The sequence below is a fragment of the Cyphomyrmex costatus genome, unplaced genomic scaffold (assembly GCF_001594065.2).
Source record: "Cyphomyrmex costatus isolate MS0001 unplaced genomic scaffold, Ccosl1.0 scaffold97, whole genome shotgun sequence".
NCBI lineage: Eukaryota > Metazoa > Arthropoda > Insecta > Hymenoptera > Formicidae > Cyphomyrmex > Cyphomyrmex costatus.
In genome coordinates, this window is record NW_017280561.1 from 1034963 (window position 1) to 1156842 (window position 121880).

General features: G+C 32.9%; 4 protein-coding genes across 10 annotated transcripts; 3 read left to right on the plus strand and 1 right to left on the minus strand.

The window, feature by feature from the left end:
- Window positions 1-12884: 12884 nt before the first annotated feature.
- fw (CUB and Sushi multiple domains furrowed) lies at window positions 12885-29564 on the plus strand. Its single transcript, XM_018550259.1, has 21 exons — window positions 12885-13000; window positions 14873-14931; window positions 16185-16394; window positions 17157-17252; window positions 17617-17739; window positions 17961-18124; window positions 18337-18463; window positions 20028-20177; window positions 20340-20516; window positions 21596-21775; window positions 22198-22316; window positions 24188-24422; window positions 25121-25294; window positions 26163-26342; window positions 26437-26682; window positions 26957-27136; window positions 27430-27603; window positions 27872-28051; window positions 28326-28434; window positions 28503-28685; window positions 29084-29564. Exons 1-21 carry the CDS (start codon window positions 12912-12914, stop codon window positions 29187-29189), a joined length of 3261 nt encoding a protein of 1086 aa, XP_018405761.1. The 5' UTR covers window positions 12885-12911; the 3' UTR covers window positions 29190-29564.
- Window positions 29565-30571: 1007 nt separating this feature from the next.
- sqh (myosin regulatory light chain sqh) lies at window positions 30572-33727 on the plus strand. Of its 2 annotated transcripts, none has more exons than XM_018550301.1 (4): window positions 30572-30712; window positions 31842-32055; window positions 32200-32413; window positions 33413-33727. In XM_018550301.1, exons 2-4 carry the CDS (start codon window positions 31866-31868, stop codon window positions 33531-33533), a joined length of 525 nt encoding a protein of 174 aa, XP_018405803.1. In that variant the 5' UTR covers window positions 30572-30712; window positions 31842-31865; the 3' UTR covers window positions 33534-33727. The 2 variants fall into 2 exon arrangements, with proteins under 2 accessions (XP_018405803.1, XP_018405804.1); XM_018550302.1 differs by having other exon boundaries at window positions 30589-30712; window positions 31845-32055.
- Window positions 33728-37929: 4202 nt separating this feature from the next.
- LOC108782215 (uncharacterized) lies at window positions 37930-107757 on the plus strand. 6 transcript variants are annotated; one of them, XM_018550427.1, is made up of 7 exons: window positions 37930-37994; window positions 64090-64163; window positions 67790-68202; window positions 71447-71587; window positions 86615-86800; window positions 105138-105426; window positions 106724-107757. In XM_018550427.1, exons 3-7 carry the CDS (start codon window positions 67808-67810, stop codon window positions 106850-106852), a joined length of 1140 nt encoding a protein of 379 aa, XP_018405929.1. In that variant the 5' UTR covers window positions 37930-37994; window positions 64090-64163; window positions 67790-67807; the 3' UTR covers window positions 106853-107757. The 6 variants fall into 6 exon arrangements, with proteins under 6 accessions (XP_018405929.1, XP_018405927.1, XP_018405933.1 ...); XM_018550425.1 differs by having other exon boundaries at window positions 64090-64159; XM_018550431.1 differs by having other exon boundaries at window positions 64090-64159; window positions 106629-106757.
- Window positions 107758-115792: 8035 nt separating this feature from the next.
- Window positions 115793-119681, minus strand: LOC108782112 (5-hydroxyisourate hydrolase). Its single transcript, XM_018550282.1, has 3 exons — window positions 119611-119681; window positions 118108-118250; window positions 115793-116079 (listed from the first exon to the last, which is right to left on the minus strand). Exons 2-3 carry the CDS (start codon window positions 118248-118250, stop codon window positions 115848-115850), a joined length of 375 nt encoding a protein of 124 aa, XP_018405784.1. The 5' UTR covers window positions 119611-119681; the 3' UTR covers window positions 115793-115847.
- Window positions 119682-121880: the final 2199 nt, after the last annotated feature.

Sequence of the window (121880 nt, forward strand, 5' to 3'; positions counted from 1 at the left end):
AAATAGAACTGGTACAGCTAAAATATTAAAACATTGCGTCACTGCATTTTTATTCTATTTTTAAATAAATTCCTGCCATAGCCTGGTAGAAACGAGTCTCGACAGATTCGTGAAATTACTTGTTTAGTAACAATATACTTGATAGAAGGTTTGCAGAGAAACTGGTCCTCGTGCTGACGATTGTAATATAAGTATGCATGTATACGTGACCGAGAAAAGCGCTACTTTGTGAAAGTGTTCACATTATATCAAAATTCCAACAGCGATTCTTTTCTCCGCAATTTTCTCCTAACTGTTACAAGACAAACAATTATAACTTGTAACGATGAATTTATTTTATCCACTGGTCTTTCTTAAATTTTTATAATTTTAAAATTCCAACAGCAATTCTTCTTGCGGTTTTCTCTTAACTGTTGCAAGACAAACAATTATAGATTGTAAAAATGAAATTATTTATAATCAAACGTTTCTCAGATTTTTGCGATTGTCTATTGAACAATACTACTTGCGGTTATACTCTCAATTTGATTCATTGGAGGTTGTATTATGAATCTCAATTAACACATTCCGTCGCGTGGGTCACTTACGACCTACGCTGGACTTTCCGTTCAAGTGGTTCGATATTTTGGCTATAAAAAGAAATTATGGAAAACAAAATAACTAAAATAGGAAAACAAACGAGAGCATAGATAACGCGTAAAAATTTAAAAGATAATTAGTTTGTTCGAAAAATTCGTTTCAAAAGAAGTTTTCAAAATTCATCTCGATTAATTCTGTCAATAAAGAACCTTTATTTTTCAGCAAAGGCATCATGCAGCTACTAGAAACATATACCAAAGTCATTGAACAAAGCAGTGCATATTTGTCACAATAATTAAAAAAAATTAAGTTACTCTCTTAATAAAATATTGTATTTTATTCTGAACTTACATAGAAGATTTTAAACAAATTTTCTACGAACAATCTAATATAATTTGCTAGATATACTTACATAATTAATACAACTATGTAATTATATATAATAACATAACGTACATTTGGAGAATTATATTTTATAATTAAATAATTAATACAATCACGTAATTACAAAATAATTTGTAATATCATACGAGATACACATAATTGATGCATGATGCAATATATTGATATTAAAGCTTCTTTTCTTCATAATAATAACTCTTTTATAATTATTTTTTAATTATCATGAAATAACGACCCGAAATAAAATATCATGAGTTATCGGTGATGAGTCCATGATGGTCAAATCCATTAAAAATTTGTGCGGCACGGAAAGTATTAAAAAGAAATACATTTTAAATTGGTAAAGAGAGGAAGAATGAACGGCACTGCTTGAAAGATAGGTAATTCATTTACACGGTTACAAATTTCAATGTCGAACATAAGAGATACAGCCGTCATTTTCTATAATGACACATAATAAATAATAATGCTTTTCGAGAATAAGCAAAGAAAAAAATCTTGGTTTACAATTCAGTTAAATATGCAAATTTCGTTTTCCACCTTCGACTCGCACCAGCCACGCTGGTTGATTTTGTAATACACGATCGCCTTCTCACATCCCTTTCTCATTTTTCACCTTTACAAAGTATAGTAGTGGTGTTTGCTCGCGAGAGGTGTCTAACGAGAGATAGTAGAGTTCGCACGCTGCCGATTGCTGCCAATAGTACCGATTCAGACGGATCGCATTCGCGCGCGGGTGGCATGGCAGGTCAGCCGCGATTGCCCTACATAATGTAACGTTCACGTTCGCGCGATGGGAAGTAAAAACTACGTCCTCGGTAGAGAAGGAGAACTCTTTTCCCTCTCCATTTCGGGAAAGAGGAAACGGATAGACGAGATACGCTGGGACGATTGTAACATTTAGATATTAGGGCTACACCGGAATGCGAAGCGCGCCATGAACATAATCGAACGCATGCTTAGGTGGGGTCCTTGAGATGCGGCGCGAACGCCGTGACGAGATGCAAATGAAACGAACTATTTCTGCTCGATTCACTTCCGTTTGGATTTTCGAGAGAAGAAATAAAAAGATTCGATAAAAATTTGTTTTCCTCTGGAATAGTTTTATTGAACGAAATCGTGAATTGTGCTGTTAATGAAGAGGAAATTAATGAAAGAAAAAAACGTAAAATTTTGGCTACTTTATTTACATAAAATTTTTATTTGCACGCAAAAGTGCATGTAGACAATCGAGCTGCATAAAGTAATAATATACGTAGACAAATATAATTTCGTTTCTGAAATTTTTATTTATGCGTAAAAGTGCTTGTAAGTATCGATCTCTAGACAATAATGTAATGTGTGGAATGCAGTTTGTGCGTAGTAGTGTCGTGTATGTTTCTTTCCTTTTAATTTGATCAATATTTATGCACATATAGTGTATGATAATTATGCTGTAAGCAATAACCTTTGTGTGCGAACGAACTATCGACAAATGTGTTGTAGGCCATCGACTCGTAGACAAACGGAATCCTTCTAAAAATAAAACGTTATTTTCTAAACTTTTTTGTTAGTAATTTTCGAATAATGGTCGACGATTAAAACTTTCTCAAGATCACTCAAGATCATGATCTTGATAATATATGTCAAGGTTAAGATCGTTGAGAGAGACTCCCCCATCTTTATTTTTACAATAATATACATATATGTATCCTACCATAGCATATACATATGTATATGTGCAAAAATATACATATTTTGGTGAAATGACACGCCTATAATTCTCGAATTAAGTATATCCTTTTAATACAATTTGTACGTCTCAGAATTTTTTCACATTAGTAATCAAAACTTTCTTTCTAATTTACGCATACTTAGTCACAAAAATTGCATATACAAAGAAGGACATATAAGTATTATAAAAAAAAGTACGAAAGAAGTCTAATTCCATTTGTTTCTATTCTCCATTTGAGATATTTTTATATCATACTACAACTTCGATGATTAAATAAAATAGCGTGTAAACGTAGAACGTAATTTATAATTTATGATGTATATATGTGTGTATTGTGCAATACATTAAAAGATAAATTCTGAGAACACGCTGTCATACGTTGTATCCTTTTTCTTCCATAAACTTGTACTAATTGCACGTAAAAAGATCGCACGTGCCGGTTTTCACGATACTCTCATCGTGACGCCTCGTCGTCGTCCTTGAAGGTCATCGAAGCAGTGAGGATGCACCCTTGCCGAATCGGCCTAGAAAGCCGCTGCTTGGCGTGCAGTTTTGACGGATCGAGTCACTGCACTACGGCGTGTTTCGTAACATTTCACGGCAGGTTAAGCGTAGAAAGATGGTGCAACACGGCTCGATACACCACGCGCGTTTTGTACAATGGATTAGGAAACCTTGATATAAAACGGGCTCTCTTCGAATTTTCCTGCGATAGTGCTAAAAAAAAAAAAGACAACGGAGAAAAAACGGGAGTCTGTGCAACCGACAAAAAGAACACGATAGTCCGTTAAAACGACGTCGTAAACGTTTACGGAATGCTCTACTTCATTCTATTGTTTCATTAAGAGACAAGTTAGATTCGATCAAGTTAGAACGAACATTTCTCAAAAGAGAAAAATATCGAGGAGGATATTATTTACTACAATTCTTTTACCTTTTTTTTTTATATTGTACATTTTTATGATTTCCAATATAAATGCAAATTTTATGGTTTACCGTATTAATGTATTGTTCAACGATGACTATATCCATTGATGATGTAATCGATGAGATTCTCTTCGCGCAGATTAATCTAATAAAATATTCAGAATTTCAGAAATGCCACACTAATTTAAAATATTAAAGTTAAAACTTATTTATATTTACATGTAATGGTACGCATATACAAAATAATAAATATTCACAACAATAATCATAAAACGTAACGAATAGTTGTTATAATTGCTGGTAAACATGTATACGATAACAGATGTCAAATCTTTTGCTGAAAGTAGGTACAACAGCAAATAAAATTCTCAACCGGTTTCTCTCGACAATAAAGTTCGTTCTCGATAGCATCGTTTTTACATAAACAGTCGACACGTAATAGCTTGGTTGATTACGCCAATCAAAAATCGCTGGTTAGAGCGGAGAAAAAGTGTCGCGTGTCTGATTTGATCGGCACGACGAGCCTTGTCTTCCGCAGGCAACTTCCGCTAAATTCGATGTGATCAGATCGCCATTGTTCTCAGTCCCGAAAGCTCTTATTGTCCCAAAGCGTGCGACTGGCAACGCATGTCGTAAGTTCGACCGGTTCGAAGGGAAAGTGATGGAAAAATGCACAATTGTTAGAAAGAAGTGAGCTCATCGAAAAAAACCTATATAATTATATAAAAATACAATATCCTTATTTATTATAATATAAAGGAAAAGAGGAAATAAGACTTTTTCCTTAGGTGAAAAGTATTTCAATAAACTGATTAAACATTCAATAATTAATGATATTGTACTTCATCAGTTATTACTGTGATTAGTTGATCAGTATTACGCATTTGAGGCTTTCACGGGTACTTTCTTCAATTGAGGCATTAATAATGAAGAAAGACACGGTGATAATCCGCAAACCTTCTGGTATAATTGAAGTCGATCAGTACATTGAGATACTTTTTCCCGAGAGCAGTATTAAAAGATTTAATTGTTTAAAAGCTTAGTTTAAAAAGCATAAATCTGCTTCTATACATTTTAGTAGAACGGAAATTATCAAATTCCTTACATTTTCAAGACATAGAGTACATATGTAAATTTAATTTAATAATTTAACAGACTTTGTTTCCTTGTTTTCCCATCAAAATCATCCATTTCAATTGTACTTTCTACATTTTGCATTGCGTGTATTTTCACATAAATATGAATACATTGTTTCATTTTAGACGCAGAAAGTGTAACCAAGTGCAGCGTGCAAAGATAGGTTCGTTACCTCGATACTCGCTGTAACGTTAAGCGGCAAATTTCTGATTTGTTGCAAAAGGCTGAATTGTACCTTTAGGTACTCGCGGTACTTGAATTTATACCGACGAAAGAAAAGGCTCAAAGATCTCGCGAATTAATCGTGGAAAAATGTTATGTGTTGATCGTTAGGTAATGGTAATCTTGACGCGAGAGAAATTATAATTGTAAAGCCTTCTTCCGCTATTGTATCGACATGTACACCCGGTGGATCGACCTCTCCCTCTTGCGATAGATCACGGGCACACCTACTTTCTAACTTCCTCGACAATCGATTCTACTGATACCAGGTGCGCATGTGTGCAACGTTACAGATCCGCGGTGCACAGGTCGATCGTGTTATATTTACGTTCTTACTTAACGCGGGAGAGCGACAACATGCCGCACGTAGAGGTGCAGGTATTACAAAAGTCCATCTCGTAAGTCGATCGCGTGATTTTTTTACATCTTCAACTGGACCTGATACAATTATTGAAATCGAATTTTTTAATTTAGCTGATAGCATTATTTCGTTAAGAGAATTTAAGTATTCGTTAAGCCTACAAAGATTTATAACAGTATATCACAAACGAATTCGTAATAATTGCAAATAACTTCGTAAGTAACTAAGTTCATAATCAATAAAATTTCAGATTATTAAATTATTAATCTTTTATTACTGTCGTGGATCCTTCGTTACTTTAACACCATACTTGTCTGAATGAACAGTTAAAAAAGCCTTATTTATTCAAAATTATTTTTATTGTAAAAATATTTTTCATATTTTTACATTTGAAGTATTTGAAATTTTAGCCAGATACGATTCAAAATAATTTTATTAGACTATCAAAATAAATATAATAGGATGCTGGCTATAGTAAATCAATGATATTTCAAATATTATATTTATTAATATGCTCACACACATTATATTGTAATTTCAATTATTTCTTTAGAATCTTTATAAGTAATAACTTACAGTTATATTGACTGTCTCGAAATATACTTTTTGTTTAAACAACAATTAAAATATGTAAATATACCAAGTCAGGACAGGTTATCGTATTATCGTATACGTTGTTACAACTGTTTCTGCTTCTCTGCCGTTATACACATAATCTCGACATAAATTCAGCAACAACTGATGTTGTGATCTTTCTTTTTTTATAAGATTTTGTTATTATAAGTCTCTTAATAATTAGAATTTGTCAGTATGGCATAGGATTAGAGTTCATATCAAATGTTTTTCTCTTCATATACAGACGGTACAAAAATTAATATAAAAAAAATTGTTACTAACTTAACTTTGGTACGAAGATATTGTCTGTGGTACTTCGAGAGCAATAATCTGAGTATCAATTTTTCAACGCGTAACAAATTTTATACTGGTATTCATTTTTATACCTGCACTGCACGTAAGGCGCAGGCGCACGCAACGCGTTGGGACGTTGAGACTTATTTTACAAAAAAACAAATTTGAAACTTATAGATTTCAGGAACAGAAAAATCAGACAATATCTCTGTATCAAATTTAATCGAGCAACAATATTTTTTCTAATATTTTGCTGCTGCAATTTTGCCTGTATTTTTCATTGTTATTTACATGTATCTTGCAAGTAACAGATTCAAAATTTGAATATTCTGATAGCAACAAATTCTTACGTCAAGTACTATCAAGTGCTATCTATATTTTTTTTTGCGGAACGTCATTTTCTTAAGATAACTTATCAAAGAACACATTTTTTTCTTTAGTAACTTTTTAGCCACAAATAAATATTAATTAAAATTGATTCTGTTCATTTTGTGTCGCTAACTTATAAGATACTCTGCTGCTCTGTCGTTTCAATCTCTGAGTTTTCAATTTCGATTGGAAAAATTACTTTCGATGAAATTACTTTCGAATATTTTTTGTTAAACCATAAATAAATATTTTATAATCGAATGGTAGAGAGTAGCTCTAAGAGCTTGTGACTTACATCGATATATCTTAAAATATATCTTAAAATATATCATAATCATGTTTCGTAATTCGAATTCCTTCATGTATTTGCATGTAAATAAGATACCATGTATATAAATGAGGGACATGTAACGGAGTTTCGAATAATAGGAATGAACGTTAAGAATAAAACGAACGATAGAAGACAATATGTCTAGAATCATTAATGATTAAGGCAGTGTATGACAAACAGATTTTAGAATAACAATTTTTTTTTAGCTTACTTTGAATTAAAGAAGATAAATGTGAATTAAATCATAATAGATTATTAATGACAATATTATATTACTTTGATCGTTAGCATGTTTGATACACTACATAAATGGAATTTTTAGCCATTAACGAATGAATGTCGACCTTTTAAAACAGAAACTTAACAGAAAATTATCAATCTTCAAAATTTAGTAATTTGCAAATTTAAATGAAACAGACGACATTTGTTTAGAAATTATCGCATTAACGTAAAGAATTGAATTTTAAGTAATTATATTTTTTTGATCTATACAAGTCTCTTCGATTTAATTGAATTATGCAGTAGCCATCACCTTTCTGTTTCACGAATTTATGATCGTGCCTTAGATTTAGAATTTGAAAAATATATTCTTGTTTTCAATATACCGTTGGAGGGACAGAGCCGATATGTCGATCGTTAATGATAATGCGCGTAGAACTGTACCGTGACATACACGCTCTGACAGCAGTTAATCCCCATCAACTCCGAAGCAGCTTCGTCGGTATAAGTACCGTTATTTCGGCTTCGAGGTTTTGTAACCGAGTGACCCAGACCCGAAGAAGCCATGTCGAAGACTCACTCATGTTGCTAGCGCATCGTTATTACGCAGAACCGTCGACCGGTTTTTCACGTAACTTTTCTTGTTTCTATTGTCAATCGTCGAAGCTCTCCAGCACAAAACTAGTTCCTAATTATCGCTACTCCAATGTACTCGCGACTCGATTTAGCACTAAACTTAACTATATTCCTTTAGTTATTGCCACACTTTAATTGCATTATTATTCACAATCAATGTCTCGTAAATCTTCGTAAAGTACTTTTGTAAACGTTTCGCATATTGTTTTATGTAAATTCATTTTTATCGTACAATTTGTTAAGTAATTTATTTAAATTAAATTAATATTTTTTATATGTGTTGTCCGTAATAAATATGCTACTTCCAATCCTAGAACATGTGACAATCAATCCGGAACATGGGGCTAATTGTCACATGTTAAAATTAAATAAGAATGTAGGTAAATTATGACGTATATAATATAATATTTCAAAATCAAGTATCCATTGTTTTCTAAAAATCACTAATCAAAAACTGTGACAATTAACCTGGCCAGATCTCTTCTACAAGATTGGGATTGTCCATTCTCTCTGGTCATGGTTACAACTAGAGACATTTATCTTAACCCTCAACATGTTACTTCAAGGCTACCCTACTAAATGAAATGTAATAAGAAACTGCAGGAGCTGAAATAGTAATATCATAAATTAAATTATTTTATTATATCGAGTGAAATCTCGTGACGTTGTTAGTGATATCGTTTCTATATGTTTTCTTTAAAAAAATATTTCTTGATGAAAAATTAACAAATAGGAAATAGGATGTAATGTTAAAGAATTCATTGTCCCTTAAAAATTTAACTTTCCAAACCATAATGTGAAAGTTGCTTAATTCATACTCACCGTCAATGTGATATTGTATTAATTCATTAGGTATTGTAATATGAGAAAGAATGAATCTTTAAGCAGCACATTTTAATGTATTAATTGATACTAAAGTTGCTAAGCCATATACATGGAAATTTTATAAAATACTAGAGAGATATAATATGAGATAATTAATTACTTCAATCGAATTGAAATCTAGTATATTGGTAATTAGCTAAAATTTACATGGGCGCTAATCGTATATGAAAAAAAGTAGCTCCGCATGTGTGTATTTGAATCGATCGCGATAAAATAAGGAAAGTAATTAAAATCCGAGAAAAAGTCTTTGAGAAAAAGAAAAGATTCTATTGTTGGGATTGTCTGAAGTAAAACAAACGCTGAATCATCTGAGTGAAAATAATTTATCATCTGGGAATCAGAGAGAAAAAAAATGTATGAGACAGTTGGTGAATAGTGATTCAATTGCGAATAGAAATTCAAATACATTTAATGAACTGGCAAATATAACCAAAAATCATTGTTAGAGAAAAAGTCATAACAATAATGAAGATGTCAACTATGTAAGTTTTTGTATATAGAATTAATATATACATATAGTTAAGTAAACTATTCTATAGCAATCATAAAATAGTTTATTCAACTATATGTAATTATTAATTTTACTTATAAAATTTATATAGTTGTCATCTTTATAGTTGCTATGACTATATTTTTCTTTGAGTTTACAATCCGATCGTAGATTTTGTTAATTAAAAGCAACTTCAAATGTTCACTTGAAAATAGAAAAGAAAAGATAATTGATATTTGAGTGATGTTTGAACATTTTGTCTATTAGGTTGTGCGCGAGAAGATTGTCTCACTTTCAAGTTGCTGAACTTGTATTTGTTGACGCGGAATTTGGCTACTAATTAAAGCGTTCGCATGCGTGCATAGGCATGCAGAATTATGTTCCACTTCGTGAGAAATATGATTCTCTCTCTCTCTCTCTCTCTCTCTCTCTCTCTCTCTCTCTCTCTCTCTCTCGCGCGCGTTTCGAATCAGAATATAATAACCGGAGGCTTTCACTCCGAAGATGTCAGTCTCGCGCAAAGTTAAAATTAACGAAACGCCTCTAGGAGACATCATTGTAAATAAAGATTCTCTCTTTTTTTTCTATTAGTATCAAATTACTGATCACGCTGTCTCCAAGAATGTGTATACGCGCGCGAAAGTCCTCTCTCGTGATTTTATTAATATTCCTTAAGAAGTGTCTATACCTGAAAAGCAAAAAATTCAATATTTCAGATTTATAAATTATAGAGCAATAAAGTATACATCGAATTAGAAATATATATTGCTATTATTTTATATAAAAAATTTTATTTAAACAACTTATATTTTTTTAAACCATTTGTGAAAAGGGAATTTATATTATTTTATTTCTTTATTAAGATTTGTATTATTATATTATACCGCAATTTAAAATGAGATATTTATTTAATTTATTTCGAAATAATTTATTTCATAATTTTTAATGTTTGCTGATTTTTTCTTCGAAAATATGACTCCTTTGAATTTGTACAATTTTTTTACAATTATAGAAAAGAAGTCATCTAAAAGTTATATAAATAATTTTAGATAACTTTTATCTCTTAACTCTTTTTATTATTTATTAACTGTATGTTTGTAGTAATATTAATTATAATTACTTTTGAGAAAATTATTGCAAATAAAATATGATAGTGTCTTATCGTACGTGAAAAAACACCTTTACCGTTAAAACACTTTTACCGTTAATACTTGAAGGATTTATTACACTTAATTAATCAGAGTATCATTATTATGGCAATTATGGATGCTGATCTATCGAAGAAAAAATGCAAGGTAATACGCTGCGATCGGCCTTAAAAGTACAATGGGAAATACGGAAATTATTCCGCGAATAGCGCGACCTCGCTCATGCATGTAATTGAGGAGATCGGTATCGCTTCTTTGAGAATCGCTTATGATAGGCAAGAATGATGTATATATTTCAACCGAGATAATAAGAAAATCCAGATATACATTTTATATATTTTAAAGACAAATTCACAATTCAATTTAAAAAGAATGTACGCTCAACTTTTTATTCATATTTAAACAGTATATCATACTTGGATATTAAGCTTATTTAAATACGTTAATAATTCTTAATACATTATTTAAAGGAATATTTTTTTCGCAAATTATATAAACATATTAAAAACGTTTATTTAATTAGAATATTATATTATTTTATGTATTATATTATAAACATAGATAAAATTCTGGTGTTTTATAAACTATAATACAAAACCCGTCTTTAACTAACTGTAATATTTAGTGAGATGTGGGATTTCGACATCATACGGACACAGTAGCTGCATTCGAAAATATACGTATCACTCGAATAATAATTCGGATGCATTATTTTGTACTTGTTTAATATTGAATAAATAAAGAAGTAGCAAAAATAAAACGTTCGTGCAGGCAACCGGACGACGTTTTCGAACGCAGCCAATAGGTACAAGCTATAGCAGGCAAAGTAAAACGCGGTGCATTATGGCAGGTAATTCCAGTAAGTAGAACAACACGCGTGAAATCTGAAAACATAGGTACTTACATAGTTTGAGAGAGCGGTTTTGTGATCATCACACTGCGCAAAGGGTTAAAGGAAATCGATTATACGTGAGAACGCAAACGGCGACGGATGAGATCAACGCGACATACGGGATTGAAATAAAAAAAACGCGAGAAAGGCGCTTTCGCATTTAAGGGCGCTGAGAGAAATGCGTGAAGAAGCTTCCATGAAGGATTTCCCATAGAAATGGGAATAAATAAGGTGAATTTCACGTCGTGCGATGCGGCTGCTATGCGCGATTCGGGACATAAATCGCGAGACTTTGGCGCGTTTCCATCGCGATCCAATAGACTTTCCCTATGGAGAAAAAGTTCGTCTTGTGCGAGCGCATCAGCAGGTCTCTCAGGAATGCATTATATCTCGCCTAGTTAACCGTGATGTACACGGTGTCCTGAAAGTTGTGCGCTTTCTCTTTAGATCATATACATGTGACTGCACTCACTTGTCAGATTAAAAAGCGAAAGAAATATATCAAGGCAGAATATATAAAGATCACAATATAACGATAGATAATCGACATCACGTTTAACTGACGTGCGAATTTACTTTATAGAAGTGAAAATCGCAGAACTATTGGATATAAAGTAGTCAAAGATAATGGAATTCGCGTGGGATCCCATCCAAGGCTCCTACGACGTCCGTCCGAGCCACTCACGAAGTAACACTCGAACGAAAAGTCATACACGCTATTTCTTTATTGATGAATAGATAATTAGAAGAAAGGAACAAAATCATTCCAAGAAAAGTTTCGAGAAAACTAAAGAGCGACTTCCTCGCGCGCTTTAGAGAATCGTTCTATTATTGAACCGATTGTAGAGTCGCTGGTAGTAAATGTGGATTTGATCCTTTTTACCAAGTCAGCGATTTAAATGACGGCATCTGCGAATATACGACGGATGCTATATGCATTTCTTTAAAGACTTCCCTAGAGATCGCTGTAACGGGTTTTTGCTATTATTTAAATTGCCATCGTGAGTGTGATTCCCGTCTGCCTCTTCGTGCATGACCGGCCGATGATCTTAACCACTTTGGATTGACTCGATTCACGTCATGCCCTGAAAATTTGACTGACCGAACGTTACGAACGGCGACCTGAGGGAATAGATTACAATTGATAGAAGTCACGACGGAAGCGTTGCAAATCAGCAAACGCGATGCACCCATAGTACACATGTAGGTAGTTATAGTTATCAATATCGATATAGTTATCAAGAAGCGAACAATTTTCAGCTATCTTTAGCTGTAATACAAATACTTGAATGCTTTTTCAACATTCGAATTAATTAGAAATAAAATGAATAATAATAAAATCAGTCAGAAGAGAATCGGCTATTAAATTCGCTGCGGTTATTAAGAAATAAATCGATATTTGTTGAATGCTTATTTGCTAAAGTGCAATTTCAAGTGAAATTATCTCTGAACACTAAAAGCTTTTAAACACAATTCCTGTCCGCAATGAGAATCGGATGCATCTGCAAGGCTGGGAACTCCCGTAAATGATTTCGCGCAAATTACAAACATAATGGACGGTTGCACGTCTGCCGTTCGATATTTTTATCGGTAGAATGCCGTTGAACGCTCGCGCGGTTCGCCTTCAAATAGCTAAGCGTTTGTAATTTTGCTGATTACAGAACTGAAGTGCGGCCATCCGGCTGTGCCGATGAACGCCAAGGTGTCATTGTCTGATGAATCCTTGACGCCCGGAACCATAGCGAAATACACCTGCGATGCAGGCTACGAACTTTTTGGGTAAGTATACTTTCACATCATATATATTATAAAATAATAATCTCTAAATTAGAAGAAATTAACGAAACCATCAATTTATAGTTTCTCGAAAAATTACAAGACAATGATTTTTTCAAAAAATGCCTTTTACAAAAGTGGAAAAATTTTTAATTCACTTATTTTTATAATAATTTTGTTAAATTTTTATGCTAAATTGCATTTTATAATAAGTTAAATTAATGTTAAATATTGGAATTTATATAAAAATTCTATATAAAAGAATCTATAAATTTTAACCTGAGAATAGAAAAAATACATTATGCAATTGGAACAACAGTTATTACAGTGTCGATTGTTTCTACTGTGATATCAGTTTTATTAGTTGCTTCTCTTCATGAATTATTTATGATAAAATATTATTTTATTTTTTGATAATGATTTTACGGAGCTGCGTCCATCGTTCGCAGATAATATTGCTTTCCCGGAAAGAATCTGAATCGATAGGCGTGCCATTCTCCATGTTGTGAATGAATTAGAAAGAAGGCTAATAACATGTATATGAAGAGAGAAAGAGAAAAAAATAAAAAGCAACAAAGAAAAACAGTATACATAGTAAGATATACATAACGTTCACAGATTCGATCACCAAAATATAAATTTAAGACGTAAAAATAAATAAAATTTTTCTCTGTTTGTACACTTCGTTTAACAAATGACTTCTTAAGTGATTGTAAAACAATAAAAAGGTTAAATCTAGACTACTTCGATATTATTTAAAAATTAATTAAATATCGATATCAACATCGTAATATATGGTTAATTGAAAACTAATTGAAGCGTTATGAATAATATTCAATAAATTAAATCCGACGATTCAACGAATTAAATGATGTCGAAATTTCATCGTAACTGTTATGTTTCTTCTACAAAGGGGATTTGCATTTCATCTTTTTCGCAACCATTCTATAACATTCTTTAAGATCGCGTAAAGGAAAAAAAGTATAAAATTACAGTAATCCTTGTTTCTCTGTACTATGATTTGTGAAGAAGTTGAAAAAATCATTGACTAGCGTGACGAGCAAAAAGGAAAACACTTGAGGTGTCAATAACTGTACACTTTTGTCATACAAGACTAATACAAAACGCAGTTGGCAAGCGAGGAAACAGGCTATTTGTTACGAAACAAACACGGGGAAAATTAATTTCCTGTCGCGCGCGTCCATGGAGAACGCAACTGAAAATTGACGGTCGTACGAAGCTACGATAAGAAAAGATTCCGGTGACTACATTCTCTTCTCCACTTCGAAAAAGTATTTCTTACGTATTCAAATTAGCTAACTCGATTCGGATTTAGTCATTGGAGTTAGGCTCGCTAATAAAACGTGTAATCGTATTGCACGCCATGATGCGTGACGTTAATGCATATCTGGCAAATGATCACGTCGATCGAGTAATTACACGCATGAGCGTGTAATTGTAGCGTTACCGGAATTTTTCTTAGGTGCAAAGCACACAAAGAAAACGCACAAAAGATTCGTTAGAAATCTACCTAATTCTTTTTATTGATACAAAGCTGCCATTTTTATCGAGTTTCTCTCTTTTCTCTTTAAAGTTCGGACGAGTACGAATATCGCTATCTTGCAACGTCCTTGCACTTCCTTCTCGTAGAACGTAGAATGTTATTGCACCGATTATATACAGAAAGTTATAAGTAATGTTTTTCGCTCCAACGGCTCGGCAAAAGTTTTTCGGCATAATACGCATAACGGGGCAAATTACACCTGTTATCAGTTGTGTAACGTTGGAAGAGAGAGTGTTTCGATGATCGGTCCCTGTTTCCGATAATATACGCTCGATATTCATTCCAGCCCGATGACTGTTACTTTCTTTCAGAATTGGTAGCTTGGTGTGCAGTCCACGAGGAAAATGGCAGGGTGACCTACCGTTCTGCGGTGAGTATTCACTTTCTTGATCCTTTTCAATGGAAGCCGAATAGTGATATTCTGAACGGCATAGTATTTCAACGTTGCTACGCATATTGATTTTAACGAGGCTAATTTTTAATGCTCGTCATTCATAATATTTATTTCAATTATATTAATTATGTTCATCTCCATAATTCGCCCATCGTCGCATTCGTTTCCTATCGGTCTCGATGACGGCAATCGACTTTCTCCGTTGGACGAATTCATTTTCATGATATGCCTGGCAGCATGAACGCGAGAGGGGTCGTCGAACGAGAATCGCATTTTCGTCAGCGAGGACACCATGCTGCCTTAAAATGCCAATCAACCCACTTTCCCTTGCTTTATGCAAGATGCCTCACTGTCACTGATTCTCAAAAATTTTAGAAAGACCAGTTTTAACACAAATATAAAATACTTTTTACTGTGTATAAATAATTTCATAAAATTTTATTATATATGAAAATTATTTAATCATAATAAAAATTAAAATATCAATTGCATGCATTGCATAATTGTTATCTAAACAATAATTGCGAGCAAATTACCCGAAAAATTTCTCAACCAAGAGATAATATAGTTATATTCCGGGATATCTTTTAAAAAGGTAGATAATGTTCTAATGTATGAAATATATTTTAATTATAAGTTTCTCCGCATTATCCAATATAAATGATATCAGATTGGTGACAATTGTTGTAAATTACACGATTGCCGTAAAAAATGACTTTGTTCTAGCTTCTATTACTTTCCCTACGTAAAAAGTACGACCGCAAGAAAATACAATTGTTATTGTTCAACGGTAGCGGAACGATTCGTGCCGTTTCCGCGTAATAACGACGACGCATTATTGTGGATCGCCACGAAAATTATTTCTAGAAGCAGAATATATACATCGATATAGAAAGATACTACATCGGTGTACAATGTGAAACAACAATAGTGGCGAAATTGATATCAGAGGACTAATTATCGGCGATAATTACTGTTATTATCAAAAGCATCCTGGTATTAACGAGCACATTGTCATTTTGCCACCTTTGTTTAATGATCGTGACTAAACCGCAATTAATAAATGTTACACAAACGGCGCGCGGCATTTCATAAAGCCCTATATAATTATCGCAAAAACGATATGCAGACGTAAAAACTAACATAGAAGCTAACTGGAATTCTGATTCCTGTGGTTTGAATTAAGAGATACCGTAATGGTGAAACTGCAATAGGATATTATGCAATAGGTACGAACGTGGGTTTCCGCAAACCGGCAAACCAATCAACGACCGTGAGGGGTGGAAACGCGAATCACGGTAATGATGGTGACTTCGGCACGGAACACGATGGGAAAAGATGCACGGAAACTCAGAGCGAGCCCAGTCCCTGGTGGAGGGTCGACCTTCTCAAATCATATTCCGTCAAAGTTGTCCGAGTGACGACGCGAGGCTGTTGCGGTAAGTTATCCGCATATTATTTTATTACTTTTATTTTACATTTAAAACTGTTAATTCAAAAATCAATTTTTGTCCAAACTGAGATATTAAGAGAATCAGAGTCTCTCAGAGACAGTAGTTACATAATTTTCATTAAAAAAAACCATATTAATCACTTCTATAAAACAGGCACTTCTATAAAAAGCTCGTCGGATATGTGTGCGTAACATTTTTTTCCGAAATGAAATAAATGCGCACAAATAAATTCACTTGATTTTAAGATGAAATTGAATAGAAAATGAAATAAGGTAATTAAATGTCCGAAGATTCTCTTAACTTTCTATTGTGCAACTGCAAATTGATTTCAAGTCTATAATAAGTACAGCCTCAGACATCACATAATATTTATAAAATAATTAGAAAATATTTGTATAAGTGTTTATAAGATTTATTTTTAATATTTTATAAATATTTTTTTGTCTTACATTGCACAGATCATAAATATTTATTATAAATGTAGTAAATGCTATGAAAATGTTAAAAATAAGACGTTACAAATAAAAAATATAATACTAACTGGAAATATTTATATTCATCATAAATATTATATAAAATATTTAGTCCATACATGTTTTAATAATAATTAAAAAAAACTTTATATAAAAAAAAAGTGTATATAAAATATTTATTATTTATATAACATTTCAAAAAATAAATATTTATTACAAATATTTTGTGCTGTCTGGCGTTAGCTAAAGAAATGACTTATCGATTGCTCGGCAGGTCATCAGCCTCTTCAGGATATTGAGATAAGAGTGGGAAACAGCAGCGCTGAATTGCAGCGCAATCCCCTGTGTGCTTGGTTTCCCGGTACTATTGGTAAGTACGTTGAAAGAATTACAAACTGTTAGCAAAAGAATGTTCAGAACATAATACGAATACGGAGCCTATAACATTCTAGCTTGGATCTTTAATTAAAGACATGACTACCCCATATTCAGAACATTTCCAATTTTTATTATTGTACCTTTTCTTCATATACTAGAAAAATTTTACGTAAGTCTATATTGCAAAAATATATAGTTGTTAAATTATTTTAGGCAGACAAAGACAATCTGCTATTTATTTTAAATTATTCTATAATATTATATATTTAAACAATTTATTGAAAAATTATGTTCTAATTTTTCTATTCCTTGAAGAAACAAATTAATTAAAACGTATTGATAAATCAAACTCACAGAGGAGGGTATTACGAAGACCTTCGTCTGTGCCAGAGCACTCGTGGGACAGTACGTTTTTTTGCAACTAGTCGGTGTTGAGGGTAGTCTGAGCCTCTGCGAAGTGGAAGTCTTCGCTACTGACGGTAAGCTTAAAATTCCTATAAAGTTCGAATTCAAACAGTTTTTTTCTAATAATAAGTAATATACGCTCGTAAATGATTTTGCATTTATTAATTAAGGATTAATAAATATAATTAAAAATTTAAAAAAGTCGAAAAGCCACCATAGAAGCGCATTCTATCAGAACTGTATCAGAAGAGTCAAGAAACGGTTCCCATGAAAAATATTCAATAAATGTTCACAGAATTCTCGGTAGATAGATGTGCGCATGCTAACACACCTGCCGACGCCGATTTAACCGCTTTCAATTCTACGTGTTACGAATTTATGGTGAAGAAAGGCGGTTCCTTCGAAGAAGCAAGAAATTACTGTAAAGGTCGTGGTGGCGATCTCGTTCACGGTTTTAAGGTTTTTACAATTTATTTTTTTATTTATTTAGAGAATTTAGATTATTCGAATCCTGTTTCGACTATTACAGGCCTTTATTTTCTATTGATTATTGTGTTTTTCACATGTGCGGTCCAATAAGAATCTTATTGTTTATTTGAACAATTTAAAATAGTTTACATATCTAATGTTCTTACAGACAGTAATTTTAGTCAACCATATTTGTGTCGCAGGGCATATCGTCTGTATTCATTCTGAATAACCTAGAAAAGCGGAAGGATAAATTAAAGACTCAGTTAGTCTGGATCGGGGCTCAGAAGGAACCGCAGATTACTGCACGAATATGGCGATGGGTGGACGGTAAGTTGTTGAAATTTCGGCGAGTTATTCCCACCGTCAACGATTATCCGTGGGAATCAGGCCGGGAGGGCGGAGTTAGGTAACCTGGGGTGAGATTCGATAACCCGATTGTCGATTCATTGTCCGACAATTATCCGACAATTACAAAACGATTACTCGACATCGTTATTTCGGGAGGGCAATTTCGTAAATTCGTATTTGGGTTTTGCGTTCGATAAAACGACAATCTCGTTCCGTATTGATGAGCCAATCGAGTATCATGTAATCGTCAATTGAACAAATTATATCGTAAGTAGAAGTGAGTAGAACCATTACGAAATTATGCAGCCGGAGCGTCTTTTCGTGATAAATAGAACGTGAAAGTTTATATAATCATGTCCAAATCGACAGGAAATTACATCTTCCGTGTAATATACGTCAATTAATCATTGATTTCCATCTATAAAGCTATTCAGTGGAACAAAACACAATACAATCAGTAATGTTACTTGCAAATTGAACGAAATAATTAAATTAATAATAATCAATTAATGATACCTAAAAATATAAAGTTAACTACGAACATGTACCTATATTACTTCCTCATGCTAATTTTTCATTAATTATGATGCTACTATATACGTAATAATTATGTATATAGAAATTATACATATATTCATAGATATGTATCGTTACTTACAATACGATACAAATGTATATTCGTACATAATTTATATAAATATAATAAGTATTTATATAATTTATTATTGCATTACAGATAATACAATGTAAGAATATATTATATAGGTAGAATGGGGCTATTCCGTCAATTTAAACTTTAAAGTGATACGAATATTTGCAGAAAAGTGTCTCACATACTTAATTTCATTACAAACATAACTAACGTATTATTAAACATATGAGGAGCAGCTTTTCAAAATGCATTTTTGTCCAAAATTTCATTTTTTGAATTAAAAATAGTGTTCAGTGTTAAGACTCATATTTTAAGCTACTCTACGATGTTCTGAAAACATTTCTATAACATCAATTTTTTATGTATGCTGAAAAAAATCTTGATATTTAGAATGCATTGTGTCCTCTAACTAGAAACAAACAAAATATTACGTGATATTCTTCGCAATATATGATATTAGAATAAATTATCAGATTTAGATTTTTAATTGTAATTTGACTCGTATTTGCCCTGTTTAACGTATTAATTATTATTATATAAAAGAGTCCTTGTAATCTTCAATTTATTTGCAAACAAAATATATTTGATTAACATTTTTAGAAATTGTTTAGTAATTTTGTTGGATAGTTCACATCTTACTGATTGGCAAATTATTTTCTATAAAACGCGCAGTTTTCTTGTGGCTTTCTTTCTCGTTTTGCTCCTCATATGAACTGATGTATTATTGATGAATTGTTGAACATAGACGAAAAAATCTCACCCTACCCTATTTTACTGTTTCTTCACGAAACATAACACAAAATTAATAATAAAAGATCCAAATATTATATGTATACCGAATTAATATGTACTGGTTTAATATCGAAATAAAATAGATCATCTCTATTACAGGCGAAATCGTGCAAAAGCCATCCTGGGGCAAAGACCAGCCGAACAACTACAACGGAGAACAAAACTGCGTTGTGCTCGATGGAGGTCGTGGCTGGCTCTGGAATGACGTCGGCTGCAACCTCGATTACCTTCACTGGATCTGTCAGAGTAGTAAGTAATGTCGAGGAATTTTGTTTATAAACCAGAGAAAAATCCGGTATTCTTCGCACAGAAAATTCGCTGTTTTGAATTAAAAAAAAAGGGAATAAAAACACGAGAACGTCTCATAAAGATACGTCGTCTGATAAAAAAATATACTTTGTCCGTTCCCAGGGCCACCAACCTGCGGCAGTCCTGAAAAATCGGAAAATACCATAATTGTGGGATCCAAGAGAACGATAGGCTCCATAATAGACTATGTTTGCCCGGATGGATATATGCTAATTGGATCGAAGAATAGAATGTGCGAACCGAATGGTTCTTGGAGCGGCGACGTGCCCACGTGCAAGTGTAAGTAATTCAATAACGCCTCAAATAAGAAGTCCATATATTCATTCTTCCGGCACCGCTTTTATCACGCGAAAATGTGTGCACACACGCACTGTATTCTAATTTTCAATTCCTTTTGAAGATTAATCCGCAATTAACGTTGAATATAATCTTAATCTTGAATCTACATTTTGTGCAAATGTCGTTTGATTATATTTTGTACAAATTAAATGTATAATATACCTACTTGATATTATTAAATACATTTTGAGAAGAATCAAGCGATCACAGATTAATATTATGATTACTTTATATCAACAATGTAAGTTTTATTTCTGCGATATCTATAAATCTCGTAGAGTAATATCTCATTCGAAGAGACTAAAAATTGAGCCAGTCTTTAAAAAAAAAGTGAAAATACTACAACTTTTATTTAAAAATTATGTATTTTCATTCTTTTTTCAAAACTGCAGGCTCAATTTTTAGTTTCTTTCAATGAGATTTCACTCCACAAAATTTAGAGAAAATAAAAATATTTTTTGGTTGTAATTAATTGTTAGCTCTTACATCAATTAACACTAATTATTCACGAATGACTCTTTACTTGGAAGATAATTTATAATGAAAGATAATAATACATACGCAGTATATAAATTTCACACAATATAATAAACATTAACATCTTGTTTTCAAGACTCGATTAGGCTTTACACTTTACACTTTCCTCGAAGATAATTTATTCATAAATAGATAACGAAGGCAGAAAACATTTCAAATCAAATGTAAGTTAATATAAATTAATATCATCGAACATATGAGATATTCGCAGAAAGAAACACGCCGCTTAATCTTATATTCATTACCAGTGATACATGTATGGTATAAGTTTACAATCAATACATGCCATCTAGCTAGATATGCCTGTAGATCACGCATACACACAAGTATTCCAACAGGTATAACAAATTTAACTCTTTTATATCGCATTGTTCACATGGAATTTGAACAATCGGATATTCGTGTTCAATACTGAATACGGATATGAATTATGTAGTACGTAGTCACGCGTTATCACCGTCATCTTTTGAATATTTTCACAGTCGTCGACTGCGGCGCGCTGACGAATTTGGAAAACGGTACTATCACGCTACTGGACAACAGAACCACGTACGGTGCTTTCGCGGATTATACGTGTAAAGAAAATTACACACTAAAGGGTGACACGAGAAGAAGATGCGGCGACGGCGGTATCTGGAGCGGTCACGAACCCCAGTGTCTATGTAAGTATATAATTTACACATTCGATTATTATCTACTCTCGATGCTCTTCGTATTTAATTTTTTGAAAGGGATGTTCACAAGTTAGATACATTTAACTATTAAAATAATTTTATTAAAATAATTCTTTAAATGTATTTATGCACAAACATCTTTAAATAAGTTATGTAAATACATGATATTTATGTAAGTAAATATCTCGTATCATAAAGTAAGAAAGAAACAAAGAAAGAGAGAGATCCTACTTATAAATAGTGTGAAATATTTATCATTTATTTCTCTCTGATATCTAGATAATTATTTAAAGTTTATATGGATAAAACCACGTAAACTATAAAGTTATAATTAGACGATAATTTCATGTTAACGTATTTAGGTTAAGTGAACAATCATGTTTCTAATGTCACTATATGGCTAATTACAGTCGATTGGTGTCCCGAGCCACCGGAAGTGAACGGTAGTATCGTGACAACTAACGGAAAAAGAGCGGGTTCTACTGCCACTTACTCCTGTCAAAATGGATTTATTTTATTTGGGGATAATGTGAGTTCTCTATAGTTTTTAATTTACAGTTATCATAGTATTGTTGCGCTCAAAACTTTTTTCTTAAGGGAGAGTTGCTGAATGCGTACCGCAATCACCTAAATCATACCTCGTCAATGTTTTATATCATTAGTTAATATAAGCAACATTTAGTATTATAACAAAAATACGAAATAAATGAGCAATGAGTAATATAAACAAAAAATTGAAAAGAATTTTTTTAAAAGACGAAAAAGGCTACACTTTTAAGCTTGTATCGCTAAAATTACGCACTAAAATAACTATTCTTATGTAAATTACAAAGAACATAAGTACCATCAAACGTAAAAGGAAAAATAGTATGTTCAATTTTTAATATTTAGCAAAAATGAGAAAAAAACTTCTAGTGCAGGAATAAAAAAAAACCCATTAAACACATCGCAACATTGCAAGCGTTGCGATTCAATCAGAATCGAACTAGCTTGACGTTGACTGGACCGTAACGCTTGCGACACGCTTGAGATGTTGTGATACGATTAATGTAGAATCAGCTTAAGATATAAACAAAACAGCGGAACCATGGTATAAGAATTAAGATATTCCATTCCCAAGGATGCGCAGTCGTTTTGAACATGACGGCTGCTCTTTGACCAATCAAAACGTTGCGTTGTTCCAAATTATAAAAAGAAACCTGATTGCTAGGTGCATTTCACTAACTTTGTGGCAAGCATTTATTTGATTGTCCTGATTTATTCTGTCATTATTATGCGCAATGTAATACTTTATATTCTTGTACTATAAGCGAAACTCGCGAATCGCAAAATAGTTTAAATAGTCGAAAACGAGAATTAGTTAAAATTAATAAAATACATATAATTTTGAACATTGAGGACCAATAAAGAAGTTAAAACCTTTGTTATTTATGTTTGTATAATTTTTCTTTGTTTCCGTATACAAATATTAAACATTTAGCTTAATTATCTTATGCAAAATTATCTTATTTTTATTTTTAAACCTTTTTCTTTAAATATTTATTTAATTTTTAAAAATTTAACAGGTTACATCTTGCCTTGTGCGCGCTAACACTTCAAAAAAATTAGGTACATATGATGTTAATTTTTGATCAGTTTAACTAATTAATGTAGCTAATAATAATGCAATTATGTGCAGTTTTATTCTAAATTTGTATATTTCTATAAAAAAATTATTATTATAGAATATTTTACATTCACTGTACATACATATTTGCAATTATTATAAAGATTAAATTAGTATTTTTAAAAATCTATCAAATGTGTCCTGAATCATACTTTCCTAGAAGATAAGAATTGACAATAATAAATTTAATAATTGATATGGATATAAATGTTAATTGCAAAAAAATTAATTTAAGCCAGTTTTATGTTCTTATGTTTTTATTATACTTGATCTTGTTTTAGGTCAATTAAATTTAAAAATTAATTAATTATTATTAATATTAGTTAATAATTCCTTTTATTAATCTTATATATTTTTAATTATTTTCATTCATAAATTTGAGACTTTTTCAAAGAAAATATACAATTTAAAAAATCTATAAGTACGATTTAGGTAATTGGTTGTGTAATGGTATATCTGCAACATGTTATAACTTGTAACAAATTAATTTCTTATTAATAAAAAATTAAACGTGCATAATAGGTGCCTGAAACATCAAGCTACAATTTCCAATAATCACTTGTGTATAAATTAGTATTATGGAAAATATAATGAAAATAAATTATTTAAGTGGTACACATTTGGCAATTCTTTTCTATGTATAATAATATATATAAAATAAATAAATTATGATATAATATATCTGATATTTTGTTTTTTAATTTATAATTGCGATCCTTGGATTGATAATGAAGGTCCTCACGTGTAATGTCGGTGGCGAATGGTTTGGCAAAGCACCGCAATGTCGATTTGTTGATTGCGGGGCTCCGGCCCAAATCGAATTTGGGACCGTCGTTCTAATTAACGGCACGACCACGGTAAACAGCTTGGCTGTATACACGTGTCAACAGGATTATTGGCTGGTGGGTGAAGGAAAGCAAGAGTGCACCAAAGAGGGCAAATGGAGCCATGACACACCATCATGCGAACGTAAGCATTATTTATTAAACATGTTACGCAAAAACTAATTTGCCGAAGAGACTGAACTTCTTCCTGTGCAAAAAATAATTCAACTGTTTTTGTAAAAATTAATGCTACGATCAATTTACAAAAAGAAATAATTTTTCTTTAACACACACACGGAGAATATACATATATGGTTGTTTTATTTATAATTTTACGAAGAAATTAGCTCACTTGCAAGAAAATACAATTAACTATCGCTCCAATTTCAATGAGCTTTTAATAATTATTCTATAATTAACAAAAATAAGAGGTACGTATATTTTTAATATCAGCTGAGTTGCACATTAAAGAAATCAAAATCTTCCTTCAAAAAATCGGTATTCTTCTTTTAGAATAAATATCATCGAAACTATAAGAGATAGAAAAAATTTCCAAAATAAAAATTGAATAGCTTTAAGAATATTTTAGAACTATGATAAAAAAAATTTTTTACTATAATTCTATAATAAAGTACTCTTGCAACATTTAATTTTTATTATAGAAAATTTTTTAAATATCTCTAATAGTTTTCATCCCTTTAAAAACATGCGTATTTTTGTTCATAGAACCATATATTAAAAACAAATACTAAATTTTACAAATAATTTTAGTGAAAAATAAAAAAACTTTCTGTCTTTGATTATTTAATACAATTTTATGAAGATAAATATCTTCTTTTGTAGTAATCACATGTGAAGAACCAGAAGTACCCTCTGGAGGATACGTAGTAGGATACGATCTGAACGTTCACAGTGTTATCGAATATCACTGCGAAGTGGGTTATTTGCTTCACGGCGAAGCGAGACATTCGTGCGGTAAAGACGGCGAGTGGACGGGAGAAGTACCAATTTGCGAGTGTGAGTCACCTTTTTCATATCTCTCTCCCATCAAAACCGCTCGCATGACATAATCTTGTTGAATTGTGAAAGGAGTAACTTAAATCAAGGTTATGAATGTGTGTGCCTTTACTGTTAATAGCCTTCGCCCTAAATGAGATCTCCTTCGCTTGTTAACATATAATAAATAAAAGAATATTGCAATTCGATCAGATTTCAAACAATTTCATTTCATTTCTATACTTAGAGATTAAAATTTATTTGACGTTTAATATTTTAATTTTAAGATTTTTTCTTTGAGATTTTTTTTATATTATGTAATTCTGATAAACTAAAAGTAGAGTTATTTATAAGAAATAAAAACACAGAATATCTTAAATGCTAATAAAAATCAATTTAAATTTTATACCTTATGAAATAAGCAATATTTATCCCAAATATAGACTTTCTTAATGATTGCTACATGAGAATATACTTAATATACAGGATGTCTGATAATTATCCTTCTGATAATGTTCATGGACGAGTAGAGGGATTAAACATTACGTCTCAACATTAATCGGGTTATTTTAACTCTTATTATTGTCATTACTAGTTAAATTATAATATCTTGTTAAATACTTTCATAGTATTTACTATTAATATATACAATAAAAATTTCATAATTTTTATAATAAATATAATATATGATTTATGCAATCTAATCACGAAAACATTTACAAAATATTAAATATATAAATTTTACAAATATTTTCTAAATATTCTATAAATATTGTCTGGGGAAAATTACCAGACATCCTATATATATATATTTTTTTTTTTAAATAATTTAATTTATGATATCGATAATACTTTCCTAAAATTATTAATTGAAATCATTATTATATAGATGTCAACTGCGGCAAAGTTCTTCCGATTTTAAATGGTGCAGTGGATTACGCAAATGATACGACTCATCTTAGCAGTGAAATCACGTATAGTTGTACGAGAAATTACAGACTGAATGGAATCTCGAGGAGATATTGCCTCGATAATGGTCAATGGAGTGACGCTACTCCGAAATGCGAAGGTATAATTACACTCAGCGAACGCATAGAACATCAATCGTCATTTTGGCCTTACGTTTCTGTGTGCATTTGTATATTATATTGTTTTTATCTTAGAAATTCGTTGTCCGGAGCCCGTATTAGCCGAACATGGAATTCTCTCGGTTACTGGAAATGATCGAATGTACGGGAGGACATTGATTCGCACGGGAACCGCGGAGAACTCGAACACGGGTGCGACTTCGTATAAGATTGGAGCCCTGGCGAAGTACAGATGCGAAAGAGGATATAAAGTAGTAGGAGAACCTTTGTCTACCTGCGAGGAGAATGGAAAGTGGAGCGGCGAAGTACCACAATGCGTCTGTAAGTATATCCTTCAAATATCTTAGCCTATATAGTCACCGAAAAATCTATTTTATCGAGTTAATTACTTTTGCGCTAAATTATGTATAGATTCTGCAGGATTGTGCTACAAAAAATATATTTTAAAATTCCTTGACTTTCCTAGGTTTTTCAGATGAAAATGGGAAAACTCCCATGATTATAATATATAAAGTATATAAATTTTAACATTTAAAATCAAGGATTGTAAGAAAGCCTAGCCTATATTATTAAAAACAATTGTTCATTTCGACAGATGTCGATTGTGGTAAACCCGAGCACATTCAACACGGACGTTATACATTGACGTCGAATGCAACGTACTATGGAGCAGCTGCACTTTATGAGTGCGACAGCAATTTTGAGCTAGATGGATTTGCCAGAAGATTATGTCTTGAAAATGGCACCTGGAGCAGCGATACCCCAGTCTGTCAAGGTACGAAGATACTTAATTCTCAAAAAAGCTGTGAAAGATAAATAACGAAATCTTATTACGTTTAGTTGATTTTAAATTAACTTCGATCTTATATTATTTTATTTTAACATATATTCAAACGCTTAGCAAAACTAAGTGATTCCAAGTAGCGCGCAGCACCTATAAAGAGTTAAGAAAGCGCTAAAAAAGTATATACAAGTGCTTTTTTTAGTGCTATGCAAACGCTGCTATGCTGCTTGGGATGGAATTAGTCATTAAATTTTATAAAGATTAATCACAGCGATTATTTACAGAAATACGATGTAGAGATCCGGAGAAAACTGGTGTGCTATCAACGCAAGTGTCTACTCATAGTGTGGGTGGTGTAGCACATTATAGTTGTCCACGTGGGTTTTACATGGAGGGAAATGAAACTAGAATCTGTTTGCAAAATGGATCTTGGAGTGGAACAACGCCTGCTTGTTTCTGTAAGGAATTTTTTGACTAATTTTTTTATTTTCAATATATGCGTGTATATAAATAAGCTGCAGTATGTACTGTCAGAAATAAATTACAATATCTAGAAGGAAATGTCATTTTAACATAAAAATCTATAAATATGTTGGGAGAATTAAATTAAATTTTGTATCATTCAATATAAATTCTTTTGTATATGAATAAATTAAGAAATATATCATTGAAGTATTATGATGAACTATTGGAAGAATTTAAAATCCACTCTCGATATTTTTTTAGCGGTTGATTGTAAGCATCCGGGACCGATAGAGAACGGCAGAGTAATAGTAGTGAATGGATCGACGACTTACGGAGGAGCCGCGGAGTACCACTGCTTACCACAGTACGAAAGGATCGGCATATTTCTAAGAAAATGTTTAGACACAGGGTACTGGAGTGGCGAGGAACCAAAATGCGAATGTGAGTAAGATATCGATATCATATCTTTGGAATGTTTAAATATTTAAATAATATCGCTTTTGAGATAATATATAGTACTTTTCTTACTATAAAAATTTTTCAAACTTTATCGGCTCATTTCCAAAGTTTTCTAAAAACTAAATATTAAAAAAAATTTCATCAAAGGTAGCAGATTACTCAAAATAAACTGTTACGAATTGTTTATTTTATGCGTCGAGAAAATAAGTACGGTGAAAAATTTGAATCAGATGCATAACTGTTGTTTGTATTGCAGTGGCCACGAATGAGATAGCAGAACCTCAAGGTGTAGGCACGAGTGTTGGCATCGGAGCTGGCGTCATTATTTTTGTATTAATTATCCTCGGATTAATTTATCTTAGACTGTGAGTACTGTTTCTACGAAATAATACGCACATTCTGTTGAAAACGTATTTACGAATTATATTCACAGACGAAAAGCTACGCCAGTGAAAAATACCGAAAATGTTCAAGCCGCGGAACGAAAAGAAGATCAAAACGCCGCCGTCATGTCTTACGCGACATTGAATGATGGCACGCATAATACCATGTATGAGAATGTCCCGGAGGATGGTCTCTACGATAATCCGTACAGTCTAGGTGGCAACGCGTACAGGTAAATCACAACTATGTAAAACAACTTAAAGAAACGCACTAATTTGAGAAAAATATATCAAATTACATGAAAAATACGTATGAAACTAATACGTGGAAATGTATAAAGTTGTGTTTTTATCATAAAAATTAATACTTTTATATCTCTAATTGTGTATAAATATATCTTTATGTTTGACGGAAAATTACAGTAATAATATATTTTATAATTTCTGTGTAAATGTACAAATTTTTGTAATATTATAACATATAATAGTAATATATCATAATATTTATATTTTTATGTTCGTACATATCAAGAAGATAACTTAAGAAAAATTGTACGAAATAAATAAGATAAGAGATAAATACAGGATTAATTGATATTGTGCTATATAAATTAATATGTATTTGCAACAGATACGGCGGCCATTCAAGAAGAGTGTACGGCAGATCTGGACATTACGAGGCCGAACCAGTTTCCAACAGGAATGGAATCACTATCAACGGCGTGTCTGTGCGATAGCTCGTAATTCCATCGACTTTATCTTTCTCCATATCGGGAATTGCACGTAGAAAACTGCCAATCTCTCGCGTACAGTTTTCGCCATTCTCGAGATGTGTACAAAAACACCGAAGAATTTGTCGTTATTTATATAACTGCCTGTCGAAGGCGCAATAATTCATGTAAATAATTCATGAAGGAAAGAGAGGAAGAGACGTGTGGAAAGGATTACACACCAACGTGATTTTTTTCCCCGAGGATCAGCTATTTTGTATGATTCTGTATATACGGTGTATCAAACCATTTAGGTTCATTATACGTAAGCTTTAAGTAATGTAACATGTTGTAGCGTAAGTTTACAATTGTGCGAATAAAGAAATCAATGCTCTTGTTGTATTTCTCACTTTGTCACATTACTCTCTTAATTTTCCCTATTTTTTTAAAGCTAATCCTTGGAAATTCGATAGGTCTATTATATAAAATTCGTTACAGAATTTGACAGAATTTTTTATTTCTAGCAATATTTTTACTCGATATTGATACGAATGACAAAAGTCTAATAAATGACTTTGACAACATCACCCAAGATCAAACTAATAGTACCCTCTTATATTTCCCTTTAAACCTTTTACAACTTAATTTTATTTAAAACATTTTTCCGTATCTCTTTCAAAATATTTCAAGATATTTCGGTGTCCAAGTTAAAATGAGACACCCCGTATTAGTCTCGCTCATATCCTTATATGGTTGCGAGTCGGTACGTACAAGATACATTAATGATCCATGTATGGTAGTGATTCTCGATACAGGGCTGTAATAACTTACGGATCATGCCAATAAAAAATTGTAACTAAATCGATTATATATGCATATTCTATATTTATACGTATACTATGTCACAAATATCTTTTTCCAGCAGTCTATACAAATTATTTTGCTTTTTCATGTTCAATCGAGTAAAGGAACATTTATACTGGCCGTAATTGTATGTTTGTATGCGTAATCTGTAAGAAATTGACTGAAACATGCAAATGGTACTATCCTTATAAAATTAAAAAGTAAAACCCAAGTGGTACTGTCTTTAAAAATGCAAGTGATATAATCGAATGAGCGCAGAATATCCGAATGTAATTGCTCAATTCTTACAGATTACGGTATATACGATTGCTCCTTTACTTTTCATACGTGTTTATCGATGAAAATGTAACTCAAACAACAGAGGCCTTGAATGATAACCGAATAAAAAAGTGACTCACCGAATATCCTGCGAAGCGGGGGAAAAATTGGAACACGATCCTGACCGGTGACCTGGATTTTTTCGAACTGCGATTTTCGCGGCACACGATTCCGTTTTCCAGCCTTCCAGGGCTTCCAGCAGATGGTGCTGGCACTGCTGGCTCAGCAGGCTGACGCACTGACGGCGGACGGCGGGTGTGGTGAATGACTACGGAGTGATTCGTAAAGTGATTCACAGTGTGCATTGTGAAGCTGAGATCCACTTTAGCTTACTAGTCCCATTTCCTCTCGTTTACCATTCACTACTGGTGAGTACGTTTCATTTAAATTGTGGAACAATCGGGGTGAAACGAACGAGTTTCTATCCCTGAATTGTAGCACGCGCGACCATGTTTGATAGGGAATCTCGTTCTCGTAAGGGCGGCCATTGCCGTTCGCAAAGCATTTAATACTTTCCCAAATCTCATTTCGCTTGTAAGACCTAGAACCCCGTTATTCCTATATATATCCCAGAACAAGATGAGCGATGAGTCGAATGTTCCTTGGCCAGGTTATGTATCGACATAATCGGAGGCGATGTATGTGAGGGAAGCGTGTTAAACAGACGCGAATGCAGTGCTGTAGATAATGATGGACACAGTGAATGCAAGGTATTCAAGATCGGTAACAATTTTCATGCTTGCTCCTCGATGCATTGCTGAAAATAGAAATATAAACATTTATCTGTCATCGACGTAAGTTTACGACAAATCAGACTCAATGTATCTCAAATTAAATTTATGTCAATTCCGACTTGCAATGCACCAAAAGTCTATGCTGATCGCGACGGCACTGAGCGCAAGAGAGATGCGAGATTCGAGGAAAAGTAGGACGCGATTCGAGGGGAAGTAAGCGCATGCTCGAGTAAAAACTGCTTTAAAGTCCATGAAAGACGATTGCGAAAGAAACTTCGTTTATATATAAATGTATTAAATTTCAAAAAAATATACACATATTCTTATTAAATAAAAATCTCAGATATACAGAATATTTTGATATGCGTGCGTGAAGAAATTGTTTTATAAGTATATTTATAAAACGTATTATAAAATACACACAAGTGTTTTATAGATGGTTATTCATAATCGGTTCTTGTTATAAGACCGTTTTAAGTAATACATATTTATGATAAATATAAATAAATTTTTTATTTGGGTTGTAATGTCTTATTAAGTATTTTCATAGTATTTACTATATACAATAAACTAAGACTAAAGAAAAAATTATACTCTATAAGAAAATATTATACTCTATATGAATACAATATATAAATTTTCATAAATGCAGTTCTTTAAAACAGAGCTGTATCGTTTAACTTATATAATGTGTATATTGAGTTCGTTTGGAGACAGAAAGACTTCTTAAGATTGGAATCGTGACTAATATTTGAATTTTCAGTAGGTACATACGAGATTATTAAAGATGTCTTCCCGCAAAACTGCCGGTCGCCGTGCCACCACAAAGAAACGCGCTCAACGTGCGACATCGAATGTTTTCGCGATGTTTGACCAAGCGCAAATCGCCGAGTTCAAAGAGGCTTTTAACATGATTGACCAGAATCACGACGGATTCATCGACAAGGAGGATTTACATGATATGCTAGCCTCTTTGGGTAAATAAAAACTTGAGAAAGAAATACAAAGAAAAAAGTTGAAGATATATCCACGTAGATTTATACAAATGTCTATGATTATTGTCTTTTAGATTAAGATAACATATAGGTAGAACATAAGCAGAAATAAATCATCTTTTACAGGCAAGAATCCTACTGATGAGTATTTAGAGGCAATGATGAATGAGGCACCTGGACCTATAAATTTCACGATGTTCCTGACATTGTTTGGAGAGAGACTACAAGGAACTGATCCTGAAGATGTGATCAAGAATGCCTTTGGTTGTTTTGACGAGGAAAATACTGGTCATATAAATGAAGAACGTCTTCGTGAACTGCTCACGACGATGGGCGATAGGTAATACATGTTATTGTATTTTATGATACCAAAACTGATCATTTTCAATATTACAAAATTGCAATTTATTAGATTATTTTACCAGTTTCAAAGATATATTTACCTACAAATAAAATTTAGCTTCTTTGGATACAGATTTTATTTAAAAAAAAAAAAAAGAATAAAAGGCTAAGGCAATAATTGCCTAGTAATTGGCTAATTAATAAAAATATTATGAATAATAATTATTGTACTATCTTAGATAATAATTATGAATTAAATTATTGGGCAATATATATTATGTATACAGTTCTAGTACATTTTTATGTGCAGTTATTTTCATTCCTAATAATTATCAATTCGTCAATGACATTTAAGAAATAATAATGTATAATAATCACGATATCGATGACATGTTATTAAAATAATGAAATCGAGATAATTATTTACAAAATATTTGTGATAATCAATCGAGGAAGATCGAAAAACGTGTAACTTACCTAATTTTTTTTTTAATTATTTGTTTTCATTATACATTTTCGAATCTTCCAGCATTATAAATATATATAACCTTTTAAAAGGGCTGATTTTAGTTCTTATGTGACTAATATAATACATGCATAAATGTTTCATGTATTAAATCTTCGTTTAAAAATATTATAAATTCTCTATTTTAAAAATACAAATTATTTTTTTATGTAATTTTTGAGTTTTTAAGGCAGAACATTTTTGTCTTTAAAGCAGAGAAATTGGTTCTTTTAAGGGTTACAATACATTTGTAATATCGAAAAAAAAAAGTGAAAAGTTACGCTGAAAATAAATAGATAAAAAAATAAATAGATTACACATTTTTCGATCTTTCCAGATTGATTATCAGCAACAAGAGTTACGACAAAAATTTTTTATTAAGATTGTAAAAAAAAACATATTAAAGTTCGAAAAAGGTTCTATTGTAAATAATTACCAAAATCAATTGGCATTCTTGAATGATTATATAAAATCTTAACTGATTTTTTTTAGATTTACGGACGACGATGTAGACGAGATGTACCGCGAGGCACCGATCAAAGGCTCTATGTTTGACTATTTGGAGTTCACTCGAATCCTGAAGCACGGCGCGAAAGACAAGGACGAACAGTAGTGAGGATTTACTTAAAAAAGTTTATCGCATATCCTCTCTCTCTCTCTTTCTCTCTCTCTCTCTGACATGGAATGTTAGATAATATTAAAAATTTCTCGCATGTCTTTCGCGTTTTTTGGTTCAACGAATCCTAGAGCCATGAAACATGAATAATTGTTTTCTGATTTCATTGATTAGAAAATTATGTACGTACACACCGAACAATTTCAAATCGTAATCTGCATTAGAAATTATAGTTTCGTTTTCTTGGAAATGTCTATTCGTATTTATACTTGTCGAATTTGAAAACGTAAACTGAATAATTATGAGATATATTTAGAAGCGTGAGGTGTGTATATATATATATATATATATATGTCAAATAGAAAAATTTTGTTGAAGTATTTAAGAATAACAACTTTTCAAATGATTGCTGTACAGTCAGTAAAAGTTAAATATGTAAGATATTTATATACATAATGCAACATGTAACTCTGTTGTAGATTCAGCATTTATATTTTAATATAATATTCTATTGCATACGAAAGTCGTCTTATTTATTAAACCATTTCAGAGATTATCGTATAATAACATAAATATCTCCTTCATTAATAGTAATTTATGTAGATATAGCAACATATATTTATATATGTGTATGTATAATATAATATATATTGTTATTGATAAAGGAGATAAAATTATTCTACCAGAAATGTAAATATATTTATACAGTCTTGACAATGATTATTTGCATAGAACTCGAGCTGAACAAGCCAGAACTATCGCCAGAAGTGTCGAAAATTATCGCCACAATATATTTCTACCGAATGCTGTAGTATATAATAGTTAAAAGTATTTAAAAAATTGAACCTTTACAAGCACTTGATACGCGTATTAACTAGTAGCTTTCTATTAAATTATTTTAATTTCAGCAATGTATTTAAAAAATAGTGTACGGGGGACGAGCCGGAATTTTCATCAAAAATGCCAAAAATTATCAGCACGCTTTTCTGTGGAGTACTAATATTTAAAACACACTATAAAAAAATATTAATATTGAAATTTTATCCTGAAACGTTTATGTATAAATAAATGGATATAATGAATTTAGTCTAAACTTAACGGGAACACGTAACAGATGTCGCCATGTCATAATGTTTGGTGATATTTAGTATGGGTCTCAGCACAAAAGTTTCTTTCCATTTACACACAATGATCAGAGTCTCGCTACAAATATTTTGAAGCATTTGCTGACCAATCAGGAGAAAGAATTTTACAAATTGACCAAATAAATTTCATACTTAGATTAACGACGTCACTCTTTGCTTACTTTGGTAAAGTTATCACATGGCAACACAAATTCAGAACCTTATTTGTAAAGTGAGTTCACGAGACTTGTCAGTTTAAAGTACACGGTCCCGATTTTGTGCAGATTGTAGGTAAAACTCAGTTGAATCTTGTCAGAATGCAAAAGGAATTTAATGCGCATTTAACTAATTGTAAATTATGACGTCGTAAATGAAAATTATCTGAGAATCGGTGCAAATGAAAAACAATTGATGGTCATAACTGAGTTGTGAAACGTGAGTCATAGGATGCGTTCCGTTTCACGCATGGACCGCATGAGACAGCGTGGACACAGCGCATCACACGATTGGCTAGTTCCGTTCCTCTATACGCGCACGAAAAAAACAGAACGAATTCGGCGGCTATTGTGGTTCATGTGTGCTCGGTGTAAACACGATGTAAAAGCACAAGGTGTAGCAATACACATAATGGCGATAGCAATGGTGGAAAGACTGGCAAGAATCAATCAAATTTTGCCAAATATGCACTTTCCTGCGTATAACAGCGCTGACGTACTGGAACAGCCAATCAAATTTTGCCCAAAATTCACTCTTCTACTGCGCATCCACGGGAATGTTTTACTTTGTATTCTTACATCATAGCTGTAAACAGACCGGATGTCTCATCGTGCTGTTTATTAACACCTACTGCCAATTGTTGCCGCTAGAAATTCAGCATCGAATATGTCGAACATCCATAATTTGTCATTTACATAAATTTGCAGTTCTTCCATTTAAAAAATTCTTTCACACTAAAGAATATATGGGCTGCGTGCTGTATAGGCGCGCACGATCTGTCGATATAAGTTATTTGACGAACTTCTATGACGTGATCTGGCCGGAAGTCTATATCTCTAGAGGTCCGGGTTCGATTCCCGACCGAGGTAATATTTTTCGTAATAAAAAATTATTTATTTACAGATTTTAATATGTTTATTAATCATTATTAAGATCGATCTCAGATGCTCAAAGAGCACCAAAAATTGTTGAATTGTTAGTCAATTTAACTCGCGACATTACTGCGGTAGTTCAATAGTGTTGCGTTTCAAGTCTGATAAATTCAGTCCACAATTAAAAATCTACAAACGTAGTATATTAATTCATACGCAATTATACAGAAGCATCCGAGATCTAGCTTGATCGGTTTTTATTGGTTTAAATTCTTACGGTCCTATAAGATTTGATATTGTTTATATTTACATTAAAGAACACTTGGTACTTAAAAAAAAAATTTTAATTATAAAATTTGCACTAAGAATTAGCGTTGGCTTCTACGCCCTTTAACTTTTATTTTTCTCAATATTTATCAATGTTTAACAAATGTTGTTTCATTATTAATTGTAGAATTAAGTATTCGTCTTGTCGTATTGATAAGAAGACAATATTAGGGCGAGCATGGACATATATTCTTTTTTTTTAAATAAAAAATATATTATTTAAACACTAAAAATCCAACTTCAACTATTACGGTTCAATTTCCTATTCATTGTGTATTCACATATATGAGATCCAATAAGATTCTTATTATTTATATATATCGCTTGAAAAAATATGAAATAGGAAAAAGGATAAAAAATCAAGAAGTACAAGACAAAAATATAGAGGAAAAAAAAAAATAAAATAAAAATCTAAGTGAAACAAAGTTACACTTTGACGAGCAATGCGATAACAAATGAGTATATTATTTGCGAGTAATATAATAAGATTACCAACTTGTATATATCACGTTTACAATTAGAAAAAGATTCGCGTGCAGGCACGACAGTAAATCGTTCCCGATGCCTGTGAAGTGAAGCGCGAGATGACAGCCGGGCGCGCGCATGCGCATACAGTCCCAACTGCGACTATGCCGTGCCGAACGGCACTTTCCGAGTGTCAGAAAGTATCAGTCTTCTCTTTACCGCGTATGGGATTACGTCGCGGATACGCGGAGCGGATCCACGTAGCGCCCCGTCCGTCCCTGTCCTTCGTGCTCGCTCGGTCCGGTTCGTCCCGAGTCAGCAGCCCGTTACGAGCGACGAGCACGGAGTCGCCCCCGCTTTCTTCGCGCCAACGGTAAATAGAGCGGGGCCAGCTTACTCCGCGCGCTGTGCGGATTAATCGACGGGGCTGCAGGGCTCCCTTTCCCCCCCCCCCTCCCCCCGCACTCTAGTCGCGAGTGCATCGTGTATATTCGAGCGACGCACCGCGCGTCACGGTCGACTTCGGGGCAGTGATACGGTGCGATCGAGGGTGTAGAGGGGAGCAAAATATGAACTCGATCGGCCCCACGTCCCCCCGCATCGAGGACAATCGAGGATTCCACGCTCGAAGCCCCAGGATTCGCGCTCGGCACCTGCCGTGAGATACGTCGCGTAAGTTCGATCACACTTCAATCGCATCCCGCGTCGCAGCGTGTATGCAGCTTGTGTCATCGTTAAGGATATATATTGTGCCTACCGTGAGCGATGTTGTTACCTCGCGACTACGCGGGTCCGCCGACAAATAATATAGCCGTTCGCGAGGCGACGTTCCGCCGCGAGTGCAGTGTCGCAACGCCGCGCGGATACGTGCGTTGTCATCAATAAAAAGCGACGCACCGATCGTGACGTTACGTCCTGACGTTGCACGTCCCGCTGTCGCGGTGTCTTCCTGTCGGAAGTTGGCCGTGGATGTTACTCGCCGAAGACACCCGTTTAACGAAGATCGTGCAACATTGGGCGAATATTCGTCATGAGAGCGCAATAACTCCGTAATTTTTCTTATGACCCTACAACGCGACGCGATGGGTGGAATACTCCGGTACATTTCCTAGTGTTCGTTGCGGAAATTCCGAACTAGAGTGAAACGGTGAGCGTTTCTGTCGTCCGCGTGGTCGATCCGGAACAACCTGCGGTGTTTTGAATTAACCGAAGAGAATCGCGACGGAAACCATTATACGAGTGGAATCTCGCGATCACGCGATTAAATTGATCAGTGCGCGCCGAAATCGCATCGCTCCCCCGTCGGTCCTCGAGTGCCATCGGATGCGTGAGAAAGTGCAGCTGCGGCAGTAACAGCAGGGTGGTCGGGAGGAGAGGTTAGGCGAGGCCGACACCCACCGAGCGAGTCGATCAGCTGTTCCGCGGTACCGACATCATTGTCGTTTCGGACGCAGGTACGTGTATCAGTTTTCACTTTTCTGTCGCGCTGTCGAGATCGTCGATCGAGATCATTGTGTCGAGAGACGAGGGTCCTGGCGCCTGGTATCGATCGGCGAACGCTCTTATTCGACGAGGATATCTTCGAATATCGTCGTCTGGAGGGAATTTTGTTTTCATCCGTTCCGTAATAAAGCAATTAGGGTTCGTTTTGTAGATGCGCGTATCAACGATGATATATCATTAATATCCGTACTTTTCCTTTTATAACACACTTTATCCCAGAGATCCTCTTGGAAACGACCTCAAGAGTATTTTTCGACGTTCTCCCGAGAACGTCGAAAATAGAACATCCCATGAAGATTTCCCAGAAAACACTGAATTACACGTAATGCTAGGTGCAGTTATTTCCCACTTAAATAGCACGAGTTTTTTTTTTAATTCAACGATTGATCGATCGCATTATGCGCAAATGCAACTTTGGCGGAACAAAATTATACATTTGCACACAATGCGATCGATCAATCGACGAATTAAAAAAACTCGCCCACGACTGTAATATAACGTGTTATATTCTAGTTACATTGTTGTTGAGCGGCAAATTACTATTAATGTTACTTGCAACTTGATGTTCGCTGGGTTATATGGGTTATCTAACGGATATCTTGAGAATGTCCTGGGAGTGTCCTGGAAATTTGTTTAGGATGCGTACTCCCTTCTCTAAGTGCTGTACTGTACGAATAGAAATTGATAGTAAATAAGAATCTGCAATCAAATAATAAAAGCAATATCTTTCCATTTCTGTTTATAAAATTTAAATAGACTCGTGAATTTATATACTTTACTTACTTGAGACGACCAGCTTGTTAAAAAGGCAAATGACATGAAAAGAAATTCAATATTAACTGTCGTAATTAAATTTTAATAGATAAACATTTTTGTTTACATTTGTTAAGAAAACACGTAAGAAATATATTATTATATTTGCAAGTAATCGGATTTATTCTCCTAACACTTAATGTATAACGTCGCATGAGAGAACGACAGCCTTTTCTTCGCTAACCTGTGTCGCGTGTCATATAAAAACCTGTCGAACGTAACCCTCACTTTGTTTACAATGCTTGGAATGCGAAGAGGGATGCACAGGTTGTTACCTTTTTTACAATGTTGGAATGGGCGACGAAGAGGGCGTGAAGTCTCACACATGTGGGACACTTATTTCTATTATAACATTTTAACTACACACAGTAAGCACTCTCTCTCTCTCTCTCTTTCAATTTACTAGTTTATTAATTTTGATTCGGTAAATATTTGTTTACAGCAGAAATTCCAAATCAGTATTATCAAATAAGCTTTGGCAATTCTTCTATAATTTATTAGGTTAACACAAATTTTGTGTTTGATGACTAAAGTTAAATAGAGGCAATAACCATAATTAAAGTTAAATACAGCCAATGGAACCAATGGGGCTCCAATAAATGTTTTTAAACTAAATTTTTTTTTATTTTAATAGTTCAATTTAATTCAGGTCTGAAGGGGTTAACGACTCATCACGTAACGTGTTCCCACGTATCTTGCAGTAACGTTAGACTACTTTTTAAATTTTTTGTCGACCCGATCTCACCGTTGCATCACATGTTAATGATGTAAGAAGAAGTCTCTACTTTCACAGTGTTTCCTGAATAATGCCATTATGTGGTGAAATCACTATATCAATGACATAACGAAGAATCGCAGCGACGAACAGTTGACATTTTTACCGTGATTATACATTGTTGTGAAAACAAGCGATAAATTACATCTGCCGTGTACGATTTTTTCTCGAGGGCTTATGTAACGCTATTGACCCTTGACTCGACATACGAAGAGATCGCGGGGATCGGAAGTGACTCATTAAAAGCATTTCTTTATAAAGTTGCTTGCACGCTAAGTATTGTTGTGTTTAGTACAATAAATACACACTGAGAAAAATATTATTTATTTGACTAAATTAATTTATTTAGTCCTAATTTCTTTTGATGAAAGATGTAGATTAAGTTAAACATATTATATTTGACTTAAATACATACATTTTTTAATGAAAGAAATCTAGATGAACTAAATTAATTTGGCCAAATGAACAATTTTTTTCCTCGCGGTGTATAAAATGTTTTGTTTTCTTTACAAGAAAATAAAGTATTTTAACATTTTTCATAAAGTATCAATCCCAGAGTATTCCCACATCTTTTTCCAATAAAAGTGACATAGAAGTAATGTAGAATGGCTAATCCTGCTGATTTTGCGTTTCACAAAACTAATTAAATGATAAATCGCGTGTGCGGAGCGTGCGATTGTCTCACAGACGTAACACGACACTATAGCGATCGTCTATTTGAATGAAATCTCACATATAATGTTACGTAAATCGAATTCAGGAACTCGAGAAATGAATACGCATAATAGATCTACGTAAGCAAAACGGAGAATAATTTATAATACTGTCTTTTATAGAACAAAAAGTGTAGCCACATAATTTTTCTCATCGTATATTTACAGTCGCTGCAAACATTCACGTTTCGTATACACTGAATATTATACAGTATCCTAGCTTTGTTTGACTATAGGTTATTGACATATTTTGTTTTGATGATTTTTATACAATAAGAATATACCATATATCGCCTGTCGTGGTTACATGTTCGTTCTATATTCAATAATTCGCAGACTTTCTCCGAAAGGATTGTTAGTACATTCCTCGAGTTACGACAGCAAGTTGAAGATAGCTCATATTTTTTTGAGCTACAACTCTATTTGTCATTGGATTTATTTCGCGAATTTAGTTGTCGGAGTTATATCGTTTGTCAAGAAAGTAAAGAAAGACGTTACATAAAACAAGATTTCCCCGATATCGCGTTTCGTCAGTATTCCTAAGGGAAATAATTTCTCTTTCATCTCATTGTTTTTCTCTTTTCTGGGATTTTTGCAATCGTCTCTGATGCCTAGACGTATACGCTCCAATTGTGAAATAATTAAGCAATGCCTCAAGATTTTATAAATGGGGGGATATAATGTTTGATTGATATAAATATCAAGAAACATGCGATACGAATGATAAGTCTATTAAAAAATCAAGAGTACCTTTATGTCGATTTAAATAAAATATTTAATTTCCGTTAGTATCTTTTTATAGATAAGTTATTTTAAATAATTTAGATAGATAAAGCTGATTTTTCTGACAACTTCATCTACCATTTGTAACATGAGCTAGTTTCTCCGATTACCGTTTTATCAAAAGAAAAATTAATGAGAATAGTTCGTTATCATCTAACATTATCTATTCAATTAAAATATGTAAAATTATATAGCTCGAGATATAGCTAAGCAAAAAGAAAGTAAATAGAAAGATCAAAAAACATAAACACGTTTATTGGATCTTGTGAAATTTGTAAATTAGTTTATTAAATCATATATTAAAAGAGTTAAACGTTAAACTAGTTTTTCATCAATTAAAATCATAGGAATGTTTTGACTGTTTAATCTTCATCAGTCTAAATATGATTAAGGAAGAAAAATTATAATAAAGTTTTTAACATTAAACATTGAACAAACATACAATATATCGTACATGAAATCATATCAGGTTGAACACATTATAAATAATTAACAACCTCTGTGAAGTTGGCACCTCATTTTTAAAAAAATGAAATTTTCGATAGAGTTCTGAATGCACCCCGAAGAGTTCTGAAGTTCCTGCCTAAAATAAAAATTAGTGTTCTCCCTAATTCCTATACTTGATCGATAAAATGTATATTTCTGGCTAAGTGAATTTTATTTTAAGTTCTTATCGAGAAATAAATAGATAACTGAAAACAGGGAGCGAAAGAAAGATGAAAATAGAAAAGATGCTGAAAGTTACTTCTATTAAGAACCCATCATAAAAGCTGTTATCACAGCTGTTCTTCACATTTGATGGACATGCGTGTGCTACGTATGCAACGAGAGATAAGGCAATCAAGCATGTAACGAGTCGCACATGTCGCGTGTTCATCACGCGAACAATATTATGGGGCTGCTACCGCAACTGTGCCGCGTTTGCGAATAGGGGAATGCGGAACAAAGCGCTCGTTGCTGCGAATATACTACTCGAGTCAGGAGCGGATTAAGTCTAAATAGAATTTGGTGAGGGGCCATAATTTGGTTGCAGCTTTTCGACTATATCGATTGAGCCTCGAATTAAATTCTCGTTGCAAAATGAACTCCGCATGAAGTGAAAAATAAGAGTTCATCACCGAATCTCTGAAGCGTAACATTTCGGAAATATATGCAAAGTTCCAATGCAGTTCACTGATTATACGAAGTTACATATTTTGTTTATTTACTGGACAACTAGTTTATGCATTGCAATATAACTTTACACATAAATAATTTTGAATACATAATATATTTATATTAAAAGGTTTTTGTAATTTGTTTTATAATTCATTTCCATACATTGTTATTAGGACACAAATTTAAAAAATATTACTATTTATTAAAACGTATTATTTTAATATGTGATTTAGAATAATCTGTAATTTTTTCATAATTTTGTTATTATATTGAAAATATGTTCAAAATACCCTTAATGCATTATACATTTTACCTTTTAATATAAAATTATAAAATTTATTCTCTATTCTTTCAAAATCAAGTAACTCACGGTGCATATATTTAAATATATATACACCATGGTTTTTTTTATTTGTTTAAAAAAGGAAATGAACTGTAAAAATTGCCAGGACGAGATTTCTTTCCGTACGGCCCTGACACTTTCTGGGGTTACCTCTCTCTCTCTCTCTCTCTCTCTCTCTTTTTCTCTCTTGCCATAAGCGGAACATAGTTCTCTCGGAAGTCCTTTTGTACAAACAACAATGGCAATCGTGATGAATTAATACCTTTTTACTGCCACTTATCGTACTATCGGCAATCGGTTTCTGCAATATCACGCTACTGCTCCGCAATCTCAATCGTACTGATTAGTTTGTGCGCGAAGTGCAAGCCGAGAACAATAGTAATAATACGCGGCAATTTAAAGCACAGTTACTTGCATACCTGATTTATGAAAGGTAACCCGCTGTTATCTGGCAGGAACTTACCATAACATGATTTTTACTTGTACTAATTTTTACCTACCAGAATATCTGATGTTATAAAAATTATAAATCTTAAGCTTCAATGGTTGAATTGATAAAGACACATGGAATATAGAAAGACTCGAACTCTGGCTGAGTTGATATTTTCTGTAAAAAATTCTTTGTAGTTTCAAGCTATCTTACAATAATAACATTAGCAAAAAATTTGTTATTAAATTGCTTGTTAATTTAATTTATAATATTACGTATTCTAATTTCAGTATAAAACTGTGCTTCAAGAGCGTCAAGTATTCGGCGGTCAGTTTACAGGAACTGCAAATTGTAGAATTCACGCAAAACTATTATTAGACATCAAGATTAGCTTTAACCGAGAATATGATCTTCACTTATTTATGTCGATTAATTTTCTTATTATGCGAAATGAGGAAGTTGCGCAGAGCAAAAGTAAGAGGAAGTACATGATATACCAACCATACATCTAAATCTAAATTTTTTATGAGAATTTTGTTTACGTGGTTTCGTCCGTTAGTTTCATTTCTTAGACAATTTATACATTTTCTTATTACTCATTAATTTCAAATGTCGCGTACCACGTAACGTGATACAATCGCGATTTGATACGAACGGCTCGAATTATAGTCGAGGGCATGAATCATTCCTAACCCTCCCCTGCCTATTTTGTGAGTGAGCAGATGGTCAAACGTGTCCTGTCATTTGGCGTACCTTAACTATTGGCGACTAAGTCGCGATCGCGAATTTACGATATATTATATAATAGGAAGATGACGTGAACGTGCGCACGTCCAATTTCCACGTTCTCCGACGGATTCTCCCCTCGTTTTGTTTCCCCTGTGACAACCCTCAGCATTCCGAGCGCAATCTAACCCTCCTCCAGGGTACGTTCAATGCGAGGCAGTTCAGCTGCTTCCTTCTTCCTACCCGGTGTATAGCAACGGTGTGCCGATACTTCCGTGAGGCAAAAGCTTGAAAGTACTTAATAAAGTAGGTTTTTAATAAGATCAAAATTAATAGCTTATCGAGTAGTTCGTTAATCTTTGAAAATGGTCTTCATTGGTGTAGAATATATTGATCATTGCCTCTGCCTTTATTTTATTGTTATGCTTGTTATATAAGATTTCACTTAAATTCATTATATTAATATAATTAATATTAGGTAATTGGAAAACAATAGTAATTGAAAATCGATTGAGAAACGGTCAACGGAAGGCAATATTTAATCAAAGCGAGTCTTTGGTTTTTAATAATATTTTTACGTAAATCTTACAATTTCTGTAGTTTAAACGTGCCCGATCAATGCCCGTTATTTCTACCAATGTAGTTTAATTTTAATCTTGGTTCAACTAACTCTTTATCTTTTTCTGGTTCTTAGAATAAGAAAAGATGAAGAGTAAATTGAACTGAGATTGAAATTAATCTGCATTGGTAGAATGTACAGGTATAAGTCAGCCTTGAAACACAGTTCTAAACTGAAGCTGAAGTAATAACGCAAATTTAATTGACGAGTAATTTAATAATAATGATACTAATGAACATTTTTAAAAAGGTTTTAATTAAAAATATTATTTTGTTACTTATTTTGGAAAAAGGTATATATATATATATTACTTTGATTATAATAAAAAAAAAAAACAATGTAAAGGCAAATGAGAGTCAAACGAGAGCTATCATCTCAATATTAATATATTTAAAACTCGCTACATTAATATAAAAACATAAACTATCGTGAAATTAATCGAATTTAACATGTTTCGGCCTTCTATTGTGGCCCTCCTCAGAAAATAAAAAAGAACGCAACATTATACATTTATATTATAGAACTTAAATTAAGATATATGAAAATGTGAACACATTACAATGAAATGAGATAAGAAAATGTTAAATGATGTTTGATGAGTTGTTGCTCAGAGAGACCAAAGTCAAAAGTCAAACGATTGGATGACCGATTGAAATTGTAACTTTTTATTCTGTTAAGAACAAGAAATTTGTTGTATTAGACAATTCACTCAAGTATCTCTGTTAAAAAACTCACCTCTGTGTCAAATAATTGAGAAAATCCATGTCAAATAAATTTTCAAGCGTCAATCAAAATGAGGTTAAAATGAAATTTAATGCTATACAATGTAAAAAGTATCGTATGCATCATACGTAATAAGTCGAACATACTTTGACGAAGAACAAACAAATAATGTGAAAAATCTTGGCGATGCAAAGATTTGATTATAATCGCAGATTATTCCATAAAACGTTAATTTAGTGAAATTATATTTTCTGTTCTCGACTTTTTCTCCTCTCCTAAACGCACAAGAGGAGTGCAAGCGGCCCATCGTGGTGCCTATATATCTAGAGAACCATTACTACACACCGACGCCGCGACGTCTGGCAATCGTTCTCTACTCTATCTCCTACTTTTCGTTTTTCCTCTCAGTCCCGTGTACTTTTACCCCCCATTCTGTTTATCGCATTCCTACCGATATCCAGCTAATTTAGCCGGTGAGCTGTGCGAAAATTTTTCGTGATACGAGCTAATAGAGCGTTGAAATTGAATGAGTCATCAATTCGAATGTACTTTTTACGTGGTAAGTAAAAGGTATCAGTTGCTTTATTTATTCCGACGCAATGTGGAATTATAGAATAACTGAAAAAATAACTCGGAGAAGAGCGGCATTAACATTAATCGGAAACCGGCTCTCTCAAACGAGTCTTTAATTAAAAATTAATTACACTACACTTTAGCAATTACATGGAACCGTTATTTGCGGAATTAAAGCGATAAGTATGTCGAAGGTTAAATCACGCGACTGAAATGTTAATCGGTCATCTAAGCAGAATCTTATATACATAATATATGTGGAATCGTGAAAAATATTAGGAATTAACATATTCTTAGTACTCAATTGACATTTTCACGTTTGCATTCGCAACCGCTGACATTTCTTGAAAACGAAACGCCTTTCTCGGCGGAGCCATTTCGATTTGATGGGGTTATTTTAGTAAATTGATTGATAATACAATGATGATTCTGCTCATACTGATTCTCGCCGCATTTCTGTTTATTTTTAGAAAGTTGAATAATTAAATTTTATATTGTTTAGAAGAAATAATGATCGATTTTTAATATAATAACTTTTAAACGAGCACCAACTGAAACCATCTGAAGGTCACTCAGGGTTATGACCTTGACAACATATGTCAAGGTCAAAGTCATCAGAGCTAGAATTATAACAGATTCAACTAGAAAATTTTGATTTGTTCATGTCAAGCAAAATTCTAATTAATACAATCAGACTTTTTCTCTAATAGTATAAAAATGTGATATTATGTTCTTCACACATACAATACGCAAACACAGACCGTACTATATCATAAAGTTATTTGTACTCGGTTATAAAGGATACAACTTTTTTTGAAAAGTTTTTATGAAAAGCTGACAACACCCATTGAAGTTTATCTATTATTATTCCGTTTGTGCTACATCTTAAACACATTGTGCATACGACATGAATCCATTTTAAAATTGATACAAACCTAAGCGGCTTCTTAATTCTTCCTTAACAGCCACTTAAATTATCGATTTCAAGCTCAGTCTGCCACGGACGCGTTGTTCTGCCGATGAGAAGTCGAGTGTTGCGAAGAGTCACTTGACGAACTGAATGCAATAATAGCCGCATACAGTAAGATGTTCTCTGAACAATAGGTTTGAAAATAATGCGGAAGAATAACAGAATAGGCGCATAAGCGATACATATAAAGAAAGAGAGAGAGAGAGAGAGAGAGAGGTGAGAAGAATTATTGTGTATTATAAATAAGTAAAATATGCAAGTTTATATATCGCATTACATTATTTAATTGCTTGTGACATCTTCTCCCATAAATGGTAGTAGCATCTTATCCATATATGTTTATAGGAGGAAGAAATGCCATTTGCAGGATATGTGAGATATCAATTTTTTCCAATAATATATTTCAAGTTTAATTCGTTAATTTGTAGGTATGAGTAAAGAAAAATTTCTGGAATAAAAATAATTTTTCTTCGTAGATTAATTCAATAACATAATTCAAAAATATAAAGACTTAAATGGCGTCTTCTCCCGCGAATTACCTTAATTAGGAAATTCTGATTTTTGTCTATTTTTTACTTATTTTCTCTAGTACACTTGTCGGCCATAACATAATTTGCTCCGACTTTCTGCGTTTTAGTTACACATAAATCTCGTAATGGAACTCAAGGATCGTTATAATTTGTACTCGAATTCGCGTCTCTAAATTGCACTAGCGCATTGCGTAATTGTTTGCCGCGTATTTAGCGATATATACGATTAAACTTCTTTCTCTTCACCTCCTTAACTTAGGAATTGTGCCAAGAGCGGTAAACAATTAAATTATTTCAACCAGATATAAATCGCACTGAAAGGAAAGATTGGTTGCTACAACAAATTAGATGGTAAAATATGGCACAACATTTTTAATTGCTGCAGCCAATTGCGGTTGCAATCATTTAAAAATGCTATGCCATATTTAGCCAATTATTTTCAGTGCGGCACGAGGATGAGATTATTTCGACGATATGATTTTTATTTAGCGTAATTTTCAGAAAGAAACTACTTTACTGAAAACGCGATCGTGCCACGAAATGCCACAAAACGTTTTTATTCTGCAATGACGTAATCGCTGAGATTATTCGAATTACCCGCTAGGTCGACCCGGTTACAGTTTGGCGGATTTTTAGAACGTTGTCTAGACAACTTCCAAAAAAAAAAAATCAGTCAGATCGAAATACCTATTACCGATTTCAAAAATAGAGATGTTAAATTTTCAAATAATTCTTTGTTTTTTTATCTGCGATGATTTTTCATCGAATTACGTTGATCTGAAAATTGTGCAATTTTAAGCGTGTTTGAAAGTGTTTTCTATTTTTTGTTGAGTAGTGTATAAATCGAAAATAAACAGCTTCTCGTGTATCTTTATAGAAAATTCAAAGATTCATATTTTTGTTGCAGAATAAGATATTAGTTAGAAATAATAGATACATAACAAGTTCTAGAAAATTTCTTTTAGTTATATATATAATACGTACCTATATATATTTTTTTAGGTTAAATAATATTCTCTCTATTAGCGTATCGTATAAGTTATATAACTTAGAATATTTGCAAACAATAATATTATGCATAAATGTATAAATATATATTTATACATTTATACATAATATTATTGTTTGCAAATTTCAACTTTCTTTGTTAATAATTTCTCTTTGTATTAAATAATTTCAAAATCTCACATTGATAAGTAATTAATCGTTTGGATCATTAAACAATTGTTTGTGAAAAACTGAATTTAATATTATGATTTTGCTGGGAGAAATAATTCTATAACTCTTTTAGTAAGTGACAATGAAACGTCGCCTTAAGTCAATCGTTTTCGTACCACCCGACAATGATGACGTTAAGGGAAAGGTACGATACGATTCCCTTAGGGTTGTCTCGTCTCGAGGGATATCTAAAATGATCTGTTATATAATATGAGATTGACAGGAGTTGCATTTATAAATTTTTTAATATTTTCATCAAGAACATTCTTAATTGTCGATTGTGCAGAAAATGTAAAAAGATGTAAGATTTCCAGTTCCTGAAAATTGCTTTCAGAGAGAATCTGAAAATTGCATAAGGGAATAAGCTATGATTTTCTCTCGACGTCAACCTGTAGACGGTCTTGGAGTTGTATCGATGCGCAGACGCGATATCGATTTCTCGCGTAAGTACTAAATGCGCGTGAGCAAAAGAGAGCCGCGACGACTGGCCCCGTCATCCCACATCCACGATTGTTTCCTGGAGTATCCTGATGTCACCACATTATTCTTTCTCAGCAGCTTCCGCATACGAAACGCAGATGTGAAAGATAGTACTGATGGTTCAACTTAGGTTCTTAATGACGATAGTTGCAAATACCTTGATCGTTGAAACGGAGTAATTAGTTTATAACTTTTAGTGTTCATAAGCAGTTAGTTTACGCGTTGAATAAAATAAATCAAAATTACATTTTTACTATAAAAAAAAAAAAGAAAGATTACCATTAAATTAAATCTTTCGTGAACGACTTTCACAAAATAAATTTTACTTTTAAAAGATGAATATAATTGATTTTATCGAATAAATATAAAATTTGAAAACATTACCATGAATAAAACTCGTTTTATAAACTAGTAAAATATCGATTGCGAGTTTTTAAAAGAATTTTTCCTGAAGAACTGTCTGTGTTTTTAAATAGATTTTTGCTAAGCTTTTCGTTCAGACATATCATAACTTAAATGCTCGTTTGACCCGTCAGTGGTCTCGGCTACCCTATAATTTAATTATTTCTCACGTCTCTGAAGAATAATGTCGATAAACGTTGTGTGCGTGCGGTGTCAGAGAAAACCTATAAGAGACATATAACGCTAAAGTTACACAAGTGAAACAATGTCACCGTATTGAATATAATGTAGGATATATATGTGGACAATCCTTCTCATTTAACAGAGATAGAAAGCGTAAGATGTAGATAGAAAACGTTATAGCGATGGTTTTAATGTTAAAATACATGAACATAACGTATTGAATATCAAATTCAATAACATTGAATCGAGATATCGGATAAGTTTTATTTTTGATAAAATTTTTTATTTGAAAAAATGTTCAGGATAAGATACGAGCAAATAACTTTATAGATGAATAACAGTTATAAAATTTTATTATATGTAAAAGTAAAAATAATATATTTCGTTGACATCAAAAGAAAATATGATTAATTTATAATTATTATAGCCTGTTCCTTGGAACCACATCATGTTTTATAATTATTATTCTTGCGTGTGAATCGTGAGTCTTTCGAAGAGTAGTCAAAATTTCAATTTAACTGTAACATTGCAATAGATCAGGAAAGAGATCCTAACCTACAAAAGGTAAGTAGTAGTGAGGATATACAGACGATCGTAAAGATTTTCGTCCATTTGCTGCGATTTTGCAGGTAAAGTCGCGAGCTGTCCATGAAGGACCCACAGTTCACACTGCACCAGCAGAAAATATGTATAAGGATATCGAGATCCAAAGACATGGAATGACTTTTATGATCAAGAAATGAAATATTTTATGGTGAAACTTCGGAGAGTGAGGCGGACTTGAGAATATCTTGATCGACGTATATATAAAGTGCCAATGAAGACAATTTCTCTAAATCTTTTTTGTAATTCCTCAAAAAATTTTTTTATTATATATGTTACAAAATTTCTTTGTGCTAATATTATTTTATTTCATATTTTTGTAATGTAAAATGAATAAGTTTTTGACTAAAATTGAATTTTAATTTTTTTTTTAATTGCCATTTTTTGAACTTCAAAAATTACTTTATTTTCGAGTTAAAAAAATGGTGATTAAATCAGTATCAAAGAATGACAATTTTATTTTTCAAAATAAGGTTTTTTTCAGCGAGCATCTCTAAACTTTTTTTCGTGAAAGGTCATCCCTCAAGAATGTGAATTTATAGGCAATTTTTTTTTAACGCATTGCAAATTATGATTTTTTAATACGTAAAGTTTCTATATTTTTAAAACCATTGGAATAACAATGTAGAGATGTAAAATAATAAAAAAATTTTTTTCTGATTTTTTACAATTGATTTATTAAGAGAAATATGCTACTGGCATAAATGATCCAAGGTTAACAGAACGTTATAAAAAAAAAACTGTAGTTTACACTCAGGGCTATACATATATTGTATATATAAATATAAATTAGTATTTATTATATATATTAGAATCTGTGGTCAATTATTTAGATAATTAAAAAAAATTCTTTTCTTATTGAATTTACGTATTTTTTAAATTAAATTTATACATACACAATACAACACAATTTTGTATTCTCAAATCATATAATAAATTATTTATAATTTTTATTTCGACGATAGAATTTCTTACAAATGAGCTCATGATTGCATATAAACAAATATTGTGTTTGCAACGCGAGTGTAGATGATTTGTGGATTATATTTTCCTCCTTCCTGGACTAATATTAGGATGAGACTTTGTTCCGCGCGCGATAGCCATGCGTACGTGCCGCACCTGATTACCGCAGGGTTGGGCACAGGTTTTGAGGAACGGCGTGACAATGAAACCCGATCTAATAGTTTCGATCAGCTACTTCACAGGTCACTGAGTCCGGGACAATGCTGGGGGGAACGGCCGGTGGTAACAGGGATGGAAGGGAGACCAAAGGGCCAGGGGCGTGAGTGTTATTTCGTTAACTGCTTGAAATTCAACACGACCTACCCATCCTGTACGCTGTGCGAATACATTCTGCTTCTTCCTTTTTCCATCATGTTCTATTTATAACACTTAGTTGATTTTAAATCACTGCAATGCAGACTTTTGTTTAAATGTCTATTTTAGGAGGGCTTATATTATAATTTCAAAATTTGAAATTTATAAATTTAAATGCACATCCAAGCTTCAGGTTATAAATAGCCTAATATATTTTTTTTTGTCTTAATAACTACAATCAAACAAATACCATTCTTTCACGATTTTTATATATGATATAAATAATATATTTAAAGATTACAAGCATTGTAGGTATAAATTATATTATTATTATAAGTAGCGAGGCGTAAAGAATGATTGCATTTAAGAAATGGAAATAGATCAAAATGATTTCAAAAAGGATGGTAAGAGTATAATGATAGATTAAATAATACGAATTATTCAGGAGGATGAATTTTTCTCGAAAAAAATGTGTTTTCGAAGATTTTTTTATTTATTACAAAACACTGCGTTTTAGTTTTATTCTCATGGACTCTTTCTTTCTCCCTCTTTTTTGCATAACAGCTCGGAAAAATTAAATTTTGTTTACGTTTCGTGGAAACAAAATTGCTATAAACGTTGTTTGAAACGGCTTATTATATGACATACTAAAAGTCTTGACGTCCGCGGACTTTGAAAACTTTCTACTTTTAAAAAATTCTGATCTAATATGCAGTTTATTAAAAATATCTCATAAAATATTTATTTTATTGAAATAAAAGTCATCATAAAAAAAAGTTGATAAAATTACGAAAAATTTTGTTTGTTTAGTATAAACACTTGAGAGTTAACCTGGCCTAACTTCAAGTCAGATTTTAGCATTTTGTGACTTGATCTGAAATACGCTGCCTAATTTTGGTATAAACGCGCACTATCCGACAATATCAATTGTCTCAAATTGACATAGGTATATTGTTGCTTCTTAATTATATTATATTGTAAATAAAAAAGCAGAAATATTTTAGGTCGTTTACCGTGTAAACTGATGCCTAGATCTATCTTGGGTTATGCCGCGCAGGTTTCAGGATGTAAACGAGGCCATTTTCACCGTTTTAATTACTCCTCTTTTGTCTTTCGCAAGAAGCAACCAAAGATAATTTAGTCTTTCATGTTCCATTACAAACAAATCTTTCGTTCTAAATTTTTACTTGTACCGAGAAAGACATGTATTGCTGATTAGCGTAAACAACAAACTAGCAATTAAATCCGGTATGCAAGTAGTACTGATGCAGTTTGTGCGTTCAGGAAATTGTCATGATACGCTGACCCAGTGTGGTATACATCGTCGGATCAAAATAACTCTCTCTAGCCAGCTTTCTAGAACCACCGAAATTCTATTCCTTCAGCCACGCATCTGTACTGTCTCTATTAGCATAGCTAAAACAGATAAAATCAGAAACGATTCACGAAGCGATGACGCTAGCGAGTCTCGTCATCAATCAAAAATTATCAGAGTTAAGATAGTCTATGGAAATTGAAAGACATAAAAGTTTTACTTAACAAATTTATTCATTTTATTCTTACGTACATAGATCGCAGTAAAAAATTTGGAGAAAAATATTACAGAAATTCTCAACAAAAATAAAAAATGCGGTATTTTGCGTCATATTCAATCTTAGCAGACAACAATAACTTATAAGGCGTAAGTTTATTTTCACTCAATATCTCTCTAGCGAAAAGTACGTGAAAGATCGATCGTGTTTCCGTTTCATGGCATTTTCAGCTAATGATAACTTTATTCGATTATCATATCGTTGCACTTAACCCGTCCAATTCCGCCAATTGACTCGACACACCCACGCTCCTCTTCGCCCCGGAACTCTCGTCACGAGCAGACTGTTTGCGTCGTCGCGACGCTTTATCCGCATTCCAAATCACCGGGTCAGTTGAAACGTACTCTCTAAATTTCATAGAGTGAAATCCAAGAGTGAAAATACTGTCACTGAAAAAGAGTGGCAGACTTTCATTCTTTTTTGGAGTGAATCTTACTCTAAAAGAATAAACTCTCACATTTCAAGAAAGTATCTCTCGAAGACTAGTCTCTCAGAACTTCGCAAATTAGAGAACTTACAAACAAGAAGTTTTCAGAATAACGTAAAAATTCGTTTGCTCTCTCTCTCTCCTTTTTTTTAAATAATATAATAAAATTAATAAAAAGTTGTTACATTATATTGTTATTGCATTAAATTGTATCTGCTATTAAGGGGATTGTATCTGCTGTTAAGGGAAAGTTGTCTGTATTATATTGACTAAACCATATAGTTTTTTATATAACAATTATTTTTTTCCTCTTTTATAAATTCAAAAATTCTTTTCCGGGATTAAACTAAACGCATTAATATACGTGTCTGTGAGGTAGAGTTTAATATGGATAGCGACAAAAAATTTCAAAATTAAGATGTTTATTATTTTTTAATCTAATATGGATCTAGAGCAAATGTTATAACGATGTTATCACATCGTGATAACATTTGCTTCACATAAAAGCTGTGCAATCTGTATACTTACGAAATAATAGTCTACAGACTAGTAATTTACGAAGAAACACAATGTGAAATTCTTAGAGTTGAATTTAGACGATTAATTAATACGTTATTGTTATACAAAAATTTATGTATATGTGTGCGTGAGATATTGATGAGTAACAGTATGTAGTGATGATGTGTCAATGACACATTGTGTGCAAGTTCTACTTACACTATGACTAATTGTCTTTAGGATCTCTTTAAGTTTGATTGATGCGTTTAATAATATCTTGAGCTAGGGACAATCAAATCTTGATTTTTATCTCATAAAGAGTAGAGTATTTTGACTTATAATCTGTATATCGTGGACTATATGAGAGGGTTTGTACCCCCAGCGGGGTACACACCATAAACGGAAGTTGGCCGTGGGAAAAAGAGGGTCTCACAGCTGATTGAAGGTCAACGACAACGTCGTCGCGTACAAGATTAGCGTATTAGGTTATGTCACATATACAATGTTCACATACACAGGATCATTACTACAAATATATATACGCATTACATCATATATAGTATTATGTTTCACACATTAAACTTTTAGGTGACCCTACAACGGTCAATAATACTGTCAGTATTAACAAAAAAAATACTGACAATTGATAATATTACTGTGTGGTTAAAAGAATATTATCATGCGTACTATATATACAGATAAATATAAATAAAAAATTATTATATAATAAATACGTATAAAAAATTAATCAAAAAATATAATTAAAATACATATATTAGGACACACAGCACACTTGAATGTTTTTTATTTTATAATAGATGTATATTTTTCGAAATTCTCTCTCTCTTTCTCTCTGGCTCGCTGTTATTTTCTTACAAATCAATTCTGCGCGAGATACATAACATTCTATTTTTGAATTTCCCATATCAATATTCATAAAATCAGCTACCTTTATATCTGAATTTGTAAAAATGCAAAATGCTCCTTTATCACAACTTGAATGCTTGCGAAACGCGTGCGTGTAACTGATTTACATCCCGTTTGATGCATATGCGTGACGATGCATATATCGATCATGCCATCATGTCGTTGACAATTGGCCAAATAGTCCACTGTGTCGCAACAAAGCTGACCGAGTCCTCTGAAATAATCAGCCTAATTTCATCGCGGCTTTCATCTTCACATGGACGTAAAATGATAATTTATTTTTCTTACCTTGGCATCACGATAATTCTTTGCAGAGAGTAGTAATAGCAATTTTCTCAGGACGCTAAAATAAAATCTGAAACATTTTTTTACACGATTGCGGTTTGTTTACTTTTAAGGTGGGTTTAATCTCATTGATGAACTACATTGGCTAACTGCAATCGAGAATCTAAATGAGTTCAAAATTCGACAAGTCTTGGCTAACGTTGCTGGCTAACAAATCTAAGAGTACGACCTGGAATTCTTTGTTGGCTGACTTTGTCGGAAGCCAACGGGTCAGAAACAGTTAACAATATTGGAATGGCTAAGAGCACTGAACACACATATCGCTTATTTATTAAACAGATTCTAGTATTAATGTTGTTTTTGCTTTGCAGCAATAATGATAATTAAATAATATTATATTATATATTATTTAATTATGATTAAAAAATTATCGTTAAAAGTCTTTTCTTGGTCTTGTTTGTATTTTTGAAATTAAGAGTCCTGTACTTAATTAACGTTTTAAATTAAATTCACTTGTAATTTAATAATTTCATGTTCATAAGCATTTTAGAAAGATCTTAATGATATTAAATAATATATTGAAATCTGTAAATAATTTTATTGTGAAAAATATTATCTCGCAGCCACAGGAAATTTTTATTAAATAAATTGTATTATTATGTGCACAGACAAATGATAGAATTTAATTATTTTATTATTACTTTTATCTTCACGTACTTTTTTTATTTTTTATCTTATCATAAAGCAGCTAACGATAAAAAACTAAAAATTAAAATCTTTATCCTATAATTTATACACTTAGAGATCAATATGGATCAATTTTGGATCACAAACTAATATAATCTTTTTTTACAAGTTTTATTATTATTTTATAACATTCTCCTAAGTCCATCTTCAATAAAATGTAAGGATGTTTTGCTTCTACCGAATTTTAACCTTTATTTACCGAAACATTCAATGTCAAACATTAAAAAGATATTGAAATGTAATCATTGAATGTTATAGCTAAAGAAAAATATACAGATTCCAAGTCCATTAGAGAATTCCTAATCGCAAGCAAGCACGCCTGTCCTGGGAGATGTATTTATGCCACGTACGTAAATCAAGGCGGGCTAAATATAGCACTTTGATCGGTAACGTGCTAATTACGGCAGCCGCGAGCTCTCTTAACTCCCGGTAGTATTCAATAAATTTAAAAACGGAGATAAACTGAAGAGAGAAAGAGTTCCGTGAATCCCCTCCGTTCATCTTCCTTTCGTCGTCGCTTTGATCGCCGTGAAATGACTATCTCGTTATGGCACGAGCTAGCCGCACAGAAACTTACTGATCTCTCGCGCGAATTGCAGTGATGCGCATCGTTGCCCTCTCGGATCAAGCGGTCCGTAGAAGTACGAACGATTTAAGCCAGACGTAATGCACTTTGCCGCTGCTCGTCGATAAAACGTTCAGCTACGGTCGTCGACCCGGGCTTATTAATCCTTTGACGCACATTTTGGAGGTCCCTCTAATTTAATTCTATTTTCACGGCTTTAATTTCAAAGATACCACAACTCGCATAGGGACTTCAAATTTGAAAGATTAAACGTGATTTCAGGATTAAATTATATCTTTTGCATACGATGTATTTTATTCTGAACACTTTTCTGTCAATTTGTTTTTAATCCTGTTTATATTGTAATTTTTTGACACTTGATATTACAATAGAAATTATTGAAATCCGACTGGAATTTCGGTTTCGGTTTCGATCAATTCCGGTCAAAAATCAGAATTTCGGTTTCATTTTATTAAGTACTTTAACGTATTGTATTATTATATTTGTATATAAATGTATTTGACTATATAAATTTTTTTTATATTATATTATATTTATTTCTATACTACACGACATCCGTTTACAACTCGTTTTTTAATTATTCGAAATAATTACATTTTACATTTTAACATAATATAAAAAAATATCGAAAATATCACTTTTTGTGAGATGACATTGTTAAAATTTGAAACGCTATGTACTTGAAAATTCTGTTAAAGATTTTAATGGATATATCGAATAAATTATAAAATAATATGTATGAACGGTGTGTATAAAAAAAAAGATTATATATTTTATATCAAGATAATCCGTTTTTATCTCTGAAAGCCATAGGGGATAAATGAAAGATTTTATTTTTAAGTCTTTATCATTTTTCTTATGCTACAAATTGAGATGTTATTGTAAAAACATTTCTCTCTTTCTCTATCTCGACAATTTAAGCTTTGTCGCTGAATTCCTGCATGACACCGTGTATGCATATAATCCTGATACCTGTCGTCTGAAAGTAAAGTTGCTATATGCAGCGAGCGAGATGGTAGCTCGTATTACGGTCCGCTAATACTACAGTTATATTAATGTACGCGACAGAAAGAAGTCGAAGAGATGTGAAAGATGCAGGATCAAGAAAGGACTGAACAACGTTATTACATTCTCCTCCTCTTTCGTATTAGCTTCTACATTCACCGAGAGCAAAATAAATTATTGCATTATTAATTAATCAGCCTACCGGTTTTCTGTCTTCCGCAAAATACGCACAAAGTAGAGCGTGTTTGAATACGTTGAACAAATTGCTTCTTTTTCGCTTTAAAGAGTCTAAATAAAAGAAAAATTCAACATAAAAAATTAATGTCATCTAACTGTGTTTTGATTTGCGAATATTATTAGTTTTATCTCATGCATTCGATAATTTTTTTATTTTATTCTATTTTTATTGTATATTAATATCATATAGACTCGTAGTCCGACTGGGATACATGTATACGAAAATCTATAAATATATCTTATGCCTCCACAAATTCTAACATTATAAAGTTCGCATTTATGAAATTTAGCATCATGTGATATCGGGCATGATCGCGCGCGCGCGCACACACACACCCATTTGTGAATAGTTATACAGAAAGTCAAATATCGATCATTCTTTTTGGAATTTATTGTCACGTATTGTCTGAATTCTAATATATAAGAGCGTTGGCATTAAATGCAAAGAGAATTGAGAAAACTACCATTCTAGCAAGATTCAGATCATTTTCGAACACGACTGCCATGATTTTAAACATAGCGCCGACGCGTTATTCGGCGATATGAATTTGCGGAACAACGGCATCGTTGAAGTCAATTTCCAAGCTTCCGCTAGCGACGCATTATGATGCTTAAGCGGATAAAAGCGAAATCTCTTTCTCTCTCTTGCTTTAAGAACGTATATATTTCTATGAGAAATATTGAGATACATTTGTGCATAGCGAATCCGAATAGCGAATTAATGAGAAGTTGTGTTAAAAAAATCTTGCTTTAGAATAGCTATAATTATCTCAATCGCTTTATTGCTTCAAATAGAGCTTGACAAGGTTAGATGAGACAAGTCTTCGAATGCCTGTCATAAAGCTTACTTCAAGCATCACCATGCAATGCTCTACTCTATTTAACAGCGAGGAAGACGCGACTAACGGTATGCTTGAGCGCGTGAGTTCCGGTTACGATCTTCGTGAGCTGAAGAGGCTCCTCCAGGAATCCACGCTTCATTCCGACAGGAAGTCACGCCGCCGGAAATTGTGTTGTAAAATAATGTTACCGTATCATGTCGGAAATTACAACCGCAGAAAGAGAAGTAGTATAGAACAAACGGACGGGACATAATTGAAGATTATTTCGTTCTACTTCTTAATCACCTAAGTATGCGTAAGAAGCGCCACGTTACTTTGAACGTTATTAGTGTCTACCTGTGAGAAAATTCTTCCTGACGTTGTCTAATTAATTCAGATAGCGTCTAGAGGGAAAATTAATCGGTGGCAAATTTATGTGCATGTTATTTCTCCTCGCTGTTATTCTCTCTTTCTTTCCAACACAGCTTGTACAGTCTACGAATTATTACGTAGACTACTATACGTATATATTCTCTTGGAACTTTTTATACACGATGTTCCGGAAAGAGTGTAAATCTTTTCACTGTCAGATTTTGTGGAACATTCTAAGACGAAAGCTCTTACGCAAAAATAACGAGGCTACAATACTTTTCAAATTATGAACGATTAAAGTTAGTCAATAGTAGCGCCTCAGGCACGTCTTATAAGTTAGCCGAACAAAGTGAGCAGAATCGATTTTACATTTTTATTTGTTGCTCATTTGTTGCTAACAAGTTGTCAAAGAAAAAAATGCTTATTTTTTTACAACTGATGCTTTATCCTCTTGTTCCACTATAATACTGAGGTTTTTTGTTGTTAATTATACTTATTTTACAAGCGACAAAATAACTTGTATGTTTCAACAGCAACAAATTCCTACGTTATTTTTACGTGGATTGGCTTTATTCTATGTATATATCCTTTAGCGGAACATTAAAAAAAATTTAATAGAGCAACAGATTTTTTTCTTTGGCAACTTGTTAGCAACAAATGAGTAACAAATAAAAATGTTAGTTAAAATCGATTCTGCTCACTTTGTTCTGCTAACTTATAAGACGTCAGGCATGGCACATTGCGCGCGCAGTATGAAAGTGCCTTGTATTATACATTGATTGGTTTTTTAAATATTGACATTATTGTAATGCACTAACCATAAAATCTGTTCTACAATTGCATAAACGTAATTGTAAATAATATAAGTTGCAAGAATCGACCAATCACAGTAGAATGTTCTCCTCATATTTGAGTTTTCCGACAAAACTGAATTTTGTCAAAATTGGTCAACTTTTTATTTTTGATGTCTTTCTACTTTTATCGGACTTGACTACATATTTATTCCATACTCTGACACTCTAAATGTATTTCAATTTAACATCAACACAATACGGTGTCTATATAATTCTTACTATGTTAACGTTAATAAATATTAACCTCAGTATGGTCTGGATTTAACACAATGGCTTTTAAATTCACCCTGTTTAAATCAACACCATTATGGTATGGATTTAAAACCCATGTTAATATAAACCAGAAGTTTTAAATTTATACCATGTTGGTGTTAATATTAATATCACGGTGAAAAGTATATTTATTAACAAGTATGGCGTTAAATTCACATTATATTTTTTAGAGTATACATTATCGACGTCCAACACAAATATCTTATAAAGTACTTTGCAAGCATTTTCTCGCCTTCGGACAGCGTGTGTGGGCTAACAAGCAGCGACAGCAGAACGACTCCGTTATAATTATCGTGTCGGATTAGATTAGATGGCAAGATAATTAAATTGCGAATAACATAACGCCGTCGATAATATTGTATAACGCGATCTCTAGCGAGACGCGCTGTCTTTAACTTTGAGACTACTCTATATAGCAGTAAACGTCAGTTTTCTTGACGACTAGACCCGCAATGAAAGTCGAGCGAGCTAACCGACCCTTCCTGTGCGCGGTGCGACGGCTTCATAGTGATCAACTATTCCTGGACTCAGGTCGGCTCGTGAATCAACTTTCTGGCTGAAAATATAATATATGTACGCGCGCTCGAGCGGAAGTCAGTGATCTCAAATCGCAGTACTTTCTGACGCATCCGCACTACCATAGGATAGTAACGTATATACTATATTTAGGAAAATATTGGTCAGTATACTTCATCGAAGACATCCTAAAATTATCTTTAGGATGTCTTTACTCTGAAAAAAAAAGATTAACTAAATATGGCAACCCTACAACTTTGTCTAAAACACTTTTCCGTATCTCTTATAATGTTCGAGATATTTCGGGGTCAAAATTCAAATGAGACACCCAGTATATTTTCCTGCTCCAGCGTTATCCAAGATCACGTGGACGTGACAGGTCATCTGATCCCACGTACTACGTGCGTGATTTCTGTAAGGAGATCCTAAAATCATGTGTATTGTTAAGATACATATATCTAGAATTATAATAAGAATCGAGAACTATAAGATTTTATAACAGAATCAATATTTTCGCAACTCTTGAGGTACTACGCGAAAAGTTAGTCTCTTTCGTTAGTATATTTTTATTTCTATTTTTTTTAGCTAAAAAACGGGCTATTTATAAAATCTATCGGGAACTGTTATAGATACAAGCAGAACTATTAATAAAATTTCCGATTTTTCAATATGAAGTGCCAAATTCACATAGTTTTTTATACTCTCCATGTATAAGAAACTAGCACCGAAGATATAAATATATTTTGAATAAGTAAATTTATCTGTCTTACCAAAAGTAAGACTTCAAGTAGACATCTTTTCAATTTTTTTTTACTACTTCAGTTCGAAACCTTACTTTGTTTTTGTTATCTATAATAATTTAACGTTAATTGTATAATTCTCCTACATAGATTGAAAAAAAATATATATGTATATACAATATAAAGAATTATTTAAAACAATTATTTTTTTTAAATGTCTTTTTGAGAAACTTTCGAATTAATTCGTTTTAATTCGATTGATGCACTGCATTATGCATCTGTTTGATATGCTCGATCCTACTGACATTTCGGAGTGATTCGTAAGGGTATATTTATCGCAGAACCCCCATGCTTTGTTTGCATTATGCGAACAGCAGGATTTATTCCGCTCTCGAGACGAAGCCCGTTTTGGTCGTACCGTATGAGAATACGCCACTTGCGAACGTAACAGAAGGGGCATGCAAATTTATCAATTTAGCGCTCCGATGCACTCAAACGCATTGCATCATTGCTCCGTAATCGCGGCGGAACTAGCGCGGCAGTTATCATTATGTATAATTCGTCGTCATCGCGTTTAACCTTCATATTTCCCGATATTTCCCAAACGCGTGAAATGAATGAATTCAAAATATAGGTCAGTAAATAGCATTTTGATATCTTCTAAAAATTAGAGTGTGGATTTGATGGTAATAAATCCACATCATATCAGTGTATATTATTATCAACATGATGACAATTACATAAACACCGTGGTGTTACATCCACGTTATATTGATGTTGGTATAAACTTTAATATTTAAGGTGGATTTAATATGGTTTCGTTTTTCATGTAATTGCGAAAAACAAGAATGATTATATTCTAAAAAATATGCTTGTGGATTTAAGACGATATATAAATATTAAATATAATCATTTTGGTTGATATAAATAGGAATAATATAGTATAGATTTAATATTATGTTCATATATCGCATGCGATGTTACATTCATACTCATATTTTTTAGAATTTTGTAATTTCTGCTTTCCTAATTATATAAAAACCGAATTTATATAGATTATTTATACAAAAGTTTTGATCTCAATTATACATTTGAGCAGCATACTTTCAAAATACATTTTGTCCATAATTTATAATTTTCTAAAAACGAGAAAGGAAGTCATAAGGAAACAACATGTTTATCCGAAAATAACAATTTGCTAATCAGTAAGATGTTAAATGTTAAACAAATGCATTTTGTTTGTCTCTAGTTAAAGAACATAATGCATTTTGAGTTTCTAGACTTTTTTCAGCATATACAATAAATTGATGGTGAAGAAGTGCTTTCAGAATATCGTAGAATAGAGCTTAAAATATGTTTTTAACACCAAACATAATGTCATCTCTAACTCAAAATATAAAATTTTGGACAAAATGCATTTTGAGAGTCTGCTTCTCGTTTGTTCACAGTGTTCGCGAAAATCTTAAGTAAATCTTAGTACTAGGAATGAATCGTTGAGTATCTTCGAGTTGCCTATTTTTCCTTTTATCAAAATCTTGAGACGATATCAATGATCATTTGTCGTGCATGTAACAACGTAATCGCCACGCGTCATCGCACGACTTGACCTTGGTTAACACAACACAAAATAAAGTGACTCACGTTCTCACGAAGGTGATAACTGCAACGGAATTATCGCGGTGCACGACGGTTACCCGACGTAGAATAATCGAGCGGATAAGCCGGACTCTTTTAATTTTCCGATGTATACCACCGAGTTCGAAATAACTTCGCTCCCTACGTATGGCTTTCTTATCGTGTACCTTAGAGATATCGGCTCGTCGGAGTCTTACTTTAGAAATCGCTGTTATCGATTTATTATGCTTACCACGCATGAGGTATTGAAGTTGATCGTTTTGCACGTGAAAGATACACAATAGCTCGAAAAGGTATTCGAATGATTTCACTCAAATATTGCTGCAGCATCCGAACTCACTCCGTTAAATGCCAGCCTGTTTTCCCTCGGCAACACGAATGTCTTCAGGGAGAGTTTCGTTATTTATTTCTCGGTTTCCAGAAGTTGCCCTTGACAAGAAATTTATCTAATGATTCCAAAAGGTTTAACGGGCTAAATACAGCCTAGAAAAAGATACATTAGCTAAAGATACAAAGCAGTAATTGTGTTTTCAGTAGATGCTAATTTTTGCAATAAATGACGCTGCAATATGTTAGATAAGAACAGATATACGCGATTAAGCGAGATAGAAGATGATATAAGAAACTGACTTTAGAGTTAAAAATTGCATTTAGCCCAAGAAAACGAATTTTTTTACCTCTTAAATATCTCGGGTTTGGCTACTCTTACGTGAAAAGTGTCTCTTATCAAATTGAAAAGTTTTTAAATTCACACTTTTTATTAAAAATACTTTATATATTCGCAAATTTATTTACATAAAGTTACATTGCGATATTAATTATCCAGTAAATAAATAAAATATTCATTTATTTTAAATCTTTGTATTTCTAATTTGTAAATCTGATTAGTAAATCGCAATAAAACTTCGCATAAGTTTTTATTTTATGAAAACTCAAAATACTTATTTAAAACACAATATTTATATGTATAGGTTTATAGTTTGTTTAAAGTATAAATATTAACTTTCATTTATAAAAATAATTCCCCCCGATAAATTCTTAAGAGAAATTTATGAAACATATACATATGTATATACGTATCTTTTTATAAATTTTTAAAATAAAGATAACCTATTAAAGAAAAAAGGAAAGAAAATAAACATTCGCATTTATCGATTATAAATGTGTTTCAGGTAGTCCCAATGCTACTCTATCAAGAAGACATTTCGGACATCCTCATTTCGAGTATTTCTTGGTGCGAACGTGAGTACGTCCAGTTTATATTCTTCCGCATTGCGATAAAAATTGATCTAATCTATGTCAAATTTCCCTTTACATTAATAGGAAAATTATTTAACTGAAAATATTATGAGATCTTTTTTGACGATACAGAAAGAATATCTTATTTAAGGAATAAGAAATAAATATACGAACCGCTTTAGACAGTTTTAATTAATTTTCACACCTTTGTAAATTTCACAAACCATTAGACTCTAAAAAATATCGTGTGAATTTAACGTCATACGGAGTCTACATATAATTTTGTTTATGTTGATTTAATATTAACATCAACTTAGTGTGGATTTAAACACCATACACATTTTCTTCTCTTTGCAATAATCATAAATACTCTTTTGCCATGTTTAATCTTGAGATCGAGATACGAAGGAGCTATCAGATAAATGCTAATCTTTTGTCTGAATCTCTTTCTTATCAATATATGTATATCTAATAAAAAGAAATTAGATTGATCAGTATATACAATTTAGTTATTTTTATTAGAAAGACATTATGTAACAGAAAAAGAATGGTGCTGACATGTATTGCTAAAACATGGAGAAAGTATTTCTCTTAAAGAAGGCAATTAATAAATATTAGAAGCACGCAAGAACGGTCCACACAGATTGACGCGGTTGTACGATTATTCGGCGATTCCCAATTTTTTGTCAGAATCGATCTATTTCCGCGCGTTAAATATAAAAACTTGCAATCTTAAACGATCTCCTGCTCTCGATGCAACGTTAACAACCAATTGCGAGCTCTACTTGTAGGAAGTCACTATTTTACAAGTAGGAGTCCGAATTCGCGTTGAGTTAGGGAAAACGTGCGACAGATAGTGCATGATGCAAGCGCTTCGGGAGGACGAATTGACGTATGCTACTGGATCAAGCGGCGTCTAGAAACAACATCTAGAACGAAGAACAGCGGACAACTAAAGCGGAGTAGAGCAGATGTAGCTATAGCCGGCCGTCTGTCTTGTAACCTTTGCCTCGCTTTTGCGTCACGCTCAGTCGCGGTTCGACTTTCCGCTGGCGAACGTTCCTCTTCTCTTCTCACGATCCGCCGCGTAACGGAAGCTACTCGCTGCTGCGCCAAAAGTAACAGCATTTACGTTGGAAGCATTAGTGACGCTGTTTCGGAGCTACTGTTTAAAATGCTTTTAAAAACATGGAATTTTATGTCAATATGTGATTTCCACATTTTAACTCTCGGAACGCAAACGCAACATAGAAATAATAACATGTACTTTTTCGACAAGGGGTTGAAATAATTTTAGAAGTTTCGATCATCTATCAATGCAGTGCGACCGTCTCGATAGTTGAAATAATCATTAAAATGGAATCGTGTGATGTGGCTTCGTTTGAACGCACAGGCGTCAGTGCGAGTGAACGAGTGTTTTGAGTCGCGGAAGCAGTCCCGAGACGCGAGTTTGTCGCAACGCGCATGCGAAATCGCACACGTGAGAAACGAACAACGGCAAATGCATCTGAGCATAAACTAAGATTGAGTTTAAAGAGATGTTGGAGCGACGGCAATTACCACCGAATTACAGTGCAATCGAAATTTTCGAACTGGCTTCACGGATTGCAAAATTTTTTTACAGAATTAAAATAGAAAATCCGGGTATGTCGATTTCATAAGAAATTCGCATAGAAATGAAAGTAATTCACGATTGAATCATAGAACTGTCCTGCGTTTGCTTAATATAATATAAAAGTTTTATAGTTCGTACACTGACAATGAGAAAAAAGTTGCTGTTTCAAAAAGAATATTAGTTGATGCATAATGTTACGGTCTCGGGCTGTCAAGGAAATAATGTTAATTTGTTAATTTGAACAAATAACATGATTGACATAACTCACATGTATATTTAATTTAAATAAATATATAAATACTTGAACTAAATAATCACTACGAATTAAACGCATTTAGTCAAGTTAATAACTTTTTTCTCAGTGTATAAGTATATAACATAAGTATTCAGCGGATCTAAGATTATACTTGAACGAACAATTACTGATTGTGAGTTTGTATATCTAACAAGTAAACCTAACTTTCTCTGACTAGCTGAATTTAATTAAACTTAGTATATTTGTGTAGATGAGTTAAAAATAATAAACACATATTTCTTTTATATTGGCAGTGGTGCAGGTTTAAGAATGCGAATTATCATCTTTTAAAATTTAAATCATAAGCGAGTACTTAAGTCCATGTCTCTGAAGCTGGCATTCCCAAATGCGAATTTTAATAAAATTAACATCGTATTCCATTATCCACCATGTGTCCACATTTGTCCACAAAAAAAAATGTTATCCACTCTTGAAAAAAAGTTATAAATAAACAAAAAATTGAAGCACCTCCATGGTGAACAAAAGAAAATTATGGGTGGACAAACGCGTACGCATGGTGGACAATCGAATCCCGTATGTAATTCGGAAGAATATTCACATGGGGGTGCTATAATTTTTTATTTATTTGTAATTTTTTTTCAAGGGTGGACAACATTTTTTTTTGATGAACAAATGTGGACAAATGGTGAACAATCGAACGCGATGTTAATTTTACCAAAATTCGCGTTTGGGGGTGCCAGCTTCACAGACCTGGACTTAAGTAAGTAACCGTTTTCTTGGACGTTTTTTTTTTCTATATCGGATATCGCTGACTTTATCATCAAAGACGCGGCGGCCGGCGCCTAAAGATAGGAAGTCGGGTCTGTCGGTCAGTGACTGCGTGTAATCACATTTAAAGCGAATCGTTTCCTTCGTGCCCGTTCCGATTCATTGCGAGTATTTGCATTACGTCGTGGTGGATGGATCCGATACAGTTATCTGCTAGTGATAACGGCGATGACGCTCATCCGCGGGAGACTCGCACCGCGACACACCAGTTTGACAGGAGACAATTGACTCATTGCGCTAATAATAATGTTCTTCGCTATATATACATAGATTATAATATAAGCTCTGCGACACGCGTGATTTCATACAATCACTCGACCGTTACGAGATATCGAACCACTTACACGGCTTAATCCTTTTGATACTCGAAGAACATGTTCGCTATTGATATGTTCCGCGTTCTCGACGGAACCACCTGTTTCTCGATAACTTAACTCACAATATTTGATTAAAATTCAATACTCTTTTGTACGATTTATCAGATTACTGAGGTGTGAAAATTAATATGTATCTAATTAAAACTACAGATTTTAAAACACTATTTTTTGAATGATACAAACTTCATACATTATATAATTCATATACAATATTTTAAAAAAGATTATTTTACGAAATAAATCTTTTTTAAAACTGTACATGTCTACTAAATTCTATAGAATCGTCTGAATCTTTCCTAAGTAATTGTTGCGAATGGTATATTGTTAACTTCCAACTATGTGTCTCGGAGCATTAATCAACCGGCTTTGCCGTCATGCTCTTATTACCGTGAACGGTATACTTGTTTTCTGTCCATTTGTGACGACCCTCAATTGATCTCTTTTGTATCGCTACGTATTTTTCTCATCATCGTGTCTACCTGGTTAATGACTCCCGCCGATCTTCCACGGCGATTGTACTGAATTTCCGTCTACGTGTTTGTTTCCCGTTTACCTAGGTGAAAGAAAAAGGAACAATGTTGTCGTACATGCTGCCGACGGAGGACAAGCCACCGCCCGGCGAACCCAGCAGTCAACAGAACAATTATCGCACGGCCAGCAAGCTGCAGAAGAGCACCACTGTGGTGAGCACATCTCCCAGACAATGCGCGGACACGACTAGAGCGATGATAGTCTCCACCAAGATCGAGGATCCGGCCGGCGGCGATCCTGTCGCTCGGCACGGTTTCCCTCGACTGGTCGAGAGCCCGAAGCACAATGGGACGACTACCGCGAGGAAATCGACCCTCCACAACGCCAGCAGAGTTACTAAGGACGATAGCCTCTACAGCATCGACAGCGTAGCCAGTACCGTCGGCAGCGAACGCAAGAATAAGATTCTCAACGGCGCGAAGCACGCCAGCCTGAAGAGGTAAGTGAAAGAAGATTGCTTTATCAAACAAGTGATTTATTTCAAATTAAGGTTATTCGCAAACGAGAAGTCACTAATCTAGATCTTGCACACCCTATAAAATAAACATTAAATCATTTTTTAAACAATTATAAATGAAATTCAAGAGAGCGAGCAATGTTCAACACAAATAAACATTCAAAGGCAATATTCAATCAAAGTGAACGTTGATATGTAATAACATTTTTGTGTGACTTTTATAATTTCTAAAGTTCAACCTTTATTTTTTTAAATAAACTCTCTCCTCTCTTCCCCTCTCTCAGCAAATTCATTGGATTTCACACGATAAAGTGCCTCTCTTTCGCGAAAAAAAGTGGAGCTCGAAAACTACATATCGAATCTACAGGCTGACTTTCGCACGTGTGTGCGAAACTTTTACCGGTACTTGCACGAAAGATAGGTCAGGGTTAACCTCACCGTGACTTCGACGGGGCGCCTTAATGCATCAAAGTAGAGTGTCGCTACGTACCGAGACCGTCTCTTGCATGCATTTATTATAATACTCGTAATTCTGACAAGAGACACACGAAATAGCTAGAGAGATGTATCATTATGAAATTAATGTGAAATAACGCGAAGTAGAAAGAAACTTTATCCTGTCGATTGTGTATGTTTTATAACACTTTGTATTATAAATGTTATGATATTATCAAAACTGTATAATTAAAATAATATTTGAAGATGAATTAGAGTAACTAAACGGATTCAGACGTAACAGCAGTTAAACATGATGTACGCAAAAGTACTCTTGCAGTTTCTCGTCGATAAAAATTCCACTGACAGAAATGTTTTCATACATATTAACAAAATCGATAACCATTGATTTTGTTGATATATGAAAATTTGCGTACTTTTTCATTAAAAAATTGTAATGTTCTAATACAAATTTGGTTATTCTGATTTATTATTTTTTTGGTTATCTAATAATTGCTTAGACAACAAAAGAGGCGTATCAATAATGCCGTTTTTAATTCTACACTGATTTAACTTATTCTTATTGGGTCAAATTAATTCTTTAGATGAACTTCATATTTTCCTAAAACTATTTTGCATAATGACGAATAGTTTTTTTTAAATATACGATTTTAAAATCGTTTTTTTAAAAATATATTTTAAAACATGATCTCATTGTAAAATCTATTATTAATACCTATATTAATACATTAAAATAATGAATACGTACTTTTATGTATCCAAAAAAATTCAATTGTTTTTCTTTTAAAGCAAATATTATTAAAACTAAAAAAGAAAAATATTTTTAAATAAAAGTTGAATAAAAGTTTTCAGGAAATTTTTTTTTTTATTATATGTAAAACGCTGTCCAATTTGACAGTTTGATAGTTCGTTCTGATAATTCTATGGTAATTCCTATATATTTCTGAATGTATCCTAATGCGCTTTCTGAAGAGTGTTGATTATTTTAACAATTTGTTAATTCTTTTACATAATTTTTATTATCCAAGAATATTTAATACACTAACATGTTCATTGTAACATCAATTAATGTATTTTCGAGGATGACCGTTTATTTAGGTTCTTGATAATAATACTGGCAACGCATAGTTTGAATCACTCTAAAAAGGAACTGATCCGTTGCCAAAACGCTGTTGCGTTCTTAGGAAATACTGTTGCGTATTTAGCGTTTATTTTTGCAAGTGTGTATTGGCAGATAGATGTGTTTGCACATGCAGCTAGAACTTTTACTTTATTTCTTTAAAAGATTTCAATAAACACATTTTATACACATTTATATATATATCTATATATATATCATAAATATTAAATATTTTGTTAATTACATTTATTATGCATATTTAAAATCTATGAAAAGATTAAATAATTACACTATTGGTTAATATTAGAAAGTAAAAATTTACTTATTGTTTTGTTAAGTTAAAAAATACGGGAAATTTTGCTAAAAAATACAACTTTACCAATTCTGACATATAATAAGCACGATGCTGTTGTATATCAGATGTATCAAATATCTTGTTAATATTAATAATATCCTTATGTGCATACTTAGAATTCATGAAAATGAATAAATAATGCGAAATTCGATAAAAAGTTAGCACTCCATTTTTAAAAAATCTAAAAAGAATGTTTATTGAGCGGAACTCTTGTTATTAACTATAGGGAACTCTTCGTCTCGTCAAAAGGAAGGGGGAACTCTAATCAGAACTCCTGAGTACTATAGTTGGGGTGCTAACTTAACATACCCGGACCTCCAGTATTAAAAAATCGATGTTTTTCTTCATGCATTCGTTTGCTCATCGTTTGCTCACGAATGCTCAGTTGGAATTTTTATTTGCTCACCCTTAGTTCAAAAGATATACGAAAATCGATTTTTTAATATTGGGGGGCTAGTGTGAAGTTGGCCTCACAAAACATAATTTTCGTATATCTTTTGAACTAAGGGTGAGCAAACGAAAATTCCAACTGAGCATTCGTGAGCAAACAAATGCATGAAGAAAAAAATCAATTTTTTAATATTGGGAGACCAGCTTCACACGGGTTTTTGTAAATGGTTTGACCAGAAGTTTTATCTAATTGATTGTGTTGATGGAGGGAAGGATCAGAATTCCTGTCTATGTATTATCTCCTTTAAGAGGATTCAAACAGAGAGGAGTTGAAACGTCTATCATATGTTGCGAACATATTTAGTAATTATTATAATATACAAAATTACTAAAAAGTTATTCTTGTATAAATATACCATGTAATTTTTGTGAATAGTTGTTGAATGAATTTGTCGGGATTTTTTTCTGATTCTTTTTCGCTGGAGCCACTTCCGAGGCGAGTAATGAATAACTATGTGCGACATATACTTTATACTTATATACGGGTCAATCTCGATCACGCGCGATCGTAATATGATGCCATGGCGATAGCGAGATTTTGATTTTGATATCATCTTTGCGGTTGTCGGTTGTGGTCACGCGATAGAAAACTGAGGTTTACAACAAGTATTTTTCATGTGCTGATCGATATCATGTGACCTGTTTCGACCGCATGTCGAATAAAAGATGTTAAAATAAGTAAAGAGTCATTTAGCTATAAAGACGTTTCTGAAAATGTGGAGAGAAAATATTATTCTTACATATTTGTTTATATAATTCTGTAATAATTTCATTATAAATTTATCCATGAACTTGTTTGTTTATTTATGTATTTGTTGCTTCAATAAGAATTGATTACTGTTTAGGGTATCCTTCGGCTCGAGTAAAGGATCGATGGTGGAAACACTCGTTTATGAGACCCCAGTGCAAGAGGAACCTGAGATCAATCACTTTCTGGACCACAACGGCCGCCTACCTCCTCCTATGATACCTGTGCCTGATACTGAGTAAGTCTTAATCTCACAAAAAAGAATTATCGAAATTAATTTTTTTAATCTCGAGTTTTAAGTATTTTAAATATTTCAAATATTTCAATATTTGTTATATATTTTTAATATAAGAAGCATGTGGCACATTTATTGTTAGATTATACATGCAAATTTAATGCAACGAGCTTAATTTTTCATAAATCAATTTTAATTGACGGTAAAGCAATGAGATATTTGCCTAAATTCTAAACAGAATCGTATAGCTTGTAACATATTTTCGTAAGATTTATAAGAACTCTTGAGTGCTTATACCTTTATATAATATCTTTACAGATAGCTAGGTAGCCATAAGATTTACAAGAAATCAGAAATTTACTAACAATCATATATACGTCTTACGATACGTACGCATAAAATTAGAATACTATAATCGTACAAGTTTTACGAGAACAAGTTACAAGTCTTATGATTCTACTTAGAATTGACCCAATTGTGCCACATACTCGTAGATACATATATTGAATATATGACGCACTGGCTTATTTTTCGCGAGCAACCATAATTTTGGCAACAACTCATAAATAAAAACATCTCAAAGTTTTGATCGCGAAAGGCGATTATCGCGTTAAATCGCATCCTCGAGAGCCGCATGTGCGTGACGTCAACTGGCGCACCCGGCACCGAAATAGCAACCGTTTCTATGTGCACATGCATCGAGAAGCAATGCTAGATTGCGTAGAAATCGACGTCTGTAAATACCGAATCCGCTCGTCAAATTGAAACGCGGCGCAAAATCTTGCTGTTGCTGCATCAAATCTCCTTTGGGCTTCGTCTCCATCCTCAATGAACAGATGTTCATCGTTAAATGTAACAAGATACCGAACCAAGAGTCTGCGAGATCGAGATGTGCTTCCCGCCGGCCGCGGCCCCATGATGATGAATTTTTCGTTAATAATTCTTTAAAAAGCATGATTTATTAACACATTAATATAGAGTACTACCCATCATCCGCGTGATCAACTGATTTTTCAATGGCATCCTGACGGTTATTGATGATCAGTATTATTAAAATTATTTATAAATTGTTTATGAATGTTTAGGTTAAAATTGGTTAATGAAGCCAACGATTTTCATTACAAAGAATTTTATAGATATATTCGCAAAAGCTAAGGTAAAAAAATATAATTTCTATAATAAGTTACCTTTCTCTTTACGAAATGTATATATATATATATATATATATCCAAATTTATTATCTTAAAAATGTATTATTCTAAATTTTTACAAAATAACTATTATTTCGACATGTATTATTATAAAATATATAATTAGACAAAACATAAAATATTTTATTGTAATAATTATATCCGTGATATCAAAGTAAATACACAAATAAAATTAAAATTAAAAAATTAAAAATATAAAAAATAAATCTTCGTCTACACTGGTACATGTATGTAAATGCACTCATGTAATGTGTATAGCCGTTGAAAAATGGCGCTTTGGCGGCTATTCTGATATTCTGCATTTCATTTATAAGCATTGAAAACCTGTAGTTCATGTTACGTATATTATTATTAGATTTTCAGTATTTGCAATGAATAACGGAACGCTGTCACGATATTAGCGTGTACTAACGTGATTCCCCGTTCCGCCAAGGCGATGCCAACCCGTAGCGATCAGTTGTATTTATCGTCATTTATACGTTGTACCTTAACGCGAACAGTAGTCATTGTTACTTCGTAGATATAGAATTGTTAAGAGAGTAAAGGCTTTTATACAGAAATTAATGCACATTTTGAGTTGCACAAGCATACCTATTATTCTCGTAATTACAAGGCCATAAAGACACGAGTCAGCGAGAAAACAACGTTCGACGTAATAGGTCATGTCTTTCTTTAACAATAAAAAAAGTTATAAAATTTAAAAGAGGAAAAAGAATCGAAACCATTATCTTGGTACGTCTTCGTCGTAGTTTTGGGTAGCGCTAAGAGTAGACATTTTTTAAATTGATTGTCTTTGCAGTTTTTTTACTCATCCGCGCGAGCACATTCCAGCGTATGTACATGGAGGCGTCTAAAATAACAGCCCCTATTATATCGTTATTTTAGTTTTACATTACAATGCATAGTGCAAACAAGAGTGCATAATTTAAAAACATTACGTTATAATGAGAATATAATATTATTTAATTACACAAATTAAACATTTTACTATATATTGTATTTATGATAATATAAAAATTTTATTGTTTCGTACACGGTAGGGCATATAAAATTTGTTGAGCAATGTTAACCTTCAAGGTGAAAAGAGGTTCACCTCTTGGTGACCATCTTTTTTGATATCACAAATTTTAACGTGACGTCAATTTGACATATCCTTAAATGGAAGTATATTTCACTAATATATTATTACGATATATTTGTTACTTGCTAGATAATTTTATTACATATGATATTTATAATATTTTACAAACAAGATATAATTTTTATTAATGTAAGTATAATAATATCTTTTATTTTTAAATATGAAAAGTGTGTTTTTACTTATATATTTTATATAGAAGGCTACAAAAATAAAAAAACCTGTGTAATTTAATCAGCAAAGATGAAGAAAAGAACGTCATATTTGTGCAACAAATGCGGAGCACCTGCGTATTTGGAGTGTCTGGCAAAAATCTGCACAATTTGCCGTGGCGACTATTAAACATAAAAAAAATAAAACATTCTAAAAGAACACATTTGAAAATAAAATATATTATTGTAATTATATTGATAAAAATTATATTTTGTTTGTAAAATATTATAAAGATTATACAATAAAATCATCTAGAAAGTAATAATCGTAATAATATATTAATATTAATGAAATATACCTTCATTTAAGGATACATCAAATTGACATCAATACTAGTGATACGAAGTTAATTTGACATACGTCACCTCACGTTGGGGGTCACATTTTACAAAAGATAGAAAGAATTTACATTTACACTTTGATAGCATTGTCTTTCGATTCGTTTCCTAATTTAAGAGTTAACTTTAAATCTGGATGCATATTTGCTCAATCCGTATTAGATCCGAGTTTAATTTTCTGAATTGCTAAATCTAGTTCTTATTATAAATCCATCGAACTTGTCAGTTATACTTTTTTTTTGCGTCAGTTTGACACCGAAAAAATACTGTTAAAGACGATCGGTTCTTATGGGGGGTTCGCGTGACTGTTCAAATTGAAGTGATTAAAGTGATTAAGAGTAAGAAACTGATAATACAGTACTAATTTCATGATTTATTAGTTCTATAGACATGTACGTCTAAAACTTAATACTCAATTTTTATTTAAAACTGTGTTTTAACGTTATCATCCGAGTTTGATTATCAATAGATGGTAACTGCGCAGAGAAAATATTATAATTTTTCGGCAATATATAAGATATTATAGTATTTAAAATATGCGTACTTATTTATACAGCATTTATATAATAAAAAAAATCACGAATTTAATCATGTATTATCGAAGTACGTATTTATATTAATAATTGCAAATTTTTATTAATTGTCGATAATGTCATCATTCTTTAATTATTTCCAGACCTTCGGGGCCCCATTGATATAATCACAAAAATTTACCCAAAGGCAAGGTCGTCTTTAATAGTATCTCGTCTGATCACTTTTGATTATATTTTTCACCAAGACTCTCGAAGACGCTTTCCGATGCGTTTATCTAACGGCCGTAACTTGTCTGGCACATCTCATTTTTCCGATCGCGAACATACAGTGACGGAGAGATGATATTTTAGATATTCCTGGCACACGAGTACCATCGTTTAACCGGATCAAACGAGATAAGTAGCCAGCCATTAGGAGAGGTACACGTAAGCGGAAGGTACGGAGGTAATTTCTAAAAGACGCGACGCGTTGTCTCCCGGAAATGTATAGTATTGTATATATAATATATGCATAAGTATATGACTTTGACCGAGACGCTCCTTCTTTGTGCACTGACAGAAATTCCAGAAAGAGATTCGCAATGTCTTCCGTTATATTTCAAGCATACGAGAAACGCATGAATTCTCGTGTTCAAACACGAGTAATGATTATACGTCTTATCGCTGGATTTACAGAATAAATTCAACTTTCGGAAAAATTCATATTTAAAGAAGAAATATTTTGATAGACAAACATTGTTAAATTCATAATGTCAAATTATATATAACTTGAATTATTCTTAATTATTTCTATAGGTCGTCACACACTGCTTCTATTATATTATTAATTTAACTATAACAATAGGGTTAAATTATTTAACTTTTTTGAAACTAATCACATAGAAATAGATTAATTCATATTATGACATAATTGGAAAAGTTAAAAATAATTATTATTTAATTTAAGAGATTAAACTACACTGTTTCTTTAGTACTTAACAGTGAAAATCTTTTTTACAAAAATGTTAAAAATAAGATTCAGAAATGCGTTTTTATTAGGATATTTTAATCCCACTGGCGCGCACAATTATGAAAGAATACACTGTAAAAAATAAAATGTTAATTTTAGAAACGTATAGTAGACTTTTTAAGCATACAAAAATGTTAAAATAAATACAAAATGCAAATTTTAACATTTGTGTTAAAATTAATATTTTAATTTTGACAGTGGTATGAATTGATAGCAATTCGTCAAGAAAATTCACGTATTTCGCGGTTTTAACGGTTATCGTACTTGCATAATATCATAATATTACGTGGCGATAAGATTGCGAGATGATTAAGAGCATTTTGGGAAAGAGATGACACCTCGATAATATACCGCGATTGCTCGGATCAATTGCGCAGATTACGATCGCGAGTCCGCTTTTTCCAGCGAGGTACGAAAAGTGCAAAGTGCTACAGTCAGCCGTGAACGACGTAGCTAGCTTTTTTAGCGGACTCGCTCTCGCGTCGATGAGGTCATCGCAATTCTTTATTCGCATACGGTTACATATACCGAGAGTTTTGTAATCACGTGCGTGGTTCTCAAACGTAGAAGACCCCCGTTAGCAACGTGAATCGTACAGCTCGCGCGGTTAGTATCTCGCCATTGAATAATGCAACGAACATGCTTTAGCCCTTTAGTTCCCCCATGTGATGTTTATTTGTCTGACGTACGTTGCCCGTTCAAGTATGGAAAAGCTTTTCGATTTCAATGTCATTGAATGCAAATATCACGACGACGTATAATTTATAATAATTTATATAATAAAAACATTTATATAGCGGGTTGTTTGTACAACGAGATTTGTTATTTTATTGCGTATGTTACAATAAAATTTTCATTATCATAAGCAAAATGATAAAATATTGTGTAACATAATTAAATAAGACTATATAGAGTATTATAAAGAGAATCTTTTTTTTAGAATTTTTTTATCATTAGCAAATTATTATTATTATTAACAAATACTAAATTCTTTTTAAGACTGTACAACTGATAAACAATAAACATACAAGAAGAAGGAAATATTATTATTAAGTTATGATCAACAAAGTAACACGTACTTCTACTTTCTGGTTATGTGTTGATATATAATAACAATAACAAATACTCTTTATTAAAATATGTAAAATTTGCATATTGAAATAAGTAAATTTTATGTAATCTATAGATGTCTCTATATATATCGGAACGTGTCTGGAAATGGAGATTGAGACATTAAGCATCGTGTGTTTTGTCGCATGAAATCTTAGAACATATACACCATTATAAATGCAAGGAGAATTGCCCATGTATCGAATTTGAAGGCAACATCTGTGCGAGAGAGAAAGCTACAGAGTTCGAAATGTTCGCATTGCGCATGCTTAGACCGTCTGTGTGAATTGTACAGTTGTTTAGTGTTTCTCACACATTGACAACAAAATGGAGTAAAGTGGCACGGGGGAAACGGGCTGAGTGGCACATGCGCATTACAGTCAATTTGGACTCTATAGTTTTCTCTCTCGCACAGATGTTTGTTTCAGTAAAGCTCTAGATATATCACAGTAGCACGAAGGTCCTTCCTCTTTGACCTAATAACCGCATCATATTAAAAAAAATTACTATAACAATACTGAGCGCTTATTGGACTACAGCCACCGGGTCAAAAATGGCGGCCGAAATAACCAATAGGAAAATTATCGGCATTTCGGCTCCGATAAAAGGATTGCGCTACTTTGGTATATCTAGAGCTTTGGGCTTTTCAGGCAACTTGAGATTCAGCACTCAATTCCTCTTCCATTTATATATTACCTATATTCTAAGCATGAGACACCTGCGGTTCGCAAGATCGATTCGATCGCGAAGGATCTCATGGGCGTGACGACAGATGCCGACACTCATCAGGGTTTCGCGCACTATATGGAATCGGAGCCGTGAAGGTAATGGACTATGGAAGCGCCTGCGTGGCGCGTTCCGCACCGCACCGCACCGCACCGCGCCACACATTCGAATGCGTTCCGCGTATTAGTGGCACACATACGTTTAGCACAGCGAGGTAGTTCGCCGCCCGCGCTTCCTTTTCTTCCTACCTCTCTCACGGGGTGAGACCCTTTTGCCTTGCGTTCCGCCCGCATTCTCTTCAGTGCACGTCGTCGAAGGTGCGTGTACGCAGCATACTCGCGTCTATGTGTGTTCTTTCTTTCTTTCCCCCTCCGGCCTTCCTTCTTTCCCTGTTGCCGATCATTGAGCCAGGATAAGCAAGAGGAGCGCGAGAGCCGGAGCGAAGAGGCAGGCAGGCGAGACGTGTTCAGTACGCCCGCGGCCCTCTCTCGACGTGTACAGAGTCGCGTCGTCGGTCAAGTTACCCACGGCGACGCCGACGTCGATCCTTCTCGGGAGGAGCATCGACTGTAAGAGAGAGAGAGAGAGAGAGAGAGAGAGAGAGAGAGAGAGGGAGGGAGAGGGAGAGAAAGAGAGCGAAATCGATCGTCCAGCTCCGTGGATTAGAAGTGTGCGTGTGCGACATCCAGGTAATAACGAGGTGGCGTTCCCCGGTGACAGATTATACGCGCCCTTCGACTCGGAGTCGCTCCGATCGCGGCTCCATTCCGTACGATCCAGGAATCGAAACACTCGATTTTTCGATCGCCCTCCAATTGGTCGCAAACGTCGCTCTCGATTCTTTTTTTTTTTTTTTTCCTTTTGTTTGCCGGTGCGAGACGTCAGGAAAGATGCGTATACGCCCAGTGAGGGAGAGCGCTCGATCAGGTTTAGGGCACGAAGGAATTTACAGTGCGTGGATTTTATTCCGTTGTAAACCGTATAGTCTTCTTTCAAGTACGAATCTCTTGAATGTTTAAGTATCCTCTTCATTAGATAATCCGATAAGAAATTAATTTCGGATTAATCTTATTAATTGGTAGTATCATTTTTGATAATTGAGCTCTATTTTGAAGTTCTATATTTTAAAGTGTACATGAAGTTTAATAGAAATTAAATGGAACTGAAGAGAAGTGGCCAAACATTAAAAAATATATGTCAATTCCGGAGACACAATTTATCTGCTGTGAAGTTTGCACTTTTTTCCCTTTTTTCTCATGTTCAGTAATATCATATATACAAGTAGACATGTTGAACACACCCATGGGATCTCCTTTTTCATCAGTGTGGTCTTTTAAGAGGCTTGAGCAAAAGGCTTTGAAAAAAAAAACAAAAAAGAAAAGTTCAGGCAAATGAGAGTATAAATGCGGTAATTAGAGCGAAATAGAATAATCTTACAATATGATTTTTTATGTTTATTCTTCTGATACATGAGATTCGTACGTTTCAACTTACAATCAATTTGAAGTCTTCATCAACGATTAAGTCGTTAAATTTACAATTTAATTAGAAAATGTATGTTTTCCAATGTGTGCAGCCGCTAAAGGATTGATAGATAAAAAAGGCTTTGAATATATAATTGTTGTAGATTTACTGTTGTATTTTTGTTACGTCGATGCCATAATTATAGCAGCTTTTGAAAACTTCTTTGATTTTTTAAAAACTCTTTTAACAGTTTACATAACCGTCTTTATTCACTACAAAATATTAAGAGAATCACAGTATATATTTTTTGAATTTTTTGCTAAAGATGGAGGATAATTTCATAACTGTGGATTGATTCCAAAAAAAAAACTTGTGTAATTTTTCATTATAAATTTTTACGGCTGAAGAGGACTGAGTAAAGTTCGAAACGTTCCATAAGTTTTATGTCATTTACAACGTGAATAAACTTATATTATTAGTTTGATTGGCTCGTTAAAAATTGTTTAGCTTGGTTTAATATCTTTATTAATTACTTTACATATATACAAGCGAATATTTATATACTTTTGAGTATTGTTGTTAAATGGAAATCTTTTTGCGATAAAAGTATATATTGATTATATTCAAATCAATTGAAATAATTCTGTCTCCCATACAGTAAATGGATAATGTTAAGAAAATAAATTTATATTTATTTGCATAAAAGGTTCGTTAACCTTTTTCAGATATTATTAGCATTTGTTATCTGAACTATCTGAAATATGCATTGTCTATTTACGGGTGAAAAGTCACATAGTTCACATGTAGGTATACGTACATAATCGCTACTGACGTTTGTAACATCATCTGCTTACATTAATGAGATCGCGATGTAAGATATTGCAAATTCAAAGTCACGTTATTGTTAGAAATCACTCATCACTAACTTATCATATATTTGAAGTTATTATAGTTATTACTTACATTATTCAAGATTATATTAATATTGAAATATATCTTGCGAAACTGAATTGTATCTCAGATCTATCTTATAAGAAAATATTAAAAAATTCAGAATTCCAACTTAAATACTTCTGTGTAAATTTTCTACCAGGTGTTGAAAAGACTACAATTTACAGTATAGGACTACTTGTAACTAGTGTATAAGACAGATGTTGTCAAAGACAAATTTCTTATTTGATTTCGTGATAATCAGTGAATCGTCCTGTATATTCCTACCTTCTTGATCGAGTACCGGCGAAAGGTCGCGTTACCGTCGATCGAATCGCGTCGCCGGCATGTCTGTCCCTAATAGCGGACTCCCATCGATCTGGCGGGAAGATAGCGAAAGGGACAGGCATCCGGTGTTATCCATAAGGGTGAACGAGGATGGAAAGTACTGGTGGCGAGTAAGGAGGAGCCCTCGAACTCGCAGGAGTCGCAGGTCGCTCGCAGACTGAAATGAAATGTTCGAGAAAAGTGTGTGATTTAAATGTTGTGATCGTGATGAAGTGAAATAAGCAAAAGGTAATCACGTCTCGCGATTTCTCTCTGGGACATCCTTGACGTCGAATCTCTCTTCAATTGTAATTAATTGTAACAGACTTAGTGTTAAGAATTCGTCACGCGTCCGCAGGACGACAATAGTTGCCGTGTCAACAATGGAAAACGAGGAGAGATCGATACGAAAGCGCGCTACAAGTATCCGATAGCCTTCTTCTCGCTTCGACGGCATCAGTGCTGTAACTGTCGATGAAAAAACATATACGGAAAAAGACGAAGATCTCTTTCCGTCACCATAGTAACAGACCATCTTGATACACTGTAGCCATTCTCTTTCCCGTTCCTTCGGAAACGTCATGTCCCACGCGCGCGGTGAAAAAATAATTCTTTAGCTGAAAAACTGACTTTTTTCTTTTTTACTAGCTTCACCTTTAGGATCTTCTAGCGATCGCTTACGTCTTTAAAATGCTACGCACTCAGCTTTAATAAATGCGCGGTGATTTAATTTTCATTTTACGTCTCTCATAGACATAGTAATGGTACTCTTTTAGGTCATTTATCTGTCTCATATTTTAAATATTTAAAGATATTGCGAAAGAATTTTTACCATCTCTTATAGCTTCTTGAAGAATAAATCAATGACGAAGTTAAGTGAATTCTAAAGTGAAAACCGAACTTCGCTGTTTACCTCTATCGATGATTTTTGCTGAATACGATTTTTATTGAAAATTTTATTATTTTGCACGAGTGCATAATATATAGGTTATTAGAACAGCGTATCATTCTGCAACCTTGCGGCGAACAGCTGGCATTTGTTAAGGAGGTTCGCGTTTGATGAAATATAAGACAAGTCTCTAATGTAGATGTAATACAAGAGTTAATCATATCAATAATATCGAGAAAAAATTTCATTGACTTTTACCGTATATCGTTTTGAAGATATTTAATCCTGAATTTCTAGAATTTTACATTACAAGTAAATGTATAAGCTTTTTCTCGAAGAGCGATTATATAATATAATTAGCAACAAGAATGTACACGTACAAATTCTTATGGAAGATCATATATCAATTTCTGCTCAACAATTTCTTGAATTAGCGTCCCTTTTTAAATTAGAAGATTATATTAACCTAAATATATAAATACTTGAACTAAAGCATATGATAACTACGAATTAAATGCATCTAGTCAAGTTTTTTTGTCAGTGTGCTAATTCCCTAAAATGACCGAGCGAAATAATTACTATACAATGAAAAAAAAATGATAAAATTATGTTTTTTGTATTAATGATAATAATCATGTCCTTTTTATACTGATAAAAATAAAACTAAGCATTCATTAATACTGATGAAAATAAAACTAAATACTTCGTAAAGAACATAATTATTGAAAAGTGAAAAAAAATTCAGAATTTTACACAAAATCTAAAAAAAAAATAAAAATAGCCAATAATGTCCGTTCGATACTTATAATGTTAACTTTCAATATAAGAAGAAAATATTTAGCGCTGTAAAATTTTAAGTTTACATCTTCGTTTTATGATTCAACTCTTAATGTGCGTGATATCTAGTCTTGAATAGATAGATATATAGTCTTCGAATTTTTCTAATCATTACGAAAACTGACAGGCGAATTATCGTGATGTACCGTCAGAATAATGCCGAAATAAATAATATACCGTTCAATCTAATCGTGAATGTCGGAAAATGATTAGGATGATGTCACGGCTTGAATCATTCTTGCAAGGTATTTAACTACCCGATGACGTCAGACGACACGGCTGCTGTCAGGCGTCAATGCGTAAATAACAATAGCATGTGTCTGTGTGTAGATTATGCAAACTATTTTTACAGATATTACTTACGTAATGGTTTACTTTATTTTAACATAAAGCGAGAATTTAAATTCTCAAGAATCTTCAGTTACGCAAGATGTGTTTCAAGTTCTTTCGATGAAATAAAAAAAATTTTTTAGAAAAGATAAATAAAATGTTAACAGTTTGAGAGTTTCTTTTGGAAAAAAACTATTATCCCAAGTTGAGAAGTAAAACTCAAGTGATACTATCATTATGACATATACTCGAAAAAAAAAATTATTATACCAAATTAAAAAGTGAAATCCAAATGGTACTTATCGTTATTATTTACTTAACTCTAGATATGATGCATCATATCTAGAAAATATTTGATATCGATAACTGTGATATCGATAACCAAGTTAATTCCATAAAATTTTATATACTATTTGTATAACAAATTTAATATCGATAACTAGCGTCAAGTTAAATTCCACTTCTTACTTCAAGTGATGTGTACTGACTGAAGATTTTTCTTATTCCTAAATAATATAATAATTTTAATTCTCCTTTAAAAATTATTACATAAAAATTATATCATAAAATTTACTTAACTCTAGTGAGACATGTATTATTTGTATACAAGATTTGATATTAACAACTAACGCCAAATTAAATCCTATATTAAATTAAATAAAAAATTATTAAACAAAGAATTTCTTAAGATCATAAATGTAATTACACAACAAATAGCAAATAAAGCTTTTAACGGTCAAGCTGAATCTTATGTAAGTGCTCTTAAATAATTCAGTGTAAATTTATATATTACATATGTATGTAGTCGTTTAAACTGCGTACCAAAATGATTTTCGGTCATGAAACGTAAATCCAACTGAACCTTAGTATTAATATCACAAATTCATTTGTACTTTAATAATTTGGTACTCATAATCTTCTTAGGAAGAAGTATTTCATCTTAGAATACTAAGTATTAGTAACTAGAAATTAGAATATTAAGTATTAGTATTTTAGAAAGATCTTAATAATGCTGAATAACATATTAAAATCTGTAAATAAATAATTTTATTGTGAAAAATATTACCTCATTTGAGATACAAACCCCGGATGTCTTACATTCCGTGCGAGTTTTCTCAACGTTGAATCGATCAGGCTTTAGTAATATTCCTCGTAATAACTAGTACATATAGAAGCAACGTTTTTTATTAGACGTAAATATGCAATATTAAATAAAGAATTTAAAATCTAAGAATTTTGATTGCATTATATTCTGTGAGGTTATCCCTGCGTAAGAACTTTTGCTTGTTTGCTCTATCAAACTCTCATCTCACAAAAATTGATTGAGAACCGTAACTCGGCACGACTTCATCTCTATGAGAGATACACATTCTGTGAATAGCATACGTTGCACATTTTTGCGCGTAAATCCGGATCGGTAATAGATGTTTTAAACCTTAAGCCGTAAGAAATTGACCAATTACAATCGAATGCGAGGAGAATAATTGACTATGATTTGTTCATTTTTTAAGGCTTAAAAATCTATTGTAGATCCGAATTAAAAAAAAATTGTTATTGACACGCGTGAGATCGATTCCACGATCGGTGACCGTGGTCGGGAACTAATACCAAGCATCGTCCAACTCGTGTTTTCGTTTTCTTCTCGATGCCTCGGCTTGACTCCCGTCAATTCATTTTGGTCCATTACGCAACCGACAGGATATTACACAAGATCATGACTCCCTCAATACGTGTAGCTTCAGCGCGAACGATCATTTATACCTTTTTCGGTGGATTGGCAATTCTCGTTCGTGAGCGGATTACCTTCGTGACCTATATTGAGGTAAGCGGCTTTTGAATACCGAATAGTATACAAGTTCACGCTTTGCTTAACGAAGATAAGGATACATCCGACCAATTGTAAAATACAGTTGAAGTTACTTTTACGTAACAGGAACGAATGAAATGTCGCTTAATTTCTCGGTCGCTCAATTATTAACGACCAAACGCTCATATCGCGAGAGATGTTTTGAACGTAAATACTTGGCATCACACATTCGACACGCCTCGACGTAATAAATCGCAATATCACAAGTATGCATCCATCAAAGCGAATAAACACGAGTCTCGAATAGTGAAGAGAAGCGAATGAACGTTGGCACACTAAAGCATCCAATAGTATATAGCATCCAATTTATCGAGCATGCACGCGCGCGAAAGTACCACGGCGGCCTATTTATCGTGAAAAATAAATACTCTGGTTTAATTATATTCGTAGTCGAACGCAATTTTTATCGGCGAATGACTCATCGCATTGCGCTCGAAATACTCGGGTCGGAATTTTATCGTGCAAATGACGAGCGATAATAGATAGTAGCAAGCTACCGCTCGCGACACGAATTTGCGTGCGATACCAATTCATCGGTGAAATATTATTATCTATTGTTTTTATTAGAAGAATTCAAATTGTTACTACATGTATGACGATATCACCGAGTGATTAAATTTATTTTAACCCTTAATTCACATTGTATAGAAAAAAGTTGTTGAACGGTGTCACTTTAAATATTTTTATTATAATTTTTTATTTGGTACTAATTTGCGTAAATGAAGATTAGAAATTGTAGCTTCATGTTTTAGACATCTATTATTATATGTTTAATTTTTAAAATTAATTTATTATAATTTAGAATATGGTATAAAAGTATTGTATGGTTGTAAGATACCCTGTATATACAATGTATATTTGTATATTTGATAACAAAGTAAAAAATATTAAAAAATCTAGGTAAAAATATACCGAGATCTCACTCCGATGACCTTGACACTTGTTATCAAGGTCACAATCCTGAATTCGATCGTTATCCCCGTATTAACAAAATTTTTATTAAAGAAACGTAATTTTTAAACAGAAAATATATATTTTACTATATATTTTTCACATATACTCTGCTATATGGTCTATATAATGCTATTCTTTTTTTTGAGCCAAAATAGAATAAAGGAGACTTTTCACGCGAAGTGAGGTCCACCTCACCTCCCCCTGCCTAGGGGAAAGTCATTCGCCCCTAGCGATATACTAGTGGAAAGTTGAACGCCCCTAAGCAGGAAGAAAGGAGGGTGGATCCCGCTTCGTGTGAAAAGTCGAACGTTCCTAGGCAGGGAGAGGTACACCTCGCTTCCGCGAAAAGTCGGATTCCTCTCTAAATATACTGTCTTATCTATAACTCAAACTTCTTACAAAATCAGTTCAGAAAGAATCAAACTATCAAATCTATAAATTTATTTTGAAGCGTATAAAAAGAGACTCCTGAAAGACTACTTAACTAATCTTTTAATACAGTTTAATGAAAATTGCGAAACTGAGAAAAAACTTGTTTAACACTCAATATGTTAATCGTTACCTTCTAACCAATCGAATTATGCGCTTTGTACGTGAGAATCATACGTATGCGTGCATAATGGACATTTTCGAGGGAAGTTGCTGCACGCTCTTGGGGGGATAGGACACGCGAGGAGGCGTGGCGATAAAAGCGGAAGTTAAATCGTTAAATTTCGCTTAGTTTTTTTCCATGAGTCTCGCAAGGCTGATCTCGTGGAAAAAATTATTATTCGAAACTTGCCGGTTTTCCAAATACAAAAGTTATTTGTTAAATATTATCTATATTTGTAATCGAGAACGCGCGATGGAGACTGCGATTAGCGTATAAATTGCATTGTCAGAGAATAATTGACTTTTCCAATGTTACTTGTTAACATTTTTGCAGTGTAGTAATTATTAAAAATACTATTTTGTTTAAAGTATTTAAATATCTGTATTTAGATATTAATATAAGAAAAATATGAGATATATAAAAAATATAAGATAGCATAATATAATAAGGAAAATGAAAAAACACATTTTACTAACTACAATGCCCGATTATAAATAAGTACATATAACACGCGTCCTCTTCTCATCTTTATACTAATACAATACGTTTCTTTTAATTTCAGCGAAGGTAGAGAAAAAGTACGCGTCTCATTGTTAGGTCCGCAACCATCGCCAGCAACGCCAGGTGTTCTTTTGCTGGAACCGATCACGCATTCGACAGGACTCCCAATAAACATGGCCAACAATCCCGCGGAACTTTTGACCACGCACACTGAGCACACCACGCCTGCCTACCACACGCAAATTAGGTAAGATAAAATTTAGTCTCACAAATAAAAATTCAACAAATCAAATTATGAGATAAATTAGAACATCGCCAATTATTTAAGAAACATTTTGAAAAGAAATGCGCCCCACGCGACCTAATGAGCTTCTAATTCTTTCTTCGTAAACGTAAAATTTACGAAATTATTAGAAAGTTAATTAAGTATCAAAACAGGAAGGGCGGGAGACACTTGAAAATCATTGAAAATGGCAAACATCATCATCTCCAAGAAGGATACACTTCCTGGTCTCGTTGCGTTGAATTTTTTGATGATACTTATCGTCTTTCGAGGCATTATTTTTCGATTAAAATATCTTGAAATTATTAGAACAAAAGAGTAAAAAGGAGTGTAAAAATCATCAAAGATGAGAGACACTGTCTCCAGAATAATTAGCCTCCCATGCACGATTCGCGACCCTTGACGATCTTAATGGGCCGGAAGTGACGTTCTTTTCTCTCTCGGCTCCACCGCGCCCCTCTATATCTCTATTGACGTACCACCGCACTACCAAACTGTTTACGATGATTCTCCGTGGTTACTGCCTGTTCGTGGTACAGTGCAACTATTACGCATTAAAACTGTCTCTATCGCTGTCGACACTACGGCATGAGCTAGCCCGCATTACATACAAATTTCTCAACGATTTTCCTTTGTCAAAAGAAAGAAAATATATGTTAAATAATAGGTAAAGATAGCGTGAGTATTTATTAAATACGAATATATTTAACTTTTTTTTCTACGCAACTCTAAGGCCGATACTAAAATCTTTTTAAGACGGTACAATTGATAAACAATAAACAAGAAGAAGGAAACTAATAACGGTCGAAGCTGGATCACAAATGCTTATTAAAATTATGTGTGAATTTTATATACTGCGTATATAGTCCCCCTAATCGCGTGCCGAAATTTTTTCAGACTTACAACGCAACACTAAACAACTACCGCAGTAATATCACTTTTAGTTAAATTGACAAACAATCTAACAATTTTTTATACTTATAGTATCTTATTGGATCTTAATATGTTGAAAGACATATATTAAAATTTAACGATGTAATATTAAATTAATGATAAATCAAATTCTGTGAAAAATAAGATTGCGAAGAATATCACAAGTTGGCGTTTCGTCTAAGGCCGATATTTCATGTGTGTGTTTTTGTTGTACGACAAATTTTTCAAGTCTGTTGATTAGTTAAAGGATAGAGAGATTTGAGAACCTCTCTGTCCGATACTTATTTGTCGCACGACAAAATGCACAAATGAAATAGCATCCTAATCTCTCGACACTCGACTTATAAAAAGAGCACTTTTCTGATTTTTTTTCCGGTGAATTTGATTTGCGATGATGGAGGATTCAGGTTAATGGGGGTATTATACTAGTAAGCGTTATTCAGTAGAATATTACGTAAATTCGTGCAAATGTCATATAAAGTCTCTAACTGCTAATGCAAGCAAACATACATCGTCTGTGACGAAATGTATGCGCCTGGAATCATCATAAAATTCCTCAACGAATCTGTTTATATTATATAATTCACAACATTACAATCATACAAAAATTAATTTAAATTGAAACTTACATTTGCATAATTTTTATATATATTCCAGCCAGAATTGGGTGTAGTGAAAAAGTTAATTAATTTTGACCTAATTCAGTTACATTTTAGATTCTTAAATTTTTCACTTAATTTAGTTACATTTTTTATCGATAGTTATTTATTTTTAATTTGACTTTTTTGGAGCCAACCGTTAAACACAATGCAACAAGGGGGTTGATAAGTACATAAATAACATCCCAAAGTCGGGACAAGGCCTACTCTCATGAGGTTTTCATAACAATGGATTCTTTTTCTGAAATTATTTAATCCCCAGCTTGGAGGATCCATACATATGTATATTCATCGATATATGGGACCTACAATTTAACGCCTGATCCCCGAACGGCGCTGACGATCATAGATCTCTTAATCATCAAGCCATTTTTAGCTCCTTAAACGCGGAAAGTCGCGTATGTGGGCGCAGGTAGGATTGATCCCTACAGATCACGAATCAATCGCACTGAGTAGCAAGCCACTCGACGCCTTGTAACTAATTCGTATCTTAAAATTAAGTTAAATTTTCAAGGTTATTAACTTTAACATAATTTATTAGTTAAGAAAGAAGTTTACTTACTCAATTCCTCATTCCAGCAAATACTTTTGTGTTTGTAGATATTTATGGAAAAGTAGCTTAACACAAAATCGCTCGTTAAATATCTAAAAATGTTAAGGATTTAACAGAATTTATTTCTTTTCTTTTTGCGTGTGTGTATGTGTGTGTTTGCGCGTGCGCAGATAAGATTGATCGGTATTCATATAATTTCTTTATGGCTATACTATTCATATAAGTTTTATTGGAGTATTTTATCGTGCGATTCCAATACGTAATGCATTTAGATATCGAAATAATTGATTTTAAAAATCCAAAAAAATGAAGAAAAATTCGAGCGGAAAAGCTCTGGTTTTGAATTTTCGTTAAGAAACCTGTAGACGAAAAGGATACGAAAATCTGTTCGGCACCCTATACATTCAGGATATATATATACATATATATATATCCCCTTCCACTCACCCTATCCGCCAGGGTTACTATTACCCAATTGTGTTCTCACGTATACATTGCAGTTTCTTTATCCATTCATACACACGCCTTATAGTATATCCCCGCGCGGTGCATATAATCAGGTCCGAGCTAAGTTGGTCCTGCACCGCCCGCACCGCCATCACCACCACCATCACCTCCACCACCACTGCCACCAGAGCACCACCGGTACCACCACCATCTCAATGCACTGGCTTCGCCGAATCGCTGATACCAGCGCAGCAGCGCCCGGTACCGGCACTCCGTTCCTGATGCGCGCGAGTCCCGAAGAGAAGGGAGGCAAGAAAGAAGGTGAGGGACGCGACAACGGAGGACGGTAGAGATCGATATAGCGTGGGTGGATGTGCAGAGGTGCGGTGAGGCCGCTGCCGCCAGTCGTGCTGTCGGCTGCATCGACGGACATTCGCGCGCGCTCTTTTTCTCACTCCCTCTCCGTCTCTCTCTATCTTTCTAGTACCCCCTTCTCGTTGGTCCGTTTCTTTTTCTCCTTCTCCATTATGTAGTTGTCTCCCTCGTTCTCTCCCTGCCTTTTTCTCGAGCTGCCTTTTTCTCGAGCTCCCTTTTTTAGCCCTTCGTGTTCATCCCGCATGTCATCGAATGCAGCCGATCGCGAGCAACGTCGATCCTCGGGATCACATCCCCGATGACACGGGGTATAGTGATAACACGATCACAACAGTGTGATAAGGCCAATGATGTGGCATAGTGAACAGTGCGGTGATTCCTGCGTGTATTGATTGGGATTAATCCGGTCGGGCTCGACAGTGAGTCAAGAGGATAAATCAAGATCCATCTAGATCGCGTTTGAGATTTCGAAATTTCTTCTCTCTCTCTCTCTCTCTCTCTCTCCTCCCCCACCCTCTCTTTAATACACGTGCGTGGGCGAGGATGCGTGTCACGCGCGATTTTTCTCGGGGCTGCGCTGGGAAAATTTACTGTAACTTGTTGTAATCCCCTAATGGCCACGCGATCTGACCGCAATCTGTGACGCAAAACGCGCGACGCGACCTCGCAAATAACGAATGCAGTGCTCTAGCGAAATCAGTGTTTCTCTTCTATTGCGTACTATTTTTCATACTCCCCACGGAGTATATGAAAATATATTCCTGAATCGCTGCAAGGTCCTTGTTGAATAAGTGGAAATCGTAGGATGCCGATTGCGAAACGCGACGAAGGACTTCGGACACGGTGCCCATGAAGTCACCTTTCTCCTCTGTCCTTTTCGATATTTCACTTCTTAGTGATAATTTAATCGGCAAATGAATCTCTTTTATCTTCACAAAAATCTGACACGCAATTTTGTGCTTATTTATACTGTAATATTGAATTCTTGCAAATTGTCTTATATTGGCAAACAGAATGAAAAATATACGAAGAGAAAAACTCACGCGTACGAATCCGATCTTCTTCAAAAGAACGGAAAATATTCAATCGCTTGCATTTATTGACTTTTCCGCGTGCCATCTTGCTTTTATCTGTATATTTCTAGCGCCTATACTACATGTCTATACCATTTTCTTTGTTTTAACTATGAGCAACTGACTTCAATATTCAATTATTCCAACTGAATGTATACTATATCGTGTTCGAGGTTAAAGGTCAATGCTCAACTCGTTTTTTAAATTGGCTTTAAAAAGCCGCTACTTTTACGAACATATTTTCTACTTTATATTGTAAGGTAAATGTATCAGTTAGTTGACATGAACCAATTGTTGGACAAAATGATAAAATATTTCATGTACACTGAGAGAAAAGTATATCGTATTTGTGACTATAATTATATAGTAAAATAATTATAGTTAGGAGCATCATTTTTATAGTTATTATTGCTATAATATTAGTAACAATGATCTTATATGTATATCTATCAAACGGTACAAAAATTGTACTATAAATTATGATAATTTTAAATATTAATATAGAGTATGGAAATATGGATGGTAAATAGAATAACCATTTTTATATAGTAACTGCAATCATAATTACAATGAAAATAACCATTTTTTCAATATTCGCTTACTATTTACATGTGGTAACAATATATTATGGTCGTTATGATTATAATTTAGAGTTTTGGTTACTGTAATTTATATAGTCAAAACAATTATAAATTTATGGTTGTCCCAAAAATTAGCTATAAATTATATATATAATTAAATTATGGTTATTCCAACCATTTTTTTCTCTCTGTGTATAAAGCTTTTAATGATATGTACGATTCTAAATTAATTTGTTATTAAATGTTTATAAACAACAAATTTATTTAGAGCCGTATATCGTTAAAAGCTTAATATATTTAAAAGTTTGTACCACTTTGTTGAACGTATTGGATCATGTCTAACTAGTACATTTACCTTAGGAATTGCGAGACTCGCGAAGCGAAATTCAGGGTAATCCGAATGCGTCCATGTCGAACCGAAACATGTCAAAGATTGTGGCCGGAGAACTTCGTCTTCGAAAACCGTGACCTGCCTTAACCCTGTTCTACAGTAGGATTGCAAGCTGTAAGAAATTAATCGGTCATAGTCGATTATTTTTTTCATGTTCAACTGTGATTGGCCAATTTCTTACGGCTTACGATTTGCGACCCTATCGTAGAACAGGCATTAGGAAAGTTTAGAACCTTACGGGATACAAAATCTCCGTCGTAATCACCCAATTGCCTAAATAACCGTAGAAACATGAATTAACCATATTGGACAATCGTCAAGCGAGTCTTGAATTATTATTTAGTCTAATGCATCTGGTCATATTAATTTTGTTTATCTTGTAAAATTACTGTATATTAATATATCGTGGTAATCTTTTCCGTGAAGAATTAATAAATCTTGAAGATTTATAAAAAAATTTCAAATTATTCATATTAATTTGAAGAAATTACTTTTTAATTCATTACAATAATGTTATTTTACGAGTCAGCTCTTGAAGGCTTCTACAATTATGTTCAGAGCAACTCTGCCCCCTTGGGTATGTAGTTTTATTGCATTTGCTTTCGAGCAACCGTCTCACGTTCATAAAGACTAAAAGCATATTTACGAGGGCGTGTCGCGCGTAAAACGATGCAACGAGACGTATCTCGAAGAAGTGAGTAGGTTGAAACAATGGCGGTGATCGTGGCGTAAATTTTTCAACAAGTCTTCGTTCTCTCGTCGCATGTGTGAGAAAAACGCGCCGTTACCACAAACAGGATAATAATAACATCCTCATAGATGTGTGCGCGCTTCGAGCGGCGCTCGTGATGTAAAATAGATCAGAATGTTCCTGTTAATATTTTCATAAGCAATTGAGCTCTTTTTGATCACATACGGTATAACTTTGTTAATTTAACTAAATTGCTTTATGATTTTACTGACGCGAGAAATTATTTTTAATTACTTAACGAGATCTCTTCAAAGTGATTTTTCTAATAAGACTCGGTAATGAAATTAAATTTATTAAATGTCGTGAAGATCTCAGAATAAATGGTAATTCTCTCTTCTTATAAATAATATATAAAAGTTTGAAAGTTCCAAAATTAATCACAATAAATTGACACGGCGCGCGGCGTGTAGAAGTTTAATCTTGCATTGAGACGTAACCGCGCGGGCAGACCGGTCGAGCCTTATGACATAAGTTTTTGCCCTCGACCTCCTCATCTAAATAACGCATGCTCTCCATCTCGTTGATCTCCATTAAATTTCTTCACAATAAATTTCATGTCGTGTGCAGGTTCTCGCATTACCGTCAATTATCAATTACTCGTCGATAAATGCAAATAAACGTTGTTAAATAGATTATATTCCTGCTGTAATGATCGTTGAGCTACGACAATGGTATAAATATAGCGTTAAACATTCTTATCTGTAAAGAATTGAATTTTTTATCACAGAAAACGATTTTACCGAAAAATTCGTACTTATTGGAGGTAAATGAAATTCTTAAACAAGCATATTTTAAAGATTTCGATATTTTGTCTCTTTTTGATTTTCAAAACTGAAAATATCTTGACGTGTCTTAATTTGTACATTTGTTAGTTTAAAATTTATAAGGACAACATTTCTACTGGTACTATTTTCTCCTTTATAGAACGTTTATTAATTGTTTTGAATTAAGTAAAGTCGTAAATCTTTAATCTCGACGGATCAATGGTTTCAAGTAGTAAAGGTATAGCTTTGAACACACTAAACTTATCATCGCAATAAGCATAGCCATCTCAGATATTTTACAATGGAAGGCTAATCGAGTATTGTATCCATTTCTCTTTATATCTCTCTCTTTCTCCCTCTCATACACATATTCGCTCTACCTGTGAGCACCGCAGGGAGCCTGGTCCAGGTGCGTGAAGTCGATCACGCAGTCGCACATGATGAATCCGTGATGACAACATGCAGCGCAAACGCATGCACGTATTCCCCATGCTACGTGACCTTATAACCAGTAGCACAGTACAGATCGCGAAACTAGGTCGGGTCCATAATGCTCTTTCCCTTGCCCTTTGTTAACAATTCTCTTTTCCTTGAGATTTTCTGTGTAGCTCAAAATTTCGGCTACAAATAAGATATCACATTTACTATAATTTTAGTCATAAATCTGAATTCTATTCTACATAATTGAAAAATTTATCTTACGTTTAAGGTCCAATTTCATAACTCACGGTTAATTCTTAACCAAGTTTCAACTTATTTCTTATTTCTTTCTAATTCTAGAATTGGAAAGAGATGAGAAATCTGTTTTTTTCTCAACTACTTGCAATAAATTAAACTTTTTAAGAAGAATTAATTATTGCGCTATATCTTTCGCGCTGGCTCCAAATCATTAATATTTTTTATTTATATTGTGTGAAATAATAATCACATTATGTTAAAAATTTAATACAAAAGTTTTAATAACCGTAATTTTACACAATTATGATCCAAACATCCTCAAGCACAAAAACATCGATGTGTTAATAAAATAATGAGATGAATCGATTGGTGTAAAGAAAACACATAGTTGCTTTAAAAAATATAGGCATTTAAGTATTAAGGTTAACGATTGTTACAAATTTTAGATATATTTAATATTTTATATCAATACGCGCGCGCGCGTAAGCCAGAATAAAGTGTGAAATAACTTAAAAACTATTGATGTTTCGATATCTCTATCTTAATACTTTTATATGTAGAATAATTAGAAAAATCATATCATATAAAAAAAATCATATAATTCTATTTAAAAAAGTGGAGATGATTATATCTTTTGGCGCCTTCGTCTAAAAAAAGCAATGTGACCAAAATACGTCCTTGAAACCGGATCACTTTTATCTGAAACTTTTTCAATCTCACAATTGATCTCATTCTTGAAAAACATTTTAGTGTGTCAATTAAAATAAAACACCCAGTATATCTATGTGAGATCAGCCATGACCCATATTTTCACCCCAGTCGTATAACCCCCATAATCGTTGAACGCGAAGGGAAAAGAAGCGTTATGTACCCTGTAAGAGCTAAGGTACACGTCATTAAACGATAAGCAAAGCAGGCAGATAGCTAGGCAGGGCGAGTCCGTGCCGGCCGTTAATCGGGAGCCTGAAAATGTCACATGGCTTGATATAGTATATAATCATCATGAAAACTTGCTCAGTAGTTGCTTTTGCTATGACGAAATCGTGAGTGACAAAGCGCGGCATTCTTCTCCGCTCCTCTCTGTCCGCCTTTGACCCTTTAACCCTTTGGGATGGTATACCTCACACTAACTTTTTCACAAGTTATACTCAGACGGCTGATAGTCTATTCATTGACGACTAGGGACACATAGAGATGTCACGAGTCAAGAAAAGGTCGATATTTCGCCGGGGACAGGTATTTTGAGCAGAAAAGTTCATATGTACATGAGAAAGTTCATAGGAACGTTGAGAACACGTTAGGTGATTTGGTCTATATAAGAGAAAGTTTCTCTATTTGAAAATATTAATCAATATATATATAATAATTTCAATTAATATATTATTTAATAATAGAAGTCAATTATAGTTTGATAGGAAAACAATGAAGATTTACACACATATGTACTTTATTTTTTTCTTACTATGTCTTATTTATATTTTCTATTATTATCTTTTTGATGTTATTTATATTACTTTATATAAGTAGTATTATAATAAAATAAATTATTTTGAATTATTATTATTAAAGTATTTGAAATTGTAAATACACACTACAAGTTTATCATTAATTTTCTATTATATTTTTAATTTACTTTTTAAATGATATCTCCTTATAAATTAACATAGCTATTAAATATGTATAGAAATTTTGATGCTAATATAATAGTTTCTATTTTATATCAATTATAAATACCTAATTATGTTTGTAATCGTTCAAAATGTATGTTCATATATAGTTACTACTCGTGAGAACTTGAGAAAAGTATTCAACGATGAATTCAATGAGTAATGAAGATAAGTGGAGTGTCCCTGCATATGAAAGGCGCGCATGCGTTAATTGGTTGACAGAGTTCCATTCACAAAGAAGAAGTCTCTGTGCGTGTTACGCATCGTCGGAAATGAATGAATCTTAAATGAGTTACGGACAATCCCTCCAAAGACTTCAAGAAAACGCTCGCGTTCTGCTTTCGTGTCTTATGGCTCAGAATGCACCGTTTTAAACTTCATTTTTCTTCGTAACTGTGTAATAAAAAATAAATGATAACCGATCTTTGTCTCTGTCCAAATGTAACGCCGAAATGTTCTTTTTAGACTTCAAAACTTATCTTGATTTCTGCAATTTGTGATTCGCGTGCCGTTTCGTCAAGGAGTCATTGAAATCATACGACATACGTAAACAGTGCCAAATCGATACTGCTCGTGTTCTACTAGGCAACTAGTTGCACAACCAAGTCACAATCCTGAAACGATCGTGTTTTTACTCTCTTTCTTTTCTAACATAAAATCTTTCATTTAGTACTGACTGTAGACAATCGTTCAATTGTCTTCTTCAATTATTTTGTTAACCTGTACTTATTATAAAAAAAAAATTTCTTTTATTTTCATTTATTTAATGCCAAATATTATCGTTTAATGTTGAATATTATATTTATTCTACAGTGTGTTTTAATTTTTAATGCATTTTTTACGAGAATGGCGAAACAGTGACTCGAACCTTCTTAAATCCAAAAGCGCGAGTAGAATGCGATCTACTTCAAGATGCTGACTCAACGTGTAAATTTCCGGGCTATTTTTAAGCTGCCGTTGTGCGCATCCTCGAAAATACCATCACGAGCGAACAAATTAACGAGTTTTTGCAATACTATGTATCTAGATACGATGAACGCTAAAGTCACGTTATTTAGTGGAAAGTTAAACTATTCATACTCACGATCCCCGAAGAATGATTTCTGCTAACAAGTACATGTGTGATACACGCACGCTATCCTAACTAGGCGCGACGGCCATGCCGAAGAGAAGAGAAAATGGGTCACAGACTTTCCTGAAATAGGTCGCTTCTTGATACAAGTCAGCCCAGGTTTTCACGTGGCGGAAGCAATTCTCAGCTTATCCGCGTTACAAGCTTGCGAGGTTCGTTTAACGATTGAAGTTTTGTCATACGAAAATGAGAACCTTGGAAATGCCTCAAATAGGTAAATGTTAACTGCGCAGAAGTAAAAAGTTTGATATTAAAATGACATTAAAAATTATACATACATGATAATTATAAATAAAATTATAAATAAAAATAAATTATATAAGTGATCTTTTAATCGTGATTTTTTTTACGTTTACATAACTAAGTTATTTGAGATATTTTCACGATTTTTATATGACAAAAACTCAATCATTAAAGAATTTTATAAGCTTTTGATGGATTCATTGACAAACAAAAAACGTAAAAACTGAGAAGTAAAAAATATCGTGATTTAAGATACAATCATTCAAGGCCAAGAGTACACTTTTTTTTTCTTTTGTATTATATTTATATCTTGTACAAGAATCCGAGTTAGCAGTAAAATGCTTAAGTTATTTCTTATAATAATAAAGTTACCGAATTGTACCGGCTCTTAAATTGTACTACCTCGTTTAAAAATTCAATTATTGTACTTACATACATACTTTCTTACGGGTTATTTAAGAACTATTGCAATGCTGCTGCGTTACACTCATAACATAAATAGGAGCGTTGTTATTTACGCGTAAATGAAAAATCTTGATAGTGTTGCTATTTTTCAACGTATTTTATAGCAAAATTACAGAAAATATAAATGAAATAGCCTAAACCTTGATCGTTTGTCGTGATTAGAATATTAATAAAATTTAATTGTTACTATAAACATGGAAAAATTTGCAACGTGAAATATGACAAAAAATTCTCTCCGTGTATATATAAATATACAGTGCATCACAAAAGGGTTGCAACAAATTCGTAACCTGCTTTCGACAGTAACAAATGATCAATAAATTCCTACGTTATTTTTATGTCGGTCAGCTTTACTTTATGTATATTGTTCCGCTAACTTAATCTTCTTTTAACGGAACATTATTTAAAAAATAACTAATACAGCAACAAATTTTTTTCTTTGATAATTTGTTAGCAACAAATGAGCAATAAATAAAAATGTTAGTTAAAAATTGATTCTGCTCATTTTGTTCCGTTAATTTATAAAACGTGAAAAAATTTATAAAAGTAAACTCTTTTAATCTTCATATGGAAAATGCTTCCATACTTAATGCCAAAAAACTATTATAGAAGTGCAGGCAACTGAAACTGTTGCAGCAGAATACCAGCGCGATGATAGATTAGTTTTTAAAGAAAAGACTTAAAAATTCACTATTCATTTAAATCGTCATAACTTATTGAAAAAAATAGAGTAACAATTAAAGAAGCATTTAAAGAGAAAATGTTATACTGGAAACGTCACTCATTACTGAAAAAATAACTTATTATTTGTAACTAGTTTACTTTAAGGGTGTTTTCATATATGTATATATATATATATATATTTTTTTTTTCTTGTTCAGCTTTTTAAAAAATTATCTTGTCGCCGATTGTATATATTATTATACATATACATTCGGCGATAAGAAATTTTTTAAAAAGCCGAAAATAAGAAACAAACTTACTTAATTTCGCACTTCAAGATGTGATAGAAACCAACACGCATTGCTTTATCTTGCCAATTTTGAAATGTCCCGAATAATGTTCATTCTATCTTCTGGTTTTCTACGTCAGAGTAAAGAGTCGAATAAACACTCGATAGGTTATTTCGTATTGGCCAAAACAGAAAACACTCGATGGAAGACTTTCCTCTTGGCAAAGCGAGCAGTCTTAAAATAACGCATGGCTCTCTCTCCCCCTTCCACTTTCTCCCCTTCTCTCTCTATATGTATCTTCTCACTCTCCCCCTTTTCTCTCTCTCTCTCTCCCTTTCCGCTTTAGAGAGAAAGGAAACAGACAAATCTCAGAGGGAAAGAGCATTAGAAAGAGTTAGAGGAAGAACAGATGTTGCAAACGCGCTTAAAAATAAAGTGTTACGTTATTGTTCAAATTCGCTCGCGCGCGTGAAGAAATTAGCCAAGTTCTTTTTCGAAGACGAGGCAGGGACGTTTTGGTCTGTCTTTTAGTTAGAGCCTGTCGAATTTTTATAAGGATGAGAGCACGATGGCATGTATGAGAGTCAATTTCGCATTCGGTAGAGCGTGAGAGAGTGAAGGAGAGAAGACGAAAACTCTCACAGAGATTGCCGGGCTGTCAAATGTTGCTGGACGCAATAAAAAAATGACGACCACCCACGGCGGCCACATGTACTACGTAATTAAAGTTCCCAAGGATACCAACGATGGCAACGAGAGGTAATCGCACACTCGCATCTTCATTACATAAGTATATCCTCGATAATACCCCTTTCTAAATCCACTCCAGAAATCGCGGTTTCTTCTTTGTTTGCATCCTGTCCGTATCATATTCTGTCGGTTCGCCGCATGTGAAATGTCATGTTCTGAAAGCGTCCAGTTTTATACAATAATTCTTATGAAGTCAATGTTCTCCGATAATCATGAATATTGCATAACATCAGAGCGAGATAGCTTTTTTTTTAATACGCTTTAATTCGTGTGAGACGTTTGCACGTTTCCTACAGCAAAACATTTGTATTTTCTAAAATGGTTAAATATTTACGACTGCAGGAAGAAATTGTATTAACAAATTCCACGTTCTTTAGTAGATAAGTACAGAACGCTTCATTGGACTAATTTTTTTGACATTTTGTATCAAAGGGTTTTTTGGGTCGCTGTATTATGCATTTAAAGTCGAAATTTAAACATTCGAAATTTTAAATTCAATGTGGTGGTTCAAAGCTTAATAATTATAATTATAACAATTTTTTTTAATTTTGACTTTAAATGCGTAATCAGCGACCCAAAAAACCCTTTGATACAAAGTGTAAAAAAAAATCATTCCTATGAAGCGTGTTTGATGCTTGCCTACTAAAAAAAACATGGAATATTCATTGATACAATTAATTCCTGTAGTTGTAAATATTTACCATTTTGAAACATACATATATGCATTTTTGTAGATTTTTTATGAGGAATTCAAATTTATTAGCCAAATCAACGGATAATCTCATGCTTTAAAGTTATATCGTAATTTGAAAATGATAAAAAGCGGCCTTTTTCGCACATTTAAGTTAAAATATCTCAAAATCCCGACATGGTGTGCGTGTGTGTGCTCGCGCGCTAGACAATTTTTAGTCACAAAAATTGTTTAGCATGTAAGGATTTTGAGATTTCGAATTTAGCACAAAAAATCACGTCAAAAACCACTCCTACATCTCAGTAGACCAAACCTCGCAGGCCTATATAATATTATCGATGCAACTGAAGAAATTAAACAAAATCTGTACGAAATTTCTACAGTGATATAATAATAAATTCAATATTACGTCGATGCCAAACTTATATTAACATGAGCGAACGGAATTTTGAAATGCAAATTTAAATGATAAATTCTTACAAATTTTATATTTTTTACTATAACTTCTAAATGAAGCATTTAATGATCTGCATGCGTTCTTATTATTATATATTTTTTTTATTTTACCTTATGTCAAAGTAACGTTTTTTATATGTGTAGTTACTTAAAAATTATTGATCAAGTAAATATATAATATAACAGCTTGATATTTCTCATCCTTTCTTGTTCATCGTTTTCATTCATTTTATTTTTTATTCTCTTTTATGCTTTTTTCTCGTTTTATCCATCTCCTTTCTGTCTTCTTATGCTGCTTTTTTTCATTACGAGAATAATCGCGGCTAAATTCGATCGTCGCGTAACCTTACTCGACTACACATATAATCTATACGTTGCATCGGCCTAAAGAGCAAACAGCGACGTCTCCTTCTCGAAGGTCTTCAACTCCTAATCGATTGTATAAACCTAGAAAAGGGTTATACTAGGGTTAACCAAAAATTGTTCCTTTTATTCGTTCCGCCGAATCATATCAATTACATTTGATCTGACAAAAAATGCAGCCTGTAATTATGGAGCTATTTTTGATGTATCATGACAAATTTAAGTCATTATTTGTGAATTAAAAGACATAATAAATGTCCATGTTAATGATTTGTAACATGAATTAAAAAATTTGAACTTCGAAGAAAATACTAAAGACATTCGAGATTAAAAGTGGGATCCCTCGGTTTGGCATGATTTGCCATAGCTTGGAAAATCTCTACGGTGAGATCAAGGTGGTTCGTTATCATTCGCGGTTCGCAGCTCGTGATACCTCGTTTTCAAAGATTGGCGTAAATTTTGCGAACTACAAAAACTTTTGTAAGTAGACGAGCCGACAAGGCATCTTGTGCTGTTGGATCGTCGATGCGTTTAGCAGAATGCTTATTTTGCAAATGTTTGGGAAAGTTTTCTTCGCTAATATATAGAACTATAAAAGATCTAAAAGTATAATTTTAAAAAAACCTTCAATAATAGCAAAATAAATATTCTGTTGAACGTGATTAATATTTGCAAAAAATCATTTCATATAAATTATTTCATTGATTATAATAGAAAACTCGACAATTTTTCATGGAGTAAGATACTCCATACTACGATTTGAATGAATCTTCCTCAACAAAAAAAATCACTTAATAAGTGTCTCAACTAGCAATAATAAATATAAGGCTGTCACAAATTAATATGCAAGCATAAAGTAAGAATGTTTATGAACTATAAAACTTTTTATATTAAGTGTTTTATATTAAGCGAACTTCAACCTCAGATGACATCTGTACCAAAGTAAATGAACTTCTATTGGATATTTTAATTCTGTAAAAATATTACAATTTGTAAAGCTAGTTTTTTGGTTGCACTGTAATTCATGGTGCTTGCCGTCGCATTTCTTAGAAAAGAAACGCGAGAGATAGAGAAACTAAATCATGTTTCGAATCTTGGCCTTTAGTGAAGTTATCTTGGATTGATCGAATAATCTCATAAAAACTAAGGAAAGAAGTTACGGAGGTCGATTGCGATCGATCCCACCATCGGAAATTTGAGCTGGTCCTCGTTTCCTATCCGTCTAGACGTTATTTCAAAATGGTCGATTACATCACACAGCCATCTCATTGCTGACGAACATTAAGCCAGTAATCCAGGAAATAAACCATCAAATTTCTCAACAGTATATAATATGTAATGATAAAGTTTCAACTTTATAATTTGTCATAAATTTTTGCATTGACAGTTAGAGATCAAATCATACATAAACAATTTTTACCGCCCTGTTATTTGTCAATCTGTTCTTTCTACAAATATATATTGCACCATATGTACTGAAGCTCCTTTCGCACGTAGTTGAGGTAACAGATAATATATGTAGTTTCGTATATCACCTACTTTTTTCAAAAATCTGTGCTTTTATACCGATCACTTCACTATGTTATTGATAAAATTTTGTCAATCGTTTTCCAAAGAAACTGTTGGTTGAAACAGCTTTCTTTGGGTTGGAAATTGGCCAAATCGTAAAAGATTTTACTTACATCTAAATTTCTAGTATCTTTTTTATTAACTCAAAAAGCAAACGTATAACTTTAGTCTAAAAATAAAAAATATATATATATACATGTGTATATAAACCCCAAGTGTTTTATTTTAATTAATGCATTAAAAAAAATATCTCGAAAATATAATAATACACACACGCGATATTAAAAAAAATTTTAGACAAAAGTTATGTGACTAAGGGGGACATAACATGACACATTGGTTTAACTTTGGGTGAGACTTTGTCAAAGTCAGGAGAAGGTTGAAATTTTTACTCACGTACTTACATATGGTAACATTCTATAGATATTTTAGTGTATCAGTTAAAATTAAATACTCGGTGTGTGTGTGTGTGTTCATATTTGGAAAAATATACAATACTTTTCCTCTTAATATTGATAACAATTTTCAGAATAATAATTTGCGAAAGTTCACAAAAGAAGAATAAACTTTCGCAAATGTAAATATACAACTGAGTAACTAAAATCTCAACGGTCTAAGTTAGATAATCAGAAGTCAGCGTGCACATGTGTACGTTACCGTGAATAAGTAACAGAGCATCACGGCGCAATTAAGCGCAGCACAATGACGAAGTTAATGTCACGGTCATTGCGCAACGGACACGGCATGATCGCAATTGAGCGCAATTTATTCGTTGCGCGCCCGCAACTGGTCGGGTGGGATATATAGGGCGACGTGTTTAATATTGAGGATATTAATAATAAAAACTTTTTTTGTACGGAATTAATGATATGTATATCAGTTTGTTGACATAAAACTAAGAGCGGTACAAATATAATCGATATCATTAACGCAAATACTACTCTTGACTAGCGAACGTCTTATAAGTTAAACGGAACAAAGTGAGCAGAATCTATTTTAATTAACATTTTTATTTGTTGCTCATTTGTTGCTAACAAGTTGCAAAAGAAAAAAATTTGTTGCTCTATTAGTTTTTTCTTTTTAATGATGTTCCGCTAAAGGAAGATTAATTTAGCGAAATAATATACATAGAATAAAGCCGATCAACGTAAAAATAACGTAGGAATTTGTTGCTCATTTGTTGTTGTCGAAATATACGGTACCCTTGTTCCGCTATAACGCTGGTATTTTTCGTTTTTTAATTGTTACTTATTTTGCAAGCAACAAATTCGTAACTTGCATATCTCGAACTTGATATATTGTGAACTTGATTTATAATATTATTATAAGTTTCTAAATAGCTATATGTTTTTAGAAATTTTAATCGGATTTCTGTCAAGTCGAGTAGTTTATTTTCCTGATTACAATAATGTAAGTAGGTCAATATCGATAATGCTGGCCTTACGCTCTGTTGCTTCAAAAGTTTTCATTAAGCTGACTATATTAAGAAAGAAAATGCTTAGGTGCGCAAAATAACGCTTAGATGAGTAAAATAAATGTTACAATTGAAAAAATTGCAATTAAACCGGTTGTTTAACAATGTTAATTATTAATGTAACAAAATTTATTGTTACTTTTTAATATGTAATCTATTCAATTTTACATTTCTTTTTAATATAAAAATTTAATGATCAGTAATCTCTTATGTATACATCGAAACAATTTTGTTCCTAGTGCGTATTAACGATCATGATCTTTTACACTGTATCAAGAAACTACCTCGTACTAGAAAGCATTTTTCATATAAAATGCAATTTTTATGCGAGATCCGTCATTAAGATACTAGAAGCACGTACCATTACAGCGATATTATCTAATATAGGATGATTCATGAACGATATATACCCAGACAGCACAGAATATTTATGGTAAATATTTATTACTATTGACACACACACACACACACACACACACATTTTCTGAAATGTTATATAAATAGTAAATAAAAAAAATATTTCTAATAAATATTTTTTACTTGGATTATTATGTCTCATTAAATATTTTCATTGCATTTTCTAACTTTAGCGAAATACCGTACACCATAACTTATGAACAACTATATTTGAATAAGAACACAAAATTGAAACGGCCAGCTTAAACAAAATCTGTCCTTAATCGTAACGTAACCGCTTGCTCTCACAACAGGTTGTTATGCCGCTTCCTTCCCGCGATCGAAAATGTTCCATTTTCCTGCGCGATCGATCAAACGACGCTACTACGCATCTCGAGCCACACCGCTGTTTTTGTGTAAAATGTTTCATGATATTCGTGATAAATGTTCATGATCTGTGCAATTTAAAAATAAGAACCACAAAAATATTTACAAGATATTTTATAAATATTTTATAAATATTGTGTGTGTGTGTGTGTTTCTGTGTATAAGAAACATTATATGTGTGCGTGCGTGCGTGTGTAATAACATGTCTTATTTAAATTTAATAATTAAATTTTTATGAAATGATATAAAGTTTGAAATTACTTAGTTCTCTTGTATTTATAGAAGTAAATTCTTTAATACATGAAATTCAAATGCATATAGAGAATAAAGAAGATGCATAACAACAGTATTTAATAAGTTCGTCTTTAGAAAAATAATGCGATGTATTATATTTAATGTACAATTGAAGAGTAACGATTTGCGTTGAATTGCAATGGAAACAATAACCATTTATGGTGACCAAAAAATTTCAACATCTCATCACGATTAATCACGAATTATTTAAACGAGAGAAATTAAGATTAAATGTGACAATATTTTCTGATTTTAGTACGGACAGCGGCTGGGACAATCCGTTCAGACCGGATGGCGATCTCTCCCGGGAAGCCGATGAGATCGTCGAGTTAATAAAGGGTGGAAAACCGATCACGCCTACCCCGGGTCAAAACGCGCCACCATTACCGGGATGCGATGGCAAATCTGGCGACTCGAGTACCAGCCCGCTTCTTAAGTCCGCGAATTGTCACGCTAACTCGTCACCGAGGCCCGGTCAGGAGAATGGTAGTGCACGAGGTGGTACTCCTTCGAAAGCTGCCGGCAACCAACCTGTTAACGAAAAGGTGAGGTATAGGTGCATATGGTGACCATATTTTCTTAAAGGGAATAATGACAAATTTGAATATTTTATGTGTTTGTTTCTACATGTTTTCAAACCAATTTGTCACTGTTAAGAATCTGTGCATTATAAAATTGCACAGTATAATCAAATTGAGATAATGTGCAGTTTTTTAATAGTTTGAAACTATTTAGATTAGAATCAGATTGTACTGGAACAAACCCTTGGTCTGAAATAATAAAAGATTCAAAATAATACAAAATAAAAACAACTCTAGCTTGAATAAATTTAATTTAAAATATTAGAAAATATAATTAAAAGAAAAACAAATTGTATTTATATATGTATAAAAAACTATAAAATATTTTCCGTAAAACTCTGCTCATTAATATATATAACATTAGACATTGGGGAACGGTAGTTATTACAGAAAATAATTTACCGTAATGTCGAAATTGAGTTTTGAAGAAACAAATAAATCTAAAGGACAGCTATTATATCTAAAATAAACGACTGTTTTTTACAATGAAGAACATATAGTCACCGCAAGGATGCATCACTTCGAAACAATAACTCACTTAATCTTTGCTTTTAACGGTAATTGTTAATTTAATAGCATAGTGTTTGTATTTAAATAAAAAATAAATAAAAAGCCTCTAAGAGCCCCGACGCAAGATATTGTTATAAATAATGATTTACTACTCTCTATAATAATACAACAAATGATTTACGTTTTGACCTACACTGGAAAACATTTTTGTGTGGAATTTGCTGTATCGATCATAATGCTGTATCCAGCATGTAATATTGCAGCTTACATGGAAAGTTAAAGATTATATTAATTTTACATGCAATATGTATTTTTAGGATTCCATTGAACATGAAATTTTACATAGAAATGTAAAATGTAAAGACCAGTAGACCTATTAGCTGCTTTGCCTCTCTCGTCCACTGTTTACTCAGATAATAATTCAATAACTATGTAAATGTTGAAAAGCTTACTCTATTATATATTTTAATCTTGTGTTGAAGAGGACTCTAATCGTGAATCGAAACGTAAACCATTTGTTATATTATTATAGAGAGTAAATCATAATTCGCAACAATATCTTGCGTCGATTCTTAAAGGTTTTTTTATTTATTTTTGATTTATTTCTTACACATTTTGAAATCTTACACGATTTCACTAATTGTTTGTATTTAAAGTTTGAAGGTCTGCCGAATTAAACTTGAACATTATTAGATAGAAGAATCAGGACAAAAACGAAGATAAGTTAATCAGCCATTCGTAATGATGTCAGGTTGGCGCGTCTCGGACCGCAACGGTGGAAGTTGCGAGGATGACGGCGCAGGGCCCGGGCGACGCGTCACAGGTCGAACACGTCACCCTGAAGAAGAAGCCTAAGTGCAAGTGCTGCGTACTGCAGTAATGATGGTGCGACGGAGCCAGCGGGGACGCGCACGAGAGACGATCCTCCTCCATTATCGGGAGCGTAACTTCAGCTTCGTGGCTATTGAGGAAATCACGACTGGGCAACTCGGGGTATCGAGGACGCATCGATGAAGAAGCGACTCGAAGAGGCTGCCGGAACAGGAAAGCGCCGGCATTTCAAACACGCTCGAGAACAAGTCCAGAAGATAATTTCTCAGAGGGAGAAAAAAATTTCATCTTTAAAGAAAGTGAAGAAAGTGAAGCGAAATATTGGAAACGAAGAAAATGTGATTGGATATGCGAGAACGTCAGATTGTTTAAAATCTGAAGAAAATTAAACAAACAGTAAGTCAAACAAGATGTCAAAGAAGCTTCTTGTACCTTTTAATCATGAAGAAATGGGAAACAAGAGCAAGTTTAACCGGAATGTGAAGAAAATGAGGAAGAGACTATCGATGATTGTATGTTGAGGAGATTGGAATCTCTGTTAAAATGCTCTGGAATATGAAGTTAACCCTTGCCGTGGAAGATTGGACTCTCGCCAGGCTATCTCTAGCTTTCAAGCACGGAAAAGAGGGATCCACGTGGAGGATGAGAAGGAACGTCAGTGCGCGAACATTGAACCGCTTTTCGAGAGACAATGATATTTCAATGATGTCACGAGAGACCAGAGTTAGGAAAGAAACGGAAAAAGAAAGAGAAAGAAAAAGAAATATATATATATATATATTATACATACAAAACTATATTGTAGATACAGAATGGTAGCTGTATAGCTTATATGCTTTTACTATCGTGGTTAATAATCATCAAAGTTATCGTGATTTAAAAAATGCATCGTACGCGTAGAGCGAGAACGGAAAAGAAAGAATGTGCGAGAGAAAGCGGCGTGAATGTAAACAAGAGAGAAAGGGATGACGATGAATAATATGACTATAGGTGGGAAGAGTGTGCGCGACGAGGCATGTAGGCTGCGTTTAGGGAGCGCGCTATCAGCGTTATTTGTGTCATACTATCCTTATTTCACGTTCTAATGGATGATGAAGATAGAATGACACAAATAGCGCTAATAACGTCTCCCCGAACACAGTTATAAAGTTCCGCGGGACGACATTCGTCCGTTAGATCTCGGCGCGAACAGATACATCGCCGTTTCTGAGGAAGCTAACTTGGCAGCTTTGATCAATCTTTCTTTGCACTGCGAAGGATATTCAACGCGTCGAACATCACTGTATACAGAGGGAGTGTGCCAAATATACCGCATGCTCAGTCACATCTATGAATTTCTTGATCAGTTTGGATCAGTTTTCCTTTACTGTCATGCTATACTTTGTCACGGGTGCAACACGTTATGTATGGCATATCCAATTTTAATGGTTTATATAACTTTTATAAAAACAGATACATTGAATAAATTTTATTGAACGTAATTAACTACTTTTTTTCAATTAAAGTGCCAGACAAGGGATACAATAATATCAAACAAATGTATATATCTTTATTCTTTATTAGTAAGAAAAGTTACGAGTAATATAAAACAAATAGAAGTTTTGAAAAAAATAATTTTGATAACAGTTGCGGATATGCCATATCAGAAGTGGAATTGAAGAGTAAACAATTTTGCGCTTTATTTTTAATTGCTAATTCTAATTTAGGAATTAACCGATATGTCCATGATCAAGAGAGAGAGAGTACGCAGTTTTTGGCACTCTGTACAATAGATAGGCATTTAATTCTATTAAAGTGGTTCTTTAGTAAAATACCAAAAAATTTGGGGCATTTTATCAGTGCCCACCAAAAATAACAAATATCTGCATAAAATTTAGATAAAATATTAAAGCTACGTGTATATTTTAATGAAACATATAATATGTTAAATTGATGAAATAAAAAGAACTTCATTTTTTGTAAAATTTGCCAGAATAGTAAAGCGTGTCTTGTCTTAACAAAATCGGACAAATCTATGATACGACAACTTTGCCGTAGATTTGTCTTCAACAAAATAGTCATTGACCTATTACTTTTTTGTAACCTTTACAATTGTAATTTTTTAAATAATTCGTTTTTTTTTTAGAGAGAAGTCTATGATAATATTTATGTGCACTTACTTAAAAAAGTGTCTCCAATCTTTACGTGTTACTAAGTTATATACGTTAAAAGTTAACGTTTTTTCTCTCATTTTATCATTAACTGCCCTAGAATTTTGCACACATCAAGTTCGGAATTTTGACTTTGTTATATAAAGAAATTAGACGTTTTTATGATAACTCAATTTACTAAAGAACCACCTTAAACACATTGAAGAGTTCCGTAGATAAAATTTCTCTCTTCTTCCTTATCTATCATCTTATGCAAAATTTTATTTTAAAAATCATTATTCTATTGCTTTTTTCCTTCGCTTATCTTTGTTTTACTTTTCAAAGATTCATATTTTACGTACAGTAAAACATTAATAATCTTTATATTTATGAAGGTTATGAATAATAATAGAGTAAGAATGAAATATCTCTCTCCCATGATAAAAATAAGTATATAACAAAGTATAAACGTGATCCACCCGGAAATGGTCTCAAATGCTGAAAAGCAACGCAGCTAATAATGTTGATTAGCAGAAGGAACTGGCTGCAATTTACATTGAATGCATTCCGAAAATGCCGTTTGAACGATCGATGTTTCCAAAACGTATTTTATCGATAAAAATAAAAATATTTGAGATCATTGTTTGTTAATTAATTACCGTAAATATAGGTGACTTAGGACAGTACATGTAACTTGGAAACATCAAGTTATTAAAGAAAATTAAACTTTCTTTAGAGAAAGTTTAAATTTTCTTTAATGACTCACAGATAGATACGATTGAATTTAATAAAAGTACATGCTGTGCCAAGTTACCTGCACTGTCTCGAGTCACCTACATTTACGGTATTGTATTTTGGCGTTGATCATAATAAATCATCAATGAAGATTTTCGTAAAACTAACAGATACGATAATGCTAATTGCAATTAATGTTGTAAATGGAGTGTCTCTTCTTATGTGTATGTATGTATTTGTTAAATTTATTTGTTTACCGCGAGTGATTATAGATTTCATTAGAAATTTTATTATATTTTTATATATTTATTTTCTATTTGTGTCATCAAGATTAAGAATAATGGTATATAATAAGCTTCTTTTTAATTCATATTTTCTGAAATGCTAGCCTCATAATTAGTATCTAATGATAAGGCACCTAATTGATGATAATGTCCCTAAATTTATCTACGGAACTCTAAAGAAAGATGATTACTTTTCGCGCAGGTATAAATATCGTTTAAATGCGGTATTGCTCTTACAAGGGTCGAGTCTTGAGAATCTTCACGCGTATCTCTTTTAGAACAGCTGTTGGATCAGTTGATATTACCCTCGAATTGGTAAATCCGCCTTCAGTTTTGTCCGCCACAATGCGAAATTAATCCCGAATCCTTTTTTATAACGATCAACAATATATACATATGAGATTTTTTATTGTAACGAATCATGCAAAGTATTCGATTTGATTGCAATTTTGTAGCAAAAAATTGGCAGGGAATAAAAGAAGAGAAGAATTTTTCTTCTGCGGTTAATCATGATGAACAGAATTGCGCCTTTTTGAACATGTCAAGGATTCCTACCTGAGCCTTGTCATGTTTGATCGAGTACCTAAGTGCATTTCGTTAATTATTATCATGAGCGCCGCCAGAATTTTCCATAAGGGCACACAGAATTGTTAGCTATATTTCTTGAAATGATATAAAATCTTCGTTAGAATTATACAACATGTATACAGAGAGAGAAAGAGAGGGTGTTTTATTCCAAATGTAATAAGTATATCTAGGAAAGGTTGAAGGTCGAATAAGTAAGTATATTTAGGAAATTATGAAAAATATGGAAAAATATTTCAGATGAAAGTTGTACTCAAGGGATACAAATATTAGTAAATTGATTTTTGGAAAAATTAATTTTTATCATCATCTAGAGGTTACTCCCATTTTATTTTATGAAATTTTATAATTTTTTTACATAATATAATTCCTCGAAAAACTGCGAGGAATAAAATAAAAATTGAAAAGGATAGAATTGTGAGGCAAGCTAATGAGTCAGAAATATACAGGAAGGTTAGAGAGGAAATTCTGTTCAAGTAGTTAGGCGAAGTAAATTAATAAAGAAAGCGTGAGTAAAAGTTATGCGTGGATAAGTTGATTTATTGAGCGAGGTGTAAGATTATGAGTTGGAAATACAAGAAGACTAGTGAGGAAATTTTTAATTACTTGACGATGGGAGGAAAATTGGAACACATCGATAGGATGAAATATATGGGGTCAAAAATAATAGATTAAGAAGGTAACAGGTAAGAAAGAAAAGGTTTTAAAGTATAATGTTAATAGATAAGTGAAGGTTAGTTGAGTAAATTAGGATAAAGAAAAGAGGAAATAGACGCGAGGGCAAGCTATGAATGGATATGTGAGGATAGATTGATAAATTGTAAACCAAGTCCCCTTCTTTGGCTATGTATGCTTGAAGGTAATAAAGTTCTATTCTTCATAATATAATTCCTTTAATTATATAAAAGTATCATGGTAAAGATATAAAAAATCAATAGTTTGCGAGATATTTTATACTTTATTCTGGCATATATTGACATAAAATACTAAATATCTCGTAATTATTAATTTAATTAACTTAACACGTATATAAACAGAATAATGAGCTATATTAATTAGTGTAAAGAAAATACATAGATGTTTAAAAAAAAATATGTAGGCAAAATAGATAATTTTTTAAGTAAGCAACTACGTGCTTTCTTTACATTAATTTTTTTATCTCATTATTTTGTTCATAAAGATATTAAGGTACAATTATTAAAAAATTAATAGTTTACGAAATATTTTATATTTCATGTAAATATGTGTCAGAAGAAAGTATAAAATATTTCATAAACATTGATTTTTTTGTTTTTACCTTAATACTTTTATATACAAAATAATTAAAGAGAAATATATATATATATATTTTATAAACAAAATTTCATAATTTCTCATTTAAAAACATGGATGTGACCTTCATACTTTTTGGCACCTAGAAAAAAGCAACGTGACCAAAATGCGTCTTCCTCGAAACCATTCAACTTTTATCTGAAACATTTTTTTGTATCTTACATATTTTTCAAGATATTTACTTGAGAAAATTAAAATAAGACACTCTGTATACGTAGAAGTACATTTTATTATTAAACTGAAAAAATTATAGTTTTTTCCATTGTCTTTTGTAAAAGGAGAATCTGAAATTTTTAATTAAAAAATTTCAACAAATTCTTATTAAAAAATTGTATTTAGTTCTTCTTTGCCCTTTTTTGAAAACAGAGCGTGCCTCTGCATTTTTCTTACGACGCCCATGATTTTTACGTACCTGCGTTAATGAATTGTGTTCGATCGGAGCGAGCTGGTGCAAAATAAATCATTAAAAACTCACGATCTCTCACGATGAGTCTTAAATTATATAATTTATATTATATAAATACGTAGAATTGGTTCAAAATTAGTTACAGAATCTGTCGTTAAAATGTATAATTTGATCAAAACCTTTTAACAGCCCAGCTTGCTCTAATCGGCGGCGAAGCGGAAGTGCGCGAGGTGCCGAGAAAAAGGAGCATTATTATTCGAACGGTATTGAAGACACTATTTTCTTAATTAACAAGCCGCTCGAAGAAAGAAACTCGGCATCTTCCCACTTTTGCGGTGGCGATTTTTAATGGACGAAAACAATTTATTGTACGAACTAGTCGAAGGTATCGGGAGGTATTAACTCTTCGTGGCGGCGATCACATAAAGTGTTTTTTGTATTATAATTGTTTTAAAGTCCTAGTTGCGTATATATCTACGTATATATATAAGAAATAATTACAAGAAGGTGAATATTGCATCGTTGCATGCAAAGCACGACGCTAAATCTGTTTGAAATCCTTTTGAATTTTAAATTATAAAATATGCCCTTTTCTAAACAATATCAATAATTTATATCGAATAATATCGGCAGTGTTGTAACAAATATCTTGTGAAGGGTATCTAGGTATAGATATAAATACTCTGTAGGACAAGTACCTAGTTACAGGTATAGATATAGGTATAGTGTAGCAGTACCTGAAAGATTTAATTATTTTTTAGATATTTTTTACAAAAAGAAAACAAACTACATAAACAAATTTTATTTTGCGAACTACTACTTATATAATATTTATAAAAGTATTTGAATAATTGTTTTATTGGTCATATTTTGTTAAATCAATAATGCATTGGAAAGTTAATTTCTTTTTGGGATTAAAATGTTTATAATATAATGATATAATCGAACAGATCAATGATGTATGTACATAAACCAAGACTTCTGTTCGTGAAACCGGAAGATGATAGTTTGATAGAATTTGTGATTCCGATATTTTTCTATCTTCAGAAAAAGAACAGAAATAGCATGGAATCTTAAAGGTCATTGAAGTCAATCTCAAGTTATTTAGGCCCAGTTTCACAATTTATGATTAACTCTTAACCGAGGTTTAATTTATTCCTTATCTCTTTCTAATTATAGAATTAGAAAGAGATGAGAAATAAGTTGAATCTCGGTTAAGAGTTAACCGTGAGTTGTGAAACTGAGCCTTAAACTGTCAATTTCCAATTTCATCTCTCATCGTGGAAAAACATGAGAAAGTTTGGTTTATGTATATATGTACTGGTATATATATGTTATGTATATATATTGAATATCTTATACTTATATACATATTTAAACTTAAAAAATATTCTACAAAAGAGTACCTAGGTGCAGGTACAGATATAGGTACAGATATCTCTATCTATATGAGGACCTAGGTAATGCACTTAGGTACTGCTAAAGTACCTAGGTACTATACTTAAGTACTTGTATCCATAGTGGAATAAGAAAGGTGAGCTATGCACATAATAACGGAAAATTAGAATAGGGGACACGAAATGACAACCAATCAAATTGGGCTCATGTAAAACGCTTAAATTTCAAATGCATCTTACTGATCGGAAATAAAAGCACAGTATCTATTGAAAATAGCAACAATATATTAAACCAATTATAAAAATTTTTAAAACATAATATCATTAAAAGTAAGTATATACGTTGCCCATTTTTTCTTGTTTACTTGACTTTCTCGGTTGTTTATGCAGCCACTTATATAAATGCCCTAATAAAATAAAACCTTTCTTCTCCAAAACTTTATACACGTACACAAACTATCGTTAGAAAATATAATAATTTTATGAATCAATTCGTATGCTCACAAAAATGGCAAAAGCACAGCATTAGCCATATTAGATTTCCATGATACAAATCGAATGTAGTTGGCTATCAGCTTATCTCTCTTATTCTACTATGCTTATACCTAGATACGTTACAACACTGGGTATCAACAATTCGATTTTAAGTCCCGTTAGAAGATAGTGAGCGTAATGCAACGGAGTATATCTTACTTTTCTTCTTCTTTTATCTACTCTGAAATGTACCCTTTCGCAAAACTTGCGTTAATCCTCGTAAGAGTCCACAAAAACTTCGACCGGATACGAAAATATTCAATATTTCGCATGCCGCGAAGAGCCGCTCGAGCGCAGTTTGCGTAGCGCAATGCAAACAAGAGGATCTGTAACGCGCATACCTACATACGAGAACCTCTTAACGTCTGTTCCCACGCAAAATGTTGACTCTGCTGAGCTTACAGATATTAAACGAATATTAAATGTCTTGTTAAAAAAAAATTATGTGAGATACCTATTTACTGTCTAATATGTGACCTGCGAAGATAGATCCAGAATATTGCGAATATCAAGTACCATATATGATTAAAATTTAAATCTAAACTTCGTTATAGATGAAAGAATGTAAGTCGGCAAGTTTTGCCCAGTGAATAATTTGAATGAAAATTAATTCATAAATTAACTCCAGGCGTAAAATTGTGGAGTATGTAGAAGCTCGTCTTCGGATCTGTTCTCGTAGATCAACGGTCTGCTAGTCAAACGCCTATCCATCTCTTCCTTCCGGTATCCGACAAGAATACGGAAAGCATCTTTATGACTTCAAGATACTTGAATCTGCTTTTTTAAACTACATATTTGTTTAATGAAAGATGTTCTGATGATCACTTCTACAAATTACAATATATCCTTACTAATAATCCCCAACGCAGTTTTCCAAGTTTCGGGATAAACAACGGAAGCCACATGAAACGTCAAAGCGGCATAGGCGTATTATATGGGTCTGAAATAGCTTATTAGGCTGAAGTTTACGTAAGTACTAAAAATATACGATTAAATTGCACACACATGCGCGCACGAAATTTTAAACGCATTTTTTTCGAAACTATATGTCTTTCAAACTATAGCTCCCATGACTTTAAATAAACTAAACTGATCGTCTTTGCCCTGTAATTACATATTTCCAATATCTGTCTCTATCGTTGAAAAAGCACCGAAATTAAAAATATTAATTTGTTTATTTAATTTCTAATATACATTTTATATACATTATAATTATTTAGAAAATAATTTTTTTCTCTAATTCTGCTTTCAATGGTAACCGAACATCTGTAGATTAATAACCTTATTCCATATTTTATTTCGGATAACTGAGTATTGAAATTTTAAGAAAGCCATGAAACGATGCCCGCTCAGATACGTCCCGCATTTATTGTTATAATTACCATAATTTTCATTAAGTATTTTAACTTGAAAAAATTCCTGAATCTTAATAAAATATGTTATTATTATGTGTATAAAGTTTTAATCAATCAACAAGCATAGTTTCAAAAATTTTTTTAATAAATTCAAATTTTTTAAATTTGTTCAAAAAGAAAGAATACAATAATAAGAAAGAATACATTTTACAACAGTTCACATTTTCTCGTCAGTGACGAATATAAAAACACTCCAAATGATTCCTGGATTAAGCGTGATATGTCAATCATGAGCCACGATACGTGGTATATCCGAAAGGATTCAGCAGCAGAGGAATATGGTAGTGGTCGTTGGAATGTTGCACGTCGAATATCACGTCGATCATCGGGTACATAGAGGCGGTCGCGATTCGTTTGAAATAATCGTTTACCCAAAACTCAATCTTGAATCTGCTAGATCCTGAATTCTCTTGCAAGCCCTGCAACAGATTCTCGCAACGACCATTCGAGTCTGTCGTGCTATTAAAAAAAATTGAAAATTAATAATGAATAAACGCGCGGAGAAAATATCTTTTTTAATGTTAAATGCTAGCGTATGCAAATGATATTGCCAATGTGAATGTGTAAAAATAAAAGAAATATACAGGGTGCATCACGAAAATCCGGACAAATCAAACAATTTCTTTAATTAAAATGTTTTTAATAAAAAATTAAATATTACTAAAAATCCTTTTATATGGCACTTGGGAGATCCATATAGAGCACAATTATTCGATATATTCCCCATTAGCTTGAATGACGGCCTCTATTCTCGGTCTGAAGCGTTCGCACGCACGCTGTAATGTAGCGCTGTCCATGCCGACGAATGCTGCCTCAATAGCAGTCCTTAATGATGTCACATCAGGATGCCGAGACTTGTTAGTGACCCTTTCAATTACGCTCCATACGTAATAGTCTAAAGGATTTAAATCTGGGCTGTCGGGAGGCCAGAATTCCTTGGACCAAAACATATCGACATTGTCTGAGAGCCAATTTTGAATCAAATGACTCGTATGAGCCGGTGCATTGTTCTGTTGAAAAACATATGGTCTTCCGGACGCCACAATTTCCATCCATGGCTTCACTACATCCATTAAAACGCGCAAATACACTTCTTTTGTAACAGTTTCCTCTTTTTCAAAGAAATATGGTGGCATGACATCACCCTCACTGGACACGACACCTAGCACGTGAACATTGGCCGGAAATTTCGTTCTAGCAACAGGGACATCCTCGGGGTTGTAAACGAACCATCGGCCATTCTTCCGGTTGGTTTTGGCATCAACAGTAAACATTTTTTCATCAGAAAAGAATCTGATTTGTTCCGACGCTTCGTTTTTCAAGGAACACAATAGCAGATTGCAGCGAGCAATTCGCATTGTCCTGGTAGCTTCAGAGAGCATCTGTCGTTTCTTTAATGTATACGATTTGTATCGTAGGTCCTCCTCGGCAATTCGACGCATTGTTGACTCGCTTACACCAACAATCGATGCTAATTTTCGCAACGATTGCCCTGGGTCATCCGAAATCAGCGCTTGAGCCTTTTCAATGATTGCGGGGGTCCTCGTGGTACGTTCTTTCGAGTGACTCTTCCTCGCTGGCGTACCGGAACCTTCGTTGGACTGTTCTAAAGCCTTAAATTTGGCCACAACGTCATAAACGGTTGATCTCGGGTATCCAAAAAATCGAATTATTTCCGTTGCTGAGTGCCCAGCGCGAAGGCCTTCGATGATCGCGGCTCTTCGATTATATTCCGTACTTGGTTTCAACATCGCGGCCATTTTGAGAGCATCTGCAGGCTTTCTCAGAAAGCCAACAACATCCTCTGGCGGAGGCACAATATAGCGTAAAATTTAAATTTAAATTTGTCCGGATTTTGGTGACGCACCCTGTACAATATCAATTCTTATTGGACCACTTAAATTTCAAACCGAATGAAAAGAAATATATATACAAGCATTTCAAATAATGCATTGATTTTTTTCGAAAGTCAATTATCGAAAAATGTTTCACACAGAAAAGCTTTTGACTTGAAAGGGGACATATAAGATGATGCCATTGGTTTAATCTTGTACATGCCAGCGAAAAAAATATCTTCCCAAACTAAACGGTCACAGCATACCGCGTACTTGCATTTGACGATAGCTAAATTAAACGGATACGTTGTAACTGTAATTTTGTTGTAACTTAAAAACATCTTAAAAAATATAACAATATGTGTGTATTAGTATTTGCTCACCCCTCGCCCTATAATGAAATAAACGGCGTGATTCACGAAACGTTGGCATCAATAATGAAGAAAGACACGGCGATTACCCGCAAACCTTCTGGTATTGAAGAAAATACCCGTGAAAGCCTCAAGTGCGTAATATGTGCGTGTGCGTGTGAGAGAAAGAGAGAGAGAGATAAAAGTGTGGCATGCGAAACGTGCTTTACTTTTTAAAATGAAATTCTTACTGAAATTCAAATGAAATATAAAAAATATACACAAAGCGAAACAAAAGGTACCTTCCTTTCAGAAAAATCCACTCGTTATTTTCAAACTTATAGAGACCCACAAACAAGCCATCAGCAGGTCGACCTCTGCTAGTATCCAAAACATGCGTAGTAATACTTAATTTTTCTTCCTCTTGATTTACAGAAGTACTCATCTATCGTATAAAATACAAAAAACATAAGTGCAAATCACGCAATAAATTAAAACACACACAATAGAAATTCATAATTTTATCTTCGTTTTTGGATTTCTCTATATCATATTGTAGACTAGCGATTTATCTTTTATATTATGCTTTAATAATAACTTTAATAATTTATTTAAAAAATGATATAAAAGATCGACAATTATAGATAGAAATTAGATTGACGAGAATAAACCAAAAGAGAAATAATCCTATTTCCGAAACGTTTCTTATTGCTTATATCGAATATAAATATGAAGCCTTATATTTGAGCCAACACATGATGTACAGGAAAATGTAAATTTCGGCCGGTATTCATAGTCAATTCTTATATTCAAGATCGTCTTAAGTACAGTCTTAAAAGGGCTGCATTCGCGTCTTAAGACATTACTTAAGACAGTCTTCAAATAAGAACTGACTATGAATATCGGCCTTCGTCTATTTAAACAGATATCATATATGTATATATATATATATATATAATGCTTCAATGCTTGGTTTGGATCCTCTTCATTATAAATAAGTCAAACGCTAATAAATATGAATAACACGTCTATACAATTATGACGTGTCTTAATCGCAATGAGTGAATCGTTTTTAAGTTAGGTCAAACATGAGATGCATTGACTAACGAATTTGAACATTAAATTATCTGATTTGCTGAATAAAATAATAAGTTAACCAAAACGAATATTTTTCAAAGAACTATATTTTTCGAAATTTAATATTTTTTTTAATTTAACAAAAATTGAAATAACACAAAAATTGTTTTGAAATTATCACTAATTGTAAGTTCTTGGATGTAAAAAATATAATAAGATCGATTTAGTATGATAAAAAAACCGGAAAAACAAAAATCAGAAACTCGATTGAACAATACTTTGAAGAATGTAATTGTATAATTGTTAAGTTTTAATTTAAATATTGATTATTAACCAAGTTATATAATATGTAAATGTGGTGCCACCTTTTCCTCTATTATCTTGCGTTGCAATCTTATATTTTATTTCAAATTCAATTTGCGATTCTGTTTCAAGATAAATCAAATGCACAATTTATAAAACTGATAAATATATTTGCAAAAATTTACATAGAAATATTATTAAATACTTAAGATTCACTTCAAATGAAAATAAATTTTTTTTTATTTAATAAAATATAGATTTAGATCAATGCAAATTTTTGTTAAATATATTGCTATAAATTCTGCATTTTCCAAATCAAATTTTTTAAAGACTATCCAATAAATACACACACACACACACACACATACGCACGCACGCACACACACACAATATATTGATGTCTTTTTCGTCGTATTATAAATTACGTTTTTTGAATAATTTTAGGAAATGGTCTGCTCTACTTCACCACACTTAGTATTCACGAATATAACTTATTGTGCTCGACTGTATGTAGCTTTCAAGACTGTTTATATATAGATAAACTGGATCAAAGAGGTCAAGGAATGTCGGCAATGTGATTGAAAGATTGACACTTATCTCTAGTTCATTTTTATTAGAATTTAATGTCGTTTATTTAAAAAAATACAATACGTGACATTACATATGATATGATATAATACAGTTCAAGCATAAACAGTGTATCAATTATAATAATTATAATTATAAGAAAAAAATTCTATGTGATATACAAAAACAGGAAGCAAAATAAAATATTTACATATATACTTATAAATTTATTATATTTTTTCTTATAAAACTCTCTAAAACTAATATATTTATATTCGTAGTTACAGAGCTTTCTTAAAAACTTATTTCATTGAATTCATCATTGAAATGCAGCTCATACTAAAAATAATTTTTAACTGTATGCACCAAATCATACTTTATGACATAATTTACACATATAATGCAACAATTCTTAACAGTTATGTAAATACATTTTGTCAATTATGTAATACATTTTATCTGCAAAAGCGTTAAAAATATTTTATTATTTTATTTATATTTTAACTATAATTAATGCGTGAGAGGTATTACTGAGAAGTTCAACAGATTGACCAACAGTCATTTGAGAGTATCGTATTAGAGTAGTAGTAAATTGCGTGAATTTATTAGAGTGCATAAAGATCCTTTGCCGCGTGAAAAGAAGTCAGGAGTTGTTTATAAAATTTCTTGTATGAATTGCGATGCAAGTTATGTGGGACAAACGTGCAGACAACTAAAGTCAAGATTGCAGAACATAGGAATCATATCAGATGGAACACGTCCACCCGCAGCGTCATAACGGAGCATCGGCTGCATGAGGATCATGAATTTGATTGGGATAACGTCAGAATATTGGATGATGAACCACACTATAGAAAAAGACTAATTTCGGAAATGATATCCATCAGGAGACAAGCACACGGACTTAATTTATAAACGGACATGGAGGGACTTCCCAAGGTCTACTTCCCGATCATAGACAGGATATAAATAACGTTGTTGTCTGTTATATACGTCTGTCTAGTCAGTCTCGTTTGTGCATAGTGGTGAGTCGTAGTATTTGATTTTTGTAATTTGATAATTTAATTTAATACTGTCAAACTATTTGTTGTGACTTACTGTGTCTCAGACTGATTGGCCTAAATTATTCTGAAGACCGGTTTTAAGATCGTTTGCGATGCAGTATTGTTGTGAATATGGTGAGTCTCCTCACTCCCGGTAAAATAATTGCAATTATGATAAATTTAATTTGGAAATTATTATTTTTCTAAGATATTCTGGAAAATTATTTTCCCAGAATTTCAGCTTTCTTTTATTTTTTTCCTTTCTTCCTTTATTATTCATTTGATTGTGCCCTTTAAGATGAAATTGTCATTAAAATTTATTTCTCGGTTGTGAGGGAACTCACTATGATTAAACATCTTTTTATCCTTTGTTATTTTTATATTATAATTTATTTATGTAATTTTTATTGTCTCTGAAGAAGGCTAAAAAATGAGTCGAAACATGTAAGCTTAATTTTTTTATAATTTTTTGTAATAGATAGATTTGCTTGATATATATCGGTATTGCGTGAAGTTATCTGCGCTTGACTCCAAGTGCCCTTTTCTTTCCAAGTAGCTTATAATTAATGATGTTTATAATATAACCTAACATAATTATATATAAAGTGTACAATAAAATAAACAAATAAGATACAAAACTCCTCATAGCAAAACACGAAAAAAAGTTTATATGACCATATGTCCGCAAACTTACTGTTAGACAGATATAATATTCAAAATATTTATTAATATATATATAGAAAATAAAAAAATTATTCAAATTAAACTTAATAAACCTCTCAGGTCAAGAACAAATTGAGCCATACTAGTTGTAAGATATATACATATATATAAATCTATTATATTATAATAATAACACCGGTATACGGAAAAGTTTCGACTTTACAAAGTCCTCAACAGCCGCAACCAAATTGTCACCACTTCTAATAAATTAATTTAGTATTAACGATTTGTGTTGGACCGTCGATATTTAAAAACGAGTAATTATTTATTTTCAATTTTTTTAATTATAACAAATGTTCGAAGTGTCTCTCATTTGATTCGATATATATACTTGGATACATTGAATCATACATTATCGCACT

What these genes read in the sequence shown, in the direction of transcription:
- LOC108782215 (XM_018550427.1), top strand. Translation starts at nt 67,808, where the DNA reads ATGTTGTCGTACATGCTGCCGACGGAGGACAAGCCACCGCCCGGCGAA. An exon ending in AAGCACGCCAGCCTGAAGAG is followed by an intron (nt 68,203 to 71,446) that starts GTAAGTGAAAGA and finishes ATTACTGTTTAG; the next exon opens with GGTATCCTTCGGCTCGAGTA. An exon ending in GCCTACCACACGCAAATTAG is followed by an intron (nt 86,801 to 105,137) that starts GTAAGATAAAAT and finishes TTCTGATTTTAG; the next exon opens with TACGGACAGCGGCTGGGACA.
- fw (XM_018550259.1), top strand. Translation starts at nt 12,912, where the DNA reads ATGAACGCCAAGGTGTCATTGTCTGATGAATCCTTGACGCCCGGAACC. An exon ending in GACGACGCGAGGCTGTTGCG is followed by an intron (nt 16,395 to 17,156) that starts GTAAGTTATCCG and finishes ATTGCTCGGCAG; the next exon opens with GTCATCAGCCTCTTCAGGAT. An exon ending in AACAACGCCTGCTTGTTTCT is followed by an intron (nt 27,604 to 27,871) that starts GTAAGGAATTTT and finishes ATATTTTTTTAG; the next exon opens with CGGTTGATTGTAAGCATCCG.
- LOC108782112 (XM_018550282.1), bottom strand. Translation starts at nt 118,250, where the DNA reads ATGAGTACTTCTGTAAATCAAGAGGAAGAAAAATTAAGTATTACTACG. An exon ending in TGGATTTTTCTGAAAGGAAG is followed by an intron (nt 116,080 to 118,107) that starts GTACCTTTTGTT and finishes TTTTTTTAATAG; the next exon opens with CACGACAGACTCGAATGGTC.
- sqh (XM_018550301.1), top strand. Translation starts at nt 31,866, where the DNA reads ATGTCTTCCCGCAAAACTGCCGGTCGCCGTGCCACCACAAAGAAACGC. An exon ending in TGATATGCTAGCCTCTTTGG is followed by an intron (nt 32,056 to 32,199) that starts GTAAATAAAAAC and finishes CATCTTTTACAG; the next exon opens with GCAAGAATCCTACTGATGAG. An exon ending in CTCACGACGATGGGCGATAG is followed by an intron (nt 32,414 to 33,412) that starts GTAATACATGTT and finishes GATTTTTTTTAG; the next exon opens with ATTTACGGACGACGATGTAG.